Source organism: Dendrobates tinctorius, unplaced genomic scaffold (genome assembly GCF_039654945.1).
Source record: "Dendrobates tinctorius isolate UK_male_01 unplaced genomic scaffold, ASM3965494v1 ptg000377l, whole genome shotgun sequence".
Classification (NCBI taxonomy): Eukaryota; Metazoa; Chordata; class Amphibia; order Anura; family Dendrobatidae; genus Dendrobates; species Dendrobates tinctorius.
Window position 1 is genome coordinate 7,407,076 of NW_027362043.1, and position 144,179 is coordinate 7,551,254.

At 48.3% G+C, this 144,179-nt stretch overlaps 1 protein-coding gene across 3 annotated transcripts; it reads left to right on the forward strand.

Moving 5' to 3' along the window:
- The first annotated feature begins 28,180 nt into the window (after positions 1 to 28,180).
- INTS3 (integrator complex subunit 3) lies at positions 28,181 to 103,974 on the forward strand. 3 transcript variants are annotated; one of them, XM_073563086.1, is made up of 31 exons: positions 28,181 to 28,392; positions 29,273 to 29,369; positions 30,135 to 30,218; positions 36,596 to 36,679; positions 49,797 to 49,910; positions 51,833 to 51,917; positions 52,057 to 52,123; positions 53,824 to 53,968; positions 54,232 to 54,361; positions 54,800 to 54,897; positions 59,842 to 60,033; positions 60,105 to 60,192; positions 60,344 to 60,423; positions 61,502 to 61,593; positions 93,313 to 93,419; positions 93,595 to 93,726; positions 93,830 to 93,986; positions 94,085 to 94,139; positions 94,221 to 94,324; positions 94,404 to 94,448; positions 95,336 to 95,455; positions 95,704 to 95,857; positions 95,951 to 96,019; positions 96,117 to 96,192; positions 96,284 to 96,397; positions 96,475 to 96,523; positions 96,982 to 97,149; positions 97,484 to 97,584; positions 102,218 to 102,290; positions 102,439 to 102,592; positions 103,655 to 103,974. In XM_073563086.1, exons 2-31 carry the CDS (start codon positions 29,301 to 29,303, stop codon positions 103,730 to 103,732), a joined length of 3,084 nt encoding a protein of 1,027 aa, XP_073419187.1. In that variant the 5' UTR covers positions 28,181 to 28,392; positions 29,273 to 29,300; the 3' UTR covers positions 103,733 to 103,974. The 3 variants fall into 3 exon arrangements, with proteins under 3 accessions (XP_073419187.1, XP_073419186.1, XP_073419188.1); XM_073563085.1 differs by having other exon boundaries at positions 28,182 to 29,369; XM_073563087.1 differs by having other exon boundaries at positions 28,182 to 29,369; positions 93,857 to 93,986.
- The last annotated feature ends 40,205 nt before the right edge of the window (positions 103,975 to 144,179 follow it).

Genomic DNA, 144,179 nt, shown 5'->3' on the forward strand with positions numbered 1-144,179 from the left:
CGCGAATTACCACGAGACATCGCTATCCCGCGAGAACGGACGTCTTCGCGGGCATTTTCGCAAAGGATTACTGGGAACGGCTGCGCGGGACGTCGGAGGGTAAGAATAACACCATTTTTTATTTTTTTTTACATTTTATCTTTTACTACTGATGCTGCATAGGCGGCCTCAGTAGTAAAAAGTTGGTCACACTTGTCAAACACTATGTTTGACGAGTGTGACCAACCTGTCAATCAGTTCTCCAAGCGATGCTACAGATCGCTTGGAAAACGCTAGCATTTTGCAAGCTAATTACGCTCGCAAAATGCTAGTTTTTCCGCGGGAAAATCGCGGGAATTTAAAATGCGATTTTCCCGCGGACTGGAATTCCGGAATTCTCGCGGTAATTTCCGCGAGAGTTCCGGTACGTGTGCACTTAGCCTAACACAGAACACCAATCATCCTATCGGGCTGAGGTCAAGCAACGCAGAATTTGCTCCAGAGACTGATTGGTCCGCTCAGTCTGCCCATTAGTCTCTGGATGGTAAGCGGATGAAAAGGACAGACCAATACCTAACCTCTTACAAAAAGCTCTCCAAAATCTGGAAACAGATTGCACTCCCCTATCAGACATCACATTCAAGGGTACCCCATGCAACCGCACCACATGCTCAACAAACAACTTGGACAATGTTTCCGCATTAGGTAGAGCTGCCAAAGGTACCAAATGTGCCTGCTTACTAAACCTGTCCACCACAACCCAGACGACGGTATTACCCTTGGAGGGGGGAAGGTTGGTGATGAAATCCATGGACAGATGAGTCCATGGTCTCTCAGGAATTGGCAGTGGTACCAATTCCCCGGCCGGCCGGTTATGGGGGGTTTTAGCACGGGCACAAACATCACATGCAGACACATATTCCCCAACATCAGAGGCTAAAGAAGACCACCAGAATACTCTAGCAATGGCCTTCCGGGTGGCCGAGATCCCTGGATGTCCACCCAGAACTGAATCATGGAACTCCTGGAGGACCTTGAGACGAAACTGAGCTGGCACAAAAAGTTTATCCACCGGCTTAGCCGGATGTGCAAGAGACTGGGCTTCCTGAATCTCCCATTCCAACATATTAGAAATACCTGCGACCCCAGGCTGAAGAATGGAGGATGGAGGTTCCGGGGGGGGACACCGGATCTAAACTGCGTGACAAGGCATCCGCTCTGACATTTTTGGATCCTGGCCGAAAAGTGATCGAGAAGTTGAATCGGGAAAAAAAAGTGACCATCCAGCCTGTCTGGGAGTCAACCTTTTAGCTGACTCAATGTAGGCTAGGTTTTTGTGGTCCGTAATTAAGGTTATAGGATGGACAGCCTCCTCCAAAAAATGCCTCCATTCTTCAAAAGCCAACTTTACAGCAAGAAGTTCTCGATTCCCCACATCATAGTTTCTCTCCGCAGGGGAGAATTTCTTTGAGAAAAAGGCGCAAGGTCTTAAATTGGTCAAAGTGGCGGGTCCTTGGGACAATACCACCCCCACCCCCACCTCTGAGGCATCTACTTCAACAATAAATGGTTCAGATGGGTCCGGTTGAATAAGAACCGGGGCAGACATAAAACATTTTTTCAAAAACTGAAATGCCACTACCGCTGCGGTTGACCAATTCTTGATATCGGCCCCCTTTTGAGTCAGGTCAGTGAGGGGTTTAACCACCTGTGAGAACCCCTTTATAAATTTACGATAGTAATTGGCGAATCCTAGGAAACGCTGCAGAGCCTTCAAATCATAAGGTTGAACCCACTCAACAATGGCCTGCATAAAGTCAGAGAACACGTGATTTATGAAATTTTGGAAGACCGCTGGAGCATTGGTCAGGCCGAAAGGCATGACCAAATTTTCAAACAACCCTTCAGTAGTGAGAAAAGCGGTTTTCCACTCATCTCCGTCCCCGACTCGGATAAGGTTATACGCTCCCCGTAGATCTAATTTCGAAAACCACTTAGCTCCAGACAACTGGTTGTATAAATCAGGAATAAGTGGAAGGGGATACGTATTCCTCACAGTTATCTTATTTAACTCACGAGGCATGGGCGTAAACCACCGTCTTTTTTCTTTACAAAAAAGAACCCTGCCACCACGGGAGAAACAGAAGGACGAATGTGTCCCTTACGGAGACTCTTGGAAATATATTCCTTCATCGCAGCCCGTTCTGGACCCGAAAGGTTATACAAGCGGGCTTTGGGCAATTTAGCATCTGGAACTAGGTCAATGGCACAATCAAATGGGCGGTGTGGTGGTAAAACCTCAGCCTCTTTTTCGGAGAAAACGTCCGTATAGTCTTTCAGGCACTCCGGAATACTTTCCAGACCAACGGACGACACAGACACAGTAACAAGACATTCTTTAGAACAATAGGGACCCCATTTAACAATGTCCCGAGATTCCCAATTAATCACCGGATTATGCAATTGTAACCATGGGAACCCCCAACACCAGTTCAGCAGGCAGGTTGTCCATCACAAAACATGAAATATGTTCCTGGTGCAAGGAACTCACTTTAAGGAGAAACTCTTCAGTACGAAACATAACGTCATTCTTGACCAGTGGTGTTTTGTCAATGGCAACAATGTGAATAGGAGTTTCCAACCTAACTGTCCCTAACTTACACCTGGACACTAAGTCAGAGTCAATAAAGTTCAATGACGATCCGCAATCCACGAAGGCAGAAGTGGATGTGGAGACACTCCCACAACAAAGTTCCACTTGCAACAACATTTTAGAGAAGGCAGAAAAGGGTACCTGAGAGCCTGGGTGACCTCCACGACAATCACCCGGGCTCAGTCGCTTGGACGTTAGTGGACGGGAGGGGCAATCCTTTTTCCAATGTCCATAATCGCCACAGTGAAAACAGCATTTTCCATCGTGCCACTGTCTCCTTTCATTCTCTTTGAGGTCGATGGTTCCCATCTCCGTGATTTCCAATGTAGGACTGGATCCCCTTCCTTGGGAGAATAATGGTGTCTCAATTTGCATCACTCCCCTCGCCCGTAGCCTGCGATCCATTCGGACGGTGTTATGATTGAGTCACCGAGGAGGAAAAACAAAACACAAACTCAGCCCAGAAAATCAGAGAGGTTGGAAACTAGCGGATTGCAGACCCCTAATCCTATCACACAACTAGCAGTAGCCGTGGAGTGTTCCTACGGTGATCCTAGACACCTCGTCACAGCTGGAGATCTAAATAAGCCTAAAGAGAGAAAAGGGAAAAACTGACTGCCCCAGAGCAGACCCCAAAGCAACAGGCAGCCCCCAACATATAATGACGGTGAAACAAGATGAAAACACTAACACAGATAGAAAGATAGGTTGAGCAAACGATGGGGCTCAAGCTAACTAAAAAGGACAGGACAGAAAAGCTGCTGTCTGCAATCCGAGAAAACCCTGCTAAAAATATTACCAACACAACTGATAAGCAAAAAGGACCCTGAAGTCACTAGACTTCAAACCCTATATTAGCACTCAGAATATTCTGAAAGCAGAGCAAAAGAGAACACTGATCAAGGAATAAGAATCCAGCACCCCCCCGACCGGGGATGGCTGAACTCAAAAAAAAAGGTAAACAAAACCAAAACTAATAAGTTCAATAGCAGAGCAAAAACTTATCTTTGGGAAGCAGGAATCAGACTGGTCTCCAAGAATCCTGCAGAGAAATCACCAGCCATTCAGAAGTGCGTCGGCTTCCTTATATCCAGTCTGAAGTTCCTGTTACCCAGTCACAGTCCACCTGATCAGGTGTTTGGTTTCTTTCATCCAAATCAGCCTCACTACCTTCCTTCACCAGAAGAGGGAGATCCTTGGACACAAAAGGTGAATGAACAGATGAGCTCACAACAGTACCTCTCCCTTGAGGAGGGGTCACCGAACCCTCATCCAAGCCACCAGGCCGATCAGGATGAGCCCGATGAAAAGCACGCACCAATCTCTCGGCATGAATATCAGAGGCAGAGACCCAGGAATTATCCTCCTGACCTTAACCCTTCCACTTAACCAAATACTGGAGTCTCCGTCTAGCCAGACGGGAATCCAGTATCTTCTCTACCTCATATTCCATGTTACCTTCAACCAACACAGGGTCAGGAGGTGCCGCCATAGGAACCACTGGTTCAACAAACCTCTTCAACAAGGACTTATGAAACACATTATGAATCTTAAATGTGACAGGAAGAGCCAACCGAAAAGAGACAGGATTAATAATCTCCAAAATCTTGTAAGGTCCAATAAATCTAGGTTTAAACTTTGGAGAAGCCACTTTCATAGAGATATTCTTTGATGACAACCAGACCATATCACCCACCTTAAACCGGGGACCAATGGTCCTATGCCGGTTAGAAAACCACTGGGCCTTTTCCAGGGAAAGATACAACTTATCCACCACTTGGTCCCAAATCTGCTGCATTCTTTCCACCACAGTGTCAACCCCTGGACAGGCAGAAGACTCCACCTGCCCTGAAGAAAATCGAGGATGAAACCCAAAGTTACAGAAAAAGGGTGACATCAAAGTGGCAGAACTAGCTCTATTATTTAAAGCAAATTCGGCCAAGGGTAAAAATGAGACCCAATCATCCTGATCAGCAGATATAAAACATCTCAAATAAGCCTCCAAAGTCTGGTTTGTTCTCTCCGTCTGCCCATTGGTCTGAGGGTGAAATGCAGAGGAGAAGGACAACTGAATTCCCAACTTGGAACACAAGGTCCTCCAGAATCTAGAGACAAACTGAACTCCTCTGTCCGATACAATGTTCTCAGGAATCCCGTGCAAGCGAACCACCTGTTGCAAAAACAAGGGCACCAACTCTGAGGAAGATGGCAACTTAGGGAGTGGTACAAGATGGACCATCTTAGAGAATCTATCACAAATCACCCAGATAACAGTCATCCTCTGAGAGACAGGCAGATCAGAAATAAAATCCATTGAAATATGGGTCCATGGCCTCCTGGGCACCGGCAAAGGCATCAACAACCCACTAGAACGAGAACAAGGCTTAGGTCGGGAGCAAGTCCCACAGGACTGCACAAAATTTCTGACATCACGAGACAAGGCAGACCACCAAAAAGACCGACTCACCAAATCTCTAGTACCAAAAATACCTGGATGACCAGCCAACGCGGAGCAATGAACCTCAGACATCACTTTCCTCCTCCACTGGTCAGGAACATACAACCTACCACTGGGACAACACTCAGGCTTATCCTCCTGAAACTTCTCCAGAGCACATCTCAAATCAGGCGAGATGGCAGAAAGAAACACCCCCTCACCTAAGATGGTAGCTGGCTTGGTCACAATAGGAGAATCAGCCAAAAAACTCCTAGAGAGGGCATCAGCCTTAACGTTCTTAGTGCCCGGAAGAAAGGAGACCACAAAATCAAAACGTGTGAAAAACAAGGCCCATCTGGCCTGTCTCGGATTCAAGCGTTTAGCTGACTCAAGGTAGATCAAATTCTTGTGGTCAGTGAGGACCACAACTTGATGTCTAGCTCCCTCCAACCAATGTCTCCACTCTTCAAATGCCCACTTCATGGCCAACAGTTCTCGATTCCCCACATCATAGTTGCATTCAGAAGGAGAGAACTTTCGGGAAAAGAAGGCACAGGGGTTCATTTTAGATGTTACAGGATCTTTTTGGGACAAAACAGCTCCTGCACCAGTCTCTGAAGCATCCACCTCCACCTGAAATGGAAGTGAGACATCGAGTTGTCGCAAAACCGGAGAAGAAGTGAACCTCCGCTTCAGCTCCTGAAAAGAAGAAACAGCCTCTGGAGACCAATTCAGCAAATCAGCACCCTTCTTAGTCAAATCAGTCAATGGTTTGGCAATAACAGAAAAATTGGCTATAAACTTACGGTAAAAATTAGCAAAACCCAAAACCTTCTGGACAGCCTTCAAAGAAGTGGGCTGCACCCAATCATAAATGGCCTGTACCTTGGCTGGGTCCATTTCAATAGTTGACAGAGACAAAATAAATCCCAAAAATGAAATCTTCTGTACACCAAAAAGACATTTCGATCCCTTAACATACAGGGAGTTTTCCCTCAAAATCCGGAACACAGTCCGAACATGTTCCACATGAGAGTCCCAATCCCTGGAAAAGATCAATATATTATCCAAATAGATGATCAGAAACTTATCCACAAAGTCCCGGAAAATATCATTCATGAAGCACTGGAAGACAGAAGGGGCGTTAGTGAGCCCAAAGGCATCACCAGGTACTCAAAATGTCCCTCCGGAGTATTAAACGCTGTCTTCCATTCATCCCCATGCTTAATGCGAATAAGATTATACACCCCCTGAGGTCAAGCTTGGTAAACCAGCAAGCACCATCAACTCTACAAAATAGGTCAGAAATCAGGGGTAACGGATACTGATATTTAACAGTAATTTTGTTAAGGGAGCGATAGTCAATACAGGGCCTTAATGAACCATCCTTCTTGGCCACAAAAAAAAACCCAGCACCCAAGGGTGGAGAGGATGGTCTAATATGACCCTTCTCCAACGACTCCTTAATGTAAGAACGCATAGCCTCATGTTCGGGTACAGATAAATTAAAAAGTCGACCCTTGGGAAATTTACACCCCGGACTCAGCTCAATTGCACAGTCATAACCCCTATAAGGAGGCAAAGACGCAGACTTACTCTTACTAAACACTTCTTAAAAATCAGCCAAATAGGAACTTTGTGCGACTGGGGAGAGCTGGAGAAAACAGGAGTGTCACTAAGAGCACACCGACAACCCCAACTCACCACAGACACAGATTTCCAATCCAAAACTGGATTATGGATTTGCAACCAGGGGAACCCCAGCACGATGGTATCATGCAAATTATGCAACACCAAAAATCTGCAATTTTCCTGATGGTCTGGGGCGACCCACATTACCACCTGGGTCCAAAGCTGAGGTTTATTTTTCGCCAAAGGAATAGCATCAATACCCCTCAAAGGAATAGGCGTCTGCAGGGGTGTCATAGGGAAACCACAACGTTTAGCAAAATCCAAATCCATTAGGTTCAAGGCCGCTCCTGAATCCACAAAGGCTTTAGCAGAAAATGTGGACAGAGAGCAGATCAGAGTAACTGCCAGAAGAAACTTAGGTTATACACCACCTACAGCAAATGTGTGTGCAAAACGTTTCTCTTGTTTAGGGCAGACAGAAATAATATGAGTGGCATCTCCACAGAAAAAACACAGCTTATTACGCCTTCTAAACTCCTGACGTTGCGCCCTAGACAAAACTCTATCACATTGCATAGGTTCAGACATTTGTTCAACAGGTGGCAGCATTTCCCGTGTAATTTTACGTTCACATAAACGCCGATCAACCTGAATGGCTAATGACATAGAATCGTCAAGACCAGAGGGAACAGGAAATGCCACCATAGTATCTTTTACGGTTTCTGACAAACCCTTCCGAAAGAGAGCTGCCAAGGCACCATCATTCCAAGTGGTGAGGACCGCCCACTTTCGGAATTTTTGACTGTACAGTTCTGCAGAATCTTGACCCTGGCTCAATGCCAACAGGGTCTTTTCAGCTTGATCAATCGCATTAGGTTCATCATACAACAACCCCAAGGCCTGAAAAAATGCGTCCACATTAGTTAGAATAGGATCATCTGGTACTAAAGTAAACGCCCAATCCTGCAAGGAGATGACAATTTTAACCTGCTGCGCAGAGCTCCCCGATGAGTTAGGCTTCAAGGCATGAAATAATTTACAATTATTCTTAAAATTCAAGAATTGAGACTGACCCCCAAAAAACACATCAGGAGTGGGGATTTTTGGTTCAACAGCGTGTGAATGAGCAAGATAGGCGGAAATTCCTCGCACTTCAGCAGCAAGCTGCTCCACACGATCAGACAATTGCTTAAACTCCATCAGAAAAAAAAAATATTCCTCCTACGGCCTCAGAGAAAAAGAGGAAAAAATATACACACAAAAAAAAAAAATTCTGACACTTTTTAACAATTCCTTCCTGCTTATGAGTACCCTAGAATCTGCAGTATGGCTGGTGATTCTGTTATGATTGAGTCACCAAGGAGGAAAAAACAAAACACAAACTCAGCCCAGAAAATCAGAGAGGTTGGAAACTAGCGGATTGCAGACCCCTAATCCTATCACACAACTAGCAGTAGCCGTGGAGTGTTCCTACGGTGATCCTAGACACCTCGTCACAGCCGGAGATCTAAATAAGCCTAAAGAGAGAAAAGGGAAAAACTGACTGCCCCAGAGCAGACCCCAAAGCAACAGGCAGTCCCCAACATATAATGACGGTGAAACAAGATGAAAACACTAACACAGATAGAAAGCTAGGTTGAGCAAACGATGGGGCCCAAGCTAACTAAAAAGGCCAGGACCGAAAAGCTGCTGTCTGCAATCCGAGAAAACCCTGCTAAAAATATTACCAACACAACTGATAAGCAAAAAGGACCCTGAAGTCACTATCAGCACTCAGAATATTCTGAAAGCAGAGCAAAAGAGAACACTGATCAAGGAATAAGTGTTAGGGTCGGCGAAACACACCAAATATAAATAATAGTAGCTGTGTTTGCCGCCCGGGGTCCACCGTGCGGTAGGTGACAAGACCGCTGCTGAACAATGGCAGATGCACCTAGTAGGTGCGGGACTGCGCTCGGGTTAACGTCACCCGAACGCTAAGAGCGGCTCCGTACAAACACAGAGTCGCTTGGCGAACACTAAAGCAAAGGCGCGGGCCCTGTTAGCGTCACAGAGGCCTGCGTGTGGCGTCGCAGCCGCGAACACCAATAGCTGCTGTTACTACAGCACAGCGGCAGAGAAAGCCGCAAGCGTCGGCGCCGAGGACCGGGCGCCGACAGACGCTAGTGTAGGCGTGGAGCAAGTGGCGTGTAGCTTGCCACAACCCTGGAGCTGACTATACACACTCAGTCACCACTCGTAATATCAGAGGGTAGGGGTTTCATAATGAGTCAGACACCAGTCCATGCATCCATCACCATACACACACAGAATAATATGCTACACTAGCGCATGGCCGAGCCGCCATGCGGGGCTTTTATAGCCATGCACTTCCGGGACCTTCCAATACTTTAGGAAGGGCCAATCAGATCCGACACAGGACCTGCACATGTGACCCCTGCTCTCCACTGAGAGGGCACGTTGCGGGCATGCCCAGTAGCACGGCACGAGGACTTAGCCTCTGCAGCGGTTCCCTGCAAAGCAGGTTGCGCTACCATTGCTGCACCGGGGGTGGCAGCAACATCCAGGCTCACAGAACGAGTCTGAGGAGAATGCCTGGCTCGCCGTGATTGCTGAGCAGGAGTCCGAGCGGTCGGAGGAGAATGGGAGACCGCAGGATGTCTGGCTCTGGATTCCCGCTGTGCAGTGCCGCCAGGAATCCGACGCCTAACAATAAGAATCCAGCACACCCCCGGCCGGGGATGGCTGAACTCAAAAAACAAGGTAAACAAAACCAAAACTAATAAGTTCAATAGCAGAGCAAAAACTTATCCTTGGGAAGCAGGAATCAGACTGGTCTCCAAGAATCCAGCAGAGAAATCACCAGCCATTCAGAAGGGCGTCGGCTTCCTTATATCCAGTCTGAAGTTCCTGTTACCCAGTCACAGTCCACCTGATCAGGTGTTTGGTTTCTTTCATCCAAATCAGCCTCACTACCTTCCTTCACCAGAAGAGGGAGATCCTCAGACACAAAAGGTGAATGAACAGATGAGCTCACAACAGGACGGCCTGTGTCATAGCCTCCTCCAGGGAATCACGCGGAGGGTGGAGAGCCAAGGCATCTTTCAGATGTTCAGACAGGCCTCTACGGAACAAACCCCGGAGGGCGGCATCATTCCAGCAGACCTCAGCAGCCCAGCGTCTGAACTCAGAGAAAAACCACTCGGCTGAGTGCTTCCCCTGGCACACACTCATCACCATGTCCTCAGCCACACACATCCGATCAGGCTCATCATAAATATGCCCCAGGGCCTTAAAAAATGCATCCACAGTCATACGCTCAGGGGCCGTGGTCAGAAGGGAGAAAGCCCAAGCTTGGGGGGCTCCCCTTAACAGAGACAAAATGACCCCCACTCTCTGACTTTCATCCCCAGAAGAGTGTGGTCTTAAGGAAAAAAAAGCTTACAGCCCTCCTTGAAAACTCAATTCTTTTTTATCTCCAGAAAAGATATCCGGTAACTTAACCGGAGACTCAGGGGAAACTAATGTAACATAGCGAGCCCCCGATAAAAAAGCCCCCTGCACAGTGTCAGCGATCAGCTGCTGAGACTGAGCCAGGACTTGTTGTTCTCCAAGGAGTTTCTGAGACATCTGAGTCAGGTGTTTTACCTGCTCAGAAAGAGCATGCATAAGCTCCATCACATACACAGGGTAAGGGAGCAGAGGAAAAAAAATAGTATTGGTCAGTTATAATATCAGGATCCTGAGAGTGCCAGCGTACAGCCTCCGCTGAGCAGGGACTCACCCGCACTGTAGGGACCCCAGGGGTCAAGAACAGCCAGAAAGTACAGATGCACAGGACCTGAACGCTGAAGTTTAGCAAGCCGGCACAGGACCTACGGTCATGTGACTGCAAGGGGGTGGGGCTTAGCGTCCTGCTTTCAGAGAAGGTAGAAAACTTAAGAGTCGGGCAAAACGAAGGTCATACACAGTACGGGCAAACGAGGTACAGGAGGGGTAAACAGACGGGAGGTCAGACAAAGCCAAAGGTCATACACAAGAGAGCGGTGTGGTACCAAAGGGACAAGCAAAGAGCCGTCGAGTCACAAGCAGAGAGTCATACACGAGAGAGCGGTGCGGTACAAGAGGGGCAGGAAGAACTCGTAACAGGGATAGAACCGGATCACAATCAAACAAACAACAAGTTATCAGGCACAAGGCACACGTATACAAGAGGTCAACTAACTCAGCCGAGGGAAGGAGTATAAATGACACCGGACTTAGGTCCAGTGAACATTAAATAGCTGCCCTCTGCCAGAGAGAGGCAGAACAATTAACCCCCAGTCTGACCAGGACGGGCCAAAGTGAAACCCCGTCCTGGATCATGACAAATGGCCTGTATATTTCTATAAGTGTGGAAAGTGGGGGTGTCCTGAGTGGGATGGCAGTTCTTAAACGAAAATGAAAGAATGTTGTGGTCAGAGAGCGGGAGAGGGGAGTTGGTAAAATCATACACTGAGCAAAGCAGGGAGAAGACCAAGTCGAGGGAGTTTTCATCTTCATGTGTAGGAGAGTTAGTAAGCTGCGAAAGGCCGAAGGAGGAGGTTAGAGATAAAAGGTGTGTAGCAGATCGGGAGAGGGGAAAAGCAATGGGGACTATTCCATGTGGAGGGGCACTATTCCATGTGGGGGGCACTATTCCATGTGGGGAGCAGTATTCCATGTGGAGGGGCGCTATTCCGTATGGTGGGCACTATTCCGTGTGGGGGGGCAGTATTCCATGTGGGGGGCACTATTCCGTGTGGGGGTCAGTATTCTGTGTGGGGGCAGTATTCCGTGTGGGGGACACTATTTTGTGTGGTGGCAGTATTCCGTGTGGGGGGCTGTAGTGAAAATATGCATTTGTAGGCGAAGTATGACCGGCAGGAGATTAGTATCTGTTCTTAGGCTGCAGCTCTTCACAAAGATCATAACCTGTTATCTTGAGCAATGGTAGCCTTTCTGGTTGTAGGGTCTCAGACCCCAGGAACGCACAGAATTAGAACCATTTCACACCTCTGATGCCTTTGAAGGGAGACACCAAATGGATCTACAGTATGTAGTTGCAGCCTGACAATTTCTACTTACTATGGGAAAGAAAGGTTAAGACAAAGAGGATTTAGAAAAAATAATGTATTCATTGGTAAAGTAGCCATGATCCAGTCACAACCAGGAATTAGTAAGCATTGTACCTTTCTAGTAAAGCTTAAAACTTTAATAAGTTTAAACCTTGTATGCTCTAAAGAATCTGTGGCGCCCCTGGGGCTCAGTCGCCACAGAGGTACTGCACCTTCTCCTAAGGTGTGGTGCCCCACCATCCAGGTAAGTTGGAGGCTCCTGATCACGCTCCAACACTCGCACCCCACACAGTAGAGTAGTACAGCAAAACCACATTGCGGCTCCTTGCTTAGAGAGAGGCAGAGCACCTTTGGTGGTTCCCTGCTTGGAACACTAGACGTGCTGGGAGGTGAGTGGAGTTGAGTATACATATAAAAGAGTGGGACGGTTCCAGGATTGAGGTTCAGTTCAGTCTGACAGGAGGTTGAGTAGGAGAGGAAGCCACTCGGGAGGAGTGGGGATCCCTGGAAGAGGGATGGAGGAAGGAGTGCTGCAGCTGCCTCAGTGACCTGAGCCAGCTGGCACGGGAAAGGAAAGGAGAAGGACATTGAACCGAAGCCTGAGCTTCCATAGAAGGGAAAAGACAAGTACGGAACGTAGGAGTAAAAGGGAACATTGTGGACGTGGGTTAGAGGAAGAACCCTCCCTAGAAGTTCTAAGCGCAAGGCCGGGGCCCGGTCCCCGAGGTTGTATGAACACTAACGGTTCTGCAGCAGACACTGGTGGAGTAGTGGGCTGTAAATGCACTACTCCCATCTAAGACTTGAGGGCACAACAGCAATATGGACAGAGAGCCGGGACTTAGGAGTAGAGAGTCCCCCGAAGCAGGCTACTGCTGTCTGCCGTGCAAGTAGAGTTCTTGGGAACATCTGTCAGGAGGAACTCCAGTCTAACACCGTACTAGGAGATCTTCACACTTAAAGGCGCTATAGAGGAGACGTTCAGAAAAGGCACATAAGCTGGCAGAGTGTGGAAGGGAGCTTTCCATCTTGCCTGGAGGTTGACTGAGTCCCTGACCCGGAGGATACGGCACGGAAGCGGGCACTACAGACTGTGAGTAAAGCTTTGTAACTACATGCCCTGGTGTCCTCCATTCCTTCCTGCGTCCATCCGCCTAGCACTGCTGCATCCCCTGCGCCAGACACTACACCACCTAAGTGTCTCCACATCTACACTGCCCTGGGACAACAGCCCTGCCTTTGGAGGGCTATACCATCATTGTTGCACCACACCATCTGTCCCGGAGGATCTGTCTGCAGCGTCGGCTTAACACTTCCCTTGCCGAACACCACAGGTGGCGTCACGAACTATTCCATTAACTACATTACACCATTTACATCTTCCTATTACTTGGGCGCCCAGGGCCACGGTCCGGGTCACCGCTGCTGTGACACATCCCACTGATACCGGCCCGGTACCGAGTACCCCACGGCCCTGGGAGGGCGACCCAAATCCATAGCCTTAGAGTGTGTGATCCTGGTGATTGGCACATAGTAGTAGTAGTACATCCGGGAATCATCGCCCGTGTGTTCGGTGAGTGGTAGCAGCGTGTATGTAGCGGGGTGCGTAGTCTGTGTCGGGGTGTGATTTATGCTTCCATTGCAGCATAGGACAGAGTGTGAATGCTGGATTGAGTGAAGGAAAATAAATTAACCCCTGCATGCGCAACCCCAAGTTACATGCTGAGAAGTGGGTGTTGCGGCCACCACCGCCACGCGCCCTGCTCCGGTCTCCACCGCGCACTCTGCCGCTTGCCTCCATGCTGACCTGCCGGCGCCGCGGCGTTCCTCCTCCCAGCGTCGGCAGCAGCGTCCTCCTCTAGCCGGTCCGCGACCTGTGACGTCACTGCGACTCCTGTGCATGCGTCCTAGGCCGCGGCCGGCTCTCCCGGGCTGACTCACTATTCCGGAAGTGCCCTGACCGGCTAGCACCGCCGGACCAATGGGACCGGGTCCCTGCCTATATCAGGCCGCTCTCCCTTAGTGGAGGCGCCTGATCGTTAATGTTCTATTAGCACTCTGGGCCCCCTTGCGTAAACCTCTCTGCCTTGTGCTCCCTGCAGCCCGTTCCTGTTGTCCGTGCTCCAGCCCCCATTCCTGTTGTCCGTGCTCCAGCCTCCGTTCCTGTTGTCCGTGCTCCAGCCTCCGTTCCTGTTGTCCGTGCTCCAGCCTCCGTTCCTGTTGTCCGTGCTCCAGCCTCCGTTCCTGTTGTCCGTGCTCCAGCCTCCGTTCCTGTTGTCCGTGCTCCAGCCTCCGTTCCTGTTGTCCGTGCTCCAGCCTCCATTCCTGTTGTCCGTGCTCCAGCCTTCCTCCTGTGGTTCGCACTCCAGTCTCAGTCCTGCTGCCCGTGGTTCGTTCCTGCAGTCCTACTCCAGTTCGCCTACCCGGGCCTAGCTCCTCAGCACGCTCCGAGCCACCCCTCTTGGTTCTGGCTGCCGTGGCATTCGAATCCCCGGACCTGCTCCTAACGGTCCCTGTATAGGGGTTGGTTCCACCTGGTTGCTCGTCCGGGGCCCCTCGGTGCCGCGGTCCAGAGGGTCCACTCCGGGACTTCCACCTTGCCTAGCGTGAAGGTAACAGTAAGATCAGGCCATGGACCCCGCCGGTACCTCCGCTCCCGCTCAAAAGGAGTTGCTTTTCCTACTGGAGAACCAAGGGCGGATCATGTCCATAATGAAGTCTATGGAGTCTCGTCTGTCAGCTCTCCAGGCCGCCGATCCGGGGAATGCTGCCTAGCTGGCCAGTCTCCAGCAGGAGCTGGGTCAGCAGCGGGATGCTCAGTCCCATATCTTGTCGTACATGGCTTCCGTGGATAATCGTTTGGTGGCCCTCCAGTCCGCCGCTGCGGCCGCTGTCGCACCTCCTAGTCCCGCGCCGTTTCCTTCTCCCCGCCTTGCCAAACCCCCCCGATTCAGTGGGGACCCCAAGCAGTGTAGAAGGTTCTTGAACCAATGTAGCCTGCACTTCGAGCTTCTGCCTCATCAGTACCCCTCCGATAGGGCCAAGGTGGCCATTGTCATGTCCCATCTGGAGGGAGAGGCCCTGTCTTGGGTCAATCCTCTTTGGGAGAGGGATGATCCCGTGGTGTTAAATATCCAGGTCTTCTTGGACACCTTTCGGAGGGTATTTGATGAGCCAGGCCGGGTAGCCTCCCTTACTGAGTCCCTCTTCAACCTTCACCAGGGCGCCCTGACGGTCGGTCAGTATGCCATCCGGTTCCGCACAATGTCGTCGGAATTGGGGTGGAATAATGCGGCTTTGGTGGGAGCCTTCTGGCATGGCCTGTCGGGCAGGATAAAGGACGAATTGGCGGGTCGGGATACTCCCTCCACTCTCGAGGACCTCATCTCCCTGGCTACCCGCATAGACCTCCGTTTTCAGGAACGCGCACGGGAGTCTGCTAGGGATAGGAGACCCACCAGGCCAGCTCCGCCTTCTGATCGGTCCTTTACGCCACGACCAGCAAGTTCCGCCCACGCTTCTCTTCCCGAGCCCATGCAGGTAGACCGGGTACGGTTAGCTGAGGCACGTCAGAGAGAGAGAGACGGGCGCAAGGTTTATGTCTCTATTGTGGAGGAGCCTCGCATTTTATCCGTTCTTGCCCTGAGAGGACGGGAAACTCCTCCGCCTAGGCCAGGTAAGAGAGGCCTCCCTAGGTGAATATGATTCCTCTCAACCACTCACGTTATCTGTTCTTTTGCTTTCAGGGGAGAGGCGTGGGTCCGAGGTGGCCTACGTGGATTCGGGCTCGGCAGGCAACTTCATCCGGCGGGATGTGGTGGATAAATACCGGATTCCCCTGGTGGCCCTGAAAAATGCTCGTTGGATTGCCTCCGTTGATGGCAGACCACTATGGGAACCCATTTCCATGGTCACAGAAGAGGTTGTTTTGCAAGTCGGTGCTCTCCATCGGGAGAGCGTGGCCTTCTACGTGTTACCCGATTTGTCTCACGCCATTTTGCTTGGCCTTCCATGGCTCCGGACTCATCAGCCGGTCCTCGACTGGTCGTCTGGGGAGGTGTTGCGCTGGGGTGACCGGTGTCTAGGTCGGTGTCTGAGCTCTATTCGTCCTGTCGTCTCTGCACGCCCCCCTCCGGGGCTCTCGGGGCTTCCGGCGGCCTATTGGTCCTATGCCGATGTCTTCGACAAGAAGGAGGCAGAGGTCCTTCCACCGCACCGCCCTTTCGATTGCCCTATCGAATTAATCTCCGGTTCCACTCCTCCCAGGGGTAGGATCTACCCGCTGTCTCCTGCAGAGACTACAGCTATGTCCGAATACGTCCAGGAGAACCTCGCCACAGGCTTCATTCGGAAGTCTTCCTCTCCGGCGGGAGCCGGTTTTTTCTTCGTCAAGAAGAAGGCTGGTTCGCTACGTCCATGTATCGACTATAGGGGCCTCAACAACATCACTGTCAAAAATCGGTACCCTCTACCTCTCATCCCGGAGCTGTTTGACCGCCTCAGAGGGGCAAGGATCTTCTCCAAGCTGGACCTCAGAGGAGCTTACAACCTTATCCGTATCCGGGCCGGTGATGAATGGAAGACCGCCTTCAACACCCGTGACGGTCATTATGAGTACCTGGTGATGCCCTTTGGTCTATGCAACGCTCCGGCTGTGTTTCAGGAATTTGTTAACGAGATTTTCCGAGACCTCTTGTACTCCAGTGTCGTGGTATACTTGGATGACATCCTTGTCTTCTCCTCGGATCTTCCGTCTCATAGGAGGACTGTCCGTCTGGTTCTGCAGCATCTCCGGGAGAATCGTTTGTATGCCAAGATGGAGAAATGCCTGTTTGAGCAGACCTCACTACCGTTTCTGGGATATATCGTCTCCGACGCCGGGCTGCAGATGGATCCCGAGAAACTGTCTGCCATTCTCAAATGGCCCCGTCCCATCGGCACAAAGGCTATCCAGCGATTCCTCGGATTCGCCAACTATTACAGACAGTTTATCCCGCACTTCTCCTTACTCTCCAGGCCGATACCTGCCCTTACCCGTAAGGGGGTCAGTTCTAACTCCTGGCCATTGGAGGCTGAGGAGGCCTTCCACTCGCTGAAACAGGCTTTCTCTACGGCTCCAGTGTTGTCCCGTCCGGAGAGTAACAAACCCTTCGTGTTGGAAGTGGATGCATCCTCGACAGGCGCCGGGGCAGTTCTGTCCCAGAAAGCCCCCTCTGGTCACCTACGTCCCTGCGGGTTCTTTTCCAAAGCCTTCTCCGCTTCGGAGTGCAATTACTCGATTGGCGACCGGGAGCTCTTAGCCATCAAGTTGGCTCTGCAGGAGTGGCGCCATCTTCTGGAGGGCGCCGTCCACCCGTTTATTATTTACTCGGACCACAAGAACCTGGCTTACCTGCAGACCGCCCAGCAACTTAACCCTCGACAGGCCAGGTGGTCCTTGTTTTCGCTCGTTTCGACTTTGAGCTCCTCTTCCGTCCTGGAGACAAAAACACCAAGGCCGATGCCATGTCCCGAGCTTTCCAACCCTCTTAGGCTAGGGAAGAACCATCTCACATCATCGAGCCTACGAAGATGATCACTGTGGCTCGGTTGAATTTGCTTTCTCCACCGCCAGGCAAGACGTTCGTGCCGGAGAGTGCCAAGAGTAAAGTCCTACAGTGGGGGCATTCCTCCAAATTGGCTGGTCATGCCGGAATACAGAAGACCCTTGCTCTCCTGTCCCGGTACTATTGGTGGCCGACTCTCCACCAAGATGTAGCAGACTTTGTTGCCGCCTGTTCCTCCTGTGCCAGGAATAAAGTCCCACGTCGGTCTCCGTTTGGTCTGCTGCTCCCTTTACCAGTGCCTACATCTCCTTGGGAAAGCATCGCCATGGACTTTATCACCGACTTGCCCCGCTCCTCCAGCTGCACGGTGATCCTAGTGGTAGTGGACCGCTTTTCCAAAATGGCGCATTTTATTCCTCTGACCGGTCTTCCCTCTGTGCCCGAATTGGCCAAAGTCTTCGTCCATCACATTTTTAAGCTTCACAGCCTACCCCGTCGTATTGTGTCGGATCGTGGAGTTCAGTTTACGTCTAAGTTTTGAAGAGCACTATGCCGGCTTCTGGATATTTCCCTGGACTTCTCTTCAGCCTACCATCCACAGACCAATGGGCAAGTAGAGCGATCTAACCAGACGCTGATCGCGTTCCTTCATCACTTTTCCAACGTTCACCAAGATGACTGGGTGGATCTACTTCCCTGGGCAGAGTTCGCTTACAACAATCATGCCGGCGAGGCCACTACTAAGTCTCCGTTCTTCGTGGTATTTGGCAAACATCCCAACATGCCTCTTCCTGTAATCCCGGTTTCCGAGGTACCCGCAGCCAACGTCTTGTCCCAAGAATTTTCGGAGGTCTGGTCCGAGACCAACTCTGCCCTCAGAAGGGCCAGTGAACGGATGAAGAGACACGCAGACAAGAAGAGGTTAGATCCTCCACCATTTCGCATCGGAGATAAAGTCTGGATCTCTTCCAGGTATATGCGGCTGAAATTACCTTCTTACAAGCTGGGTCCCCGATACATTGGTCCTTTTGAGTTTCTGAAACGTGTCAACGAAGTCGCCTACAAGCTGAGGTTGCCTGCTTCGCTCCGTATCCCGAACACCTTCCACGTCTCTCTCCTGAAACCCGTGGTGCTGAATCAGTTCCAACCCTCAACTTGTCCTGTTCCCCGGCCGGTGGGTTCTGACAACACCTTTGAGGTAAGGGACATCCTCGCCATGAAGAGGTTTAGAGGTATAACCTTTTTTCTTATTGACTGGAGAGGTTTTGGTCCTGAGGAGAGATCCTGGGAACCCCGGGAGAACATTAACGCTCTCCACATTCTTAGGAGATTTTTTGCCAATCGCAGTAAGGGGCGGCTTAAGGAGGGGGGGTACTGTTACGGCCACCACCGCCGCGCGCCCTGCTCCGGTATCCACTGCGCACTCTGCCGCTTGCCTACTTGCTGACCTGCCGGCACCAAGGCGTTCCTCCTCCCAGCGTCGGCGGCAGCGTCCTCCTCTGGCCGGTCCGCGACCTGTGACGTCACTGCGACTCCTGCGCATGCGTCCTAGGCCGCGGCCGGCTCTCCCGGGCTGACTCACTATTCCGGCGGCGCCCTGACCGGCTAGCACCACCGGACCAATGGGAGCGGGTCCTTGCCTATATGAGGCCGCCCTCCATTAGTGGAGGCGCCTGATCTTTAATGTTCTATTAGCACTCTGGGCCCCCTTGCGTTAACCTCTCTGCCTTGTGCTCCCTGCAGCCCGTTCCTGTTGTCCGTGCTCCAGCCCCCGTTCCTGTTGTCCGTGCTCCAGCCTCCGTTCCTGTTGTCCATGCTCCAGCCTCCACTCCTGTTGTCCGTGCTCCAGCCTCCGTTCCTGTTGTCCGTGCTCCAGCCTCCATTTCTGTTGTCCGTGCTCCAGCCTCCGTTCCTGTTGTCCGTGCTCCAGCCTCCGTTCCTGTTGTCCGTGCTCCAGCCTCCGTTCCTGATGTCCGTGCTCCAGCCTTCCTCCTGTGGTTCGCACTCCAGTCTCAGTCCCGCTGCCCGTGGTTCGTTCCTGCAGTCCTACTCCAGTTCGCCTACCCGGGCCTAGCTCCTCAGCACGCTCCGAGCCGCCCCTCGTTGGTTCCGGCTGCCGTGACATTCGAATCCCCGGACCTGCTCCTAACGGTCCCTGTATAGGGGTCGGTTCCACCTGGTAGCTCGTCTGGGGCCCCTCGGTGCCGCGGTCCAGAGGGTCCACTCCGGGACTTCCACCTTGCCTAGAGTGAAGGTAACAGTGGGTATGTGACAGGGTCAATATTCCGTGTGGTGGGCAGTATTCTGCGTGGGGGGCACTATTCCGTGTGGGAGGCAGTATTGTGTGTGGGGGGCACTATTCCGTGTGGGGGTAGAATTCCGTGTGGGAGGCAGTATTCTTCGTTGGGGGCACTATTCCGTGTGGGGGGCAGTATTCTGTGTGGGGGGCACTATTTCGTGTGGGGGGCAGTATTCTGCATAGGGGGCACTATTACGTGTGGGGGGCACTACTCTGCGTGGGGGGCACTATTCTGTGTGGGGGGCAGTATTCTGCGTGGGGGGCACTATTCCGTGTGGGGGGCACTATTCCGTGTGGGGAAACTATTCCGCGTGGGGGGCAGTATTCTGCGTGGGGGGCACTATTCTGTGTGGGGGGCAGTATTCCGTGTGGGGGGCAGTATTCTGCGTGGGGGGGCACTATTTCGTGTGGGGGGCACTATTCCGTGTGGGGGGCACTATTCCGTGTGGGGGGCAGTATTCTGTGTGGGAGGCACTATTCTGTGTGGGAGGCAATATTCTGTGCGGGGAGCAGTATTCTGCGTGGGGGGCACTATTCCGTGTGGAGGGCAGTATTCTGCGTGGGGGGCACTATTCCGTGAAGGGGCAGTATTCTGCGTGGGGGGCACTATTCCGTGTGGGGGGCACTATTCCGCGTGGGGGGGCACTATTCCGTGTGGAGGGCAGTATTCTGCGTGGGGGGCACTATTCCGTGAGGGGGCAGTATTGTGCGTGGGGGGCACTATTCCGTGTGGGGGCACTATTCCGCGTGGGGGGGCACTATTCTGTGTGAGGGGCAGTATTCTGCGTGGGGAGCACTATTCCGTGTGGGGGGCAGTATTCTGCGTGGGGGGCACTATTCCGTGTGGGAGGCAGTATTCTGTGTGGGGGGTACTATTCCGTGTGGGGGGCAGTATTCCATGTGGGGGGCACTATTCCATGTGGGGGGCAATATTCTGCGTGGGGGGCACTATTCCGTGTGGCGGGCAGTATTCTGCGTGGGGGGCACAATTCCGTGTGGGGGGACTATTCCGTGTGGGGGGCAGTATTCTGCGTGGGGGGCACTATTCCGTGTGGGGGGCAGTATTCTGCGTGGGAGGCACTATTCCGTGTGGGAGGCAGTATTCTGTGTGGGGGGCACTATTCCGTGTGGGGGGCAGTATTCTGCGTGGAGGGCACTATTCCGTGTGGGGGGCACTATTCCATGTGGGGGGCAGTATTCTGCGTGGGGGGCACTATTCTGTATGGGGGCACTATTCCGTGTGGGGGGCAGCATTCTGCGTGGGGGGCACTATTCTGTGTGGGGGTCAGTATTCCGTGTGGGGGGCAGTATTCTGCGTGTGGGGGCACTATTTCGTTTGGGGGGCACTATTCCGTGTGGGGGGCACTATTCCGTGTGGGGGGCAGTATTCTGTGTGGGAGGCACTATTCTGTGTGGGAGGCACTATTCTGTGTGGGAGGCACTATTCCGTGTGGGAGGCAGTATTCTGTGTGGGGAGCACTATTCCGTGTGGGGGGCAGTATTCTGCGTGGGGGGCACTATTCCGTGTGGGAGGCAGTATTCTGTGTGGGGGGCAGTATTCTGTGTGGGGGGCACTATTCCATGTGGGGGGCAATATTCTGCGTGGGGGGCACTATTCCGTGTGGGGGGTAGTATTCTGCGTGGGCAGCACTATTCCGTGTGGGGGGCACTATTCTGCATGGGGGGGCACTATACCGTGTGGGGGGCACTATTCCGTGTGGGGGGCAGTATTCTGCGTGGGGGGGCACTATTCCGTGTGGGGGGCAGTATTCTGCGTGGGAGGCACTATTCCATGTGGGAGGCAGTATTCTGTGTGGGGGGCACTATTCCGTGTGGGGGGCAGTATTCTGCGTGGAGGGCACTATTCCGTGTGGGGGGCACTATTCCGTGTGGGGGGCAGTATTCTGCGTGGGGGGCACTATTACGCATGGGGGGCAGTATTCTGCATGGGGGGCACTATTCCGTGTGGGGGGCAGTATTCTGCGTGGGGGGCACTATTCCGTGTGGGGGGCAGTATTCTGCGAGGGAGGCACTATTCCTGTGGGAGGCAGTATACTGTGTGGGGGGCACTATTCCGTGTGGGGGGCAGTATTCTGCGTGGAGGGCACTATTCCGTGTGAGGGGCACTATTCCGTGTGGGGGGCAGTATTCTGAGTGGGCGGCACTATTCCGCGTGGGGGCACTATTCTGCGTAGGGGGCACTATTCCGTGTGGGAGGCAGTACTGTGTGGGCGGCACTATTCCGTGTGGGGCACTATTCCGTGTGGGGGGGCAGTATTCTGCGTTGGGGGAACTATTCCGTGTGGGGGGCAGTATTCTGCTTGGGGGGCACTATTCCGTGTGGGGGGCAGTATTCTGCGTGGGGGACACTATTCCGTGTGGGGGCACTATTCTGCGCGGGGGGCACTACACCGTGTGGGGGGCAGTATTCTGCGTGGGAGGCACTATTCCGTGTGAGAGGCAGTATTCTGTGTGGGGGGCACTATTCCGTGTGGGGGGCAGTATTCTGCGTGGGGGGGCACTATTCCGTGTGGGGGGCAGTATTCTGCGTGGGGGGCAGTATTCTGCATGGGGGCACTATTCCGTGTGGGGGGCAGTATTCTGCGTGGGCGGCACTATTCCGTGTGGGGGCACTATTCTGCGTGGGGGGCACTATTCTGTGTGGGGGCAGTATACTGCTTGGGAGGCACTATTCCATGTGAGAGGCAGTATTCTGCGTGGGGGGCACTATTCCGTGTGGGAGGCAGTACTGTGTGGGCGGCACTATTCCGTGTGGGGCACTATTCCGTGTGGGGGGGCAGTATTCTGCGTTGGGGGCACTATTCCGTGTGGGAGGCAGTATTCTGCGTGGGGGGCACTATTCCGTGTGGGGGGCAGTATTCTGCTTGGGGGGCACTATTCCGTGTGGGGGGCAGTATTCTGCGTGGGGGACACTATTCCGTGTGGGGGCACTATTCTGCGTGGGGCGCACTACACCGTGTGGGGGGCAGTATTCTGCGTGGGAGGCACTATTCCGTGTGAGAGGCAGTATTCTGTGTGGGGGGCACTATTCCGTGTGGGGGGGAGTATTCTGCGTGGGGGGAAATATTCCGTGTGGGGGGCCGTATTCTGCGTGGGGGGTACTATTCCGTGTGGGGGCACTATTCCGTGTGGGGGCAGTATTCTGCATGGGGGGCACTATTCCGTGTGGGGGGCAGTATTCTGCGTGGGCGGCACTATTCCGTGTGGGGGCACTATTCTGCGTGGGGGGCACTATTCCGTGTGAGGGCAGTATTCTGCTTGGGAGGCACTATTCCGTGTGAGAGGCAGTATTCTGCGTGGGGGGCACTATTCCGTGTGGGGGACAGTATTCTGCGTGGGGGGCACTATTCCGTGTGGGGGCAGTATTCTGCGTGGGGGGCACTATTCCGTGTGGGGGGCACTATTCCATGTGGGGGGCACTATTCCATGTGGGGGGCAATATTCTGCATGGGGGGCACTATTCTGCGTGGGGGGCACTATTCCGTGTGGGGGGCACTATTCTGCGTGGGGGGGACTATTCCGTGTGGGGGGCAGTATTCTGCGTGGGGAGCACTATTTCGTATGGGGGGCAGTATTCTGCGTGGGGGGCACTATTCCGTGTGGGAGGCAGTATTCTGTGTGGGGGGCACTATTCCGTGTGGGGGGCAGTATTCCGTGGGGGGGGCAATATTCGGCGTGGGGGGCACTATTCCATGTGGGGGGCAGTATTCTGCGTGGGGGGCACTATTCCTTGTAGGGGGCACTATTCTGTGTGGGGGGCACTATTCCGTGTGGGGGGCACTATTCCGTGTGGGGGGCACTATTCCGCGTGGGAGGCACTATTCCGTGTGGGAGGCAGTATTCCTTGTGGGGGGCAGTATTCCGTGTGGGGGGCAGTATTCTGCGTTGAGGGCACTATTCCGTGTGGGGGGCACTATTCCGTGTGGGGGGCAGCATTCTGCGTGGGGGGCACTATTCCGCGTGGGGGCACTATTCTGCATGGGGGGCACTCTTCCGTGTGGGGGGCAGTATTCTGCGTGGGGGGCACTATTCCGTTTGGGAGGCAGTATTGTGTGGGCGGCACTATTCCGTGTGGGGGACAGTATTCTGCGTGGGGGGCACTATTCCGTGTGGGGGGGCAGTATTCAGCGTTGGGGGCACTATTCCGTGTGGGAGGCAGTATTCTGCGTGGGGGGCACTATTCCCTGTGGGGGGCAGTATTCTGCATGGGGGGCACTATTGCATGTGGGAGGCAGTATTCTGCGTGGGGGACACTATTCCGTGTGGGGGCACTATTCCGTGTGGGGGGCAGTATTCTGCGTGGGAGGCACTATTCCGTGTGAGAGGCAGTATTCTGTGTGGGGGGCACTATTCCGTGTGCGGGGCAGTATTCTGCATGGGGGGCACTATTCTGTGTGGGAGGCAGTATTCTGTGTGGGGGGCACTATTCGGTGTGGGGGGCAGTATTCCGTGTGGGGGGCACTATTCCATGTGGGGGGCAATATTCGGTGTGGGGGGCACTATTCCGTGTGGGGGCAGTATTCTGCGTGGGGGGCACATTTCCGTGTGGGGGGGACTATTCTGCGTGGGGGGGCACTATTCCGTGTGGGGGGCAGTATTGTGTGGGGGGCACTATTCCGTGTGGGGGCAGTATTCTGCGTGGAGGGCACTATTCCGTGTGGGGGCCACTATTACGTGAGGGGGCAGTATTCTGCGTGGGGGGCACTATTCCGTGTGGGGGGCAGTATTCTGCGTGGGGGGGCACTATTCTGTGTGGGGGGCAGTATTCCGTGTGGGGGCAGTATTCTGCGTGGGGGGGCATTATTTCGTTTGGGGGGCACTATTCCGTGTGGGGGCACTATTCCGTGTGGGGGGCAGTATTCTGTGTGGGAGGCACTATTCTGTGTGGGAGGCAATATTCTGTGCGGGGGGCAGTATTCTGCGTGGGGGGCAGTATTCTGCGTGGGGGGCACGATTCTGTGTGGAGGGCAGTATTCTGCGTGGGGGGCACTATGCCATGAGAGGGGCAGTATTCTGCGTGGGGGGCACTATTCCGTGTGGGGGGTACTATTCTGCGTGGGGGGGGCACTATTCCATGTGGGGGGAAGTATTCTGCGTGGGGGACACTATTCCGTGTGGGACGCAGTATTCTGTGTGGGGAGCACTATTCCGTGTGGGACGCAGTATTCTGCGTGGGGGGCACTATACCGTGTGGGAGGCAGTATTCTGTGTGGGGGGCACTATTCCATGTGGGGGGCAGTATTCCGTGTGGGGGGCACTATTCCGTGTGGGGGGCAATATTCTGCGTGGGGGGAACTATTCCGTATGGGGGGTACTATTCTGCGTGGGGGGCACTATTCCGTGTGGGGGGCACTATTCTGCGTGGGGGGGCACTATTCCGTGTGGGGGGCAGTATTCTGCGTGGGGGGCAGTATTCTGCGTGGGGGGGCACTATTCCGTGTGGGGGGCAGTATTCTGCGTGGGAGGCACTATTCCATGTGGGAGGCAGTATTCTGTGTGGGGGGCACTATTCCGTGAGGGGGGTAGAATTCTGCGTGGAGGGCACTATTCCGTGTGGGGGGCACTATTCCGTGTGGGGGGCAGTATTCTGCGTGGGGGGCAATATTCTGCGTGGGGGCCAGTATTCCGTGTGGGGGGCACTATTCCGTGTGGGGGGCAATATTCTGCGTGGGGGGCACTATTCCGTGTGGGGGGCAGTATTCTGCGTGGGGGGCACTATTCCGTGCGGGGGGCACTATTCCGCGTGGGGGGGCACTATTCCGTGTGGGGGGCACTATTCCGTATGGGGTGCAGTATTCTGCGTGGGGGGGCACTATTCCGTGTGGGGGGAAGTATTCTGCGTGGGAGGCACTATTTCATGTGGAAGGCAGTATTCTGTGTGGGGGGCACTATTACGTGTGGGGGGCAGTATTCTGCGTGGAGGGCACTATTCCGTGTGGGGGGCACTATTCCGTGTGGGGGGCAGTATTCTGCGTGGGGGGCACTATTCCGCGTGGGGGCACTATTCTGCGTGGGGGGCACTATTCCGTGTGGGGAGCAGTATTCTGCGTGGGGGGCACTATTCCGTGTGGGGGGTAGTATTCTGTGAGGGAGGCACTATTCTGTGTGGGAGGCAGTATTCTGTGTGGGGGGCACTATTCCGTGTGGGGGGCAGTATTCTGCGTGGAGGGCACTATTCTGTGTGGGGGGCACTATTCCGTGTGGGGGGCAGTATTCTGCGTGGGGGGCACTATTCCGCATGGGGGCACTATTCCGTGTGGGGGCAGTATTCTGCATGGGGGGTGCTATTCCGTGTGGGAGGCAGTATTCTGTGTGGGGGGCACTATTCCGTGTGGGGTGCAGTATTCTGCGTGGGGGGCACTATTCCGTGTGGGGCACTATTCCGTGTGGGGGGCAGAATTCTGCGTTGGGGGCACTATTCCGTGTGGGAGGCAGTATTCTGCGTGGGGGGCACTATTCCGTGTGGGGGCAGTATTCTGCATGGGGGGCACTATTCCGTGTGGGGGCACTATTCTGCACGGGGGGCACTGCACCGTGTGGGGGGCAGTATTCTGCGTGGGAGGCACTATTCCGTGTGAGAGGCAGTATTCTGTGTGGGGGGCACTATTCCGTGTGGGAGGCAGTATTATGTGGGCAGCACTATTCCGTGTGGGGCACTATTCCGTGTGGGGGGGGGCAGTATTCTGCGTTGGGGGCACTATTCCGTGTGGGAGGCAGTATTCTGCGTGGGGGGCACTATTCCGCGTGGGGGCACTATTCTGCGTGGGGGGCACTATTCCGTGTGGGGGCAGTATTCTGCGTGGGGGGCACTATTCCGTGTGGGAGGCAGTATTATGTGGGCGGCACTATTCCATGTGGGAGGCAGTATTCTGCGTGGGGGGCACTATTCCGTGTGGGGGGCAGTATTCTGCGTGGTGAGCACTATTCCGTGTGGGGGGCAGTATTCTGTGCGGGGGCAATATTCTGCGTAGGGGGCAGTATTCTGCGTGGGAGGCACTATTCCGTGTGGGGGGCAGTATTCTGCGTGGGGGGCACTATTCCGTGTGGGGGGCAGTATTCTGCGTGGGAGGCACTATTCCGTATGGGGGGCAGTAGTCTGCGTAGGGGGCAGTATTCTGCATGGAAGGCACTATTCCGTGTGGGGGCAGTATTCTGCGTGGGGGGCACTATTCCGTGTGGGGGGCAGTATTCTGCGTGGGAGGCACTATTCCGTGTGGGGGGCAGTATTCTGCGTCGGGGCACTATTCCGTGTGGGGGCAGTATTCTGCGTAGGGGGCAGTATTCTGTGCGGGGGGCACTATTCCGTGTGGGGGGCAGTATTCTGCGTGGGGGGCACTATTCCGTGTGGGGGGCAGTATTCTGCGTGGGGGGCACTATTCCGTGTGGGGGGCAGTATTCTGCGTGGGAGGCACTATTCCGTGTGGGGGGCAGTAGTCTGCGTAGGGGACAGTATTCTGCCTTGGGAGGCACTATTCCGTGTGGGGGCAGTATTCTGCGTGGGGGGCACTATTCCGTGTGGGGGCAGTATTCTGCGTGGGGGGCACTATTCCGTGTGGGGGGCAGTAGTCTGCGTAGGGGGCAGTATTCTGCGTGGGAGGCACTATTCCGTGTGGGGGGCAGTATTCTGCGTGGGGGGCACTATTCCGTGTGGGGGGCAGTATTCTGCGTGGGGGGCAATATTCCGTGTGGGGGGCAGTATTCTGCGTGGGGGGCAGTATTCCGTGTGAGATGCAGTATTCTGTGTGGGGGGCACTATTCCGTGTGGGGGGCACTATTCCGTGTGGGGGGCAGTATTCTGCGTGGGAGGCAGTATTCTGTGTGGGGTGCACTATTCCGTGTGGGGGGGCACTATTCCGTGTGAGAGGCAGTATTCTGCGTGGGAGGCATTATTCCGTGTGAGAGGCAGTATTCTGTGTGGGGGGCACTATTCCGTGTGGGGGGCAGTATTCTGCGTGGGAGGCAGTATTCTGGGTGGGGGGTAGTATTCTGCGTGGGGGGCAGTATTCCGTGTGGGGGGCAGTATTCCGTGTGAGAGGCAGTATTCTGCGTGGGGGGCACTATTCCGTGTGGGGGGCAGTATTCCGTGTGGGGGGCAGTATTCTGCGTGGGAGGCAGTATTCTGGGTGGGGGGCAGTATTCCGTGTGGGGGGCAGTATTCCGTGTGGGGGGCAGTATTCTGCGTAGGGGGCACTTTTCCGTGTGGAGGACTCTGTGGGTTAGCAGCGGGGCAGTATTTCCTGGTGTCATTTGGGTACAAATTTCCTCGTGTTTACTCCATTGTTTGAAGCTACCGTTACCTATAGTACAGTTACCATGACGGCCTGAGGGGGCACCCAGCATCTTATAATGGTGGACTCTGAACCCCCAGAGATGATGCTGTCACGCTGCCAGGAATCACCGAACAAGTCAACCACTGGCAGAGCGCCCTCAACAAACATGTCCGCTTGTTGCCAGCAGCCGTAAACGTCACGAGAGAGGGCAAGGGAAACTGCCGTCAGTCATGGTATTCTTCGTGATGTGATTGGTTAGCCGCAGGAGAGGGCGGGAGCTTCCGGCGGTCGGTTGTTGGGCTCTGGATGGTTTCCTGTGTGCGGGGAGAGACCTTCTAACGCCGTTTTGAGACGTTGTGCAGCTCAGGGAGGCCGTACAGACCGGAGACAAGACGAATACCAACCGTTTGAGTCCACGTCATAGCGCTATACTCCCAGGCTTTGAAGAGCCCCTTATAGGTAGACAGGGGTACCCCATACATCCAAGAGGCCACTGTTAGGACCTGGGGTACCCCAACCTTACCATAGCCCCCCTGTGTAGCCAGGGGTCTCCCAACTGTCTTAGCCCCCCAGCATACCCAGGGCTCTCCCATTCTTCCTATAGCCCCCCATTATACTCAGGGCTCTTGCTTCCTTCTCCTATCCCCCTAACATATTCAGGACTCCCCCATTCTTCCCATAACCCCCCAGCATACCCAGGGCTCTCCCATCCTTCTCATAGCCCCCCCAGCATACCCAGGGCTCTCCCATCCTTCTCATAGCCCCCCCCAGCATACCCAGGGCTCTGCCATCCTTGCCATAGCCCCCCAGTGTAACCAGTGGTTTCCCATCCTTGCCATAGCCCCCCCAGTGTAAGGCTCACCTATCCTTCCACATAGCCGCCCCAGAGTAACCAGGGCTCTCTCATCCTTGCCATAGACCCCGCCCAGTGAAACCAGGTTTATCCCATTCTTCCCATAGCCCCCCCCCAGTGTAGCCAGGGGTCTCCCATCATTCTCATAGTCCCCCAGTGTAACCAGGGGTCTCCCAACCTACTCATAGCCCCCCAGTGTAATCAGGGCTCTTCCATCCTTCCCATAGCCCCTCAGTGTAACCAGGGGTCTCCAATCCTTCCTATACACCCCCACATCTCTATGTAACGCCCCTGATCAGTCTGTTATATAGTTACCCCCACCTCCAATGCTCTTTAGTGACACCCAATTTTTTTGTTTTTAGAGGTGCTCACTTATTTGATAGCTGTCCCTTCTAATTTTCCTGTAAATGTCTGGGGGTTATGTCACATCCCCCCAAATATCCCCTCATTCCTTCTATATAGTGTTGAGTCCCCCTCTAATTATAGCCAAGCAATAAGAAGAGACGCTCCCACAATGGAGCAAAAATCCAAAGGCAAATTGTTGATCTCCACCAGCCTGGACGCCAAGGATGAACTGGAGGAGGTAACTTGTCTGGGGGCAAGGATGGTTTTGCAGCTTGTACATGTCTGGGGAGCACCATCTGCAGTGGTTATCCGCACCACGTACATGCCAAGGTTACAGGGGGAAACATCGGGTTCGTGTTTACTCAGTTGCCATGATGACTGTCTCCCGTAGTGGGGTCAGGTTAATGACCAATTAAACCATTGTGCTGTAATGAGGGCATCAGTCTTGTGCTACTGCTCTCGAGGGTCACGGCTCATTACCAGGGGCCGGCCCTTGCGGGGTGCCCCCCCGGTATTGTATGATCTGTGCTGCTTGCGGTGTCTGGTATGGACAGAGTTAATGACTCCTACAATTGCCGGGCCCTCGCGCTGCATCACTGATTCTCTTTGTGCGTGGGTTTGGGGGCCCGGAGGGCACAGTTCAGAGGGAATGTGTAATGGTCGGCTTCTGTCACCAAGGACCGCTCCCCTCCGCAGATAGCGAGGGGCTTTGATGCTGTAGTCCAGATCCTGTGCGCCCTTCATCCTGCACCTCGCCCACTTATCGCCTGTCTGCTCATTAGCAGCTTTGATAATTAGTCTTTGCGTTCTTCCTCAGAGGGGGTGCGATAATCAGAAACCAGTGCACGGATCAGGGACCACTTTGTACCCTGGGAGCTGTAGTCTGCTTATGACAGATCCTTCTGCACTCTTGATACCCCGCCCGGATATTGGAGGGTGGTGTTAGTGGGGATCATCCCTGCAGAGAGCACCTCCCATGTGACTGGCCTGTTGTGTCTTTCAGAGGCTGGAGCGCTGCGTGGCACTGGTCACCTCTATGACTAACGGCGTGTCTGAGCGAGAGGCCAACGACGCACTGAACGCTTATGTAAGTATTTTCACCACTCCAGACTATGGGTTCGTGAAGGCTACCCTTTTACTCACCAATGTGCAGACCCCCAATCTCATAATATCTATATTTGGGAACCACATTTCCTCTTTATTTCTGGCAGGGCTGTGGAGTCGGTAAGCCAAACCTGTGACTCCCGACTCCTCAATTTCCCTTACACCGACTCCCACATATATTGCTTATATTTAAGTGACAAATTTATTGTAGTACAATGTGAACATCAGACATTTAATCATTTTTATGATACAATAATCAAGATATTTAGATAGAACATAATATATATTTATTGGAATACAACTTTAGAACACAAAACTGTAATAAATTGTAAATATGTAATACACTATGTAATATCGATTACATATATATATAACACTATGTAATAAACTATGTAAGTGGCAAAAAAACGGTTTCAACAAAAACATACTAAACATTTGTGCAGTCTATGAATTTGTTCTAAGAAATAGAATTGCCTCCATCAGATCCTCCTTCATAGATGACCTAATAATTTTAAGGCCAGAGAACAACCTCTCTACACTAACTTGGGTTGGAGGCAAAGCCGTAACCACATGGGCAACATCTCTAACAATTTCCGGGTATAAAGGAATTGCCTCATGCACAGTCAGTTTTGATGAACGGTTGAATTTTTCTATTTCTTTGAGAGCAAGTGAAACATTTTGCTGAAATATGGTCAATCTGCTTGCTATAGGAGACGGAGTGAAGTCTTTTTCCTTGCAGCAACGCTTTGCCTGCTCCATATCATCCAAATACTTGTCAAAGTCAAAGTCCTCATCTGATGAGGATGAAGATATGGCAGCAGTAGCACTGTCAGGACCCAAGTCCTCTTGCGCCTGGCAGTCTTCCTGTAGGCCACTCATCCTAACTGCTACCTCAGTCAGAGCTTCTTTTCCTTTAGTAAACTGTTGATCATCAAGCAATATACGGTGACTTGGGTCCACATAAACAGCTGCCAGAAAAATTTTATTTTCCAATAGCTGTGTCTCTCTCCGTTTCATTGAAGCAGCAATGCCATCTGCGATTATACCTCCTCATTGGGACAGGCAAAATAGCAAGTTCTTCCACTCCCTTATGAAAATGCCAGGAGTTAAATCCGCAGCTGGTAACTTTTTAGTCACGGTAAATGGGTGATTAAGCAATTCCTTCAATTCAGCCACCTGTGTCCATTGACCTTCATGTAGTGTTACCTGAGGGTTCGCCTTAATTATAAGAAACGGTTTTTGATCAAGCAATCGCTCAATCATTAAATAAGTGCTGCCCCACCGAGTGGCTTGATCAACAATTGCCCCTTTCCCAGCACGTCTCTTCAAGATGGAATCAATTTTAGGGGTTCTGGCGGCAATAAACAATTTCCTCACTTTTCCAGTCAGATTTCCAGCATGTCCCTCTTGCAGACTATATCTTATTGCCAGCTGTGCACAACTTTCCCCATCTCGGGGCCCAGGAATCAGATCCTGTGCAGGGCAGGCACCCCTCCCCCTCCTCTCTCTGGTGAAGACGGCAGAAGACAGGACAGAGGAGGGGAAATTGCCCCCTGCAGTCTGGAGCCGGTGCAGGACGGGAGCACTGCAGCATACAAGTGAGTTTTGATAGGTGCGTGTCCCTGCTTCTAGGGGGGTTGGGGGCAGCTGCCCCCCTTGCCCCTCGCGGCCATGATTCACACACAGCGTTTTTGGGGATCCGTTTTTTGCAGTAAAATGCAGTGACTCCGGGCATCCCAGCAAAGTCATTGGGTTTCAAGATCTGACATTCAGACACATTGTTTTGTGAGGATCCGTTTTTGGGCTGAATGAGCATGTCCGTTTGTGTGGCGTTTTTCTAATCTGCTTTTGCTATTGAAAACATTCTCTATGAGCTCAAAAACCTTTCAGGTGATGCGGTTTTTTAAAACACTGATCTGCTTTTGCAGCTGAAAAACGTATCCTCAAAAAACGCAGCAAAAACGCTGTGTGTGAATGTAGCCTTAGATCAGGAATAGAACAGCATTTATAGGACATTTCATAACTTTCCCAAATTCCTATGAAAAAATATTCAGCACATTCTGCATTGAACTACTGTACCCAATTTATTATATATTTTAGGAGTCAGAGTCGGTCCATTTTATTCCGATTCCACCAAAATGAGCACCGACTCCACAGCCCTGATTTCTGGTCTCTGTCACTTATCTCCGTCTCCACTGTAGCACAGCCGTCCTGTATGAAGTCTCTGCTTGCTGCCAGTGAATGGAAATAACATTGACAGAAAACCTTTCTTAAATCTCCACAACTGGAGATTCATTACAGTGTATCCTACCTGTATACCGCCTTTCCCCGAATATAAGACACCCCCGAATGTAAGACGTACTAGGGGAATAATGGGGGATGCCTAATGTAAGACATCCCCCGTTTATAAGACATAGCGGATCAGCGGTGCCCCGAAAGTAAGACGTTGTGCGGTACCGGTATAATGCATTAGGTTTAACATACCGGTACCGGTGCCTGTGTCCCCCGGGCAGAAGTCAGGGCCTCTCTGATTGGCCCAGTGGCTTCTGTGAGCCCGCCCGCCGGCCGCCCTGACGTCACCGCTCATTAGGTAGGCAGTGTCCCACTGTGTCCCCCCGCCCGGCCAGAAGTCAGGGCCTCGCTGATTGGCCCAGCGGCTTCTGTGAGCCCGGCCGCCGCCCTGACGTCACCGCTCATTGGCCAGTGTCCCCCTGCACGAGGAAGAAGAAGCCTGCCCTGCCCCGCACCGCAGAGGAATCGCCATCCGGTAAGCAATGGCTGTGGGATACTGTACCATACCGTAATGGCAGGCTGTGGGATACTGTACAATGGCAGGCTGTGGGATACTGAACACCACACTGTTCAGCTTGTTAATAAATGTTATTTTTTGGTTAAAACAAAAATCGTCTTTTTTTTTTTTCTAATATAAGACATACCCCGAAAGTAAGACATAGTGGGACTTTTGGGGGTCAAAAGAATGTAAGACACTGTCTTATATTCGGGGAAACACGGTAGATGCCAGATGACACCTGCTCCAATCAGGGCTGTGGAGTCGGAGTTAGTTTTGGTCGGAGTCGGTAGAAATGTTCCGACTCCAGCTTTAAAAAAAAATGTATTAATATTTCATAATTGAACTTTCATATGAATTTTATAAATGTTACTCAAATATATATGTTCTATCAAACTATGAACAACAGTGATAAGCAGTTCTGCTGGAGATAGAGACATTTCTTACTTCTTGTGTGTCACTGTTCTCCACTGCCCTTATCTAATCTTATACTTGGTTAACCTCATGCTGCCCCAACCCCCCTACTTACAATGTATGAAACTGAAAGTGAAAATGTGTTGCAAATTCTTAGTAGTAAAGCTCCTCCTCTAGACTAGATCATACTAGGTGTGCGTCTTCCAAGCATCTCACAGCTGCCTGCTACTCAGAAGAGGAAGACTGTAAGAAGTATTGTCCTTTCAACAAACTTTGCATCAGTTAACTGTGAGTACATGAGGAATAATAACAGTATTACTGACCACTATATCAGTTGTACGACCTGGCAATAATTTTGTACAATTGTTTTTAGGAAAAACAATTGTCATTTGGATTGTGAATGCAGAATTAAAAACCTGAGAATGTCAAAGAAGCATCACATTAAATCAGCTGTATTTGAACATTTCACCATCACTCAAGATAGAAAACATTATGTCTGTCAGTGTATGACAAATGATCCAGACGAAAATAAATGCTGTGAAGCCAAGATGAGTGCATATTCAGGCAAAGATAAAAATGCTCCTACCAGAGCTTCTAATCTAAAGAGACATTTGCAGCGCTTTCATCCAGAAGTACTGAAAGCAGTGGATGAGAAAGACTGCATCCAAACCAATGAACCAGTGCCCAGCTCTTCCAGCCAAACAAAGGAGCAGAGAACTTTGCAGCCATCAGTTGCAAGATATTTTGTCAGTGACAAAGTTACTGTGACAATGACAGTAGATACATTTAAAAAACAGATCATAGAGCTTGTTGTAAAGGATAGTGTGCCTATTTCATTATTTTCACAACCAGCTTTTATGTGTCTGAATGGGGAAATGGCCCGCAAGCTTGGAGAGAGAGAGTATTAGAAAATTAGTAATCGAAGAAGCTTTTAAACAAAAGGAAGAACTTAAAAAAACTCTCAAGGGACGCTTTCTGTTTCTTAAAATGGATGCCTGCACACGTCACAGAGTGAACTATTTTGCCATCAATGTCCGATTTGTTTGTGACAAAAATGAAATAGTTACCAAGACATTGGCAGTAAAAGACACCAAAGCTCATCACACCAGTGAGTTTCTCCAGGTCTTGGTGGAAAAGGTTCTGCAAGACTATGAACTTAAAAAAGAGCAAGTTCTTTCTGTCGTAACTGACAATGCTTCAAACATGATAAGTACTATTAAGCTAATGAATGAGAGTAATGATGGTGACCAGCAGCTAGAAGAACATTCTGGGTCCACAGACACAGAAATGTTTGAAATAGAGAAACACAGTATTGTAACTGAGGAGCAAACTGAAGTTGCTTCAGATGAACAGCAACATGATAGTTAAGATCTTGTTGAAACTGTGTCAATATGTTCTTTCATTCATCACATGCGCTGTGTTGTGCATACGCTACAGCTGGCTATAAGAGACAGTCTGCAAGAAGGACATGCTGCTGCACTGATTGGCAAGGTGAGAAAATTGGCTACTGTTGCCAGAACCCCTAAAGTTGACTCAATTTTGAAGAGACGTGCTGGAAAAGGGGCAATTATTGATCAAGCCACACGATGAGGCAGTATTTACTTAATGATTCAGCGCTTGGTTGAACTGAAAACCTTTCTTGTAGACATGGCTAACCCTCAACTGACGCTAAATGAAAGTCAGTGGAATCAGGTGACTGAGCTGGAAAAATTGCTAGAGCACCCATTTACAGTGACTAAAAAATTACAAGCAGAGGACTTAACTCCAGGTATTTTCTTAAAGGAGTGGAAGAACCTGATGTTTCGCCTGTCCCAAAGAGGAGGGTTAATTGCAATTGGCATTGCTACATCAATGAAACGGAGAGAGGAGCTACTATTACAAAATAACATTCTTTTGGCAGCTGTTTATGTAGACCCAATGCATCGGATTCTTCTAGATGATTAACAGCTAAGTAAAGGAAAAGAAGCTCTGTTTGAAATAGCAGTAAGGATGAAAGGGTTGCAGAACAGTCAGGAGGAACAAGAAGAATTTGGTCGTCCTGCCACATCTTCACCCTCATCATCAACTGATGAAGAATTTAATTTAAAAAAATATTTGGATCACAAGGACCGTGCAAAGCGTTCCCGCATAGAAGAAGAGTCATCCCCATCAAGGGACACAGCCAGTACATTTCAGCAGAATTTTTCATGTGCACTAAAAGAAATTGAGAAATTTGACCGTTCATCAAAAATAACAGTGCAACAAGCGATTCCTCTGTATCCTGACATTGTCAGAGATGTTGCCCGAGTGGTTACTGCTTTGCCACCAACACAAGTTAGTGTAGAGAGGTTGTTCTCTGCTCTCAAAATAATTAGATCAGATTTGAGGGCATCCATGAAGGAGGATCTGACAGAGGCAATACTTTTTCTGAGGACAAATTTATAGATTTCTTCTTATTAACTGCATAAAAGTGTTTATTGCATATTTACTTACAGTTTAGAAAAGTTTATAAAAGTTATTTGCTATATTCTAATTGTATTCTAATAAATGTAGTTTTTGCTCTAAGTGGTCTGATTACTTATATGAAGGTGAGAAACTGAATAAGCACGATGTTTAATATTTTACAACAGTAAATTTGTTATGAATTGGCCATTTATGAAGGAGTCGGAGCCGGAGTCTGATAAAATCCAGGAGTCGGAGTCGCAACTGTGGCTTACCGACTCCACAGCCCTGGCTCCAATACATTGTAACAAACTGACAGGGTTGGAGATCTGAGCTGCCATGTTAACAAATCACACCCCCCCTCCCCCCACAGCAGATCCTCTCCCTGCATCCTCAGCTGATCCCTTCAGATTACATCTGTGCCCGTGCTCCCCGCCGCACCTGATCGCTCCGGTTCCCTGCTATCCCTGAGCGCTCTGCTCCTCCCCTGCCGCACCTGAGCGCTCCCCTGCCGCACCTGTACCCTTCTGTCCTTGAGCACCCTGCTGTTCTTGAGAATTCTTCTCCCATGCCGCTCCTGAGTGCTCTGCTCCCCCTCCGCCACTGATCCCTGAGCGCCCCGGTGCTGTCCTTGAGCGCCCCGATGCCGCCTCTGAGCACTCTGCTCCCATGCCGCATTTGATCGCTGAGCGCTCTCCCCATCGCTTCCTTTATTTTGTCTTGTCTGCTTCTTCCAGGTCTGTAAAGGAGCCAGTCAGCATGAGGAGGTCTGCCTGGGTCTCTTCACCCTGGTGCTGTCAGAGGCGGCTCAGGCACAGAAGGTAATTGCCATCCATGGCACATTATGTACGAGGGGCATAGGGCTCATTCTACATCTCACTGGGGAAGGGAGCAAATACTGGGTGCTTGGTCTGTAACTGTGGCGGGTGATGGGTCTATAGCTTTGGTGGAAACAAAGTGCGTCCTGGGCTGGCGCTCCGGCGAGGCGAAGGGCATCCTTGGCCGACATCTCCGCCTCCACACTGAATTAACCCCTTCTGTCCCGCTTGCTGTGGCTGCCCATCGCTCTACGCTCCCACATTACCAGCGTAACGGGCAGGGGGAGGCACCCTCTGATATTTCGGGAAACGTTAAGCAAACACATTCTGCCTGGGAGAGGGTGCGACCCTGGCAAGCTCAGTGTTTTTCTTTCTCCTCATATTTCTTGAGTAATGACAATCGGGCACGTGAGATCACGAGGAGCGCAGGAAAGTGCCGACTGTCAGCTCATGAGACCGGCAGCAGGCCCATCTGCAAAAAGCCAGGCAGCACAGAAGATTTCAGCCCAGTGTGGCGGCAGATAATGTGGCGTGATTCAAGGGGTTTTCCCAGACCTGTCACTCCTGGAGACACCCCCTGCCCCTCCCTGATATATCATGGTGTTGGTTGGGAGTAATGGAAACCCAAGGGGGGGGTCTGATCTGAGGTTAGAGGGGTCTGTGTAGTAAAAGCCCTTCCAGTGCGGGGGACCTCCGGTTACTGGTCAGCTTCCTGTCTGTTCTTATATTGTAGGCAGGTGAGGGATAAGTCGCCGTGGAGCCCTCAGGGTGTTCTTCCCCCCCCCTCCCCCCCCCCCCCCCGCAGTGCTTATCTCGGGTGTTGTGAACTTTTATTTAAAGCAGCTAATTGCTTTCTGGAAAGCTGTAGGAGACTATCAGTACTGGAAGGTGGGGGGCGCTGCGTCTCTGCTGCTAATCAACCTCCAGTTGGTAATGGGGGGCAAACACCGATTTAGGGACCGCGCGGAGTCCAGTCTTTTTCTCTGGTCAATATTGCTTCGGGTTTACAGCGGAGAGCGAACTCCCCTTCATGGACCCTAATGTATCCCCAGAACCTGATGAGGGGGATTGGAAGAATGTACGCAATCATATCATTCAGGAGCTGTGGAAAGCAGGCTGACAACCTGTGTGAGAATTTCTTATGTAGAGGTGTATATAGCGCTGCCCTGCTGGCATCTCTGTACCTGTCAAGGAGCTCCTCTAACAGCAGTAATAGGAGTTCACAGATCTTCTTCCTTCCATATTCCATTCCCTTTTCTGCTCTGCCCTTTGTCACTTTCTTTTTGCTTTCTGACGTTCGCTTTTCCTTTTTGCTTTCGGACTGTTTCGCTTTTTCCTTTTTTTTTTCTATTTCGCTTTTTCTTTTCCCATTTCGAACTCTCTCGCTTTTGCCTTTCCCATTTCGGACTTTCTCTCTCACTTTTTCTTTTCCAATTTAGGACTCTCCCTTTTTTTTTTCCCACTTCGGACTCTCGCCCTCGTGCCTCTCCCACTTCGGACTCTCGCCCTCGTGCCTCTCCCACTTCGGACTCTCGCCCTCGTGCCTCTCCCACTTCGGGCTCTCGCCCTCGTGCCTCTCCCACTTCGGGCTCTCGCCCTCGTGCCTCCCCCACTTCGGGCTCTCGCCCTCGTGCCTCCCCCACTTCGGGCTCTCGCCCTCGTGCCTCCCCCACTTCGGGCTCTCGCCCTCGTGCCTCCCCCACTTCGGGCTCTCGCCCTCGTGCCTCCCCCACTTCGGGCTCTCGCCCTCGTGCCTCCCCCTCTTCGGGCTCTCGCCCTCGTGCCTCCCCCTCTTCGGGCTCTCGCCCTCGTGCCTCCCCCTCTTCGGGCTCTCGCCCTCGTGCCTCCCCCTCTTCGGGCTCTCGCCCTCGTGCCTCCCCCTCTTCGGGCTCTCGCCCTCTTCGGGCTCTCCCCCTCTTCGGGCTCTCGCCCTCTTCGGGCTCTCCCCCTCTTCGGGCTCTCGCCCTCTTCGGGCTCTCGCCCTCTTCGGGCTCTCGCCCTCTTCGGGCTCTCCCCCTCTTCGGGCTCTCCCCCTCTTCGGGCTCTCGCCCTCGTGCCTCCCCCTCTTCGGGCTCTCGCCCTCGTGCCTCCCCCTCTTCGGGCTCTCGTGCCTCCCCCTCTTCGGGCCCTCGTGCCTCCCCCTCTTCGGGCCCTCGTGCCTCCCCCTCTTCGGGACCTCGTGCCTCCCCCTCTTCGGGCCCTCGTGCCTCCCCCTCTTCGGGACCTCGTGCCTCCCCCTCTTCGGACCCTCGCCCTCGTGCCTCCCCCTCTTCGGACCCTCCATTTCAAGTCAATTAGTGCAATTTTTCTATATATTTTTAGTTAAAATGAATGTTTAAAGTTTTGAAAACAATGTGATTTCTGTGTTTCATACCTTTTGCTTTTGCTCATAACTCAGGCCAAAACCAAGATAGAGAAAGGGAAAACCTCGCTGCACTCAGAACTGTCCACGCTTTCTCTCCATGTGTCACCAGGGTATCTGTGTTATTCTACCCATGCCGACTCAAAAGCAAAGCATAGTTTCGAAAAGCGTTTTCAAAAATAAAATATGATATAAAAAAATTTTAAAATAAGTTGAGATCTCAAAGGGATCATACTTCAAAAAATAACTATATGAGCCGTGTCAATTTTAAATTCTGGAATTCAGATTTGTTCAGCCTGTGGTTTCCAAATAAATGAAGAAAAAAGAGTGCCTTGTCCTGATCCTGAACCAGGCGAATGATTTGATAAACTGTAGACTAAAGGCCCCATCTCACTAAGCAATCTCGGTAGCGAGATCGCTGCTGAGTCACAACTTTTGTGACATAACAGCGATCTCACCAGCGAGATCGCTGTGTGTGACAGCGATCAGCGAGCGGCCCCCCTGCCGGTATCGCTGATCGCTGCAAGAAATCTCTGGACATTTCTTTGGTCGCTGGTCTCCCGCTGGCCAGCACGCATCGCTGTGTGTGACAGCGGGAGACCAGCGATCAGGTGTAAAAAATAATGAAAAAAATAAAAAATATAGTTATTCTCACCTTCCGACGTCGCGTTCAGCCATCCTGCCTCTCTCCACGCTCCGGTCTCAGTGATCCTTTGCACGAATGACCGCGAGACTTTGTTATCCCGCGAGACCGTGACATCTCGCGGTCATTTGTGCAAAGGATAATATAATAATAATAATAATAAATTTTATTTTTAGAGCGCCGACATATTCCGCAGCACTTTACATTTCAGAGGGGATTTGTACAGACAATAGACATTACAGCATAACAATAATCACATACAGTAGATTATAACAAATACCAAGAGGAGTGAGGGCCCTGCTCGCAAGCTTACAGTCTATGAGGAAAGAGGTAGACACGAAAGGTGGGTGGTAACAGTTGCCCTGATTGTATGGACCAGCCATAATGTTAAGTGTGTAACAGTACAGACACAGAGGGCTAATGGATGCATAAAGCATGTGGGAACATGATGCTGGGAACCTGGTTATGGTAAAACTTTTGGCTCTGCCACACAGGGATAGGTTAGGTTAATGTGTTGAGGCGATAGGCCAGTCTGAATAAATGCGTTTTCAGGACACGCTTAAAATTGTGGGGATTGGGGACTAATCGTATTGACCTGGGAAGTGCATTCCAAAGAATTGGCGCGGCACGTGTAAAGTCTTGGAGACGGGAGTGGGAGGTTCTGACTATTGAGGATACTAACCTCAGGTCATCAGCAGAACGGAGGGCGCGGGTAGGGTGGTATACTGAAACAAGTGAGGAGATGTAGGGTGGTGCTGAGCCATGGAGGGCTTTGTGGGTGAGGGTAATAAGTTTATACTGAATTCTGGAGTGGATGGGTAGCCAGTGTAATGACTGGCACAAGGTAGAGGCATCGGTGTAACGATTGGTGAGGAATATGATCCTGGCTGCAGCATTCAAGACAGATTGGAGAGGGGAGAGTTTTGTAAGAGGGAGACCGATTAGAAGAGAGTTACAATAGTCGAGACGAGAATGAATAAGAGAAACAGTAAGAGTTTTTGCAGAGTCAAAAGTAAGAAAAGGTCGAATTCTAGAAATGTTTTTGAGGTGCAGATGACAAGAGCGAGCCAGTGATCGAATGTGGGGGGCAAAGGAAAGCTCGGAATCAAGTATGACCCCAAGACAGCGGGCATGTTGCTGGGGAGTAATAGTGGAACCACAGACGGAAATGGCAATGTCGGGTGTAGGTACATTAGTAGAGGGAGGAAACACAAGGAGTTCAGTCTTTGACAGGTTCAGTTTCAGATATAGATTCAGGATCACTGGGACCGGAGCGTGGAGAGAGGCAGGATGGCTGAACGGGACGTCGGAAGGTGAGAATAGCTATATTTTTTATTTTGATTCTATTTTTTACAGGATGGCAAGCGATGCCGGGCGCTCGGCATCGCTGTGCTGATCGCTGGTGAAGCTGTCTGTGTGACAGCTCATCAGCGATCACATAGCGACTTACTAGCGATCCTGACACCTTGATATCGGTGTCGGTATCGCTGGTATGTCGCTTAGTGAGACGGGGCCTTAAGGTTCCTACAATAGTGATTATGTGAGCTGAATTATGCCTGGCAGGAAACACTGTCTGTGAAGGTAAGAAAACACCTGGGCACAAGAGGCTGGTTCTTGTCAATTTGAAAGAGGCCTATTAATTTTTTTTTAATTTTGTTATTCAATTTCTGCCAAAATAGAATTTTCAAAATCTGCTGCCCTGCGACCTAGGAATTGTGTCCTGCCTGGTGTTTGTGGTGCACACTCAGTATGTGCTGCCCTGTGACCCATGAATTGTATCCTGGCTGGTGTTTGTGGTGCACACTCAGTATGTGCTGCCCTGTGACCCATGAATTGTGTCCTGCCTGGTGTTTGCACACTCAGTATGTGCTGCCGTGTGACCCATGAATTGTGTCCTGGCTGGTGATCATGGTGCACAGTGCACACTCAGTATGTGCTTCCCTGTGACCCATGAATTGTGTCCTGCCTGGTGTTTGTGGTACACACTCAGTATGTGCTTCCCTGTGACCCATGAATTGTGTCCTGCCTGGTGTTTGTGGTACACACTCAGTATGTGCTGCCCTGAGACCCATGAATTGTGTCCTGGATGGTCGTCATGGTGCACAGTCAGTATGTGTTGCCCTGTGACCCATGAATTGTGTCCTGCCTGGTGTTTGTGGTGCACAGTCAGTATGTGCTGCCCTGTGACCCATGAATTGTGTCCTGGCTGGTGGTCGTGGTGCAGATTCAGTATGTGCTGCCCTGTGACCCATGAATTGTGTCCTGCCTGGTGTTTTGTGGTGCACACTCAGTATGTGCTGCCCTGTGACTCATGAATTGTGTCCTGGCTGGTGGTCGTGGTACACAGTCAGTATGTGTTGCCCTGTGACCTATGAATTGTGTCCTGGCTGGTCGTCGTGGTGCACAGTCAGTATGTGTTGCCCTATGACCTATGAATTGTGTCCTGCCTGGTGGTCGTGGTGCAAAGTCAGTATGTGCTGCCCTGTGACCCATGAATTGTGTCCTGCCTGGTGTTTTGTGGTGCACACTCAGTATGTGCTGCCCTGTGACCCATGAATTGTGTCCTGGCTGGTGGTCGTGGTGCACAGTCAGTATGTGTTGCCCTGTGACCTATGAATTGTGTCCTGCCTGGTGGTCGTGGTGCACAGTCAGTATGTGTTGCCCTATGACCTATGAATTGTGTCCTGCCTGGTGGTTGTGGTGCACACTCAGTATGTGCTGCCCTGTGACCCATGAATTGTGTCCTGCCTGGTGTTTGTGGTGCACACTCAGTATGTGCTGCCCTGTTACCCATGAATTGTGTCCTGCCTGGTGTTTGTGGTGCGCACACAGTATGTGCTGCCCTGTGACCCATGAATTGTGTCCTGACTGGTGGTCGTGGTGCACAGTCAGTATGTGCTGCCCCGTGACCCATGAATTGTGTTCTGGCTGGTGGTCGTGGTGCACAGTCAGTATGTGTTGCCCTGTGACCCATGAATTGTGTTCTGGCTGGTGGTCGTGGTGCACAGTCAGTATGTGTTGCCCTGTGACCCATGAATTGTGTCCTGGCTGGTGGTCGTGGTGCACAGTCAGTATGTGCTGCCCTGTGACCCATGAATTGTGTCCTGGCTGGTGGTCGTGGTGCATAGTCAGTATGTGCTGCCCTGTGACCCATGAATTGTGTCCTGGCTGGTGGTCGTGGTGCACAGTCAGTATGTGTTGCCCTGTGACTTATGAATTGTGTCCTGGCTGGTCGTCGTGGTGCACAGTCAGTATGTGTTGCCCTATGACCTATGAATTGTGTCCTGCCTGGTGTTTGTGGTGCGCACACAGTATGTGCTGCCCTGTGACCCATGAATTGTGTTCTGACTGGTGGTCGTGGTGCACAGTCAGTATGTGTTGCCCTGTGACCCATGAATTGTGTCCTGGCTGGTGGTCGTGGTGCACAGTCAGTATGTGTTGCCCTGTGACCCATGAATTGTGTTCTGGCTGGTGGTCGTGGTGCACAGTCAGTATGTGTTGCCCTGTGACCCATGAATTGTGTCCTGCCTGGTGTTTGTGGTGCGCACACAGTATGTGCTGCCCTGTGACCCATGAATTGTGTCCTGACTGGTGGCCGTGGTGCACAGTCAGTATGTGCTGCCCCGTGACCCATGAATTGTGTTCTGGCTGGTGGTCGTGGTGCACAGTCAGTATGTGTTGCCCTGTGACCCATGAATTGTGTCCTGGCTGGTGGTCGTGGTACACAGTCAGTATGTGTTGCCCTGTGACCTATGAATTGTGTCCTGGCTGGTCGTCGTGGTGCACAGTCAGTATGTGTTGCCCTATGACCTATGAATTGTGTCCTGCCTGGTGGTCGTGGTGCAAAGTCAGTATGTGCTGCCCTGTCACCCATGAATTGTGTCCTGCCTGGTGTTTTGTGGTGCACACTCAGTATGTGCTGCCCTGTGACCCATGAATTGTGTCCTGGCTGGTGGTCGTGGTGCACAGTCAGTATGTGTTGCCCTGTGACCTATGAATTGTGTCCTGCTTGGTGGTTGTGGTGCACACTCAGTATGTGCTGCCCTGTGACCCATGAATTGTGTCCTGCCTGGTGGTCGTGGTGCACAGTCAGTATGTGTTGCCCTATGACCTATGAATTGTGTCCTGCTTGGTGGTTGTGGTGCACACTCAGTATGTGCTGCCCTGTGACCCATGAATTGTGTCCTGCCTGGTGGTTGTGGTGCACACTCAGTATGTGCTGCCCTGTGACCCATGAATTGTGTCCTGCCTGGTGTTTGTGGTGCGCACACAGTATGTGCTGCCCTGTGACCCATGAATTGTGTCCTGACTGGTGGTCGTGGTGCACAGTCAGTATGTGCTGCCCCGTGACCCATGAATTGTGTTCTGGCTGGTGGTCGTGGTGCACAGTCAGTATGTGTTGCCCTGTGACCCATGAATTGTGTTCTGGCTGGTGGTCGTGGTGCACAGTCAGTATGTGTTGCCCTGTGACCCATGAATTGTGTCCTGGCTGGTGGTCGTGGTGCACAGTCAGTATGTGCTGCCCTGTGACCCATGAATTGTGTCCTGGCTGGTGGTCGTGGTGCATAGTCAGTATGTGCTGCCCTGTGACCCATGAATTGTGTCCTGGCTGGTGGTCGTGGTGCACAGTCAGTATGTGTTGCCCTGTGACTTATGAATTGTGTCCTGGCTGGTCGTCGTGGTGCACAGTCAGTATGTGTTGCCCTATGACCTATGAATTGTGTCCTGCCTGGTGTTTGTGGTGCGCACACAGTATGTGCTGCCCTGTGACCCATGAATTGTGTCCTGACTGGTGGTCGTGGTGCACAGTCAGTATGTGCTGCCCCGTGACCCATGAATTGTGTTCTGGCTGGTGGTCGTGGTGCACAGTCAGTATGTGTTGCCCTGTGACCCATGAATTGTGTTCTGGCTGGTGGTCGTGGTGCACAGTCAGTATGTGTTGCCCTGTGACCCATGAATTGTGTCCTGGCTGGTGGTCGTGGTGCACAGTCAATATGTGTTGCCCTGTGACCCATGAATTGTGTTCTGGCTGGTGGTCGTGGTGCACAGTCAGTATGTGTTGCCCTGTGACCCATGAATTGTGTCCTGCCTGGTGTTTGTGGTGCGCACACAGTATGTGCTGCCCTGTGACCCATGAATTGTGTCCTGACTGGTGGCCGTGGTGCACAGTCAGTATGTGCTGCCCCGTGACCCATGAATTGTGTTCTGGCTGGTGGTCGTGGTGCACAGTCAGTATGTGTTGCCCTGTGACCCATGAATTGTGTCCTGGCTGGTGGTCGTGGTACACAGTCAGTATGTGTTGCCCTGTGACCTATGAATTGTGTCCTGGCTGGTCATCGTGGTGCACAGTCAGTATGTGTTGCCCTATGACCTATGAATTGTGTCCTGCCTGGTGGTCGTGGTGCAAAGTCAGTATGTGCTGCCCTGTGACCCATGAATTGTGTCCTGCCTGGTGTTTTGTGGTGCACACTCAGTATGTGCTGCCCTGTGACCCATGAATTGTGTCCTGGCTGGTGGTCGTGGTGCACAGTCAGTATGTGTTGCCCTGTGACCTATGAATTGTGTCCTGCCTGGTGGTCGTGGTGCACAGTCAGTATGTGTTGCCCTATGACCTATGAATTGTGTCCTGCCTGGTGGTTGTGGTGCACACTCAGTATGTGCTGCCCTGTGACCCATGAATTGTGTCCTGCCTGGTGTTTGTGGTGCACACTCAGTATGTGCTGCCCTGTGACCCATGAATTGTGTCCTGCCTGGTGTTTGTGGTGCGCACACAGTATGTGCTGCCCTGTGACCCATGAATTGTGTTCTGGCTGGTGGTCGTGGTGCACAGTCAGTATGTGTTGCCCTGTGACCCATGAATTGTGTTCTGGCTGGTGGTCGTGGTGCACAGTCAGTATGTGTTGCCCTGTGACCCATGAATTGTCCTGCCTCGTGTTTGTGGTGCACAGTCAGTATGTGCTGCCCCGTGACCCATGAATTGTGTTCTGGCTGGTGGTCGTGGTGCACAGTCAGTATGTGTTGCCCTGTGACCCATGAATTGTGTTCTGGCTGGTGGTCGTGGTGCACAGTCAGTATGTGTTGCCCTGTGACCCATGAATTGTGTCCTGGCTGGTGGTCGTGGTGCACAGTCAGTATGTGCTGCCCTGTGACTTATGAATTGTGTCCTGGCTGGTCGTCGTGGTGCACAGTCAGTATGTGTTGCCCTATGACCTATGAATTGTGTCCTGCCTGGTGTTTGTGGTGCACAGTCAGTATGTGTTGCCCTGTGACCCATGAATTGTGTTCTGGATGGTGGTCGTGGTGCACAGTCAGTATGTGTTGCCCTGTGACCCATGAATTGTGTCCTGGCTGGTGGTCGTGGTGCACAGTCAGTATGTGTTGCCCTGTGACCCATGAATTGTGTTCTGGCTGGTGGTCGTGGTGCACAGTCAGTATGTGTTGCCCTGTGACCCATGAATTGTGTCCTGCCTGGTGTTTGTGGTGCGCACACAGTATGTGCTGCCCTGTGACCCATGAATTGTGTCCTGACTGGTGGCCGTGGTGCACAGTCAGTATGTGCTGCCCCGTGACCCATGAATTGTGTTCTGGCTGGTGGTCGTGGTGCACAGTCAGTATGTGTTGCCCTGTGACCCATGAATTGTGTTCTGGCTGGTGGTCGTGGTGCACAGTCAGTATGTGTTGCCCTGTGACCCATGAATTGTGTCCTGGCTGGTGGTCGTGGTGCACAGTCAGTATGTGCTGCCCTGTGACCCATGAATTGTGTCCTGGCTGGTGGTCGTGGTGCACAGTCAGTATGTGCTGCCCTGTGACCCATGAATTGTGTTCTGGCTGGTGGTCGTGGTGCACAGTCAGTATGTGTTGCCCTGTGACCCATGAATTGTGTTCTGGCTGGTGGTCGTGGTGCACAGTCAGTATGTGTTGCCCTGTGACCCATGAATTGTGTTCTGGCTGGTGGTCGTGGTGCACAGTCAGTATGTGCTGCCCTGTGACCCATGAATTGTGTCCTGGCTGGTGGTCGTGGTGCACAGTCAGTATGTGCTGCCCTGTGACCCATGAATTGTGTTCTGGCTGGTGGTCGTGGTGCACAGTCAGTATGTGTTGCCCTGTGACCCATGAATTGTGTTCTGGCTGGTGGTCGTGGTGCACAGTCAGTATGTGTTGCCCTGTGACCCATGAATTGTGTTCTGGCTGGTGGTCGTGGTGCACAGTCAGTATGTGTTGCCCTGTGACCCATGAATTGTCCTGCCTGGTGTTTGTGGTGCACAGTCAGTATGTGCTGCCCTGTGACCCATGAATTGTGTCCTGGCTGGTGGTCGTGGTGCACAGTCAGTATGTGCTGCCCTGTGACCCATGAATTGTGTCCTGGCTGGTGGTCGTGGTGCACAGTCAGTATGTGTTGCCCTGTGACCCATGAATTGTGTCCTGGCTGGTGGTCGTGGTGCACAGTCAGTATGTGCTGCCCTGTGACCCATGAATTGTGTCCTGGCTGGTGGTCGTGGTGCACAGTCAGTATGTGCTGCCCTGTGACCCATGAATTGTGTTCTGGCTGGTGGTCGTGGTGCACAGTCAGTATGTGTTGCCCTGTGACCCATGAATTGTGTTCTGGCTGGTGGTCGTGGTGCACAGTCAGTATGTGTTGCCCTGTGACCCATGAATTGTGTTCTGGCTGGTGGTCGTGGTGCACAGTCAGTATGTGTTGCCCTGTGACTCATGAATTGTCCTGCCTGGTGTTTGTGGTGCACAGTCAGTATGTGCTGCCCTGTGACCCATGAATTGTGTCCTGGCTGGTGGTCGTGGTGCACAGTCAGTATGTGCTGCCCTGTGACCCATGAATTGTGTCCTGGCTGGTGGTCGTGGTGCACAGTCAGTATGTGCTGCCCTGTGGTGCACTCAGTATGTGCTGCCCTGTGACCCATGAATTGTGTGCTGCCTTGCGACCTATGAATTGTGTCCTGACTGAGGGTCGTGGTGCATAACTCGGTATGTGCTGCACACCATGGAGCTTGTGACTGGGGGAGGGAAGTGGATGGCTGAGGACGGCTATGCACAGCATGACCACAGAAGAAGCTTTATGCATGTCTGCCATCACAAGACAGATTCTGGAGTGAAGCTGAGCGGCACTTTTTTGCCACTGCTCTCGTCACAGAGGTGTTTGGTGTAGGAGTTCTTGCTGCTCTGGATGGCCTCCTCATGTCACATTCACATCAAATCTTAACATCCATGCAACTTTGCATCCGGAGTGAGAAAAATGTTTGTAACATCCAGTTCATGTAGAAACCAGGACTGCGAAGAATAGGAGAATGTGACACATCGGTACCAAAAGCCGAAGCCATTGCAGGGACTCAGCGATGCCGCACTGTCATCCCATGTAGGGAAACCATGAAAACAAGGACGTTTCACTGTGTGACGGCCGTGACGTGATTGTTGACACAAGATTGGCAATGGCTGACATAACTGCTCATGTGACTGAGGATATGATCGGCACCGCACATGATGATGTAGAAGTGACTCCCGCACCTTCTGCTCCAAGACCAGCAGACACATGACATAGTTACTCAAGAGTTGTAACCACGTCCTATTAAGACTAGTTCAGATTTCATTCTACAGTTTGATGATTTAACTGCTGTTCTATCATTTTTAAAACCTTGAGAAAGGACATGTCAGGTGGTGAATTCACCCATCAAAATTTAGAAATTGACTCCTCCAAAACAAAATATCAACAGCCGTGTGACATAATGATGCCTCGCACATCTCCAGGATCCCATCCCACTATGTCGACGGTGTGTCTATTAGCAAATTCCTCCAACTAGAAATGTAGCATTGCTTTTTCGTTCACTACGTCTTTGCTCGTTTGCAGGAATTGCAGGACCCTAGGTATCCATGGTTACGACCACTAGCAGCTAGCTGTCACTTTCAGTGGACGTAACCATGGATATCTAAGGTCCTGCAATGGCTGTACATGAGGAAAGTGACAGCGAATCAGAAAAGCGAATACATTTCTAGTTCGAGGAATTTGCTAATTTTATTACACTGTCTACATATTGGGATAGGATCCTGGAGATGGGAATACCCCTTACAATTGTAAACTCGCACAAGCCCAACATTCTTTTTTTTTTTTTGTTCAAAACTTTAGAAATCCCTAAAAAACTAACTAATGAAGGTAAAAATTCAAAACTTCTAATTTTTATTTAAAATAGCACTTCAAAAACACCAAAGAAAATAAATATCCTAAGATGTAAGATAAAAAAAAAATCAGATTAGGAACACTTGAAATGGAATGACCCTTTATTGTTTTCTGTCTTTCTCGCTTTCTTTTCTCTTTTGCATTCTCCTTCTCGCTTTCTTTTCTCTTTTGCATTCTGCCCTCTTCGCCTTCCTGGCTGCTATTTTCCGTTTTTTTCTCATGCTCATTTCTTGCCTTTTTTTTTTTTTTTTTTTAACTTTTTCTCTCACTTTGTAGCTTGCTTCTGTCTCGCTTGCCTGCCCTCTTTTCGCGTCTCCCGTATCGCTCTCGTTAGTTCTTCTTCCTGACGTGGCTTTTGATCCGTGTCTTGGGCTCTGCTGCAGGATGCTCGGCTCCAGATAATTGGATCTGTCGCTTAGATGCCGACTTGACACTGAGCTCGGCTTGGAGGTATCAAGGAATCCACCTGCGTCTGAGCCCCCCACATGAAAACCGTTGCAGTACTAGGCAGTGTGGAGACATCGAACCCCTGCCTCATCTTTTATTTATGTGATGTGAAGCGTCTCGCACTGGGGCTACTAGTGCGGTGCTCTCTGGTGTGTGAACACAGAGGTTTCTTTGTACCGGAAAACACATCCAGTCTGCACTGGGAAGCTAAGGTAATGGTGGCAGTTGTGACAGAAGTGTACATGATGGTGGCTGCTGAATCGGCTACATAACAAGCGAAAAAGGAATTTTTCTGAAAAATAGAAAGCTTTGAAGAGAGTGCGCATAATGACCGCTGCTGGAAATTGGGGTCCTCTCTGCTCCAAAACCGTCAGGATGGTAACCAGTCACATGACACACAAGTGTGGGGTCCTTAAAAGGGGGCAATCGCACCTACTGTAGCTTACATGTTGATGATTCACCCATTTCTTCCCTCTCTCTGCAGAGTTACCGCGACTTGGCGCTCGTCAGCCGCGATGGCATGAACATCGTACTCAACAAAATCAACCAGCTGCTAATGGAGAAGTATCTGAAGCTTCAGGACACGTGTCGGACGCAGGTAGGGGGTGCCATCTACGCAGAGGCGGGGCTTCCTCCAGGTGATGGCAATATTCTGCATGATGCCAGAATATACTTGGAAATTATAGGCCAGTAAGTTTAACCTCAACTGCGGGTAAAATCCTGGAGGGTTTTCTAAGAGATACTATACTGGAGTATCTGGAGAAGAATAACCTTATGACCCAATATCAACATGGGTTTACAAAGGACCATTCCTGTCAGACTAATCTGATAAGCTTTTATGAAGAGGTAAGTTCCGGACTGGACCAAGGAAATGCAGTGGCTGTGGTGTACATGGAGTTTTCAAAAGCTTTTGATACGGTGCCACACAAAAGGTTGATACATAAAATGAGAACAATGGGGATAGGGGAAAATATGTGTAAGTGGGTTAAGAGCTGGCTCAGGGATAGGAAACAAAGGGTGGTTATTAATGGAGAACACTCGGACTGGGTCAAGGTTAGCACAGGAGTCAGTATTGGGCCCGCTTCTTTTTAACATATTTATTAATGACCTTGTAGGGGGCATAGAGTAGAATTTCAATATTTGCAGATGACACTAAACTCTGCAGGGTAATCAATACAGAGGAGGACAATTTTATATTACAGGAGGATTTATGTAAACTAGAAGCTTGGGCTGATAAATGGCAAATGAGCTTTAATGGGGATAAATGTAAGGTCATGCACTTATGCACTTGGGTAGAACGAACAAGATGTATAATTATGTGCTTAATTGTAAAACACTGGGCAAAACTGTCACTGAAAAAGACCTGGGTGTATGGGTGGACGACAAACTCACATTTAGTGGCCAGTGTCAGGCAGCTGCTGCAAAGGCAAATAAAATAATGGGATGCATTAAAAGAGGCATAGATGCTCATGAGGAGAACATAATTTTACCTCTACATAAGTCACTAGTGCGACCACACTTAGAATACTGCGTACAGTTCTGATCTCCGGTGTATAAGAAAGATATAGCTGAACTGGAGCTGGTGCAGTGAAGAGCAACCAAGGTTATTAGGGAACTAGGGGGTCTGCAATACCAAGACAGGTTATTACACTTGGGGTTATTTAGTTTGGAAAATCGAAGGCTTAGGCTATGTGCACACACTGCAGATTCACCTGCGAGTTTTTTCCCACGGAACCGCAGGTAAAGTGACCTGCGGTTTTGCTGCGGTTTGGCCTGCGGTTTTGCCCTGCGGTTTCACACCTCTACTATGTTAAACAATTGACATGCTGCGGGAAAAAAAACGCAGCGTGAGCACTGCGGTTTTGAAAACCCATAGGGTTACATGGTACTGTACCATGTCTGCGGAATTGCAGGGCCAAAACCGCAGCGGAACCGCAGCAAAAACCGCAGCGTGTGCACATAGCCTTAGGGGTGATCTTATTACAATGTATAAATATATGCAGGGACAGTACAAAGACCTTTCTAATGATCTTTTTACTCTTAGACCTGTGACGGGGACAAGGGGGCATCCTCTACGTCTGGAGGAAAGAAGGTTTAAGCATACTCACAGACGCGGATTCTTTACTGTAAGAGCAGTGAGACTATGGAACTCTCTGCCATATGATGTTGTAATGAGTGATTCCCTACTAAAATTTAAGAAGGGACTGGATGCCTTTCTTGAAAAGTATAATATTACAGGGTATATACACTAGTTTCCTTAATATTGCGTTGATCCAGGGAGCTAGTCTGATTGCCGTATGTGGAGTCGGGAAGGAATTTTTTTCCCCAATGTGAAGCTTACTGTTTGCCATATGGGTTTTTTTTGCCTTCCTCTGGATCAACATGTTAGGGCAAGTTAGGATAGGATATGGGTTGAACTAGATGGACTTAAAGTCTCCCTTCAACCTTAATAACTATGTTACTATATTGGCACAGTGTCGTACTTGCCTCAGTGAGCACATTATCAACATCTCCTTTCAGCTGGTGTGGTTGGTGCGAGAGCTGGTGAAGAGCGGCGTCCTGGGAGCCGATGGGGTCTGCATGACATTCATGAAGCAGATTGCAGGTGGGTTCCATATCCGGGCACGTTGGGGTGCACAAGTGTATCCTGTGGCAGGAAGGTAATGGATGATGCAGGATGGGATGTCTGTAACTGCAGGAAAATAACTTGTCTTCTTTCACCCGTCACTGTGTGTCCACCCCAGGGGGCGATATATCTGCTAAAAATATCTGGCTTGCGGAGAACGTTCTGGATATTCTGATGGATCAGAGGTCAGTGGACCCCAGGGTCGCGTTATATAGTGTCACTAGAAAATGCCTTGACTTTAACGATCATGGGGGTCTGATTGCTGATGATAGCAAGTAAGCCCCTGTCAAATAACAGCATTACAGTAAACAAAGGTGGAACCCCAACTCTGACATTGTGTCACGCAGTGTATCATCCTGACTTGCCCCGTCTCTTACCCCTTATTGCCCTGAAGTGCCCAGAGGGGGATGTTGTCTCTGGTGTCTGCAGAAGTCCATCTTCAGCTGGATTAGCAAGAAGTGCTGAGCGTGACTCCAGAAAAAGATCTACTGTTCGTGTAGTAGAGGCAGTATAAGTGCCTGTACACACCTTTTTTTTTTATCACATTGGTCATGTCCAATTCCAACCTACCACTAGACTGACACCCACTGGTGGCTTTACATTACCTATAGGGGGTTGTTGCCCACTTTCCACAGATCCTGTTGGTGACATTCGCTCTCTGCCTGGTTGGTGATTGCCCCTTTCCTTCACCCTCGGGAAGCGCTGTGCTCATCGTCTGTGACCGCAGAGACTAATTTCAGTGTTAGCTCAGAATATCCGGCTATTTTCAGGCTTCTATGAAAGAAATGTAAAATGTCTGACTTATAAATAGGACGTGAGCTGTCGGCCGTGAATCCTGCGCTAATTGCTCTTTGATAAAGCCAGAAATTCCTCAAATTTTTTATTCTCTTGCTCGCTCCTGCTTTCTGCGGCAGCCATTAGACGCATGTGTAAGCTGTGAGAGCGACCATACATTATATGTATAAGTGCCAGCAAGGTTTCTGTAGAAAACCTCTTTTACCCTGCAAGAAGCTCATCGGTGCAAGACGAAGAGTCGGAGGAGTCGTGGACCAAATGGTAGATGTAAAGTGGCAGCAGAAAAACACACTTTGATGTATATTTGCTTCCAAGTCTTTTATAGAAAGTGCCTGTTTCATGCTCTGTAAGGCTCATCAGTGCCAGACAAGATAAAAATGAAGAGTCTGAGGCGAACTGAACCAAATGGTAGATATAGAGCGTCAGCAAAGTCAGATACCCTTACATTTTTATGTACCAGTGAGTCCTCTTTAGGTCTGTTTCACTCTATTTGGAGCTCATCTGTGCAGGACGAGACATCAAAATGTAAAGTTAGAGGTGGATTTAGACAAAATAGTTGATTTAGCTCGGATACAGGGGAGTGAAGATAAACATACTTGCATGTATGTAAGCCATCAAGTCTCCTATGGAATGTCTGTTTTCCAATTATTATTTTTTTTAAAGCTCTTTAGTGCATAACAAGACCTCAATCTGTAGATTTGGAGGAAATGTGAGCAAAACAGTAGGTAAAGCATAGCTGGGGGAGAGTGGAGACATTTCCATATATATGTGGCTGTGAGCCCACTATAGAGAGCATCTGTTTCACTCTCTTTCCAGCTCATCAGTTGAGGATCAGGCATCAATCCATTGAGTTAGAGAGGACTTAAACCAAACAATAAATGTGGAGCGGCTGCAAGAGAGCCGAGATGGAAGTACTTGTATATGTGCTGGTGAGGCTTTTTAGAAACAGTCTTTAACTCCACAGGGAGAGCAGACTTTAGCCCCATTGCCCTGCTGTGTCGCCCTTGTACTAACATGGCTTATTACATTCACATGGATTCTGTTGCCCATCTGTACCAACCTTATACTCAGCTACTTTCTTGTATTTCAGAGAGTGGGTGATGAAGAGCAGCCTTCTCATTGCCATGTCTGTGTACACCTACCTGCGGCTGATCGTTGACCACCATGGGACCCCCCAGCTCCTGGCACTGCGGCAGAAGGAGGTGGACTTCTGCACCATGCTGCTGAGAGAACGGGTAACATGTCCCACCCTGCCCCTGATGAGTGAAACCCTAGAGGTCCACCTCCCCAGAGGACTCTGTACGGAAACGGCCAATCATCTGTTACATTACAGCTCCTGTTGGAGTGGTCACCTAGCTAACCCAGTCACACAAAATTCTGGAAGCCTCCTGCTGTGCTTCTGCCCTCCCACTCTGTGTCACGCTCTGGCGCTCTGGTCTGTCATGGCAGTTTTGTGTGCTCCTCGCTCGCTCACCTTTTTCTCTCCTTTCCTACGCAGTTTATGGACTGCTTCATGATTGGCCGGGACCTGGTGCGGCTGCTGCAGAACGTTGCGCGCCTTCCAGAGTTTGATTCGCTATGGAAGGACATGCTGCACAACCCTCAGGCGCTGAACCCCCAGTTCACAGGTACGTGTTCCCACAGTAATGGGTACAGAGTCACGGCCAGGTGTACCTCGCCTGGGTGCTGCTGATCTACTGCTGTGGAGATGGTGGTGGGCAGATGATTGCGCCCTCCCATACTTCAGGCAGGGCCTATTTGGCTCCTGTCCTTCTCCACATCTGTTTATATCAGCGCTTTCCTGTGCTGGCTCCTCGGCTCATTGATCCAGCTGGAGCTGTGGGGTAATGAGAACTATCAGCCCCAGCAGATCATTCCCCACTGGTGAGAGTTGCAGCACTGCAACTGGGAGAGCCTGGTGATAATCGTTATTGCTGCCATCACACAGCACTCCCAGTATCCTGAGAGGGTAATCTGCTGCTGCCGTGAGTGGCATCAAGGGGATGAGCGTCACCTGGTGGAGGTCTGCCGCTTCTCATCACCTTCTCTTTTTCTCTATTCTCCAGGAATCCTGCAGCTTCTTCAGTCTCGCACGTCTCGGAAGTTCCTGGCTTGTCGCTTGACCCCCGACATGGAGACCAAGCTGCTGTTCATGACTTCCAGGGTATGACTACTTCCATCAGCCCGCTGCGGTCACCTCCAGAGCTGCAATCACTAGTGTTACAATATATCTTATAGCCAGTCACCTCCAGAGCTGCACTTACTAGTCTTGCGTCATGTCCTGTGCTCCAGTAATCTCCAGAGCTGCAATCAATAGTGTTACAATATCTTATATTCTGGCATCACTAGTGTTACATCATGTCCTGTGCTCTAGTCTCCTCTAGTACTGCCATCACTAGTTACTCATCGTGTGCAGTACTCCAGTCACCTCCAGAGCTGCAGCCACTAGTATTACATCATGTCCTGTTCTCTAGTCTCCTCTATAGCTGCAATCACTATTCATTAGGTTACAGTGTTTGCACACTTTGCTTTGTGCTGCAGATTACTTGCATTGCACCTCATGCCCTGGCTGCAGCTCTGATTGTGAGTTGATCAGAGTAGATGAGCGCTGCTCCGAGAAGGTACAGCATAGTCTCCTGAGCTTTGGGTCAGTGACCCTCACTCTGGCAATCGCTGGGATGGAACCTGAGAGTCTTGGATGTAGAGTGTACACCTCCACGCACACAGCAAGGGGCAGTGCGTGGAATGTGAAGTTTCCACTAGGATCCCCCTGACCTTTGTGCCTCAGGTGGTGGGCTGCCATGTGAACTCCACAGTGCCTGTGTTAGGCGTCAGGTTTCTGCGTCTGCTCTGCAGGAATCCAGACCCTTACATTCTGCGGTCTCTTGCTGCTTATCTACTGCAGAGGAGATTGCCTTGCAGCTAGTGTTGAGCATTCCGATACTGCAAATATCGGGTATCGGCCGATATTCGCTGTATCGGAATTCCGATACCGAGTACCGATATTTTTTCAATATCGGATACCGGAATCGGAAGTCCCCATAATGCAATGAGCCACTGTTGTGGCTGTGATTGGCTGCTGAAATGATGTCATCATGATGCGCGGTCTGTGCCGACAGCCGGGGGTCTGTACGGGCCTGTCGGGGGCTTGTGCCGGCTGCCGGGGGTCTGTACGGGCCTGCCGGGGGTCTGTACGGGCCTGCCGGGGGTCTGTACGGGCCTGCCGGGGGTCTGTACGGGCCTGCCGGGGGTCTGTACGGGCCTGCCGGGGGTCTGTACGGGCCTGCCGGGGGTCTGTACGGGCCTGCCCGGGGGCTTGTGCCGGCTGCCGGGGGCCTGTACGGGCCTGCCGGGTGCCTGTGCCGCCTGCCGGGGGTCTGTACGGGCCTGCCGGGGGTCTGTACGGGCCTGCCGGGGGCTTGTGTCGGCTGCCGGGGGTCTGTGCGGGCCTGCTGGGGGTCTTGTGTGTGTGCAGGCATCGTCCGATGGGACTACAAGTCCCATCGGGCGATGCCTGCTACAATGACAGTGATTGACACATTAGCCAATGATGGGACAGTAGTGGTCCCATCATCCGGCTTAAAAATATATATATTTATCGGACGATGCCTGCACACACACAAGACCCCCAGCAGGCCCGCACAGACCCCCGGCAGCCGACACAAGCCCCCGGCAGGCCCGTACAGACCCCCATCATCCGGCTTAAAAATATATATATATATATATACACAGTATATGTGTGTAGTCCCATCATCCGGCTTAAAAAAAAAAATATATATATATATATATATATATATATATATATATATATATATATATATATATATATATATATATATATATATATATATATATATATACACATATACTACATAATACAACATTCATACATACTACATAATACAACATTCATACATACATACTACATAATGCAACATTCATACATACTACATATATACAACATTCATGCATACATACTATATATATATATATATATATATATATATATATATATACAACATTCATACATACTACATATATACAACATTCATACAACATACATACTTCATATATACTACATTACTACATACATACTACATTCATACAACATACATACATGCTACATATATACTACATTCATACGACATACATACTGCATATATACTACATTCATACGACATACATACTGCATATATACTACATTCATACAAACATACATACATACATACTACATACATACTACATACATACTACATACATACTACATACATACTACATTCATACAACATTCATACATACATACTACATAATACAACATTCATACATACTACATATATACAACATTCATGCATACAACATTCATACATACATACATATACAACATTCATACATACTACATATATACAACATTCATACAACATACATACTTCATATATACTACATTCATACATACTACATACATACTACATTCATACACACTACATTCATACATACTACATACTACATATATACTACATTCATACATACTACATATATACTACATTCATACATACTACATACATACAACACGCTACAGACATACGTACTACATATATACTAAAATACATTCGTACAGTACATTCATACAATACATTCATACAGACATACAGTACATATAACACAGAATACATACTCACCAATACTTGTCACTTTGATCCCCGAAGCCAGTGTCATCTGTGGAAAAATATGAAAATAACAAACAAACAATATACTCCCTGATCCGCAGAAATCAACGCGTGTCTCACGCCGATCTCCCGTGGAGAACAGCAGCATCAGCTGATGCGACCGCTCTCTACGGGGCTCCAGGAACCCAATGACTGGAGGTAGGTATCCTTCCGCACTGTATTCCTCCGCCACTGTAAAAAAAATAGTCCCTGGTCTCACTTTATGGCAAAAGCTGAGTGGGAACTTTCTCACACAGCAATGCCAAAAGTGAGACTAGGGACTATTTTTTTGTAGTATGTCTGTAGGATGTTGTATGTATGTATGTTGTATGTATGTATGTTGTATGAATGTAGTATATATGTATGTAGTATTTATGTTGTATGAATGTCGTATTTATGTAGTATGTATGTAGTATGAATGTAGTATGTATGTAGCATGAATTTTGTATATATGTAGTATGTATGAATGTAGTATGTATGTAGTATGTATGTAGTATGTATGTAGCATGAATTTTGTATATATGTAGTATGTATGAATGTAGTATGTATGTTGTATGAATGTAGTATATATGTAGTATGTATGTACAGTATGTTGTATGAATTTTGTATATATGTAGTATGTATGTTGTATGAATTTTGTATATATGTAGTATGTATGTATGCTGTATGAATGTAGTATATATGTAGTATGTATGTATGTTGTATGAATGTAGTATATATGAAGTATGTTGTATGAATGTTGTATATATGTAGTATGTATGTTTGTTTTTTTTACATTCAACACATTAGCCGGATGATGGGACTATTACTGTCCCATCATTGGCTAATGTGTCAATCACTGTCATTGTAGCAGACATCGCCCGATGGGACTCCACTCCCAGAGCCCATGGAGGTGTCTCGTGCCGTTCTCGAGGCGCGTCCAGAACAAAACTCCATTTGTGGTTACCATTGTCAACACGCTGTTTCTCAGGACAACAGTGCCCCACAATGGCCAAACTCTGTGCCGCCGGGCAAGACCTTTGTCCCTCCCCGCCTTCGGCCGAGGGTTCTCGTGTGGGCACACGCCTCCAGGAGGGGTGGTCACTGTGGCAACATGCAGACTACAAAACTCCTGGCGGGGTCGCATCGGTGGCCGCACAGGGCTCGGGATGTTAAAAAGTATATTCAGGCCTGCGCCTTTTGTGCTCGGAATAGCTTCCTTAAACAGAGTAGAGACGCCAGCCGACACACTGCAGTGTTCCACTTTAGCTTCTGCTCCTGGCGATTTTGCCGCTCCCGTTGTCTCCCACGCGTCCCTTCTCAAACCTGGCAACCTTGATGCCTCTGATGCCTTCCACGTGTCCCGGTTTTCCTTGTCACCTACCGGGACATCAGCTTGCCTTCGGACGGGTCTGAGGCCTATGCCCCTGATGGGCACAAGGTGGTGTATTGGAAGGCTCAGGGAGGTGGGGGCCCTAGGAGGGGGGGTATTGTCAGGCGTCAGGTTTCTGCGTCTGCTCTGCAGGAATCCAGACCCTTACATTCTGCGGTCTCTTGCTGCTTATCTACCGCAGAGGAGATTGCCTTGCAGCAAATCTCTCCAGGGGCTAAGTCCCTCTGTCCTCCTACTGAGCATGCTCATGAGACGATTTCCCATTGGAGATCGGGAGTCATGTGCTCAGGTCCTGCTCCAGATCTCATTGGTCCATCTCGGAGATCTGGAAGCTTCCAGAAGGTCCCGGCTGCTATAAAAAGCGCGCATGGCCATTCCGCCATGTGCTAGTATAGTCTCTAGTTACTACTGTGTGAATGATGATGAATGTATGATTCTGGTGACTGACTGACTCATTTGAAACCCCTTCCCTCTGATATTACGTATGTGGACAGGGACTAAGCTTAGAGTCAGTGCCAGCGCGACACTACTACATCTTCCACAGTTGCGTCCGACATTGCGCTTGTGTACTAGCTTTGTCGCCTAGCGGCAGTGTCCTACGCTGCAGTTGCAGCCCTCCTTGGCGTCCGCAGTTGCGACGTCACACGCACGGTAGGTCTAGACTGACGCAGTTCCGCTGTCTTTGGCTCTGCTCCTGTGACCAGATACCGTGTGTGCATTTACTCTGAGTACTGTGACTCCAACAGGCTCAGCCTTATTGTATTTGTCTTTGTTGGCACCTCTGTGACTTAACAGAGATTGCTCTGCGCACCTGGGTGACGTTTAACCCACGTGCGCATTTCCGCCATATTGCTTGCCTGCCACCACTTAGCAGCAGTCATATCATCTACTGCACGGTGGACCCCAAGCGGCGAACGCACTTTATTATTTTTATTTAGTGCGTTCCGCCGTTCCTAACAGCCTGTCTCATTAGTCTGTCCCCCGTGCTCTGCACCTTGGCTTACATCTCACTGTCTTCACCCCTTCCCCACAGGTCCGGTTCGGGCAGCAGAAGAGATACCAGGACTGGTTCCAGCGTCAATACCTCTCCACCCCAGACAGCCAGTCCCTGCGCTGTGATCTGATCCGCTACATCTGCGGCGTGGTGCACCCGTCCAACGAGGTGCTGAGCTCCGACATTCTGCCCCGTTGGGCCATCATCGGGTGGCTGCTGACCACCTGCACGGTGAGTGCGTATGGCATTGTGCATGCGGTACATGCGGGCCTTGTCCTGACCACTCTGCCTCTGTCTTACAGTCCAACGTGGCCGCCTCCAACGCCAAACTCGCCCTGTTCTACGACTGGCTCTTCTTCAGCCCTGAGAAAGACAGTATCATGAACATCGGTGAGTCCGAGGAGTGATGCCCTGCAGGCGCTGACATCCTTTTATTTACCTATGTACATCCGGGCACGCGACACTTTGCATGCAGAGACAGACAGGGTGCCAGCTGTCGAACCGCCCTGCCCTCCTCATTGGGCTCGTTTTCTCTCCGCAGAGCCGGCTATATTGGTGATGAACCACTCCATGAAGCCGCATCCTGCCATCACCGCCACGCTGCTGGATTTCATGTGCCGGGTAAGAGATAATGATCCTGCTTTGTGCTGAGGTCGGGGGATCGCTGATAAAGTGGCACCAGAGGGCACAGGACGGAAGCTCCATGAATTAGTCACTACGCCGCTCCTCTGACCACTGACATCTTTTTTTCAACCATAAATTTTTCATTAGAATAAAGATGTCGTGTCTCACAGGGTAATACCAATAAGATTAGTGATTTTGGTGTGCCGCCACGTGCAGTGCAGGTCCAGACTATCCTGTCTACGTTACAGGACCGCCATTTAACACCAACTTTTTAATTAATATAGCACAATATTGGGGATTAGTGAAAGGGAAAAGGTGGTGACTTTAAATCTATATAAAAAAATATTCTGTATGTGATACTCGGAATTAAATAGTATTCATCCGAAAAGACAGCAGGTATCCATATTTTTTTTTTTTTCAGTATATTATTTTTATATATATTATACTGCCCTGACATGAGCGGAGACTGCACGGCGTGGCCACATGTCCTCCACCATACAAAAGCTTATTCAGGAGCAATGTGCACTCGCTTCCATCTACCTTATAGTAAAGATGGTGCCCATACCTGACAATCAGCTCGCTATTATCCTGGGGATGGAGCGTTACCCCCAGCCAACAGGGGATGCCCTGCACAAAATCTGTGTCCCAGTATCTTGAGTCAGCCATGGTTGCCCCCCGTCCCCTCCACGGTGCCTGGGAGAATATCATAAAATGCAAGCAATATTCCCAATTTTGGAGTTGGGCTGTAGGAAGTCATCCTGTGGGACACCCGCCCTCCGCTTTAATAATCCCCCAGTTGCAGGTTTTTGTTCTTTGTGCAGTCCAGGTTTTTCTCATTTGCTTCACATTCTGAGTCTTGCACATAAAAAAAATCACAAATCATGTGTGACAGCAACTGGTTGTAAGCCCGGAGGAGCAGGAGAGCTGCGTGTAGAAGAGTGTATGGGGTATAATATACTTGTGCTGGTCACAAAGCAGTCGCTCGATACCCGACTCGTGTCGCCCAACACATTAAACCGCAGAACTAGAGAAGTGTCCATCATGGCTGACATCTCCATGTCTTCTCAACTCACAGATAATCCCCAACTTCTACCCTCCACTAGAGGGGCACGTCAGGCAGGGCGTATTCAGCTCCCTCACCCACATCATGGAGAAGAGGGTCCTGGCGTGAGTATAATACTGCTCCTTTATACAAGAATATAACTACTATAATACTGCTCCTTATGTACAAGAACATAACTACTATAATACTGCCCCCTATGTACAAGAATATAAATACTATAATACTGACCCGATGTACAAGAATATAACTATATTACTGCTCCTATGTGCAAGAATATAAGTACTATAATACTGCTCCTATATACAGTACAGACCAAAAGTTTGGAAACACCTTCTCATTCAAAGAGTTTTCTTTATTTTCATGACTATGAAAATTGTAGATTCACTCTGAATATATCTACTATAATACTGCTCTTATGTACAAGAAATATAACTACTATAATACTGCCCCATGTACAAGAATATAACTACTATAATGCTGCCCCTATGTACAAGAATATAACTGCTATAATACTGCCCCTATGTACAAGAATATTACTACTATAAGGCTGAGTTCACACGTGGTGTTTTTTTCGCGTTTCCGCGGCGGTTTTAACCGCGCGATTTTATCGCGAAAACGCGAAAAATAAGCATCCCATGCATTCCTATGGGATTCCGCAATGCTGTGCTAATGCTGCGGTTTTTACCGCGGCGGAATCGCTTCGCGGTAAAAACCGCAGCATGCTCATTAATTTGCGGAATCGCGGCGATCCCGCACCCATAGGAATGCATTGTTCCGCTTACTTTCCGCATGTGGCTGTGCACACCATGCGGAAATTAAGCAGAACATTTGCGGATGGTACCCACGGTCCGGAGGAGAGGAGACTGTCCTCCGGGCTTTGGGTACCATAACCCTGTAAAAAATAGAATTTAAAAATAAAAAATATTGTTATTCTCACCCTCCGACGTCCAGCGCAGTCTTCCTGCTTCTCTTCACGCTTTCGTTCCCAGTAATCCTTTGCGAAAATGCCCGCGATGACGTCCGTTCTCGCGGGATCGCGAAGTCTCGCCGTCATCGCGAATTACCGCAAGACGTCGCGATCCCGTGAGAACTGACGTCATCGCGGGCATTTTCGCAAAGGATTACTGGGAACGGATGCGCGGGACGTCGGAGGGTGAGAATAACACCATTTTTTATTTTTTTTTTTACATTCTATCTTTTACTATTGATGCTGCATAGGCGGCCTCAGTAGTAAAAAGTTGGTCACACTTGTCAAACACTATGTTTGACGAGTGTGACCAACCTGTCAATCAGTTCTCCAAGCGATGCTACAGATCGCTTGGAGAACGCTAGCATTTTGCAAGCTAAATACGCTTGCAAAATGCTAGTTTTTCCGCGGGAATTTAAAATGCGGTTTTCCCACGGACTGGAATTCCGGAATTCTCGCGGTAATTTCCGCGAGAGTTCCGGTACGTGTGCACTTAGCCTAATACTGCTCCTATGTACAAGAATATAACTACTATAATGCTGCCCCTATGTACAAGAATATAATTACTATTATACTGCCTCTATATACAAGAATATAACTACTATAATACTGCTCTTATGTACAAGAATATAACTACTATAATGCTGCCCTTATGTACAAGAAATAAGAGAAGTCCAATGAATATATTAGGTGGAGACAGTTAACCGGAATCAACAGGATAAAAAAGGGACTCCCAAAAGAATCACCATAAATGAGGACAGTATATGACCAACTGCAGTGAAACAATCACAAACAATAGAACAACACAGTCGTAGGGTCAAAAAAGATAAGAACAACTTTATTATTTAAAATATTACACAGGCAAACAGGCAAAGTAGGGCTAGAGGATGGAACAAGATTATTCCAGCATCATGCAAAAGGCCCAGGGTAGGTTTGTCCAAAGAAAGCGTGCATAGTAATCATAATCTCTAGGAATATATACAGGAAAGATATATATCTTTGTACCGTGTTAGCCAGTAGATAGAAAAATATTCAGAATTGGGAGTCCTCAGTGGTTGATACCTTTTAATGGCTAACTGAAAAGATGGTGGTAACACATTGCAAGCTTTTGAGACTACTCAGGTCTCTTCATCAGGCTAGACTAATACAAAATCTGAAGTCACATATTTATGCACAATACAGCACAGAAAAAATGCAATAGATGAGACAAGTGACGTGAAGCAGAATTATGGTTATGGGAGAGGGAGAAACATAAATATTGGACCAGTTCATAGATAAGGAGTCCGGATGTTTTATTGTCCTCTGATTGGGGTCTCCTAATGTGTTGTGATGCCCCCAAAAGGTCTTAGGAGCAAATTCCTTAATTGATGTAAAAAGACGTACAAGGATATAACTACTATAATACTGCCCCTATGTACAAGAATATAACTACTATAATACTGCCCCTATGTACAAGAATATAACTACTATAATACTACCCTCTATGTACAAGAATATAACTACGATAATACTGCCCCTATGTACAAGAATATAACTACTATAATACTGCCCCTATGTACAAGAATATAACTACTATAATACTGCCCCTATGTACAAGAATATAACTACTATAATACTACCCTCTATGTACAAGAATATAACTACTATAATGCTGCTCCTATGTACAAGAATATAACTACTATAATACTGCCCCTATGTACAAGAATATAACTACGATAATACTGCCCCTATGTACAAGAATATAACTACTATAATACTGCCCCTAGGTACAAGAATATAACTACTATAATACTGCCCCTATGTACAAGAATATAACTACTATAATACTACCCTCTATGTACAAGAATATAACTACTATAATGCTGCTCCTATGTACAAGAATATAACTACTATAATACTCCCCCTATGTACAAGAATATAACTACGATAATACTGCCCCATGTACAAGAATATAACTACTACAATACTGCCCCTATGTACAAGAATATTACTATTAATATAACTACTATAATTCTGCCTCTGTACAAGAATATAACTACTATAATGCTGCCCCTATGTACAAGAATATAACTATTATACTGCCTCTATATACAAGAAAATAACTACTATAATACTGCCCCTATGTACAAGAATATAACTACTATAACACTGCGCTTATGTACAAGAATATTACTATTATAATACTGCTCCTATTTACAAGAATATAACTACTATATTGCTGCCTCTATGTACAAGAATATAACTACTATAATACTGCCCCTATGTACAAGAATATTACTATTATAATACTGCTCCTATTTACAAGAATATCACTACTATAATGCTGCCTCTATGTACAAGAATATAACTACTATAATACTGCCCCTATGTACAAGAATATATCTACGATAATACTGCCCCATGTACAAGAATATAACTACTACAATACTGCCCCTATGTACAAGAATATTACTATTATAATACTGCTCCTATTTACAAGAATATAACTACTATAATTCTGCCTCTATGTACAAGAATATAACTATATACTGCCTCTATATACAAGAAAATAACTACTATAATACTGGCCACTATGTATAAGAAAATAACTACCGTACTATAATACTGCTCTTATGTACAAGAATATAGCTACTATAATACTGCCCCTATGTACAAGAATATAACTACTATAATGCTGCCTCTTATCGGGGGGGGTGTGTCCGGATGAGGAGCTGAGCGGTCGTAGGCAGCGCTAGCTCCGTGCTTCCAGGGACAACTAGCAGCTCAAAGGAGCAGAACGGCGAAACCTGCACAAACGCCTAGCACAGCCTCAGATACACTCTGGTCAGCGATGGGGTGCATTACCAGGAGCAGCACTGGGAAGGATCGTGGTCTTTGTACCGGAACCCGGGAAAAATAAAGATGGCTGCCGTAAGACTCACCATGCGGCCCTCGGCGGTGTGGAGCGCTCTGGGGGATCTGATCTCCTGACGCTGGGTCAGACTTCACCAGAGAAGCATCAGCGTTCTGGAGCAGGCACAGGAGGAGCTGTGCAGATCTCCATCCAGGAGCCCGGAGAAATCATCAGGCGCCAAACCGTAAGTATATGCACCTGACACAGGACACAGCTCCACTTCCATCACAGAGTCCACACTAAAGTCCCTGCTAGGTGATTTAAAGCAGCTATACACAGTGATATCACCTCAGCCTTCACTGCACTACAGAAAGACATTGGGGACAGAACAGCCCACATTGAGGAGAAGCTGAAGGAGTTCATCACAGCCCACAACCACTTAGTGGATGCTCACAATGAGGTAGATGAGGAGATCACCGCTCTAAAACTGAAGCTGGAGGATTGCTCAAGATGCAACAATCTGCGCTTCAGGAGGATACCAGAAAAAGTCGCTGCGGACGCATTTAAGGAGATCCTAACAGATTTTTTTTACCGCATTAGTCCCCTAGGCGGAGCAACGAGACTTCTTAATAGACAAAAACAAAAAAACTTGGGCGTTCATACACAAATTGTAAAAAATATCAAAAAGTCTTTAATAAATGTCAATACAATTATAACTCAAAGAAAATAAAAAAGGACATATGACCCTAGTAAAAGCACGTGGGGTCCAAGGCATAAGATGGTAATTAACATCATGGTAGTAAAAAAGGCATTCTAGATCATAAAAATATTAATGCGTTTGTCAGCCACATGTAATTTAAAGTACCCAAAAAATGTTAGTATGATGACTGTGCTGATATAATTGCTCCTAATAAAGGAATCTACCATGAAAGGACAATTTTCCCTAAACTGTCATAGTGACAAATCACAATAGAACCATGCCTTTAAATGCCTTAGGGCTTACCCATAATGAAAGTAGCAGAATGCCATGGAGCCTGGAGCACCTCCTTGGCATTCAAGAAAAGGGGGTGCGGCGGGCTCATTGGCATTCTGCTACTTTTATTGTGGGTAAGCACTAAAGCATATAAAGGCATGGTTCTACTGTGATTTGTCACTATGACAGTTTAGGGAAAATTTTCCTTTTATGATAGATTCCTTTATTTTTTCTCCTTTGCCTCATTGGGGGACACAGATACGGTTGGGTGTATGCTTCTGCCGCTAGGAGGCTGACATTAAGTGAAAAAAAGAGATTGGCTCCTCCGTCGCATACACCCTCGCCCCTATTTCGGGCGGAACTCAGTTTTTTGCTTAGTGTCCATGGAGGCACACACGTCTGGTTTTGCTCCAGACTTTTTCTTTTTTTTTTTATTCTTTTCCCCATGAAGATGAGACAGGGGCGACGGACCTATTGAAAGGGTCCGATGTCCCCAAACCATCAACGGGCGAGCACGTGTTGAGTATTGTCTCCACGTATCCTCTCCCGCACCGTGGGACATATCTGGGCCGTTTTCCCCAGACCTTTTTTTTTGTTTAATTTTTACCGTCTATGAAGATGAGACCGGGGCAACGGATCCTATTGAAAGGGTCCGATTTCCCCAAACCATCAACGGGCGAGCACGTGTTGAGTATTGTCTCCACGTATCCTCTCCCGCACCGTGGGACATATCTGGGCCGTTTTCCCCAGACCTTTTTTTTTGTTTAATTTTTACCGTCTATGAAGATGAGACCGGGGCAACGGATCCTATTGAAAGGGTCCGATGTCCCCAAACCATCAACGGGCGAGCACGTGTTGAGTATTGTCTCCACGTATCCTCTCCCGCACCGTGGGACATATCTGGGCCGTTTTCCCCAGACCTTTTTTTTTGTTTAATTTTTACCGTCTATGAAGATGAGACCGGGGCAACGGATCCTATTGAAAGGGTCCGATTTCCCCAAACCATCAACGGGCGAGCACGTGCGAGTGGCCCTCCACGTATCCTCTCCCGCGACGTGGGACACAATGCCGGACTTAGCCCTGACCACCCCTAGGTATTGAAACCATGGGCTGTACAGAGGCACAAAACTAATCCGTGCGGCCCCAAGTGCTCCACCAATGCTTCGACTGCGGTGCTGCAAGGCGGCGGACGGTCCCTCTCCTCACCCCCTGAAAGGGTTAGATGGAGCTAGGGTGCCTTCACCGTCCTATTTTGTCAAGGCCCCCTCACATACCTGAGCTGGGAAGCTGAAGAGGATCGTCAGTGAGGAGAGGGCCTGGGAGGGCTCCTGCGGCGAAGATCCGGGGCTGGAGCCCTTAGCTGTCAGATGCCACCGGCCAGTGGCTGCAGAGCGGTGCGGAGAAGCCCGCACCAGTAAGTAGCGCCATTTTTTTGTGGCGCCATGGACTCAGACGAGCCCCTTGACCTGGATACTCCAGCGTCACGTGAAACAGTGGACAGCCTCATAAAAGCCGTCAATCAGACCTTGGATGATACCGCAGCGACTACGGGGCATGAAGTGGCATGTAAGCAAGTGAAGCGCCCACACAGAATTTTTTCCTCTCACCCGGTGTTTGAGGACATAGTGCAGCGGCACAGAGAACGTCCAGACAGGTGTTTCTCGGGTCAAAAGGCACTCGAAACAAGGCATCCGTTTTTCTCCGGACCTCCGTAAAAAATGGATGGAATCTCCGATGGTGGATCCTCCGGTTTCGCGCCTAGCCACTAAGACCCTGCTATCCGCCCCTAGTGTTTCCTCAATTAAGGATCCCACGGATCACCTTATAGAGAGCTTAGCTCGCTCAGTATATGAGGCGTCAGGGTCAGCACTCGCTCCCTCATTCGCAGCAACTTGGGTAGTCAAGGCTATGATATCATGGTCAGAAGCATTAAACAAGGTCGTCCAGGAGCAGGATCTACCTGCAGAGATTTTGGAGGTCGCAGGTCTGATGTCGATGGCCGGAGACTATGTAATCAATGCGTCTTTGGATGCGGACAATTGCTCGGCACTTGCTGCCGCTAATACAATTTCTATCAGAAGAGCCCTATGGTTAAGGACATGGACTATTCTACTTCTAAGAAGTCCTTGACTTCCCTGCCTTATCAGTGCGGCCACCTATTTGGGGAGAAGTTGGATCAACTTATCTCCGACTCCACAGGAGGAAAGAGCGGGTTTCCCCCTCAACAAAAGGTCAAAACCCTTTTTTGTCACCCGTTTTCAGGCACGTTTTCGGGCCTTTTGCAACACCGGGAGGACTACAGCGGCCAATTCCGCCACCTCAGGCCGCCCCAACCAGGATAGGGAGCGGCAGGCCTCATATAGAGATATAGAGCCAACCCATTGGGGAGAATGCATACTCAGCAGCCCAGATCAAGGGGATCCAGATCCCAAAGATCGTCGGCCAAATGACTCGAGGCCTTTTCCAGACGACATCGGCACGTCTTGGTCAATGTCGCTCACGACGCATGGGGAAAGGAATTTGTGGCCTCAGGTTACAAAATAGAATTTGTCAGGTATCCTCCAAGACGGTTTTTTCTTTCCCGGCTTCCCAGCGTGGAGATACCCAGACAAGGGCTCTATTGGGAGCCATCAAATCGCTCCAGCACAACAGAGTCATTGTTCCAGTGCCGGAACACGAAAGAGCTCAGGGGTTCTATTCCAACCTTTTTGCGGTTCCCAAAAAGGACGGGTCTGTGAGGCCTGTTTTGGACCTGAAGCTTCTGAACAAATTCATCAGGATCAGACATTTCCGGATGGAGTCTCTGCGTTCAGTCATATCGGCCATGGAGCAGTGAGAAAACTTGGCCTCAATAGACATCCAGGACGCATATCTGCATATTCCCATTTTTCCTCCTCATCAGAGGTTTCTAGGCTTCACGAACGGCGATCAACATTTTCAGTTCGTAGCGCTACCCTTCGGGCTAGCCACGGCTCCCAGAGTGTTCACAAAGGTTATGGCAGTTGTCATGGCCACACTGCAAGCTCGAGGCATAGTCGTCTTGCCTTATCTGGACGACCTCTTGGTCAAGGGCCGTCAATACGGGCATGCGAGGAAAAGGTCAACATCACGCTAGATGCTATTGCCCGCTTAGGATGGTTGGCAATGCAAAGAAGTCATCCCTTGTGCCAACTCAGAGGATCTCCTTCCTAGGAATGATCTTCGACACTTGCCGAGGGTTGGTAATTCTCCCTCAGCAAAGGGCGCTAGCTCTCCGGCAGGGTGTCCGGACACTTCGCCAACCAGTCCCTCATACCATCCGATCCGGGATGAGGATTCTAGGGAAAATGGTGGCAGCAATGGAAGTGATACCTGTCGCCCATTTCCACCTTCACACCCTGCAGCACGCCCTCTTGTCAGCCTGGGACAAGAATCCTTTCACGCTCGATCGGCGGTGCCGACTGTCCTCTCAAGTCAGGCAGTCGCTCGGATGGTGGATAACCAGTTCCTCTCTGGCCCAGGGGAAACCTTTCCCCCCAGATCATTGGCTGGTAATGACAACCGACGCCAGTCTCCTCGGTGGGGGAGCGGTGTTTCGCCACCACACAACCCAGGAACGGTGGTCGCCACAGGAGGCACGCCTCCCGATCAACTTATTGGAGATACGAGCAATTCAGCTGGCTCTGCAGAAGTTTCATCACTTTCTGAATCCGGACGGGGCGGCCTGCTAATCGGACAACGCCACGGCGGTGGCTTACATAAATCAGCAAGGGGGCACCCGCAGCAGAGCAACCATGCGCGAGGTGGGGCTCGTTCTTCAGTGGGCCGAAGCAAACCACTCGGTGATTTCGGCTGTCCACATTCCGGAGCGTGGAAAATTGGGCGGCAGACTTTCTCAGTCGGCAGGGTCTTGCATCCGGAGAGTGGTCTCTACATCCCAAAGTTTTTCAGCAGATTTGTCAACTGTGGGGAGCTCCGGATGTGGACCTGATGGCTTCCAGAGTGAATGCCAAGGTGTCCACATATGTCGCTCAGGCCAGGGACCCGCAGGCATTTTGCGGTGGACGCGTTGGTTCTGCCATGGAACCAGTTTCGCCTCCCATATCTATTTCCCCCACTGCCACTACTTCCGAGAGTCATAAAAAAGATCAAGACGGAAGTGGTGCCGGCGATTCTGCTGGCCCCGGCGAGCGTGGGACACAGATCTACTGTCTCAACGGCCGATTTGCCACCCAAACTCAGGGACCCTGTGTTTGACGGCATGGCTGTTGAATCTTGGATTCTAACCCAGGCAGGGTTCGGGAGCGGGGTGGTCGCTACAAGGATAAGCACCCGGAAGCCTGCTTCAGCACGAAATTTACCACCACACCTGGAAGGTGTTCTTTGCTTGGTGTTGAGGCCGTGGTGTTTCTCCGCTGAGATTTTCGATCCCCAACACCTTGGCTTTTCTCCAGTCGGGCTTAGAGAGCCCGGATAGCTCAGTCGGTAGAGCATTAGACTCGGGCTTTGTCCCAAGTTCCCTCAGGAGACAAATATCGGCCTTATCCGTCCTGTTCCAGCACAGAATTGCTACCAATTTGCAGGTAAAGACTTTTCATTCAGGGAGTTTCCCACTTGGTACCTCCCTATAAGGCGCCTATGGACACCTGGGACCTTAACATGGTCCTAAGTGTTCTGCAGGAAGCTCCATTTGAACCGCTTCAGGATATCTCTTTGAGGTACTTTTCCTGGAAAGTGGTGTTCCTAGTGGCCATCACTTCCATCAGGCGGGCTTCAGAGCTGGCGGCCCTATCTTGCTGAGCTCCGTTCCTCACTTTCCATAAGGATAAGGTGGTCTTCAGACCAGCCCTTCCTTTTCTGCCAAAAGTCGTGTCCTCTTTTCACATTAATGAAGATGTTGTTTTGCCTTCATTTTGTCCAGCACCGGTGCACCGTGTGGAATAGGCTCTTCACACGTTAGACCTGGTAAGAGCCCTCCGGAGGTACGTGTCGCGGACGGCACCCTTTCGTCAGACGGACATGCTGTTCATGCTCCCCGAAGGGTGCAGGAAGGGACTCGCTGCCTCAAAATCGACCATAGCCAGATGGATTCGTTTGACTATTCAGGAGTCCTACCGCATTAGAGGCACGCTGATTCCAGCAGGAATCAGAGCGCACTCTACCCGGGCAGTTGGGCGCCTCTTGGGCGCTTCGGCACCAGGCTTCGACAGAACAGGTTTGCAAGGCAGCAACCTGGTCCAATCTGCACCTATTTGCCAAACATTATAATATCCATGCTCAGGCCTCGGCAGATGCGAGCCTGGGTAGAAGGATTCTCCAAGCAGCGGTGGCGCACTTTTTAAACGAGGTGCATGTAGCTTGGATCGGTGAGTCATTTCTCCCACCCAGAGACTGTTTTAGGACGTCCCACAGTATCTGTGTCCCACAGTGAGGCAAAGGAGAAATATGGATTTTTGTGATAACTCACCGTAAAATCCTTTTCTCCAAGACGCTCATTGGTGGACACAGCACCCACCCTATTAGCCAGTTGGCTCTGTTTTTGTATAGTTAATACACATTTATTTATGTGATATAAGGGTGGTCCTTTTCTGGACATGTTGTACCTGTATTAAGGCTGATTTTGTTGTCCTCCTACTGCTTTGGCACCAAACTGAGTTCCGCCCACAATAGGGGCGAGGGTGTATACGACTGAGGAGGAGCTAATCTTTTTTTCACTTAGTGTCAGCCTCCTAGAGGCAGAAGCATACACCCACAGTATCTGTGTCTCCCAATGAGCGTCTCGGAGAAAAGGATTTTACGGTGAGTCATCAAAAAAATCCATGTTTTTTTTACTCAAATATTTATTAAGAAGAACAACACAGTATTCATACAACAATAGTACAAGCATTTTTGATTTTCCCATATAAACCCCTCCCCCCAACAATACAAACTCACCCCCCAACCCTTCCCCTTTAGACAGCTCGTATTATCCCTTTAACACTACCTATATACACACACACACACACACACACACACACACACACACACACACACACACACACACACACACACACAGATAGATAGAGATATATATATATATCTGCAGTATACAACATCATCTGTTATAGGAGTGTAGATAAGTAACTCACATATACATACCCCCGAGACCATTCATTCACCTATCCACTCATCCCAATTCCAGCCACGGCAACCACAGTTTGTCATACATTGCCAGTTTTCCCCTTTTTTTGTAGACCCCCTTCTCCAGCTTAATGACTTTCTTCACATAGGCAAGATATTTTCCCCTTGAAGGTGGATCCTCCTTTATCCAATTCCTCGCTATTACCTTTCGAGTCATATATAGTAATCTAGCAATTGCCACCTTCAAATTGTTATCCACTTTTATCTCCTGTACGTATCCCAGCAGGCAAACCACCGGATCTCTTGGGACCACACACCTGTAAGCCACTTCCACACGACTCAGGACCACCAACCAAAAAACAACCAATCTTGGACACGTCCAAAACATATGAAATATTCCAGCATTTTCATTCTTACCCCGAGGACACTAAGACCGTAATCCAGCCATATACATAACTTCCAGAGACCTATATACTCTATGTAAAATATAAAGCTGAGAGAGTCTATATGGCTCGCTCAGTGACAGCTTTGGTATCCACTCCAGAATCGACTCCCATGTTTCATCATCCAAGTGACCCAACTCTTTCCCACTTAGCCCTCGCATTGATTGGATATCCAAGTAAATGAGTATGTAATAGGTCTCTATATATAGAGGAGATGACCCCCCTCATAGCCACACACACACACACACACACACACACACACTCCAGCACTAGGTCTCCCTGAATTTCAAGGCAGTCATCTCTGTTCTGAGCTCTGTACGCATGCCTCATCTGAGCATATTGATATCCCCCGGAGGCCCTAAGACCATATTCCGACTGCAGCCTGGAGAAGGATTTCAACTCCCGCTGCTATAATATCTGAAAAACATATCGTATCCCCCTTGGCCTGCCATTCCGACAACCACCCAACTTCATAAACTCCGGAAGATTGTTATGCCATAATGGCGAAAACCTAGTTAGACAGGTAACCCCACGAATTTGTTTGATCCTCCCCCATATTTTTTGTATCAAAAATAGTGTTGGATAGATTTTTCCAAGTGCCCCCAGGGACCCATCTTCATCAATTCCTCTATCAAATGTTGTACCACACTGGTGGACTCCCCATCCGCCCAACTCCTTAAATGCTGGCACTGGGCTGCAATAAAAAATATTTCAGGGTTAGGCAAAGCCAATCCCCCTGTTACAGAACCACTCAGCACCCAGAATATGTTGTGCAGTTATATGTATATATAATAGGTTCCATGTGAGATGCATGTCCCTAATGTATCAGCAGTGTCCGCCCTCCCCCACCTTTGTAATTCCCACAGTAAACATCCGCAGGCTCCGGCCACCTGCGGCTTTTGTAATGCATGCCTGGCCTGACGCTTGTCTATTGGCCGGCCCTCTGTATCTGTGTGATATATTCTGCGTCCTGTGAGTAAAGTGTTGTCAGACTGGAAATACATGGAGAAGCAGTGATCTTTTATATGCGCCCATGCACTCAGAGGAATTCCAGCCAGCGTCATTCATTCAGACTCCAGCCAACGCAGAGCGGACCTCCGAAAACACGGGGTGGTACTGAAAGAGGTACCCCAGCTTGGAAGACCCCGTTGCACCCCCCCTTATCCTTAGGCCGCTGAAGCGTCTCCAACCTAATACGGGGATGCTGCTTCCCCCATACCAAACTCCTAAATAGAGAGTTGATCTGTTTAAATTTCCCATGAGGTATCCAAATTGGTGCAGTGTGTTTAAAATGGGGCTGAGGGACAACTCTGACTGTCCAAGATGTGGGGGGTCTGATTCCGGAATCCTTCATATGATGTGGACTTGTCCCAGGCTATCTGCGTTCTAGTTTAATGTCATTGACAGAATAGAAGGGGCTTACGGAAGTGTTATACCCAAAAACCCACTGGTCTGCATACTGGGATATGTGGAGGAAATTGAAATAGTTAATAGTGCAAAGCTTGCTATAGCCAGACTACTATATGTAGCAAGGAAGTTGATTGCGAGGAACTGGATCAGGAAAGAACCACCTTCTAGGAGAGAGTTTGTAAAACAGGTGTCTTGTATCATCCAGCTGGAGGAAAGGATATATGCTAAGAGAGGCAATTCTAAAACCTATGAGAGGTTGTGGAATCCCTGGTTACAATACGGTACAGTGAACTGATGGGAATGTGCTATATTTTACAATGCTGGTGTTGTGGATAAGCGATTAATACCCGGACATAGGAACATTTCTGTTTTGTATGGTTTGATTGACAATATGGGTAAAGAGGATGACTAATGGTAAATTATGGTGTAAGAGGAATCTTATGGAGAAAAGAGTTATATATGCTGTCTACATGGGGGGGGATGAGAGGGGGGAATAGGATTGTTCAATTTGTAAATCTATTGTTTGTGAAAGATTTACTGTATATTCTGTATTTTGAATTCTTATTAATAAAAATCTATTTGATAAAAAAAAAAAAATTGGTGCATTGTGGAGTACGTACAGTATCTTAGGCATCAGAATCATTTTGATGAGATTGACACAGCCAATCACCAACAAATGCAGTTTAGTCAAGGCCCCCACCTTTGCCTTAAGAACCCCCAGTACAGAAGTCAGATTCTTATGCAGATAGTCTGTAACCGGCATAGCGACCCGTATCCCTAAATATGTAAATTGTTCTGCTTCTTTAAGTCTGCCCCCGCCTACGGCATCCCCCACCTCATCCCCTACATCATCAACCTTAAACAGAATTGATTTATTCCAGTTTATCACCAGCCCCGACAAGGACCCAAATTCCTGGCATTTCCCAGAGAATTGTGTGGATCACCCAAGAACAATAGTATGTCGTCCACATAGAGCGCTATCTTTTCCTCTATTGACCCATACCTGAACCCAGATACCTCGGTAGACTGTCGAATCTTTGCGGCCAGCGGTTCCACCGCCAAAGCAAACAAAAGAGGAGAAAGTGGACACCCCTGTCTCGTCTCTCTGTGCAACTTAATGGTTTGAGATAGCTCCCCATTCACCCTAATTCTTGCTAACGGTTGCGCATACAGCAGTTGCACCCACGACAGAAATTGCGGACCAAAGCCCAAACAGCGCAGAACCTGCCACAAATATCCCCACTCCACGCTATCAATAGCCTTGTGAGCATCTAGGGATGCAATAACCCTCTGACTGCAGTTGTCATAAACAGCCTTCTCATGTTAACAGCCGTAGACCTGTCAGGCATAGCTTTGAACATAGCATAGTAACATAGCTTTGAAGGCTGAAGGAAGACCTTATGTCCATCTAGTTCAGCCTATTTTTAGTTCAGCTGTTCTGCATTGTTGATCCTAGGGAAGGCAAAAAAAACCCCAGAGTAGAAGCCAATTTTCTCCATAGGGAACAAAATTCCTTCCCATAAGCTGGGTCAACCATCTACCTATAATATTCTGTTATTCGTAACCTTCTATTATACTGTTACTCACAAGAAAAGCATCCATTCCTTTCTTAAATTCATTCAGTGAGTTGGCCATCACCACTTCCTCAGGAAGAGAATTCCAGAGCCTCACTGCTCTTACCGTGAAGAACCCTCTTCTATGCTCGTGCAGAAATTCTTTCCTCCAAACGAAGAGAATGCCCCCTTGTTCTTGTCACAGTCCTTGGTACAAACAGTTCATTGGAGAGATCTCTGTATTGCCCTCTGATATACTTGTACATATATATTAAGTCTCCCCTAAGTCTTCTCTTTTCTAGAGTAAATAGACCTAATTTTGATAACCTTTCTGGGTATTGTAGTGAACCAACTCCATTTATCATTTTAGTAGCCCGCCTTTGAACCCTTTCAAGTTCAGTAATGTCTTTCTTGAGCACCGGCGTCCAAAATTGCACACAATACTCCAAGTGTGGTCTGACGAGTGATTTGTACAGAGGGAGAATTATGTTTTCATCTCGTGTCCCCAGACCTCTTCTAATGCATCCCATGACCCTATTTGCTTTGGTGGCAGCTGCCTGACACTGGACACTCCAATTTAGCTTCTTATTGACTAAGATGCCTAAGTCTTTTTCCATGTCTGATTTCCCCATTTAGTAAGTAATTATAGCATCTGTTTCTCCTTCCCATGTGCATAACCTTACACTTATCTGTGTTAAACCTCATTTGCCATTTTTCAGCCAATTCTCCAATTTACTCAAATCTGTCTGTAGTTGCAAACTGTCCTCCTTTGTGTTAACTACCTTACATAGTTTTGTATCATCTGCAAATACTGATATTTTACTGTGTAAGCCATCCACTAGATCATTAATAAATATATTAAATAGTAGGGGGCCCAATACAGAACCCTGTGGTACCCCACTAGTAACCCTGGCCCAATCTGAGTATGCACCATTAATAACCACTCTTTGTTTTCTATCACTAAGCCAGCTACCTACCCATCTACACACATTTTCCCCTAGCCCAAGCTTTCTCATCTTACTTGCCAATCTTTTATGTGGGACAGTGTCAAATGCTTTAGAGAAGTCGAGATAAATGACATCCAATGATTCTCCTTGGTCCATTTGAGAGCTTACATCCTCATAGAAGCTGATCAGGTTAGTTTGACAGGAGCGATCCTTCATAAATCCATGTTGATATGGAGTTAAACATTTATTAACATTGAGATATTCCATAATGGTATCCTTTAGAAACCCTTCAAAAATTTTACCCACAACAGATGTTAAGCTTACCGACCTATAGTTTCCAGGTTCCCTTTTACACCCCTTTTTGAATATTAGTACCACATTTGCTTGCCACCAATCAAAAGGAACAGACCCTGTTTCTATAGAGTCTTTAAATATAAGGAATAGAGGCCTGTCTATCACATTACTTAACTCCCTTAATACCCGAGGGTGAATGCCATCAGGGCCTGGTGATTTGTCAATTTTAATCTTACTAAGGCGGTTCTGCACTTCTTCCTGGGTTAGGCAGGTAATACTTAATGGGGAGTTTACATTATTACTCTGCATTTCCCCTGGCAAATCCTTTTCCTGTGTGAACACTGTTGAGAAAAAAGTATTTAAAACATTTGCTTTTCCCACATCGCTCTCTATGATTTCACCCTCATTGTTCTTTAAAGGGCCGACACCATCAATTTTAATCATTTTACTGTTTATATAATTAAAGAATAGTTTGGGATTTGTTTTACTTTCCTTAGCAATGAGTCTCTCAGTTTCCACTTTTGCTAAATGTATTTTTTTTTACACATTTTATTTTTTTCTCTATAACTTTTTAATGCTTCTTCATTGCCTTCTTGTTTTAGCTTCTTAAATGCCTTGTTCTTGTTATTTATTGCCCTTTTTACATCCTTATTTAGCCACATTGGTGTTCGCCTGTTCCTAGCCCTTTTATTTCTGTACGGTATGGCTAACTCGCAGTGGATGTGTAAAACTGATTTAAATATTTCCCATTTATTTTCTGTGCTCCTATTTTCGAGGACATTGTCCCAATCAATTCGGCGAAGGTCCTCTCTAAGCTGATCAAACTTTGCTTTCCTGAAATTCAGCGTTTTTGTAACCCCCTTCCAGGGCACCTTACTGAAGGACAAGTGGAATTGTATTATATTGTGGTCACTGTTCCCTAGGTGCCCATCGACTCGTACTTCTGTTATTCTATCTGGCCTGTTGCTTAAAATTAGGTCCAGAAGGGCTGTCCCTCTAGTTGGGCCCTGCACAAGTTGTGACAGATAATTATCCTTGGTTACTGACAGAAATTGCTTTCCTTTCTGAGATAGGTTTCAGTTTCCCAGTCTGTCGGGGTAGTTGGAAGTCCCCCATAATAATCACCTCATTGTGATTTGCTGCTTTGTCTATTTGTTTCAATAATACATTTTCAGTGGTTTCTGTTATATTTGGTGGCTTATAACAAACCCCTATGAGGATTTTATTACTTTTCCCTCCTTGTATCTCCACCCATAGAGACTCCACCTCTTCATTTCCCTCTTGTATATCTTCTCTTAGTGTGGGCTTTAAAGTGGACTTTATATATAGACAGACTCCACCCCCTTTCCTTTTTTTTACGATCCCTCCTAAACAAATCATATCCTTGCAAGTTAGCCGCCCAGTCATAGCTGTCATCTAACCATGTCTCAGTTATTCCTACTATGTCGTATTTTTCCTCATACATTACCAACTCCAGATCTTCAATCCTATTGGTCAGGCTTCTTGCGTTGGTCAGCATGCAGGAAAGAAGTTTTTCTTCATGTTTCTTAGCTTCCTTCCGAGTACCCTGTCTTGGGTCCTCTTTACCACATCTAGTATCCTTGATTAGTTTGTCCTTCTGCTGCATGTTCTTGTCTGCTGTTTTTCCTCCCATTCCCTCTTCTTCTAGTTTAAAGCCCTCCTGATGAGTGTGGCAAGTCTTCTGGCGAATGTGTGTTTCCCGGGTTTTGTGAGGTGTATCCCATCTCTTGCGAGAAGTCCATAAAGCCGGACTGATCCGGATGTATCAACTTCGAGACAACACCCGTCAGCCAGTTCGCTAATACCTTGGCCAGAAGCTTAACATCCGTTGTGAGCAAAGAGATTGGGCGATATGACTCAGACTGCTGTAGGTCTTTATCCTCTTTCGGTATTACCACTATTATTGCTTCTCTCATTGAAGCTGGCAAAGTCCCTCCACATTTAGCATCCTCCAATACCACTCTGAATCTGGGCACTAACACTTCCTCCATACTTTTATAAATTTCAGCTAGTAACCCGTCTACTCCTGGCGCCTTCCCCCTTGACATTGACCCTAGTGCCCGGCTCAGCTCCTCATCCGTGATAGGTGCCTCCAAGCTTTCCCTGTCAGCATCTCCCAGTTTAGGCAGCCCAAGTCCCTCCAAGAATACAACAGTGTCTCCCACCGATGCTCCCAACCGAGAGGAGTATAAATCCGCACAAACAAAGAACAGGTATAAAAATATACACAATTCTCCTTTTCCAGATGTATAAAAAAGATTTTCAATGCATCCAGGTCACCATGGAATCTCAGTCCCCTTTGGCTTGTATTTTCTTAGCATTAATGTCAATCCACTGGGTAGCTTCCTCTGGTGTCAGGAAAAAATGGACTCTGTCCAAAGCTACCACCCGTAGCCTCGCAGGGAACAGCATGGAGTATTGCACCCCCAGCTCCCTCAAGTGTCTCTTGACACCAGTAAACTGCATCCTCTGTTTCTGAACCGCAGCAGAATAATCCGGAAAAATGGCAATCCTCTGTCCGTCAACCGTGAGATCCTCAATTTCTCTGGCCCTCCTTACAATAATGTCCCGGTCCCTATAGTTCAGTATTTTGGCAAGCATAGTGTGGGGGTTAGCTCCAGGGGCAGGGGGCTGTGGTGGGACTCTGTGTGCTCTCTCAACAGCAAAAACTTTTGTCAGCGTCTCAACCCCAATTTTCTCCATCAGCCAACATTTAATAAACTCAGTAGGATTTCTCCCCTCCGTTTTTTCAGGCAGACCAACTATATGGAGGTTATTTCTTCTGGATCTGTTCTCTAGATCCTCATTTTTCGCAGCCAGTTCTGACATTACTTGAGCAAGCTTTTTGTCCACTTTTTGCAGCTTTACTACATGATCCTCTGCCGTGCTCACCCTCTCCTCCACTGCACCCACACGTTTATGCACCTTCTGTAGGGTCGCATTTATATGTGCCATTTCCCCTTTAACATCTTGCACCTGCAGCGTTAAGGCATTTAGGGATTGCTTACATGAAGAGACTAGTGTAAAAACGTCTCTCAGGGACGGTTCTCCTTCCAGCACCATTTCTACCTGGGCCCCTGTTACCACCGCCATGCTGCCCCCCCCCCCTGCCCCCTTCTGTACCCCATTCTCCCCTTCAGGGATCGCTTCTTCCTCCTCCCTGTCAGATCCATCTCCAGCATGTCTCTGCCTCCTCTGCTCCTTCCAGCCTGGCAAACAGTTTTAGCTTTGCAGTCACTTCCATGCGCCGCTGACATGCGGCGTTAGCTTTCTCAGCGTTGCTTCTGGCCGCGCGCCATCTTGGACGGCACCAGCGTCTCCTGCCCCCGCGTCCTGTTGCCTCCTCCGAGTCATCTCTCCCTCCGCCGGGCTCCCGATCAGCACCCCTCGGCTCCCGGGACCTTCAGCCAGCTAGTATGGCCCAATTTGCAGCAAACAGCGGTGCCTGCACAGGAGGATAAAAGTATTGTAAGCAAAAAGGTGCAAAGGAGTAAAAAGTCCATATTAATGTAAAAAATCGTAAATTTATTAAACAATTCCACACAAATTTAATAAATTTTCAATTTTTTACATTAATATGGACTTTTTACTCCTTTGCGCCCTTTTTTGTTTACAAGGTTATATTTTGGAGTGTCAGTAATTCCTTACTATGGCTGTTGGTCTGGCTGGCATTCCTTTTAGTAGCATTGTGCTTTTTCTGGTCTGTATTTATAGGATAATAGAAATAGGGGTGGGAGCTCTCTCCTATGCGACCTCTCACATGGCCAGCTAGGACATGCCCCCCATAGATTCCTTTATTATGCGCATTTATATCTGCACAATTACCGTACTAAAAATTTTTGGGGGTACTTTCAATTACATGTGGCTGACAGAAACGCTTTAATATTTTTATAATCCAGAATGCCTTTTTTACTACCATGATGTTAATTAAGATAATCCTTTAATTGTCCCACCATGGGGAAATTCAGAATCTTATGCCTTGGACACCCCACATGCTTTTACTAGGGTCATATATTCTTTTTTGTTTTCTTTGCTTTACAATTGTATTGCCATTTAATAAATATTTTTTTATATTTTTTTACAATTTGTGTATGAACGCCAAGTTTTTTTTTTGTATATGATTCAGGAGTACACATTTACCTTATTCCTTTATTTTTCATGGGGGAATACAGATACCCATGTCATTTCTGTGAGTTTGATCACATTAGAGACCTTTTAATAGAGTGCACAGAATCCCCAAACCCAAAAGTGTCCCCGCCTATGAACCCAGGGATGTAATTGCCCAACTTCACTTTTACCACTTCAAAGAAGCCAACAGGAAAGCAGCAGCAGGAAGACCAAAGCTCCCGGAGAGGTTCAAGAGCATCCTGGTGTTCACCGACCTCTCCGCCGTCACCCTGAACAGGGAGTTCTCCACAGCCACCAAGATCCTAAGGGACAATGGAATCGCATACAAGTGGGGCTACCCGGTGATCGTCACCAAGTATGGAACCACACAGGTCCTGACTTCCCCCCGAGAGGCCATGACTCTGCTGCAGAAGTGGTCGCTGGCATCGGTGGATGAAGAAACCAGCTCCCTGCTAAAGAAGAAGCCACCCACCCTGAGGAAGGAGTGGACATGAACAAGAGAACAGATTGCAAGACTTTCTTTTCACAATGGTCTGCGGAGGCACGAGAGGAGAGTATTCATTCCCCTCAATACCCCCCACTATATACTGGATAGAGGGATAGAGGAGCATATCCAGGAGGTTCACTTAGAACTGAACTCTATTTTTTTAAACTGTAGAACAAAGTAAACATTGCACTCATAGAGATTAGTTGTTGGTTCTCAAGTAGGGTATCCAGCCCATCGTAACATGAATAGAGAATAACTTGGCACTCAAAAAGTTAAGCAAAAGGGAGTTGCATTTATTATCATCCAGCAGACACGCTGTTAGATAACCCCTTCATGACCGGAGCTTTTTTCAATTTTTCGTTTTTCGCTCCCCTTCTTTCCAGAGCCATAACTTTATTTTTCCATCAATATGCCATGTGAGGGCTTATTTTTTCGGGACGAGTTGTACTTTTGAACGACATCATAGGTTTTAGCATGTCGAGTACTCGAAAACATAATATATAACCCTGAGGAGATCGCTAATGCCCACTCATACTACTACTACTCATTTCTCTACATCCTACAGGAAAACATAATATATAACCCTGAGGAGATCGCCAATACCTTCTCATACTACCACTCAGCCCTCTACAACCTACAGGAAAACATAATATGTAACCCTGAGGAGATCGCCAATACCTTCTCATACTACTACTTGTCCCTCCACAACCTACAGGAAAACATAATATATAACCCTGAGGAGATCGCCAATACCTTCTCATACTACTACTTGTCCCTCTACAACCTACAGGAAAACATAATATATAACCCTGAGGAGATCGCCAATACCTTCTCATACTACCACTCAGCCCTCTACAACCTACAGGAAAACATAATATGTAACCCTGAGGAGATCGCCAATACCTTCTCATAGTACTACTTGTCCCTCCACAACCTACAGGAAAACATAATATATAACCCTGAGGAGATCGCCAATGCCTTCTCATACTACTACTTGTCCCTCTACAACCTACAGGAAAACATAATATGTAACCCTGAGGAGATCGCCAATACCTTCTCATACTACTACTTGTCCCCCTACAACCTACAGGAAAACATAATATATAACCCTGAGGAGATCGCCAATACCTTCTCATACTACCACTCAGCCCTCTACAACCTACAGGAAAACATAATATGTAACCCTGAGGAGATCGCCAATACCTCCTCATACTACTACTCGTCCCCCTACAACCTACAGGAAAACATAATATATAACCCTGAGGAGATCGCCAATGCCTTCTCATACTACTACTTGTCCCTCTACAACCTACAGGAAAACATAATATATAACCCTGAGGAGATCGCCAATACCTTCTCATACTACTACTCGTCCCCCTACAACCTACAGGAAAACATAATATATATCCCTGAGGAGATCGCTAATGCCCACTCATACTACTACTCATTTCTCTACATCCTACAGGAAAACATAATATATAACCCTGAGGAGATCGCCAATACCTTCTCATACTACCACTCGTCCCTCTACAACCTACAGGAAAACATAGTATGTAACCCTGAGGAGATCGCCAATACCTTCTCATAGTACTACTTGTCCCTCTACAACCTACAGGAAAACATAATATATAACCCTGAGGAGATCGCCAATACCTTCTCATACTACCACTCGTCCCTCTACAACCTACAGGAAAACATAATATATAACCCTGAGGAGATCGCCAATACCTTCTCATACTACCACTCAGCCCTCTACAACCTACAGGAAAACATAATATATAACCCTGAGGAGATCGCCAATACCTTCTCATACTACCACTCGTCCCTCTACAACCTACAGGAAAACATAGTATGTAACCCTGAGGAGATCGCCAATACCTTCTCATAGTACTACTTGTCCCTCTACAACCTACAGGAAAACATAATATATAACCCTGAGGAGATCGCTAATACCTTCTCATACTACCACTCGTCCCTCTACAACCTACAGGAAAACATAATATATAACCCTGAGGAGATCGCCAATACCTTCTCATACTACTACTCGTCCCCCTACAACCTACAGGAAAACATAATATATAACCCTGAGGAGATCGCCAATACCTCCTCATACTACTACTCGTCCCTCTACAACCTACAGGAAAACATAATATATAACCCTGAGGAGATCGCCAATGCCTTCTCATACTACTACTCGTCCCCCTACAACCTACAGGAAAACCTAATATATAACCCTGAGGAGATCGCCAATACCTCCTCAAACTACTACTCGTCCCTCTACAACCTACAGGAAAACATAATATATAACCCTGAGGAGATCGCCAATGCCTTCTCATACTACTACTCGTCCCCCTACAATCTACAGGAAAACCTAATATATATCCCTGAGGAGATCGCTAATGCCTTCTCATACTACTATTCGTCCCCCTACAACCTACAGGAAAACATAATATATATCCCTGAGGAGATCGCTAATGCCCACTCATACTACTACTCATTTCTCTACATCCTACAGGAAAACATAATATATAACCCTGAGGAGATCGCCAATACCTTCTCATACTACTACTCGTCCCTCTACAACCTACAGGAAAACATAATATATATCCCTGAGGAGATCGCTAATGCCCACTCATACTACTACTCATTTCTCTACATCCTACAGGAAAACATAATATATAACCCTGAGGAGATCGCCAATACCTTCTCATACTACCACTCGTCCCTCTACAACCTACAGGAAAACATAGTATGTAACCCTGAGGAGATCGCCAATACCTTCTCATAGTACTACTTGTCCCTCTACAACCTACAGGAAAACATAATATATAACCCTGAGGAGATCGCCAATACCTTCTCATACTACCACTCGTCCCTCTACAACCTATAGGAAAATACCGCAATACCACAACCCCCCCCCCCCAACTGATAAATCAATTCCCTTAATACAACTCCCTAAAATACCAGAGGAAACATTAGGTACAGTATATTAAATCAACCAATGTTCCAAAGACAATACTGATAGGGAATTTAGATTGTGAGCCCCATTGGGGACAGTGCCAATAATGTCTGCAAAGCGCTGTGTAATTAATGGGGTTATATAAATGAGTAAAAAATAAAAATATCCCAGCAGAAATACAGCAGATAATTAGAGAAATGACAACACGTCCCCGGCTCTGATGGACTAACGAGCAAATACAAGACATACAGTGTCTTGCGAAAGTATTCGGCCCCCTGGAACTTCTCAACCTTTTGCCACATATCATGCTTCAAACATAAAGATATCAAATGTAAATTTTTGGGGAAGAATCAACAAGGGGGACACAATTGTGAAGTTGAACAAAATTTATTGGTTATTTTAAATTTTTGTGGAAATTCAAAAACTGTGGGCGTGCAATATTATTCGGCCCCTTTAACTTAATACTTTGTTGCGCCACCTTTTGTTGCGATTACAGCTGCAAGTCGCTTGGGGTATGTCTCTATCAGTTTTGTACATCGAGAGACTGAAATTCTTGCCCATTCTTCCTTGGCAAACAGCTCGAGCTCAGTGAGGTTTGATGGAGATCGTTTGTGAACAGCAGTTTTCAGCTCTTTCCACAGATTCTCGATTGGATTCAGGTCTGCACTTTGACTTGGCCATTCTAACACCTGGATACGTTTATTTGTGAACCATTCCATTGTAGATTTTGCTTTATGTTTGGGATCATTGTCTTGTTGGAAGACAAATCTCCATCCCAGTCTCAGGTCTGTTGCAGACTCCAACAGGTTTTCTTCAAGAATGGTCCTGTATGTGGCTCCATCCATCTTTCCATAAATTTTAACCAACTTCCCTGTCCCTGCTGAAGAAAAGCAGGCCCAAACCATGAAGCTGCCACCACCATGTTTGACAGTGGGGATGGTGTGTTCAGGGTGATGAGCTGTGTTGCCTTTACGCCAAACATATCGTTTGGCATTGTTGCCAAAAAGTTACATTTTGGTTTCATCTGACCAGAGCACCTTCTTCCATATGTTTGTTATGTCTTGTTGCAAACTTTAAACTACACTGTTTATGGATATCTTTGAGAAGTGGCTTTCTTCTTGCCACTCTTCCATAAAGGCCATATTTGTGCAATGTACGACTGATTGTTGTCCTATGGACAGACTGTCCCACCTCAGCTGTAGATCTCTGCAGTTCATCCAGAGTGATCATGGGCCTCTTGGCTGCATCTCTTGATCAGTCTTCTCCTTCTTTGAGATGAAAGTTTAGAGGGACGGCCGGGTCCATTTCAGTATGATCACCTGCACAGTGCTCCTTGGGATGTTTAAAGTTTTGGAAATCATTTTGTATCCAAATCTGGCTTTAAACTTCTCCACAACAGTATCACGGACCTGCCTGTTTTGTTCCTTGGTCTTCATGTTGCTCTCTGCATCAAACCGGACCCTGAGACTATCACAGAGCAGGTGCAGTTATACGGAGACTTGATTACACACAGGTGGATTATATTTATCATCATTAGCCATTTAGGACAACATTGGATCATTCAGAGATCCACAATGAACCTTCTGGAGTGAGTTTGCTGCACTGAAAGTAAAGGGGCCGAATAATATTCCAATTTTCAGTTTTTGAATTTCCACAAAAATTTAAAATAAACAATAAATTTCGTTCAACTTCACAATTGTGCCCCACTTGTTGATTCTTCACCAAAAATTTACATTTTGTATCTATGTTTGAAGCATGATATGTGGGAAAAGGTTGAAAAGTTCCAGGGGGCCGAATACTTTCGCAAGGCACTGTACATCCAAATAAAAGGAGGACTGGACTGCTCCTCAGTGGTGAGATATTATAGTGCAGACATATTATACATCCCAATAAAAAGAGGACTGGGCTGCCCCTCATTGGTGAGATGCTACTGAGCAGACATATTACCCATCCCAATAAAAGGAGGACTAGGCTGCCCCTCAGTGGTGTTGGATTTTATAAAGCAGACATATTATACATCCCAATAAAAGGAGGACTAGGCTGCCCCTCAGTGGTGAGATATTATAGAGCAGACATATTATACACCCCAATAAAAGGAGGAGGACTGGGCTGCCCTTTAGTAGTGAGATAATATAGAGCAGCCATATTATGCGTCCCAATAAAAGGAGGATTGGGTTGCCCCCAGTGGTGAGATATTATAGAGCAGACATATTATACACCCCAATAAAAGGAGGAGGACTGGGCTGCCCCTCAGTGGTGAAATATTATTGAGCAGCCATATTCGAACAGCTAAGTTTGATGTGGAATGACAAAGATGACAGACATTGAATAGGAATCGAAAAACATCTTATAAAGTCCACCAATTTTGCATAGTTTTTTTATTCACAAATCATTACCGGGCCTAACTCAGGTGGCGATAGGAAATTGTGTCTGCCACCAACGGTGGAAGCAGCGCTGGGAGTGTGGAGCATACTAATCAATAAACTGCACACAATTAAATTGGCGCTCTAAAGCCTCCATAAGCCGATTTTTTTCAGCACAGTTTTTTTCTGCTGAAAATGTTCCTCTTGACTTATATTCGAGGTGTCCATAGGACGGCGAGGGAGGAGGATTGGCAGCTGCGGAGCAGAGGGTCATAGGAGGCTGGAGACAGCTGCTATGGCTATAGCCTATGCCCGCTGCTAAAGAGAAATGAATGTTCACTGCACTGGCAATCCATATTCATTTCTCTATAATACCAGCTACTGCAGCTTCAAGGAGGTCACGTATGCTGCTACATAAGAGAAATGAATATTCACCTCTCCACTCCGATGGGCATGGAGAGAGGTCAATATTCATTTACTTAACCCCTTCCCGACCAGTGACACAGCATATGCGTCATGAAAGTCGGTGCCAATCTGACCAATGACGCATATGCTGTGTCATGACTTCAAAGCCCCCCCTGCGGGTCGGGTGACCGGGGTCAATGAAAGGTCACTCTACCCGCAGGTAAAGGGGGCTTTGTACTTCACCCCAGGGGGGTGTCTTCGGTCCCACATGGCTATGATCGCTCTGATTGGCTGTTAAAAGTGAAACAGCCAATCAGAGCGATAGTAATATTTCATCAATGAAATCTGATGAAATATTACAATCCAGCCATGGCCGATGCTGCAGTAGCATCGGACATGGCTGGAGACACCGATCCAACCCCCCCTCCACACCGGCTAACTGGGGCGATAACTGCCACCGAATGACAGCGGTCATGATCTGCTCCCCCACCTTCCCTCCGCTGCCCCCCAGCTTCCGATTCCCCCCCCCCGGTACCTAGTATGTCCCCCTGGCCGTCCCGGTGTCCCGCCATCCCGGATCATAGGCGCCGCCATCTTGGAAAATGCACTGCGCATGCGCCCGCCGGAATCTGCAACGCTGCAGATTCATTAATTCATTTTGATCACTGTGATAAACATTCACAGTGATCAAAATAAAAAAAAAAAAGTAAATCACCGCCCCCTTTATCACCCCCATAGGTAGGCGCAAATAATAAAATTTATTTTTATTTTTCGATTAGGGTTAGGGGTGGAATTAGGGTTAGGGGTGGAATTAGGGTTTGCGTTGGATTTAGGGTTAAGATTAGGGTTGGGGTGGGTTGTGTTTAGGGTTAGAGTTGGTATTAGGGTTAGGGGTGGGTTGGGGTTAGGGTTGTGGTTAGGGTTATGATTAGGGTTAGGGATGTGTTGGGTTAAGGGTTGGAGTTAGAATCGAGGAGTTTCCACTGTTTAGGCACATCACGGGGTCTTCAAACGCGACATGGCGCCACCATTTATTCCAGCCAGTTTTGCGTTCAAAAAGTCAAACTGTGCTCCCTCCATTCCGAGCCCCGACCTGTGCCCAAACAGTAGTTTCTCCCACATATGGGGTATCGGTGTACTCAGGAAAAATTGTACAACAACTTTGGGGGTCTAATTTCTCCTGTTACCCTTGGGAAAATAAAAAATTGTGGGCTAAAAATTAATTTTGTGGGAAAAAATATAATTTTTTATTGTCTCGGCCCTGCGTTATAAACTTCTGTGAAGCACTTGGGGGTTCAAAGTGCTCACCACACATCTAGATAAGTTCCTTGGGGGTCTAGTTTCCAAAATGGGGTCACTTGTGTGGGGGGGTTTCTACTGTTTAGGCACATCAGGGGCTCTGCAAACGTAACATGACAACCGCAGACCATTCCATCAAGTCGGCATTTCAAAATGTCACTACTTCCCTTCCGAACCCCGACGTGTGCCCAAACAGTGGTTCCCCCCCACATATGGGGTACCAGCGTACTCAGGACAAACTGGACAACAACTTTTGGGGTCCAATTTCTCCTGTTACCTTTGTGAAAATAAAAAATAGCGGGCTACAAAATCTTTTTTTTTTTAGGAAAAAAAATTGTTTTTTATTTTCACGGCTCTGCGTTATACACTTCTGTGAAGCACCTGGGCGTTCAAAGTGCTCCCAATGCATCTAGATAAGTTCCTTATGGGGTCTAGTTTCCAAAATGGGGTCATTTGTGGGGGAGCTTCAAAGTTTAGGCACACAGGGGCTCTCCAAACACAACATGGTGTCCGCTAACGATTGGAGCTAATTTTCCATTCAAAAAGTCAAATGGCGCACCTTCCCTTCTGAGCCCTGTCATGCGCCCAAGCAGTGGTTCCCCGCCACATATGGGGTACCAGCGTACTCAGGACAAACTGGACAACAACTTTTGGGGTCCAATTTATGCTGTTACCCTTGGGAAAATAAAAAATAGCGGGCTAAAAATCATTTTTGAGGAAAAAAAAAATATTTTTTATTTTCACGGCTCTGCGTTTCTAAACTTCTGTGAAGCACTTGGGGGTTTAAAGTGCTCACTACACATCTAGATAAGCTCCTTGGGGGGGTCTAGTTTCCAAAATGGGGTCACTTGTGGGGGGTTTCTACTGTTTAAGCACATCAGGGGCTCTGCAAACGCAATATGACGCCCGCAGAACATTCCTTCAAAGTCTGCATTCCAAAATGGCGCTCCTTCCCTTCTGAGCTCTCCCATGCGCCCAAACATTGGTTCCCCCCACATATGGGGTATCGGTGTACTCAGGGCAAATTGCACAACAACTTTGGTGGTCCAATTTCTCCTGTTAGCCTTGTGAAAATAAAAAATAGCGGGCTAAAAAATAATTTTTGAGAAAAATTTTTTTTTATTTTCACTGCTCTGCGTTATAAACTTCTGTGAAGCACTTGGGGGTTCAAAGTGCTCACCACACATCTAAATAAGTTCCTTGGGGGGGGGGTCTAGTTTCCAAAATGTGGTCACTTGTGGGGGAGCTCCAATGTTTAGGCACACAGGGGCTCTCCAAACGCGACATGGTGTCCACTAACGATTCGAGCCAATTTTTCAAAAAGTCAAATGGCGCTCCTTCCCTTCCGGGCCCTGCCGTGCGCCCAAACAGTGGTTCATGACCACATATGAGGTATCGGTGTACTCAGGAGAAATTGCCCAACAAATTTGAGGATCCATTTTATCCTGTTGCCCATGTGAAAATGAAAAAATTGATGCTAAAAGAACATTTTGTTGGAAAAATTAAAATGTCCATTTTTTCCTTCCACATTGCTTTAGTTCCTGTGAAGCACCTGAAGGGTTAATAATCTTCTTGAATGTAGTTTTGAGTAGCTTGAGGGGTGCAGTTTTTAGAATGGTGTCACTTTTGGGTATTTTCTGCCATATAGACCCCTCAAAGTGACTTCAAATGTGAGGTGGTCCCTAAAAAAAATGAGAAATCACTGGTCAACTTTTAACCCTTGTAACTTCCTAAAAAAAAAAATTTTGTTTCCAAAAATGTTCTGAGGTAAAGTAGACATGTGGGGAATGTTATTTAGTAACTATTTTGTGTCACATAACTCTCTGGTTTAACAGAATAAACAATAAAAACTCAAAATTGCGAAATTTTCCAAATTTTTGCCAAATTTCCGATTTTTTTCACAAACGCAAAAGTTATCGACCTAAATTTACCACTAACATGAAGCCCAATATGTCACGAAAACACAGTCTCAGAATCGCTAGGATGCGGTTGAAGCGTTCCTGAGTTATTACCTCATAAAGGGACACTGGTCAGAATTGCCAAAAATGGCCTGGTCATTAAGATCAAAATAGGCTTGGTCATGAAGGGGTTAATACACAAAAGCAACATAAGCCAGCTCACCAGATATCCACCGCAGACCTCGGAACTCCGTCTGGACTGACGTGAAACCAAATAGAAGAGCAATTAGTTCCAGCTGCGTATAAAATTCTTCTTTATTTTATCACTTAAAATATGACATCTTCATAGTATGTGCCACAACGACGGACACGGCAACGCGTTTCGATCTGTAAGATCTTTGTCAAAGCCAACAAAGATCTTACAGATCGAAACGCGTTGCCGTGTCCGTGGTTGTGGCACATACTATGAAGATGTCATATTTTAAGTGATAAAATAAAGAAGAATTTTATACGCAGCTGGAACTAATTGCTCTTCTATGAAGGGGTTAATACTCACTGCCCTCCACGCACATAGTTCTGGCGTGGGGAGCGGTGAGGATACGGGATGAGGAGCGATGCAGACATGGGGACGGGATGAGGAGCCATGCAGACATGGGGACGGGATGAGGAGCGATGCAGACAAGGATAAGGGATGAGGAGCCATGCAGACAAGGATAAGGGATGAGGAGCCATGCAGACAAGGATAAGGGATGAGGAGCCATGCAGACAAGGGTAGGGATAAGGAGCCAAGTTTTTTATGGTAAAACCAGGTGCCTCGGCTTATGCTCGGGTTGGCTATGTACAAACATGTACAAGAGTATATTTAGTAACTGCTATAATAATAATCTTTATTTTTGTACAGTGCTAACATATTCCGCAGCGCTTTACAGTTTGCACACATTATCATCGCTGTCCCCGATGGGGCTCACAGTCTAAATTCCCTATCAGTATGTCTTTGGAATATGGGAGGAAACCAGAGTCCAGAGGAAACCCACGCAAACATGGGGAGAACATACAAACCCCTTGCAGATGATGTTCTTGGTGGGATTTGAACCCAAGACTCCAAGGCTGCAGTGTTAACCACTGAGTCATTGTGCTGCCCTCATAATACTGCTCCTATGTACAAGAATAGAACTACTGTAATACTGCCCCTATGTACAAGAACAGAACTACTAGAATACTGCCCCTATATACAAGAACAGAACTACTAGCATACTGCCTCCTATATACAAGAATAGAACTACTAGAATACTGCCTCCTATATACAAGAATAGAACTACTAGAATACTGCCCCTAAATACAAGAATAGAACTACTAGAATGCTGCCCCTATATACAAGAATATAACTACTATAATACTGCCCCTGTATACAAGAACAGAACTACTAGAATACTGCCCCTATATACAAGAATATAACTACTAGAATACTGCCCCTGTACACAAGAATATAACTACTAGAATACTGCCCCTATATACAAGAATATAACTACTATAATACTGCCCCTATATACAAGAATATAACTACTATAATACTGCCCCTATACACAAGAATAGAACTATTAGAATACTGCCTCCTATATACAAGAATAGAACTACTAGAATACTGCCTCCTATATACAAGAATAGAACTACTAGAATGCTGCCCCTATATACAAGAACAGAACTACTAGAATACTGCCCCTATATACAAGAATATAACTAATAAAATACTGCCCCTATATACAAGAATATAACTACTATAATACTGCCCCTATACACAAGAACAGAACTAGAATACTGCCTCCTATATACAAAAATAGAACTACTAGAATGCTGCCCCTATATACAAGAACTACTAGTATGCTACCCCTATATACAAGAACAGAACTACTACTACTAGAATACTGCCCCTATATACAAGAATATAACTACTATAATTCTGCCCCTATGTACAAGAATATAACTACTATAATACTGCCTCCTATATACAAGAATATAACTACTATAATACTGCCCCTGTACACAAGAACAGAACTACTAGAATATTGCCTCCTATATACAAGAATATAACTACTATAATACTGCCCCTATACACAAGAACAGAACTACTAGAATGCTGCCTCCTATATTCAAGAATATAACTACTATAATACTGCCACTATACACAAGAACAGAACTACTAGAATACTGCCCCTATATACAAGAATAGAACTACTAGAATACTGCCTCCTATATACAAGAATAGAACTACTAGAATGCTGCCCCTATATACAAGAATAGAACTACTAGAATACTGCCTCCTATATACAAGAATAGAACTACTAGAATGCTGCCCCTATATACAAGAACAGAACTACTAGAATAATGCCCCTATACACAAGAACAGAACTACTAGAATACTGCCTCCTATATACAAGAATAGAACTACTATAATACTGCCCCTAAATACAAGAATATAACTACTATAATACTGCCCCTATGTACAAGAATGTAATTATAATAATACTGCCCCTATGTACAAGAATGTAATTACTATAATACTGCACCCTCTGTGCAAGAATATAAGTACTATAATACTGCTCCTATATACAAGTATATAACTACTATAATACTGTTCCTACATGCTGTAGTAATACTATAGTACTGATCCTATGTGTGGATCTGTGTAATGTGTTGTTGGCCATCCTGTAGCTGTAGTCTGATCGATTGTGTGTTCCTTGCTGCAGACATCTTGCTCCACTTTTCCACAACCCTAAGTTGGATAAGGAGCTGCGTTCAATGATCAGAGAGAAGTTTCCGGAGTTCTGTAACCTGCCGTCTCCGGCCTCAGAAAGTAAGGGCTGCGCGTGAGTATGTGTCGTCTCGCTCTGTCTGCCCTCCTTGCTCTTTGTTGCTCCTAGTGGTGACGACATGACTGCTATCGTGTAGTACCTGCGCACTGTTCTGGTGCAGGGGGCGACGGTGGGCGCAGTGACTCATTTACTATAGCACCATTTCTGCGCTTCCAGTGAAGACAGAGGAGCCAGCGTCTCTTGAGATGGATAGTGGTCTTGCAGACAAGGATGAGAGCTGCTATGATAGCGCGGAGGCTGCCTTCAGTGACGACGACGAGGAGGTGAACAGCAAGAGTGCAGACAACGGTAATGACGCTGTGCCTGCTCCTGTCTTTGTGGTGTACCCAGGGTCATTGCCACCCCTGGTATTGTTCTATACTGATTTAATAGCGGGGTTCCTATTATGTAGATGGTATCGGGGTCTCGCCCCCTACAGGGAAAAAGAGGGAGTTCCGCTTCCACCCTATCAAGGAGCCGATCGTCGAGGAGCCGGTGGACATCACCCCGTACCTGGAGCAGCTGGAGGAGCCGCTCCGGGAGAAGGTGGTCGCCCTACAGAAAGAGAGGTATGAGAGTTTTTGATTGAGAGGCTTTATATCCCCTGATATTGCTTATGGTCAGGATTTCATCCTGTCTTATGGCCTTCTATGCACTTGTGTTGCAGTGATATGGAGTCACAGTGCGAGCTGATGCAGGACATCGTGGAGCAGATACTGGAGGTAAGTGACATCACAGATGTGCAGCCGCGAGGTACGTGGTGATATCATCATTGGTAACATTTTGTCCCCTCTCCTGAACAGGATGACTTTGACTCAGAGCAGCTGTCTGTGCTGGCGTCTTGCCTCCAGGAGCTATTCAAGGCACATTTCCGTGGTGAGGTCCTACCGGAGGAAATCACAGAAGAGTAAGTAACACCGCCTATGCCGACGCTGGCACTGGCCGCGCTTCCGGTCTGTCACTGACTGTCTTCTGTTTATTCTCAGGTCTCTGGAGGAGTCAGTAGGGAAGCCACTGTATCTGATATTCAGGTAAGTTCTTTCTCCCGCCTCTCAAATGCACCCCACCGGCCTCGTCGCCCCGTCCCTCTCCGGCCTCGTCGCCCCGTCCCTCTCCGGCCTCGTCGCCCCGTCCCTCTCCGGCCTCGTCGCCCCGTCCCTCTCCGGCCTCGTCGCCCCGTCCCTCTCCGGCCTCGTCGCCCCGTCCCTCTCCGGCCTCGTCGCCCCGTCCCTCTCCGGCCTCGTCGCCCCGTCCCTCTCCGGCCTCGTCGCCCCGTCCCTCTCCGGCCTCGTCGCCCCGTCCCTCTCCGGCCTCGTCGCCCCGTCCCTCTCCGGCCTCGTCGCCCCGTCCCTCTCCGGCCTCGTCGCCCCGTCCCTCTCCGGCCTCGTCGCCCCGTCCCTCTCCGGCCTCGTCGCCCCGTCCCTCTCCGGCCTCGTCGCCCCGTCCCTCTCCGGCCTCGTCGCCCCGTCCCTCTCCGGCCTCGTCGCCCCGTCCCTCTCCGGCCTCGTCGCCCCGTCCCTCTCCGGCCTCGTCGCCCCGTCCCTCTCCGGCCTCGTCGCCCCGTCCCTCTCCGGCCTCGTCGCCCCGTCCCTCTCCGGCCTCGTCGCCCCGTCCCTCTCCGGCCTCGTCGCCCCGTCCCTCTCCGGCCTCGTCGCCCCGTCCCTCTCCGGCCTCGTCGCCCCGTCCCTCTCCGGCCTCGTCGCCCCGTCCCTCTCCGGCCTCGTCGCCCCGTCCCTCTCCGGCCTCGTCGCCCCGTCCCTCTCCGGCCTCGTCGCCCCGTCCCTCTCCGGCCTCGTCGCCCCGTCCCTCTCCGGCCTCGTCGCCCCGTCCCTCTGTCCCTCTCCGGCCCCGTCCCTCCGTCCCTCTCCGGCCCCGTCTCCCCGTCCCTCACGTCAAATGTCGCATCTTCTCATTTCAGAAACCTGATCCAGATGCAGGAGGACAGCAATGGGTTCTCTCTGCTCCTCGATCTCCTGTCCGAACTTTACCAGAAGCAGCCCAAGATTGGCTACCACCTGCTATACTACCTGAAGGCCAGGTGAGGGCGCTGAGTTACACCCTTTGGGCTACCTGCCCCCGAGTGAGGGCCCTGCGTTACTCCCGCAATGGTACCTGTCCTACCCATGCCCAGCTTACTTCCTTCCCCTCATTACCGCTCGTCATGTCATGTCATCTCATTACCACTAATTAACCTCTCCACTCGCTTTCTCCTTCCTGTCCCTATGTCGCCCCGCTATGACGGGGTGGGGTCCCTCTGCCATTAACCCTTGATCACTTTGACTGCAGTAAAGCGGCAGCGGGGAAGATGAACCTGTACGAGTCGTTTGCTCAAGCCACGCAGCTGGGAGACCTGCACACTTGTCTGATGATGGACATGAAGGCGTGTCAGGAGGATGATGTTAGGCTGCTCTGCTACTTGACCCCCTCCATATACAGCGAGGTGAGGGTTTCCGGCTCCGCCGTCTGGGCGGTGAGCACTCTGTAGAGAGGACTCTGGCGGCTGCTCTCACCTTCTCCTCTTCTTCGCCTTCAGTTCCCGGATGAGACCCTCCGCAGCGGGGAGCTGCTGAACATGATTGTCGCAGTCATTGACTCGGCCCAGGTACAGTAATGTTGGTTGCAGGATCTCTGCTGCTTCCTGGCCCGGTGCTGCCGCCGCTTTGTGAGTAGGACCGGGCTGTGACCAGATCTCTCTGCAGTTGCAGGAGCTGGTGTGCCATGTCATGATGGGGAACTTGGTGATGTTCCGCAAGGACTCTGTGCTCAACATCCTGAGTAAGTAGTGTGCCCTCCCGCTGGGGTGGGTGTGGGGTATAATGGGAGTTGGTTTCAATAAGTAAGTGCCCCTTGTCCCCTTGTTTTGCAGTTCAAAGCTTGGACTGGGAGACTTTCGAGCAGTACTGTACCTGGCAGCTTTTCCTGGCGCACAATGTTCCTCTGGAGACTATAATCCCCATCCTCCAGCACCTGAAGTACAAAGGTCCGTGTCCCAGCATCCTCAGTATCACTACTTGAATGTGCAAAAGTTTGTGACCCCTAAACTTCTGTGATTTACAGAGCACCCCGAGGCGCTGTCCTGCCTGCTGCTGCAGCTGAGGCGCGAGAAGTGAGTGATTATCCGTGACTGATGCAGCGTGTTTAGGAATAGGGGTGTTGTCTTTCTTGGGTGGGCATAGAGAGGAGTGGGGTCAGAGAGCTGGCACCAGGGAATAGAGGGGAGCGGGGGCAGGGAGAGGCAGGCACCAGGGCATGGAGAGGAGCGGGGGCAGGGAGAGGCAGGCACCAGGGCATGGAGAGGAGCGGGAGCAGAGGGAGCTGGCTCCAGGGCATGGAGAGAAGCGGGTGCAGAGGGCCGCCACCAGGGCATGGAGAGGAGCGAGGGCAGAGAAGGGCGGGCACCAGGGCATGGAGAGGAGCGGGGGCAGAGAGCGGGCACCAGGGCATGGAGAGGAGAGGAGCGGGGGCAGAGGGCTGGCAGTAGTGGAGATCACAGGAATGGGAGGACGGATCATTCCCATATTCACTGCCATGTTTTGTCTCCCACCATCTCTGTCGATGATTCAGGCCCACAGAAGAGATGGTAAAGATGGTGCTGAGCCGCCCGTATCACTCTGATGACCAGTTCACCACCAGCATCCTACGCCACTGGTGTTTGAAGCACGACGACCCCCTGGCCGAACATATCAAGTCCCTGCTTATCAAGAACAACAGCCTTCCCCGCAAGCGTCAGAGGTGAATGCCTGCAACCCCATTCAGACTCTTTCCCCCACTAGTACAGACCCCTGAGCAGCATGGCTCACAGTGGAGCAAGACTACTGATCACTGCTCTTTATTGTTTGGGGGTCCGACACCTCAGCTAAGCCTCTCACCCTGCAGGATGAACCTGAGATAGAAGAGCCCACTGCAGCTCCTGTACCTGACTCTACACTGCTCCAGAGACGCACTCCCAAATACAGGAGCAGGCGGGGGTGTAATCTGGGATTACTAAAGATTCTGCCCCATTGTGGAGGGTGTTGCCTGATTTGATGACCTTGCCCTCTTTTTTTTTTTTTTTTTTTCCCTTCAGTTTGCGGAGCTCGAGCAGTAAGCTGGCACAGCTGACGTTGGAGCAGATCCTGGAGCATTTGGATAATCTGCGGCTAAACCTGTCCAACACGAAGCAGAATTGTAAGTTATGGGCTCCTGCACAACGGGCTTTCACCCCTGCAACGCATTGTGTCACGGTTATTGACCCCTTTATCACAGGCTACTTGTAGAGACATGAGGGTCAAGTGGGTGCTCTCATCTTCAGGCCCGTCTCTTTTTAGAAAGACTGCATGGAACAGAGCTCATCCCACTGAACGCCCATACTCAGAAAACACAGGGTGAGGTTAAAAAAGTGTGGCAATATTTTATTGAACCACCAACTGACAACATATAGTACAGTCGCAGCAAGTACACAAGGTGATGCAAATGACAAATCTTATCTTTTCGCTGGCTTGCCGTGGATTAGAGCCTCCGACTTCAAGGCATCCAGGGCTAACCAGTAGCACCCCGCTTTTGGCGAGCACCCACATAAAAACAGTAGCAGCAATGTTAGGAAGCTGGCCGAGCACAGCAAGGTATGTGGCCAAGTGACCAAATTGTTCCAATCTATGTTCTCCAAACAACTTTGTGGGCTCAGTGATGTGCAGTGGAGCAGATCTGTATACCACTTGCTGGAACCATGGTTCCTGGGCTGACGTCCTGTATTCCCATTGGTGACAGGAGTAGCACCCTTTTATATCCCACAGCTCTCATTTCAGGGCATTGTCTCACAGGATTAGGGGAGGTAATCCTTCATTGTTCGATTGGTCAATTAGGCTCAATATTTGTCATACAAGTTGTAGACTGGTACAACATGCGGCTGATGCAATACGTAATCAGCAGGCATTCCACAAATTAACATATGAGGGTTGAAAGACTGGAGTAAAAAGATGCATTTGTAGGCGATGTATTACTGGCAGTAAATTAGCATCTGTTCTTAGGCTGCAGCTCTTCACAAAGGTCATAACCTATGTTATCTCTCTCAAAGGTAGCTTTCCTGGCCTCAGGGTCTCAGCCCCCAGGGTGCCTTCCTGAGAACTCACAGAATGGAACCATTTCACACCTCTGATGTCTTTGAAGGGAGACACCAAATTGCAGCCTGACACTGTCTATTTACTATGGGAAAGAAAGGTTTAGATGAAGAGCGTTTAGAAGAAATAACGTATTCATTGGGAAAGTAGCCATGGTCCAGTCACTAACCAGGAATTAGAATATTAACATGAAGGGCTGGTCTAGAAATCTGATCTTCAGGCTGAGCCTATAAACTGGGCCCTCCACAAAGAAAGTTGTTCACAGATTGAGGGCATCCAAGCTGATGTGATGCATTTCATATCCCCCTCCCCAGGGAACAGAATAACAGACTTCAAAGTTTAGATATTTCTGTTAGTTTCTCCCTTTCATTTTATTATAACTGTTTTGCATATTTGTATGTCACTTTTTATTTCCATATTTTTATATCCTTTTATTGTAAGCACTTTGCCTTTTCCATTAAAGCTTAAAACTGTAACCCCTTTCTGACCTCTGACTGGATAGTACGTTAGCGGTCAATATCCCCTGCTTTGACCCTCACGTGATCGGGGGTCAGCAACGCGTTGCCATGACAACCAGAGGTCTCATAGAGACCTCTATGGTTGTTGCAGGCAGACTGCTATGAGCGCCACCCTGTGGTCGGCGCTCATAGGAATGCTGTATTTCTGCTACATATAGGCGATCTGAGCATCGCCTATATGTAGCAGAGCCAATCAAGTTTGGCATGCTTCTAGCCTCCCATGGCCTAAAGTTTAAAAAAAAAAAAAAAGTTTTTAAAAATTAAAAAAAAAAACAAAACATAAGTTTAAATCACCCCCCTTTCGCCCCAATCAAAATAAAACAATAAAAAAATCAAACTTATACATTTTTGATATCGCCACGTTCAGAATCGCCCCTGATCTATCAATAAAAGAAAAAAGGATTAACCTGATCGCTAAATGGCATAGCGAAAAAGAAAATCAAAACACCAGAATTATGTTTTTTGGTCGCCACAACATTGCATTAAAATTCAATAACGGGCGATCAAGAGAATGTATCTGTATCATTTAAAAATGTCAGCTCGGCCCGCAAAAAATAAGCACTCACCCGACCCGAGATCACGAAAAAGCCAACTTTGGAAAAAAAATTTCACCACTTATATAAAAGAGAAGCTAGACATGTTTGGTGTCTATGAACTCGTAATGACCTGGAGAATCATAATGGCAGGTCAGTTTTAGCATTTATTGAACCTAGCAAAAAAGCCGAGCAAAAACAAGTGTGGGATTGCACTTTTTTTTTTGCAGTTTCACCGCACTTGGAACTTTTTTCCCGTTTTCGAGTACACGACATGGTAAAACCAAAGGTGTCGTTCAAAAGAACAACTCGTCACACAAAAAATAAACCCTCACATGGCCATATTGACTGAAAAATAAAAAAGTTATGGCTCTGGGAAGAAGGGAAACAAAAACGCAAAACCGAAAAAAGCTCCGGTGGTTTAGGGGTTAATAAGTCTGAACCTTGTATGCTCTAAAAGAATCCATTGCCTTAGAGTGTGTGATCCTGGTGATTGGCAGACGGTAGTAGTAGTACTCCTGGACTCATTGCCCATGTGTTCGGTGAGTGGTGGCAGCGTATATGAAGCGGGGTGCGTGGTTTGTGTCAGGGTGTCATTTATGCTCCAATTGCAGCATAGGACAGAGGTTGAATGCTGGACTGAGTGAGCGGAGGTAGATTAACCCAACATCTAAAAACAGTGGTAAGGAATAAACCGCATGTGCCCTGCTCCTATATACAATAGATAATACACAAAATATGCAACAGCCCTGTATGGACCAGCAACCTGCAAGAAAACAACATGTGCTAGAAGTTCATATATATATATACCCACAATAGGAAGAGGGTCTAAACCAGAGAAGTCATGTGACAACCTGGATATACAAAAAATTGTATATTTAAGTACAATAGTCAAGCAAAATTAATTACATTGCAGTAGACCCAAGAATACAATATACCGCACATGCTGACTGCAGTAATTGAGCGCTCCTGGAAGAACCAACACAGCCTCATAGTGTGGCAAGAAGTGCCATGTATACAGAAAATATGTGCACTAAATAGTGCCAATAATACCCATGTAGTACCATGTCAAGAGTGTACGAACATGGTAACAACAACAGTGCTGAACATATAGGACATGACACAACCCGCATGCATCAAGGGTAATATGGTAGACAAAGATGTAAAGAAAAAGCACAGCGGTGCTTATGGAGATGATGCGAGGTAGTCTGTGGGGCTCATGAGGAGTGCACCTCACATGTAAAGGAGCGAGTCACCAAGGTTCCATGCTGGAGGGCTCAGATGAAGGAGACAGAGCACAGGGGCGGAAGGACCCAACGCGTGTTGCCGTTACACGGACGGCTTCATCAGGGTAAGTGTCTTGACATGGACAGTTTCACATGAAACAATAGCTCATGTCCCTTGGAACAGTTCGTCTGGCATGATTAAGAATAATTCACTTCTGCAACAGAGGCAAGATTGACGCTGTTTGTCACTCTACTGACACATCACACAACAGGCTAGCGACACTTGTCTGCTTTGGGTTAGTCACATCCCACATCATACAGTTCTGCCCTCTATCTACAAGCCTTGCTCCCCTAAACCTCCCAACTGTAAATCTGCCGTTTTAGAGCCCATATACGTAAATATCTCACTGTGGACCCTGGTATAATTTAGCTGGGGGTGCTACACAGTGGATACAATAAGTCTACACACCTGGATGCAATCCCAGGTTTTTGTCTTACTATAAATAATCATTTCAGTCTTTTTTTTACCTTTATTGTTGCTAATAATGTGTACAAATCCAGTGAGAAACGTTTTTGTGATATCTTTGTGAGCACTTTCCTGTGTTGTCAGCTGTTTACAGACCTGGCTGCTGCTGTAAAATGTTTTTCATCCTCAAAAATAGTTTAGTTTATTTCTCTGTGGGTTTGTGCAGATTATGGTTGACATTAGCCCTGTCTCCCAAGTGAGTTTGTTTTTTCCCTCCCCTTTTTCCAAGTGCAAAAAAGTGCAATTCCACAATAATTTTTTGTTTATTTGCCATGTTCAATATATGGTAAAACTGACCTGGCAATATAACTCATGAGGTTTTTTCACAGTATTTAATAGCAGACTTGAAGGTGCGATCATCCAGTCACTTGTACTATACATAGCACAGCTTCAGCCCTGGCATTCACAGGAGGATGATGACAGGCACAAGGGTCTAACAAAACCCCGACAGCCATGACAGCCCATCGGTGCACTATTGGGTACAAGATTTGTGATTCGTTTCCTGTCTGCGTGTGTCAGTCACTGGTACATCTGCATTTGACAGTGGCATTTAACTGGTTAACTGCAGATGGATCTCTGATCCACCTGCAGCTCTTCGAGACACTTAATGGCTGATGAAATTAGTCATCAAGTGCGGGAGAGATGCCGGCTCGGCGTGTGAGCCCACATCCAAGGCATGGACACTACCGATGACATAAACATAGCTCGTGAAGGGGTTAAAGAGGGGACAAGTCTTGAGGAGATTCTTCTTTGTAGGATATTTTTGCACTATAAAAATTTTGCGTGTTACAGGGGTGTGTAGACTTTTGTATATAGAGCGGTGTATGTAGATATATCCCGGTATAATTGATGTGGGAGTCCCAGGTCTATTCACTGCTGTGTAACAAGGCATTTTTTGTAGTTTTCAGCCAGACGCCGATTTTGCAAGCTCTGCAGCATGTCCAGGCCAGCTGTGACGAGGTGCACAAGATGAAGTAAGTGCGACGCTCCCCGCTAGTGCGTGCGGTGAGGAGGGAAAGATACTTGGTTTGGCTGCTACGTTGTAGTCATTATAGGTACTGGGTGTATATACTGGGCTAGGTGCAACTGTTGGTGATGAGAACCTGTCTGCCATTAATTAAGGTTCAGTGACCTTTTTGCACTGGCTGAGGAGTACGAAGACTCCACCAAACCCCCCAAGAGCCGGAGGAAAGGTCCCATGACGAGTCCTCGCAGCAGGAAGAACACAGCACAGCCCACAAACACGGAAGAGGAGTCCGTGTCTAGCAGCGCCTCGGTGAGTAAAGGGGCACTGCTGCCTGATAGGGCAGGACTTGGTAAGTGGTGAGTGCAGCCTGGTGGGGAAATGATCAGGGAAGAGGACCGGGGAGGAGAAGCGATGGCAGTCTGGTTGGGGAGATGATCAGGGAGAAGAGGTGATGGCTGACCAGTGGGGTGAGGACTGGGGAGGAAAAGTGATGGCAGCAGTTTGTTGGAGAGGATCGCTGGGGAGAGGATCTGCGATTGCAGCCTGGTTGGGGAGAGGATCGGGGAAGAAAGGTGATGACTGACCAGTGGGGATAGGATCAGGAAGGCGAGGCGATGGCAGCCTGGTTGGGGAGAGGACCAAGGAGGAGGGGTGATGGCCGCATGGTTGAGGAGAGGCTATGGCAGCCTAGTTGGTGAGACAATCAGGGAGGAAAGGTGGTAATGTACCAGGGAGGAGAGCACCGCCTGGGAGGAAAAGTGGCGGTCAACCAATTGGGAGAATACTAGGTAGGAGAGGCAGTGGCTGCCCGGATGGGAGGGGAAAGGCGAGGGCTGCACTGCGGCAAGGGCACTGGGTAGAAGAGGCGACGGCTGCTCGGCAGGGAGGGTGAACGGGCAGAATAGGCAACAGGCAGGAGAGGTGACTGCTGCACAGCTGGGAGATGAGATGTGAGGGCTGCACGATGGGGACGAGAGGGTGACCACTGCCTGATGGGGAGAGATTCAGTGAAGTGGTGACTGCTGCCTGACAGGAAAAGGAATACTGGAGGAGAGAGGCAATGGCCACCTGAATGGGAGAGGAAAGGTAAGGCGACCAGGCAGGAGAGGTGACTGCTGCATGGCAGGGAGGGGGGAATGGACAGGAGAGGTGAAAGGCGCACTGCAGGTAGGGGATGGCTGCCTGATGGACAACGACTGGGGAAAAAAACAACTGTTTGGTGAGAGGGGTCTGGCAAGACAATGGCTGCCTGGTGGGAAGTAGACCAGGGACTTTACTAGTTCTTTTCTATGGGTCTGGGTGGGAAGTCAGAGGCTTGGGGTGAGTGCAGATTTGGGATCAACTCTTCTATTTTCTCATTGTCACATTTAGGAGGAGGAAGACGCGAAACCAAAACCCTCAAAGAGGAAACGGAAGGGTTCAACGGCGGTGGGCTCGGACAGTGACTGACCGGCTCCGGATGTTGTCACGTGTTTGTTCTCCGGACTCTAGTGGGCAGCTGCCATCTTTTCTGTTCGGAGACCAGCAAAGAGGCTGAGACCTGGCCAGGACCCCCGCCCCAAAACCAGCCCGGGCGATGCTTTATACTGCAGCAGATCTCATATTTTCTTACTGAAATGTAAATAAACGACTGGCACAGAACGCCGATGCCAAACCCCGCTTTTATAGAAAATAAATATTTTAAAACATGAGATTCCTGATATCTGGACCTGCTCGTATCCAATGTGCTGCAGCAGCACAGAGGAATTCTGTAACGTGAATAAAGTATGATGTGATCTCACACCTAACACTACAGCGCCAGCTTATCTTCAGTTACTGCTGACAACCAGCCTGTATATCATGTGACAAGTTGACAACCCTGACCCCCTGGTGATGACTTTACAAACTTCGGATTCCTCAGGGTCTCCTAGTTACCCCGCAGTAGCACCATGCAAGTCGATGTTTTTTGATGTGGCTTTTGTAGTGGATCAACTTGTTACCTCATTCACTGTGACATAGTGCATGATTTCCCAGAGTGCATTGCTTACACTGTCTCTCTTTAAGTTACTTAGGATCTCAGCGTCCCTGCCTATAAATGGCCACTGCCTTAGGACGCTGCTCCATGGCTAGCTTATGGTGTCATTGTGGCTCTGTCCTGGGAGGGCTGATGTACTGCAGTGTCCCTTATGGCTCCACTTCCAGTGGGTCCACCTGTCCTCATTCAAATAATAAGTTATTTTGTCCCTTGTGAGTGCCGAGGGAGACTTTATTTTGATTTATTAATTTCAGGCCCAATAGATTATTCAGAGATCTCCCTTCATCCCTGAATTGTGGCCCCACTCTTGGGATAAGTACACAAATTCCCAAAAGAACAGGACTTTGCCATATGGTGTGCGAATTAATTCAGGTGAGGAGAAACAGCTGGGACTCCCTGCTGTTGTTTTTGCAAGACGGCCAACATCAGCTATCAATGGAAAGCGTAGACACTTGGGCACAAACAGCTAGAGTTGAATTATGCACCTCAGGGTTAAGTCCAATATACCACCAGAATCCTGGGAGCCATCTGCACACACCCCTGTATCTCATCTTTCTCTAGCTGTCCAGGATACCGAGCTATCGAGACTGGCTCTCCAGAACCACTTAGCCGACCCAAGGATGGACTCTCCATATCGGTCCAGCCCCAAAAAACCTGTTGAGACGTCAGTCGTCCCGTTTGGACCTCCCACTAGAAAGCTATGACCCATCCTAGATATTTGGAATTATTTCAGCTAGGAGGTCAAAGGAGCAGATTTCAGTCCAACCCCAAGGGACGGTGGCAGCAGGCGAACTAGGGATTAAAAGCTAGCCACACACCTTTAGCCAGTGTCATTGTTCTGCTATGGAAGCTGCGTCACGTCAAGCGTGGAGATGGACCAGAATCTAAGAAAGTACCTGTGGAATCGGATGCTTCTCTGCAGCCCACATTTAATAAGGAATGGTAACGTGACACATACAGCTAACTGCAATCTCATACCTGCACCCTACCTTTATCTAATTCTGGCTGTAATATCTGTATATTCCTATTTGTATTATCTAGTGAGCCTTTCGGCAATTAAAATATCAATTAACTTTGGGCTGGTCTTTTATGTCGAAACCCAATTTTCCACGTCCGTGAGTCTGCCTGGGTTTGGTTTCTGGTTTCTTAACAGACCGGGCTTATATATAATGAGGAATTGGTGGCAGCCTACCGTTCTGGTGTTATTGGAGGATCCTGTCAGTGATGGACTGGAGGTTTATACTTATATTCCCAGCCTGGGACTGATATACAGCTCTGGCAAAAATTAAGAGACCACTGCACAGTTTTATAAAAATCAGTTTCTGTACATGTCTGACAGCCATTCCATTCCAGTGTCAGTTGAATTCCAACCAGAGTACACCTCATTCTACTTAATGTGCTTCTGATTAGGTGATCACCTGAACCAAATCTTATTTAACAAAGGAAAGTATAAAAAAAAACCTGCTGTGGTGTTCACAATACTCTTGCAATAGGACAAGCTGGATGGCAAAACAAGTGCTAGTAATATCCCAAAAGTAATAGGAATGAAAAAAATAATGCCAAAGGATTTGAAAACAAAAGTCTTGAGTGAGGAAAAGAAGGGCTCAATTCTGGCTTTGCTAGCAGAGGTATACAGTGAGCATCATGTTACCTCCATCCTTAAAATTTCTAAGACAGCAGTCCATTACAACAAGGTCAAGCAGCAGACATTGGGGACAACAAAGGTACAGACCGGCAGAGGGCAAAAACGGCCCTCCACTGACCGGGATGACCGTCATCTTATTCAAATGTTACTCAACAGCAGGATGACATCAAGTGACTTACAAATGGAATGGCAAAGGGCAGCTGGGGTGAAGTGCATGGCAATAACAGTTCGTAACAGGCTCCTAGAGGCAGGGCTCAAGTCATGTAGAGCTAGAAAAAAGCCCTTCATCAATGAGAAGCAAAGGAGAGCCAGGCTGAAGTTTGCCAAAGACCATAAGGATTGGACCATAGTGGACTGAAGTAAGGCAATCTCTGCTTAGTTTAATTTTCAGCTTTGCCCAACACCTGGTCATCTAATGGTTAGACGGAGAACTGGAAAGGTGTACAAGCCACATTGTCTTGCACCCACTGTGAAATTTGGTCGAGGATCAGTGATGATCTGGGGATGCTTCAGCAAGACTAGAATTGGGCAGGTTAATCTTTGAGTAATCTTTGAGAAGGACGTATGAATTAAGCCGCATACAAGGTTATTCTGTAAAAAAAACAGTTGATTCCTCCTGCTCAGGCAATGTTCCCCAACACTGAGGACTGTTTTTTCCAGCAGTACAATATGCCATGCCACACAGCTAGGTCAATCAATGTGTGGATGAAGGACCACCACATCAGATCCCTGTCATGGTGTATAGTACAAGTTATTTTTAATGGTTTCAACACTCCAATTAATTATTTTACTAATATATATATCTATATATAATTCCACCACATGTGCTACGAAGCCCCTCCTCCAGCTTGCCGTATTTCTGCCATGTGGCACACATGAGGCCTCCTCCTCTAGTTCCTGTATTATATACTGGTTAAAACAGGTATTGAGGGGATGTGTTTATAGCCAATGGACAATAGACTTGTGACATCATTCCCCACATGGTGGGGCTGGAAACACCTTTTAGCTGGACATTAAAAGTAACCAGGACACGTGTGCTCGGGCTCTTTTGTCTCCAGGAGGCTGAGTGGTCGACGTCTTTCTGAATAATGTAACGTATGAATAATGCTTGTTTTCTGATTGATGCATATGTATTTATAGTTTTATATTGTTTATTCATTTATTAAGTAAATCAATTTAGTAAATTCAATTCTTGTGTGAGCATTTTCTTATTCATTACAATCCATTGGAACCTTTACAATACACATGGCCAGCCTAATCTCCAGACCTGAGCCCCATTGAAAACCTTCTAACAAAGAAGAACTGCTTAAATCTTTGTACTAGGAGTGGCATAAGGTTACCCAAAAGCAGTGTGAAAGACTGGTGGAAAGCATGCCAAGACGCATGAAAACTGTGATTAAAAATCATGGTTATTCCACAAAATATTGATTTCTGAACTCTTCCTGAGTTAAAACATTAGTATTGTTTCTAAATGATTATGACCTTGTTTTCTTAGCATTATTTGAGGTCTGCAAGCACTGCATTTTTTTTGTTATTTTGACCATTTCTCATTTTTGAAAATAAATACAAAATTTAGTGCTTGGAAATTCGAAGACATGTCAGTAGTTTATAGAATAAAAGAGCAATTTACATTTTACTCAAATATACCTATAAAAAGAGAAATCAGACAAACTGAAAATTTTGCAGTGGTCACTTAATTTTTGCCAGAGCTGTATATACCACCCTCCCTGCAGAGTGCTTTGATAACCAGTACGTAATGGGGCATCCTCTCCGGCGACTACTTACCCTGGTGCAGTTCCCTGACTGACCTGAGGGTAAGAGGGTGCCAGCTGTTACTGTGTTAGCTCCCTTACAGATTGACGACGGCAGTGGGATTTCCGTATCCCCCTGGCTTTCGTTTTCTTCATGATGGTGAGATCGAGATAATAGCATGTGTAGGACCCCCTACTCCAAGAAACTAGGGACTACTGGGGTCTTAAGATCAGCCCTAGCACTAGACTGTCAGCGTGCAAATAATATAAGGTGTGTGGGTGCACGGGTCGCAACTCTGTGTCAGTAACCAAAGAGTGCAAGGATGGCCAGTAGCACCAGGGCCAGAACCCAGGAAATTTCCAATGCTATGGTCGATGGAGAGGAGGTGGACAATTGTGTTGTTCAAGGCGATGGGGAGTCCAGCACAGGATCCCGCTTCCCATGCTTAGCCCTGCAGTGGACTGGCTATCACAGCCATGCAGGATCAGATGCCCTCCTGCAAGCGGCTGTGGCCAGCCTCAAGGCCATAGACAAAGCCGCCTACGATACTCTCATGGCAGAATGTCAGCGGGAGCGCGAGCACCAGGAACAAATGCTCCAACTCCATCTGCAACCGCAGCCCATCGCAAGTCCCCTTTGATCCAGATCCCGAAGCTATGGGAAGAGGACTTCCCTCTGCTGGACCAAGGAGGGGACTTGGACACTTTCTTTCTGGCATTTGAAAACACTTGCCATCTGTACCATCTGACTGATGACCGACCAGTGAGTTCTTAACCCCTTGCCTCAGGGGCAAAGTGCTGGAAATCTTTGGCTACCTAATTGAGGACAGAGCCACGGCCTCCGGGTAGCATAGTCTACCACAGTAAGGATGTAGCGCTTTCCAGAGCTGCTGGGTATAGCCAGTGGTCCCACAATGTCCACTGCGATCCTCTTTAAAGGCTCCTCTATCACTGGCAAAGAGATGAGGGGAGCCATGGGGGCAGGCCCTGGCTTCCCCACTCTGACATGTGGTACAGAAGCCGCAGTAGTTTGTTACCTCTGTCCCCAACTTGGGCCAATAGAAGTGTTGAGACAGCAGGGGCTTAGTTTTGCTGATCCCCACGTGTCCAGTGAGTGGGATCTCATGGGCAATCCGCAACTCACCCTTAAATTGGTACGGGACGACCAGCTGTCTTTCCCTCAACCAATCCTTTTGGGATTTACCGGGAATTAACTCCCGGTACAACCTCCCTCGTTCCTAGAACACCCTCTCCTTATCAGTATCGGAGGTGGGCGTCTCGGCGAGGCGTCTCAAGGTCTCCAGGCTCACATCTGATTGCAGAGCAGCCTGGAACTCCTGGTTGGAGGCAGCCAGAAGTGATGTCAAGATCTCTTCCTCACGGGGACCCTCTGGGACCTGCTCTGGGTCTGTCTCTGGTTCAGTCATCCCTCTGACAGAGGAGGGTCCAGAAGGCAGGACGTTATCTGCATTCTGGTCACTCTGACTGCAGGTGACAGCGGCTACGTAGGCTGTCTCCCCGAGGATTTCCATAGACCCATCAGCTGGCATTGCTGTGGGTACTACCTCCCACTCCACCCCCCATTTCCTCAGAGCAGTGCTATACATGGGGCAATTACCTTCCTCTGTGGCACTGGTCAGTTGCACGGCATCACCTTCCTCATGGTTCCCGTGCCTCTTCCCATTTCCCTTAGCATTGTCGCTTGCTCCTATTAGGGGTTACTCAGCCATCTCACCCCAAAGCGTGACGTGAATGAGTACTCCTGCATCTTCAGATATATAATCATTATCAAGTAAATCACTGTCACGTAAAGCATGATCAGTTAATTCACTGTCAGGTAAAGCATGCATATTCACATCATTATCAGTAGCATCAACATTACCCTCAATGTCAGGTCGGGGAGGGGTGTCAGGGACATATTACGCGAACATTCTCCCCAAATCAGTCCTCAACAAAACATGGGTGGGCAAGTTTTCGGATAACCCCACTTCCTTCACCCCGCTCTCGGCACCCCAATGTGACAGGGTTTTCCCCAGAATAATCTCTTCAGGGGCCGCCAGATCGGGTCGGATGAGGGTTCGTTCAGCCCCGTTGTCCTTGAGACCTGCGGCGACATGGCTCTCCACGGTTGGCACTGGGGTTGATTGATGACTTACCCCCTTTCCAGCTGGCAGTGACCGGCTTCCGCACCTCCGATGACCTACAGAAGAGAACTCATAGCCTCACTGCCCTTGCAGTAGAGGACCCATAGCCTCACTACCCTTACAGAAGATAACCCATAGCCTCACTGCCCTTACAGTAGATAACCCAGAGTCTCACAGCCCTTACATTAGAGAATAAATAGCCTCACTGCCCTTACAGTAGAGAACCCATAGCCTCACTGCCCTTACAGTACAGAACCCATAGTCTCGCTGCCCTTACAGTAGAGAACCCACAGTCTCACTTCCCTTACAATAGAGAACCCATAGCCACACTGGCAGCACAGTAATGTGAGACAGTCTTTGGACACCTTTCACACTGCTTTACAGCTTGTTATAGCTGCTGTATTTGCGGTATGACACTGCACTGGTCATCTATGGCAGAACGACATGGCCTCGTATGACACTGTACTCGGGATGCAGCCACATTGGTCACTGTTCTGTGCCATATGTCGGTGTTTTCAGATGTGTAGGCTGCGGTATAACCCCCTTATTAGATGTGTGGCACTGTATGGTGATTTGTGCTGCGGGACGGCCACTGCAGGTCTGAACACCTTGGCATAAAAGGATTGTGGAGCCTGTGACAAACGAGTGGTCAGCAACCGCCATCAGTCTCACACTTCTGCCTCCATTTACCTGGGGATTTCGAGGACAAGAAAGTTGTAGACCCTCATGTGACCACCCTCCTACCAGGATACCTCGGGGGCGCTGTTTGCAAAATGAATCCATAATTATCCAGCACATCTTCTTGATTTTAAGACAAATTTTTCTTTATTCAATTCCTCTTAAAAACATTCTTAGAGATCAAGACAGAAAGGGAAAGCTAGTCCCACATGAGCATAACACTTTTACGCGTTTCGACCCATGTATGGGTCTTAATCATAATGAATAAAAAACAAAACTCCATTCTTGATCTGCTCAGGAGATGAAATGACAACAAGTTTCAAGTCTGAGTCCTGTAATATAGTCGCAGAAAGATTTATCACAGTATGTTCCTGAGAAAATTCATTTACTTGTTGTTCCTGGTGAGATAGCCATGAGTGCGCTTTGCGATGTTTGTGGCCCGCCGTCTGGTTCTCTCGGGCCTCTCTGCGGTAATTGTTTTTTGACACGACAGTAGATTCATTTTCCCTCTCGGAATCTGAAGTGTCTGTAACCCCCTCTGAAGTGCCTGGTTCAGAGCTGAAACTAACCTGACGTGGAACAGGTGCTACAGGAACATTTGGTTTCAAACTTTGTTTTGGGGGATTTTTTAGGGAATTTTTGTTCCTCTTATGCACAAGCCAATGATAAACACGCTTGCACTCATAATCTTGAATATCTCTTTTAAACTTTTTTTGTTTAGTTAGAGTGATAGAATCTTCCAGCTTGTTCAGGTTCTCATTAATGTTATATTTCAGGATGCGATAGTTTTCTGATTCTTTATGAGCCCGTATAAAAACCTCCAATTCCTTTATAATTTTCTCCACAGACTGCAGTTCTTCATGCTCATGTTTGATGATTAAAGCAATAAGTTTTCTAGAGCATTCAGTGAGAATATTGTCCCATTCAATCAGAAAGGAACCACCCAGGGTCTGTGTAGGTCTTTTTCTGATACGCAGTCCCCTAGGAATCATGTTCTTCTTAGGCCGGGGTCAGACTTGTTAGTACAATGTGAGAAACTCGTGCATCAATACCCGGCACTGCCACCGACACTTGGGACCGAACTGAAATACATGCAGCTGCACCGTCGCAGCTACAGCCACAAAATTTGGCACAGTCACATGTCTGGACCCCAAGAGCGTCCTAAGCTATGTTGTGAGGCAAAATTTTAACCCAGCGCGTTCCAATTCACCAAACAATTTTGCCCCTATCTACATACTGGGGAAAAGTGTGTGCGCATCAAGCCCCACCCCTCATTATGATGTCATAATGCCCCTATCTACATAATGGGGAAACAGTACGTGCGTATCAAGCCCCACCACTCATGATGTCACAATGGTTACCATGGCGACGCTGATGTCATCAAGCCCCGCCGCTCATTATGATGTCATAATGGTTGACTATGGGATGGAAGCTGTGTGATGGCTATATGGGCACTGGACTATGGGATGGAGGATATGTATGATGAGTATATGGGCACGGGACTATGGGATGGAGGATGTGTGATGGGTATATGGACATGGGACTATGGGATGGAGAATATGTATGACGGGTATATGGGCACGGGCCTATGGGATGGAAGATGTGTGATGGGTATATGGGCACTGGACTATGGGATGGAGGATATGTATGACGGGTATATGGGCACAGAACTATGGGATGGAGGATATGTATGATGGGTATATGGGCACGGGACTATGGGATGGAGGATATGTATGATGGGTATATGGGCATGGGACTATGAGATGAAGGATGTGTGATGGGTATATGGGCACGGGACTATGGGATGGCAAATATGTATGATGGGTATATGGGCATGGGACTACGAGATGGAGAATATGTATGATGGGTATATGGGCATGGGACTATGGGATGGAGAATATGTATGATGGGTATATGGGCATGGGACTATGAGATGAAGGATGTGTGATGGGTATATGGGCATGGGACTATGGGATGGAGAATATGTATGATGGGTATATGGGCATGGGCCTATGGGGTGGAGGATATGTATGATGGGTATATGGGCACGGGCCTATGGGATGGTGGATATGTATGATGGGTATATGGGCACGGGACTATGGGATGGAGGATAATTATAATTTGTTATAACTAACCACAGTTAGTTACTATGCCCGGGCAGCGCCGGGCTCTTCAGCTAGTATTACTCTTAAAATTAGAACTATCATCTGGGATTATAATCTCATTGGGAAATAATGCAGTCATCTTATTAAGTCTTGTGGCATTGTTCACATTGAAAAAATCATCAGCTTCCTTTCTGATAGTAATAGATACTGACTCCAGATCCATGCTGGTACCCATGTTTTATAGAGCTTTTTATAAAAAAGCAAAAGGGAGCAAGTTAGCTTGTAGTCAATAAAATATAAGCAAGCATTTATCAGCTCACCCTTGAATTGTCCACAGCAGGTGCAGGGAATGGCGTTCAAGCTCCCATGCAAAATGAATCCTTAATTATCCAGCACATCTTGCTGCTCTGTAGTTTTGATCTCCATATGTTTTTTTCTTTTTCCGACTAAAACCCTGTCTGAAGCTGTGTGGCTTTTTTCATCTCCTGAGTAGGATATCAAGTCAGGAGTTTATGCTCATGTGGGACTAGCTATCCCTTTCTGTCTTGATCTCTAAGAATGTTTTTAAGAGGAATTGAATAAAGAAAAAGTTTTTTAAAATCGGGAAGATGTGCTGGATAATTATGGATTTATTTTGCATGCGGGCTTGAATGCCATTCCCTGCACCTTCGTGGACAACTGCACCTGCTGTGGACAATTAAAGGGTGAGCTGATAAACTTTTCTTTATATTTTCTCAGGGGTGCTGGTGTATTGTTCCTTAAGGCCGGGATCACACACAGCGAGATACGGCCGAGTCTCGCAGGTTAAAACCAAGCTCTGGCGCCGGCACTCTGGAGCGGAGCGTGCAGCCGCACAGCAATACATGGAGCTGCACGCTCCGCTCCGGAGTGCCGGTGCCAGAGCTTGGTTTTAACATGCGAGACTCGGCCATATCTCGCTGTAGTGGGACTCTGGCCTAAGGCTCATTCACACGTCAGTATTTGGTCAGTATTTTGCATTAATGTTTGTATGCCAAAGCCAGGAACGGAACTTCGGCTGGTTTCACACTTGCGTTTTTTTGCGCTGTTTTTTAGCGCAAAAAAAGCATGCGTTTTTTTCCCCATACTGTAACATGGGTGCGCATACACATGTGTTTGTACGCGTTTGTATGCGCATGCGTTTTTTTGTAGTGTGCGCTCGGGCGCACAAAATGCATCCTGTTGCATTTTTTGTGCGTCCGACTTGCCCCCAAAAAACGCATGCGCACGCAATGCGTTTTTTTACAGCAAAACACCCATTATAGTCTATGGGTGAGCATGAGCGGTGCCCAGGTCTGGCAATTTCTAACTTACCATCCAAGAATTTTAGAATTAGGCCAGGGTCACACTAACCGACGCAAAATACGGTCAGTATTTTACATGCGTAATACGGATGACAGACCCCTAAACAGTGCTCCGTATGTCATCCGTAATCAAGGTGCGGTCGCGTATTTTGCGCATGTAAGCATCTGTATGTAATCTGTATGCCATCCGTATGACGAGATTTTCTCGCAGGCTTGCAAAATGGACATATAATGGAGCCCTATGACAGGGTTTATAACAGAAACCAAAGAATAGATATAGACACATAGAATGCATATATATATATATACAGTGGGGCAAAAAAGTATTTAGTCAGTCAGCAATAGTGCAAGTTCCACCACTTAAAAAGATGAGAGGCGTCTGTAATTTACATCATAGGTAGACCTCAACTATGGGAGACAAACTGAGAAAAAAAAATCCAGAAAATCACATTGTCTGTTTTTTTTTCATTTTATTTGCATATTATGGTGGAAAATAAGTATTTGGTCAGAAACAAAATTTCATCTCAATACTTTGTGATATATCCTTTGTTGGCAATGACAGAGGTCAAACATTTTCTGTAAGTCTTCACAAGGTTGCCACACACTGTTGTTGGTATGTTGGCCCATTCCTCCATGCAGATCTCCTCTAGAGCAGTGATGTTTTTGGCTTTTCGCTTGGCAACACGGACTTTCAACTCCCTCCAAAGGTTTTCTATAGGGTTGAGATCTGGAGACTGGCTAGGCCACTTCAGGACCTTGAAATGCTTCTTACGAAGCCACTCCTCCGTTGCCCTGGCGGTGTGCTTTGGATCATTGTCATGTTGAAAGACCCAGCCACGTTTCATATTCAATGCCCTTGCTGATGGAAGGAGGTTTGCACTCAAAATCTCACGATACATGGCCCCATTCATTCTTTCATGTACCCGGATCAGTCGTCCTGGCCCCTTTGCAGAGAAACAGCCCCAAAGCATGATGTTTCCACCACCATGCTTTACAGTAGGTATGGTGTTTGATGGATGCAACTCAGTATTCTTTTTCCTCCAAACACGACAAGTTGTGTTTCTACCAAACAGTTCCAGTTTGGTTTCATCAGACCATAGGACATTCTCCCAAAACTCCTCTGGATCATCCAAATGCTCTCTAGCAAACTTCAGACGGGCCCGGACATGTACAGGCTTAAGCAGTGGGACACGTCTGGCACTGCAGGATCTGAGTCCATGGTGGCGTAGTGTGTTACTTATGGTAGGCCTTGTTACATTGGTCCCAGCTCTCTGCAGTTCATTCACTAGGTCCCCCCGCGTGGTTCTGGGATTTTTGCTCACCGTTCTTGTGATCATTCTGACCCCACGGGGTGGGATTTTGCGCGGAGCACCAGATCGAGGGAGATTATCAGTGGTCTTGTATGTCTTCCATTTTCTAATTATTGCTCCCACAGTTGATTTCTTCACTCCAAGCTGGTTGGCTATTGCAGATTCAGTCTTCCCAGCCTGGTGCAGGGCTACAATTTTGTTTCTGGTGTCCTTTGACAGCTCTTTGGTCTTCACCATAGTGGAGTTTGGAGTCAGACTGTTTGAGGGTGTGCACAGGTGTCTTTTTATACTGATAACAAGTTTAAACAGGTGCCATTACTACAGGTAATGAGTGGAGGAAAGAGGAGACTCTTAAAGAAGAAGTTACAGGTCTGTGAGAGCCAGAAATCTTGATTGCTTGTTTCTGACCAAATACTTATTTTCCACCATAATATGCAAATAAAATGAAAAAAAAACAGACAACGTGATTTTCTGGATTTTTTTTTCTCAGTTTGTCTCCCATAGTTGAGGTCTACCTATGATGTAAATTACAGACACCTCTCATCTTTTTAAGTGGTGGAACTTGCACTATTGCTGACTGACTAAATACTTTTTTTGCCCCACTGTATATATATGTATTCTATGTGTCTATATCTATTCTTTCGTTTCTTTATTAAACCTGTCAGTGTGAGTTTACTGTATAGCGCACTGAATTGCCGGCTTTGCTAAAAGACACCGGGTGCGTATTTCTCGCAAGTCACCTGTGGTCCGCATGTAAAGTGGTTAGCACTGCAGCGCTGAGGTCCTGGGTTCGAATCCCACCAAGGACAACATCTGCAAGGAGTTTGTATGTTCTCCCCGTGTTTGCGTGGGTTTCCTCCGGGTACTCCGGTTTCCTCCCACATTCTAAAGACATACTGATAGGGTATTTAGATTGTGAGCCCCATCGGGGACAGTGATACTGTGTGCAAACTGTAAAGCGCTGCGGAATATGTTAGCGCTATATAAAAATAAAGATTATTATTATTAATGGGTATTTTTTGCGCACCCATAGACTTGCATTGGCGTATTACGGCCGTAATACGCTGACAATCGCAGCATGCTGCGATTGGCACGGACCGTAGAATACGGATGAGAAATATACGGCTGGTGCGTGGAACCCCATAGAGAATCATTGGTCCGTGTCTAATGCGTGCTTTTAGCGCCTCTCACTCGGCCGTATTCTTCGCCAGTGTGACCCCGGCCTTAGAAGGGACCTCTGGGATCCTCGGGACCTCCAGGGTCATTGTGTCCAACCCCCCTGCTCAATGCAGGAGTCACTAAACCATCTCAGACAGATGTCTGTCCAGCCTCTGTGTGAAGATTTCCATTGAAGGAGAACTCACCATCTCTCGATGGCGCCTGTTCCACTTATTGATCACCCTCACTGTCAGAAAGTTTTTTCTAATATCTAATCTGTATCTTCTACCTTTCAATTTCATTCCATTGTCTGTAGCGCAAGGATTTTGAACATCCCTTTGTCTATTCAAGCTTGAATATAATAACCCAGAATAATCATAGCGGCAGGTTTCATGAACTGGGGGTGTAAGGTTGCTCCCCAGTGTCAGGGATTTATTATATCCCAATTGTCACAAATTTACTATTTATTAGTGGTCTTGGGTTATGTAACCACCCACAACTTTTGTTTCCACCTTCAGTTCCGGTTTTGGAACTTGCAGCTCTCTGGCGCCCCCTTACCCTCAGGTCAGTCAGGGAACTACACCTTGGATACGTAGTCACCAGAGAGGCTGCCTTGCCGTGTGCTGGCTATTTGGCTCTCTGCAGTGAGGGCGGTATGTATATCCCCAGTCTCCGGCAGGAATACTTCCGTTCCGTCACTGCCAGGGTCTCCCCAATACCCCAGAACACTTGTGGCCACCAGCTCCTCATTCTATTTTAAAATCAATATCGGGTCAGGAGCCAACCCAAGAGGTAGTTTAATTTTAGCGTGGAGAACTTGGCGATACGTTATAGAGCAAGGAAAACAAAACTAGTTAATTTTAGAGATTTACTCCAGAAAATATAGGCAGTGTTTACAAAAATATAAGAGATGTTACAAACAAGACTAGATACAATATATACAGGCAATTACAAAATAAAATGGATTAAAATAAGAACTTACACTTTTGAGAGCATGGCACTCCGTGTGGAGGAAGTAGGAGGGGTGCCTTCCCCAAGGGAAAATGGTCTATCAGCACAGCTTCCTAGCTGGCACCCCATGCGAATGACAACTTCCTAATTGGGCAGCCTAGCCTTATACTTCCTTCTGGGTGGGTGAAGCTAGGGAATGTACTCCCCTTTTGAAAGTTACTAGAAAACTTATGAGTGACATAACTCTGCGAGGCTCACAGCGTGTTGACAGAAGTATCATGTTATCTCTTGCAAATTTATCTTTCTATTAATACCAAACATGAACTACCTGTGGGCTTGTGGACGGCGGGAACCTTTATCTCGATTTCTGGTGGGCACCGAAGCTTCAAAACCCACCTGTGCATAGCTCTAACCATGCAGTTTTCAAAAAATATATGTTTCCTGCCTCTATGAATATTCTGTGTTATTATATTCGATCCTGAATGAACAAAGAAACTTCCAAAACCATGAGCTGCAGACAGACTGGATTTTAGATAATATTTGAGAAACATAAAGTTTCAATATCCCAGTATTAATGTGGATTGACGGTCCAAAAATTTACAAATATTAAGAATGGAAACTGCAAATTACTCTTCTTTCCCCAGCATTCATGACTCTGGTGGGAATATCCTAGTACATATATATGGTACACATTGTGGTACATATTTTTACCCATGTGTCTAGGGTTTCCTACTGATCTACATTACATGCCGTCTTATGTCGCATGGTTGTATTGCTGCCCGCATACCCTGTTTTTAGTATAAAATAATGTATGGAATTGACTCACTATGTGTATTATCTTGTCTATATGTATCTTATTTTTGGATTAAGCAAGATATTTTGTATTTTTGACAGTCAAAAACTTGCATTTGTAGTTTTTTGGACCGTCAATCCACATTAATACTGGGATATTGAAACTCTCTATGTTTCTCAATTATTATCTATAGTCTTTTGAGATTATCCCTTATTGAGGAATATGCATTTTGATGTATCGCATCAGTTCTGGTATGCCATTATAGACAGACCGGATTTGCCTGGTAAAAACACATTCCCGAGGGAGGGGGGAAAGAGTGGGATCAAATTAGCCACAGGCAGAGAGACTGCAGCTATGTGCCATTCCAACAGGGAAAAAGAAGGAGGGGGGACGGGAGGGCTGCAGCTTGAGCGGCTCAGTGTTACACCGCACAACCTAATGGGGAAGGGGCAGCGTGGCATTCAAAAACCAAGGAGCTGCAGCCAATAACCCTGTATGTGTAATCGAAACCATGGAAAATGTTCACATTTTCCTGACAGCAGGAAACTTATATTTGTGGAATCTGCATAATTAAAGCTATCTACCGGTGGGTTTTGAAGCTTGTGCGGACGCCAGAAATCAAAAAACGGATTACCTCCCAGACACGGCATATTTTGTCTTAAATGAAAAATAATTTGGTAAGAAAACATATAAATACTCCTGCCATCACTCTATGAACCTCGCAGCATGAGATATTGCCCAATATGGCCAGCAGAATTTTTTTAGTAACTTAAAAGGGGAGTACACTCCCTGGTTCCGTCCACCCAGTGAGGTCAACAAAGAAAAGACATAAGGTTGAAAGGCTCAATGAGGCTATTGTTCAGACCTGGAGAGACAGCTATCTACCATCCATGCTGTGGACTGAATCTTTGTCCTTGGGAATTCCCCTCCCCTCCTCCATATGGCATGCCAGTGACTGAGATGTGTAAGTTTCATATTTTAATCTCTTTTATTTTGTAATTATCTGTATATGCTGTATCTTGTCTCTTTTAAATACTAACACATGGGCCATGCACACAGTGAATAAGTCTGTAGGACAGTGTTCACACCACCAAAAGGCTAAAACATAGAAAAGCACAGTAAAACAAACGTATAAAAATACTCTGTAGTAAAGAAGTAACAGTAAACAGCAAGTGCTAGCAAAAAGATGATAAAAAAGAGGGCATTTGGGTGATTACGTTTTTTGTCTCTTTTGTAACATCTTTTTGTATTTTTGCAAACACTGCCTATATTTTCTGGAGAAAATCTATACAATTTACTAGTTTTATTTTCCTTGCTCTATAAACAAACCGCCACAACCTTCGCGCTAATTATGCTTCCCTGTTTGTTGGCTCCTGACCCGATATTGGTTTTAGTGTCAAATGAGGAGCTGGTGGCAGCAAAGTGTTCTGGAGATTTGGGATACTCCGGCAGTGACGGAACAGAGGTTATGTGTGTATTTCCTGCCTGAGACTGGGAATATACGTACATACCGCTCTCACTGCAAAGAGCCCAATAGCCAGCACACGGCAAGACAGCCTTTCTGATGACCACTTATCCTAGGTGTAGTTCCCTAGTTCACTAACTCACCTGAGGTTAAGAGGGGCGCCAGAGAGCTGCAAATTCCTATCCGGAGCTGGAAAGTGAGATAGGATTCCATGACATATTGGTGGCAGAGTGGTGGGATAATAGAGCATTAGGATCTGATTTGAGCAATCATTCCTCTCACTAAAAACGTGCACGGTTCTTCCGACGACCCTGAGCAAAAAGTTTTGAAGAACAAACTTAGTGTTTAGTAGTGCTGAGACAATACGGTGTGTATAGCGGTTACCCCCTCCCCTTCTCTTTGTTTTTCTCTCCTTTCATTTGGAAAGTATGGCTGCGATGGGAGAATCCTGGTACACCCAGCAGATAAAGGATGCTCTGGCTGGGATATATACGTACAAAGGCATTGACCCCCAGGGCAAAACCAAAGGACAAATGGTCACGGAACTGGTGCAACTTGAAGCAGATCAAAACCATTACCAGAGCCTAGTGGAGGCCGGGGTCATCCAAAGTATGGACGATACCGATCCAGAGGTCCAACCGGTACAGGCCGTCCCTGCAACCAGGTTAGCGTGGACCACTATCTACAAATGGCTCTACAACACTGCCCCGCAGATGATCCTGAGAGACGTCTGCAGCTGATCCAGCAATACTAAGAGAGAGCCGAGAGGCCCAAGTCCAACGTGAGAGAGCCGAGCGAGAGGCTGAGAGAGCTGAATGGGAGGTCCAAGTAAGGAGAGACCATGAACTGCAGCTGGCCCGACTCAGGGCAGTACCATCACAGAGCTTTGAGTCCCATAATGCAATAACTCCTAAACCACGGCCAGAGCATTTTCCTATGATGGAAAAGGACGGGGACTTGGACATTTTCCTGCGGGGATTTGGAAAAGCCTGCAGACAGTGCCAGCTGTCTGCGGACCAATGGGCCCGATATTTAACCCCAGAGCTCAGAGGAAAAACTCTGGAGGTGTTTGCTTATCTCCCTCCAGACCAAGACGGAGACTGAGGCCATCAAGCAGGCCCTGATAAAGAAGTACCAGCTGACTCCTGGGGTCTACCGTAAAAAGTTCCGGAGCCTCCAACGTGGCCCACACAACAGTTACAGTGATGTGGTGCATAGACTCAGACTTTGCTTTGACCAGTGGATCCAAGGACTGTCAGTGACCACCTTTGAGCTGCTGTGGGACCTGATGATAAAAGACCAGTTCCTACATCTTTGTCCGGCTGAGGTGCGACAGTTCGTGATGGACCGGGAGCCAAAAGATGCAGACAAAACAGTGCAGATCATCAACACCTACGGGGCCAACTATAAATCGGAGGTGCGGAAGCCGAGTGAGTGGGATGGTAGGGAGGGCCTGTGAAAATTTGCAGAAAGTCACCGTGGGAAGCCATGTCGCTATAGGTCTCAAGCATACCGGGGCCGAACGAACCCTAATCCGACCTGAACTTGTGACCCCTGAAGAAATTATTCCGGGGAAAACCCTGTCACCAGGATATGGGCGTCCACTGTCCCTTGCCAATGGCCTGGGTTTTTATAGATTTGGTTGCCGGGAGCACTGACGTTTTGTTGGGGAGGATGTTCGCGTATTATGTCCCTGACACCCCTCCCCAATCTGATGCTGAGGGTATTGCTAATGATAATGATGTGAATATGCATGCTTTATCTGACAGTGATTTACCTGATAATGATTTATCTGATAATGATTATGTATCTGAAGGTACAGGAATACTCAGCCACATCACGCTGCGGGGTGAGATGGCTGAGGAACCCCTAACAAGCGACAGTGCTAAGGGAAATGGGGAGAGGCACGGGAACCATGAGTAAGGTGATGCCGTGCAACTGACCAGTGCCACAGAGGAGGGTAACTGCCCCATGTATAGCACTGCTCCTGTGGTAATGAGGGTGGATGGGGAGGTAGTACCAATAGCTGCACCAGCTGACGGGTCTGTGGAAATGCCCGGGGAGACGGCCTACGTAGCCGCTGTCATCCGCAGTCAGAGTGCCCAGAATGCAGATAACGCCCTGCCTTCTGAATCCTCAGTCAGAGGGATGACTGAACTAGAGATGAACCCAGAGCAGGTCCTCGAGGGTCCCCATGTGGAAGGGACCTTGATGACACTTTTGGCTGCCTCCAACCAGGAGTTCCAGGCTGCTTTGCACTCAGATGCAAGCCTGGAGACCTTGAGACACCTCACCGAGATGCACACCTCCAACACTGATAAGGAGAGGGTGTTCTGGGAACAAGGGAGGTTGTACCATGTAACAACCCTGCCGGCATCACTGCATGGCCTTCCATCTCCCACAAGGCAGATACATCATCTTACTTACCCCTCCAGGCCATGCTGTGAGTTCTGCTCCTGCTTAGAGCAGCGGCGCCGACACTTCCAGGTTCTTATAGAGACAGTGTGCACCTACCTAAGGTGTCCCCAGCCAATTGGAGGATGCCTGAGCAGCAAACTTTCAGTCTGTCTTTGGCTACTGAGTTGCCAGGTCCTGTCCTGTTAGTTCTCTTATTCCGCCTTCCAGGGGGCTGCATACCCTGGCCCGTACCTGTATCCTGCGTCTTGTTTTCCACCTCCCTGAGGGCTGCATACTCAGGCCTGAATCCTCTGTCCTGTACTTGTCCCATGTCTGTCCTTGTCTGTACTGTCCTATACCTGTACCCGTACCTGACCCTGTCTGAACTGAGTCCTATACCTGTACTTATTTGTATTCTTGTCTGTAGCCTTCCCTACCTTGCTGTGTGTATCCTTATGTTTTCTCTTGCGACTCTGCTCTGCACTCCGCACTTCTCTCTGCACCTTACGGTGCTGCTTTGCTCTTTGCTCTGCACCTTGCAGTTCTGCTCTGGTCTTCGCTCTGCACCTTACGGTGCTGCTCTGCTCTTCGCTCTGCACCTTAGAGTTCTGCTCTGCTCTGCATCTTACGGTGCTCTGCCCCTTGCAGTTCTTCTCTGCTCTTCACTCTGCACCTTACGGTGCTCTGTGCCTTGCAGTTCTGCTCTGCTCTCCACTCCGCTCCTTACGGTACTGCTCTACTCTTCGCTCTTTACCTTGCAGTTCTGCTCTGCTCTTGCTCTGCACCTTGCGGCTCTGCCCTGCTCTCCGTGCTCTGCGACTTTGCTCTGCTCCCGCTCCGCATCCTGTGTATCTTTGTCCGTCCCGTCTGAAGTGGTTCCTAATGGTTCCTTTCTCTCCAGTATGAACTGGTTCCTACCTGCACTCTATACCACTCATACCAGTTCGTGTTCCTGTCCGTCCTAAATCAGTTCCTGCTCCTCTAGTCTGAACAGGTCCCTTCCTGTCCCCATATACCACTCATACCTGCCCGTGTGCCTGTCCTTTCCGAATTGGTTCCTGTCCCTCTAGTGCCAGCCGTGCCCGCCTGCCTGCCAGAGTGCCAGCTGTGCCCGTCTGCCTGCCAGAGTGCCAGCCGCGCCAGTCTGCACCTGCCCGCACCTGTCATTAGTGTTTCATTTCCCAGTGGGATCAGCTGCTACAGCCAGACACCGCCCTGGAGTGGTACCTGGTAGCTACGTGGACACTTGGGGATCAGCAAAACTAAGGCCTGGCTGTCTCAACACTTCACTCAAATTGGGGAGAGATGTGACTACTGCGACACCTGCATTACCTGTCAAAGAGTGGGAAGGTCAGGATCTGCTCCAAAGGCCCCCCTGATCTCTCTGCCAGTAATAGAGGAGGCTTTCCAGAGGATTGCTGTGGACATTGTGGGACCAGTGGCCATACTCAGCAGCTCTGGAAAGAATTACATCCTTACTGTGGTATATTATGCTACCCGGTACCCGGAGGCAGCGGCTCTGTCCTCAACTAGGGCAGATAACATAGTAACATAGTTTTGAAGGCTGAAGGAAGACCTTATGTCCACTAGTTCAGCCTATTTTTAGTGCAGCCGTTCTGCATTGTTGATCCTGGGGAAGGCAAAAAACCCCCAGAGTAGAAGCCAATTTTCTCCATAGGGAAAAAAATTCCTTCCCCTAAGCTGGGTCAACCATCTACCTATAATATTCTGTTACTCGTTACCTTCTATACTGTTACTCACAAGAAAAGCATCCATTCCTTTCTTAAATTTATTCAGTGAGTTGGCCATCACCACTTCCTCAGGAAGAGAATTCCAGAGCCTCACTGCTCTTACCGTGAAGAACCCTCTTCTATGCTGGTGCAGAAATTGTCTTTCCTCCAAACGAAGAGAATGCCCCCTTGTTCTTGTCACAGTCCTTGGTACAAACAGTTTATTGGAGAGATCTCTGTATTGCCCTCTGATATACTTGTACATATATATTAAGTCTCCCCTAAGTCTTCTCTTTTCTAGAGTAAATAGACCTAATTTTGATAACCTTTCTGGGTATTGTAGTGAACCAACTCCATTTATCATTTTAGTAGCCTGCCTTTGAACCCTTTCAAGTGCAGTAATGTCTTTCTTGAGCACTGGCGTCCAAAATTGCACACAATACTCCAAGTGTGGTCTGACGAGTGTGGTCTGATGATTTGTACAGAGGGAGAATTATGTTTTCATCTCGTGTCCCCAGACCTCTTCTAATGCATCCCATGACACTATTTGCTTTGGTGGCAGCTGCCTGACACTGGGCACTCCAATTTAGCTTCTTATTGACTAAGATGCCGAAGTATTTTTCCATGTCTGATTTCCCCAGCAGTTTCCCATTTAGTAAGTAATTATAGCATCTGTTTCTCCTTCCCATGTGCATAATCTTACACTTATCTGTGTTAAACCTCATTTGCCATTTTTCAGCCCAATTCTCCAATTTACTCAAATCTGTCTGTAGTTGCAACCTGTCCTCCTTTGTGTTAACTACCTTACATAGTTTTGTAAGGTGGCAGATGCCTTGTTGGCCATCTTTTCATCAGTAGGATTTCCCAGGGAAATGCTTGCCAACCAGGGGACTCAATTCATGTCTCGCCTAATGGAGGGTCTCTGTAAGAAAATACATTTGAAGCTTCTGGTATCGAGCACGTATCACCCCCAAACCATAGTTTGTGTGAGCGCTCTAATGTTACCCTCAAACAGATTCTAAAAATGCTAGTTAAGACCCAGGCATGCGACTGAGAGCGGTATCTCCCACACCTGATTTTTGCTTCCTGAGAGGTTCCACATTCCTCGACAGGGTTTGACCCCATCAAGCTCCTGTACAGCAGGCGAGTCTGGGGACCCCTTGGGTTGGTAAGGGAATTCTGGGAAGAAGAGCTGAGCCCTTCAGAAGTGTCCATCGTGGAGTATGTCATGCACTTCCGTAACAAGATGCAGACCTTGACACAGTGGGTGCATGACAACATGGCGCATGGCCAGAAGCACTGGTACGACCAGAACGCCTGGGAATGGACCTACCAGGTGGGTCAGAAGGTGTAGGTGCTGGTCCCCGTACCAAAGGATTATCTTCAGGTGGCCTAGGAGAGCCCGTACATTGTACACCAACAGTTCAACCCAGTCACCTACGTGGTCACTCTTGACCACGCTCTAGGTAGGCACAAGGACTTCCATGTTAATATGATGAAGGCTTATCAAGAACGTGAAGCCTGCGTTCTACCCATCTGCAACCTGCTCGAGGATGGGGATGAAGACCCCCTCTTGGACATGCTGGCCCAAGCTAAGGCCGGCAGATCCTTTGAGGAGATGGAGGTAAGCGCTTTGCTATCCACACAGCAGCAGTCGCAGTTGCGAGTTATGCTGAAATCCTTCCGGGCCGTGTTTACTAACAGACCTGGAAGGACGGAGGTAGTGGTCCACGAAGTGGACACCGGGAATCATGCCCCACTACGGCGGACATCCTATCGGATCTTGGACGAGGTGCAGCACGTCATGTGCCAGGAGACTGATGAGATGTTATAGTTGAGGTGATTAAGTGGTCCAAAAGCGTGTGGGCCTCACCTGTAGTCCTGGTATCAAAGAAGGATTGGACCACCCAGTTCTGTGTGGACTACAGGGGGCTCAACACCATAACAGTCTCTGAAGTGCACCCAATGCCACGCATCGAGGAGCTTCTTGAGCGGTTAGCTGGCGCACGCTAACTATCCATTATGGATCTGAGCCAGGGATATTGGCAGATTCCCCTGAGCCCCAAGAGAAGTCCGCCTTTTTCACCCCCTTTGGACTGTATGAGTCCACGGTCATGCCATTTGGCATGAAGAATGCTCCTGCCACATTCCAGTGGATGGTCAACTACCTGCTCCAGGGACTGGAGAGGTGCACAGTGGTGTACCTGGATGACATTGCTGTCTTCATTTCCACATGGGAGGATCACCTTCAGTATCTCTTGGAGGTGCTTGGGCACATCCACCAAGCAAGCCTGGCCATCATGCCGGGAAAGTGCAAGATGGGCATGAGCGAGGTCCACTACCTGGGGCACCAGGTAGGCGGGGATTCTATAAGGCCAGAACCTGGGAAAGTGGACGCTATCACTTCCTGGCCCATCCCCAGGACCAAGAAGCAGGTGATATCCTTCTTGGGCACTGCAGGGTACTATATGCGCTTTGTAAAAACCTATAGTATCCTTGCGAAGCCCTTAACGAACCTCACCAAGAAAAAGCTATCCCATACAGTCAATTGGATAAACGAATGTGAGGTGGCCTTTGGGGCTTTAAAACATCCCTGAGCAGCTCTCCTGTGCTAAGGGCAGTCGAAAGAAGTTGGCCTTTCTTAGTACAGACCGACGCCAGTTTGTTTGGCCTCGGTGCTGTGCTCAGCCAGGTTCGACTCGGGGAAACAAGAGCCCCCGTGTTGTACCTGATCCAGAAGCTCCTGCCGAGGCAAGTGGCCTATTTCACCATAGAGAAGGAGTGCTTGGCCATGGTTTGGGCCCTGCAATGTTTGCAGCCCTACCTGTACAGGCGCACCTTCAATGTGGTGACCGACCACAACATCCTGAGTTGGCTGCACACCGTGTCTGGTACCAACAGATGGTTGCTCCGCTGGACCTTTGCTCTCCAGCAGTACGACTTTACCGTTAAACACAAAAAGGCAGCGAACATGACAATGCAGACGGGTTATCCCGGCGAGGCGAGCCCGCAGAGGTGCAAATGGAGGAGTACTGAGAGGTCCTGCCTCCGTAGCGCAGTCCAAAAGAGAGAGGTGTCAGGAAAATATTAGCTATTTCCCAATATCCTAAGTACACAACCAGTGCTGCCTGTTGCTTTTTCCCCAATGGTTTGTGAAAGATCATGCTTCACAAGCAATCCCCCTCACAGCTGCAGCCCCCCATCTCTCTGCCTCTGTGAAATTCTATCCATTCCCTCCCTCCCTTCAGCAGATGGTCAATTTTATTGCATCTGGCCAGTTAAGTGTGGCTTTCTTCTTTCCCACCAAGATTACCTTTGTTTATTCCAGGTCGAATTTAACACAATAATCCTTGAGACAGTAAAACTATATTTCCAGAATCAGTATAATTAACGCTACGCACAGCAACATTTTGCAGCTGGTGCGACCTACAGAAACCGAGAATATAGTTTCTGCTGCCCAGTAACACACAGGCATGTCATATTTGGTCTCAAAAGAATAGTCACGTCGCAGGGAAAAAGGTAATGCTCCTGTCATCACCCTATGAGACCCCCAGCCAAAGATATGGAAAGATAGGAGTTTTAATAACTTTTCAAAAGTGGCGTACATCCTCTAACACAGCCCACCAAGTGAGGTCAGCAAGGTGAGCGTCGCTTGGCTTTGCTCCAAAGCATAAAACTGGAACAATCACTTGGGGAGGTGTCAGATGTCCGGAGAGCCAGTTAAGATGCTGTGCAGATGAACCATTTTTCCTTCATAGAATCATAGAATCATAGAATCGTAGAGTTGGAAGGGACCTCCTGGGCCATCTGGTCCAACCCTCTGCTCAAAGCAGGATTCGCTAAATCATCCCACTCAGATGTCTGTCCAGCCTCTGTTTGAAGACTTCCATTGAAGGAGAACTCACCACTTCTCGTGGCAGCCTGTTCCACTCATTGATCACTCTAACTGTCAAAAAGTTTTTTCTAATATCTAATCTGTGTCTCCTCCCATTCAGTTTCATCCCATTGCTTCTAGTCTTTCCTTGTGCAAATGAGAATAAAGTTGATCCTTCTACAATGTGACAGCCCTTTAGATATTTGTAGACAGCTATTAAGTCTCCTCTCAGTCTTCTCTTTTGCAAACTAAACATTCCCAAATCCTGCAACCTTTCCTCATAAGACATAGTTTGCAGACCGGTCACCATTCTGGTCGCTCTTTTCTGAACTTGCTCCAGTTTGTTGATGTCTTTTTTAAAATGTGGTGTCCAAAACTGGACACAATATTCCAGATGAGGTCTGACCAAAGAGGAGTAGAGGGAAATAATGACTTCACGTGATCTAGACTGTATGCTTCTGTTAATACATCCTAGAATTGAATTTGCTTTTTTTGCTGCTGCATCACACTGTTGACTCATATTCAGTCTGTGATCTATTAGTATACCCAAGTCTTTTTCACATGTGCTGTCACTTAGCCCTATTCCTCCCATTCTGTATATGCTTTTTTCATTTTTATTGCCCAGATGTAGTACTTTGCATTTCTCCCTGTTAAAAACCATTCTGTTAGTTGCTGCCCACTTATCCAGTTTATTTATATCTTTTTGAATCCTCTCTCTTCTCTAGTATTAGCTATCCCTCCTAGCTTTGTGTCATCAGCAAATTTCAATTCAATTCAATTCAATTCCTTCATCTAAATCGTTGATAAAGATGTTGAACAATACAGGGCCCAGGACAGAGCCCTGTGGTACCCCACCTGAGACATTCTTCCAACTGGATGTGCAGCCATTTACGACTACTCTTTGGGTCCGATCACTAAGCCAGTTATGAATCCACCTAATGGTTGCCTTGTCAATTCCATACTTAGTCATTTTTTCAATAAGGATTGTATGAGAGACTTTGTCAAATGCTTTGCTGAAGTCAAGATATACTATATCTACAGCATTTCCTTGATCCACCCAATCAGTGATTCCGTCATAGAAGGATATTAAGTTAGTCTGACATGACTTATTAGTTACAAACCCATGCTGACTCTGTTTAATCACTTCATTCTTATCCAGGTACTGACATACATGTTGTTTAATTATTTGTTCAAAGATCTTTCCTGGTATACAAGTCAGACTCACCGGCCTATAGTTGCCTGGGTCCGCCTTCTTCCCCTTTTTGAAGATAGGAACAACATTTGCTCTTCTCCAGTCTTCTGGCACTTCTCCTGTTCTCCAAGAATTTTCAAAGATTATGGAGAGGGGTTCAAAAATTTCTTCTGCTGTCTCCTTCAGTACTCTGGGGTGTAATTCATCTGGACCTGGAGACTTGAATTCATTTAGGTTAGCTAAGTGTTTCCTCACTATCTTTATGTTTATAGATATCCTGGATTCTTCTATTCCCTTAATAGGACAGTGAAGAATAGTTGATGTTACATTTCCTTTCTGATAGAAAACAGATGCAAAATAGGAATTTAAAAGTTCAGCCTTCTCAACATCCTGTCTTACCATTTCATCATTTTCATCCTGTAAAAATCCTATAGCATCTTTGACTTTTCTTTTACTTTTGACATATCCCCAAAATCCTTTATTATTGCTTTTGACATCTCTTGCAAGCCTCAATTCATTTTCAGCTTTAGATAATCTGATTTGTGCCCTGCAGGTTCTGCAGACAGCATTATATTCTTCTTTAGATATGCCTCCCTCTTTCCATTTTATAAACATTTTTTTCTTCCTTTTTAGCATGTGCTTAAGTTCTGTGTTCATCCATCCTGGTTTCCTTAAATGCTTACTATTCTTCCCTCTTTTCGGAATTGTTAACAACTGTGCTTTGAGAATTTCATTTTTCAAGATTTCCCATCCTTCCTGGACATTTTTGTCTTTAAGGATATCCAGCCATTGGATCCCTCCAATTCTCTTTCTGAATCCCTTAAAATCTGCCTTTCTGAAATCTAACCTTGACGTCTGAGTCTTCACAGGTCTTCCGCCTCTAGTTATCCAAAATTCTAAAATAGCATGGTCGGTACCTCCTAGGGTCCCAGCCACTTTTACCTCCTCAACCATTTCCTCCCTGTTTATAAGGATTAGATCCAAGGTAGCAGTTCCCCTTATTTTATCCCCTACCTTTTGGAAGATAAAGTTGTCAGCAAGAGAGGATAAGAATTTCCTTGACCTGTTAGTTTTCCCTGAGAGAGATTCCCAACAAATGTCTGGATAGTTGAAATCTCCCATGACAACTATGTCATATTTTTTGGAGAACTTGGCCATTTGATGCATAAAGAGTTCATCCATATCTTCAGCTTGCACAGGCGGCCTGTAGTAAATGCCTACAATGGTGTCCTTTCCATTGTTCTGTCCTTGTATTCTTACCCAAACAGTTTCCACAGAACTCCCAGTCTCTGAAGCTTCAATCTCTGTGCAGATATATGCGTTTCTAACATACAATGCGACACCTCCTCCTCGTTTATCAAGTCTGTTTCTTGCAAATAAATTGTATCCTTCTAGTCTTGGGAATGTTCTCCTCCCCTTTATCGACACATCATACCTGTGACTGAGAGAGTAAGTTTCTTATTTTAATCCCTTTTATTTGTAACTGTCTGTACATACTGTATTTTGCCTTCTTTTGTAATATCTTTTTTATTTTTGTAAACACTGCCTGTATTTTCTGGAGTAAATTTACAAATTTAGTAGTTTCGCTCTTTTTGCTCTATGATCAAACCGACACGTGCTCCGCGCCAAATCATGCTACCTGTGGGTTGGTTCCTGACCCGATATAGGCTTTAGCATCAAAGGAGGAACTGATGGCAGCGTACTGGTGGTATTGAGGAACTCTGGCGGTGACGGATCGGATGTTTATGTGTGTATTCCCTGCCTGGGACTGGAGATATACACAACGCACTCACTGCAGAGTGCCTGATAGCCAGTACGCGACAAGGCAGCCTTTCCAGCGACTACTTATCCTAGGTGCATTTCCCTGACTGACCTGAGGATAATGGAGGTGCCAGAGAGCTGCAAGTTCCTAACTGGAACTGACAGTGGCAACAAAAGTTGTGAGGTTATATATCTCATGATTTAATTTGTGACAACTGGCTATTGAGGCACTCTGCAGTAAGGGCGGTTTATCTATCACCAGTCCCAGGCCAGGAATATATATATATATATATATATATATATATATATATAAAACCTCTGGTCAGTCACTGCCAGGATCCCCCAATAACACCAGAATGGTATGCTGCCACCAGCTCCTCGTTACATATAAGCCCGGTTTATTAACAAGCTTTTTTCTGGTCAGAAACTAAGCCTAGGAAGCGTATAAGTACTAGCCGGACTCACAGACGTGGGAAATCGGGTTTCTAGATAAAAGAGCAGTCCACAATTAAGTGATACTTAATTGCCAAAAGGTGCACTAGATTATACAAATATATACAGAGTAATATACAGATATTACAGCCAGAAGTATATACACTGCTCAAAAAATAAAGGGAACACTAAAACAACAGAATATAACTCCAAGTAAATCAAACTTCTGTGAAATCAAACCGTCCACTTAGGAAGCAACACTGATTGACAATCAATTTCACATGCTGTTGTGCAAATGACAACAGATGGAAATGACTGGCAATTATCAAGACACCCTCAATAAAGGAGTGGTTCTGCAGATGGGGACCACAGACCATATCTCAGTACCAATGCTTTCCGGCTGATGTTTTGGTCATTTTTGAATGTTGGTTCTGCTTTCATGCTCGTGGTAGCATGAGATGGACTCTACAACCCACACTAGTGGCTCAGGTAGTGCAGTTCATCCAGGATGGCACATTAATGTGAGCTGTGGCAAGAAGGTTTGCTGTGTCTGTCAGCGTAGTATCCAGAGGCTGGAGGCGCTACCAGAAGACAGGCCAGTACACCAGGAGACATGGAGGGGGCTGTAGGAGGGCAACAACCCAGCAGCAGGACCGCTACCTCAGCCTTTGTTCAAGGAGGAACAGGAGGAGCACTGCCAGAGCCCTGCAAAATGACCTCCAGCAGGCCACAAATGTGCTTATGTCTGCACAAATGGTTAGAAATCGACTCCATGAGGATGGTCTGAGTGCCCGACATCAACAGATGGGGGTTGTGCTCACAGCCCACCACCGTGCGGCCCTCCAAAGAAATGCCATCCCACACCATTACCGACCGACTGCCAAACCGGTCATGATGAAGGATGTTGCAGGCATCAGATTGCTCTCCATGGCATCTCCAGACTCTGTCTCGTCTGTCACGTGCTCAGTGTGAACCTGCTTTCATTTGTGAAGAGCACAGGGCGCCAGTGGCGAATTTGCCAATCCTGGTGTTCTGTGGCAAATGCCAAGCATCCTGCACGGTGTTGGACTGTGAGCACAACCCCCATTTATGGACGTCGTGCACTCAGACCATCCTCATGGAGTCGGTTTCCAACTGTTTGTGCAGACACATGCACATTTGGCCTGCTGGGGTTCATTTTGAAGGGCTCTAGCAGTGCTCCTCTTGTTACTCCTTGCACAAAGGCTGAGGTAGCCATCCTGCTGCTGGGTTGTTGCCCTCCTACAACCCCCTCCACATCTCCTGGTGTACTGGCCTGTCTCCTGGTAGCGCCTCCAGCCTCTGGACACTACATTGACAGACACAGAAAATCTTGCCACAGCTCGCATTGATGTGCCATCCTGGATGAGCTGCACTACATGAGCCACTTGTGTGGATTGTAGAGACCGTCTCATGCTACCACGAGTGTGAAAGCACAACCAACATTCAAAAGTGACCAAAACATCAGCCAGAAAGCATTGGTACTGAGATGTGGTCTGTGGTCCCCACCTGCAGAACCACTCCTTTATTGAGGGTGTCTTGATAATTGCCAATAATTTCCATCTGTTGTTTATTCCATTTGCACAACAGCATGTGAAATTGATTGTCAATCAGTGTTGCTTCCTAAGTGGACAGTTTGATTTCACAGAAGTTTGATTTACTTGGGAGCTATATTATGTTGTTTAAGTGTTCCCTTTATTTTTTTGAACAGTGTATAAAGATAGGGTACCGTTATGGGATTGCAGTTAGATGTCCCCCGCCTGAGACTTGGACATACATACCGCCCTCCCTGCAGAGTGCCCAATGGCCAGTATACGGCAAGGCAGCCTTTCTGGTGACTACTTATCCTAGGTGTAGTTCCCTGACTAACCTGAGGGTAAGGGGGCGCCAGAGAGTTGCAAGTTCCTAAACTTGAACTGGAAGGTGGGATATAATAAATCACTGACAACTGGGGGCAACCTCACACCCCCAGTTCATGACAGTCTCGTTACCATTTCTTATAACATGTGGGCCCCAGGGAAGCACTCGAGTTCACAGGTGCTTTCTTAGTTTCTGGTTTGTCTCCATGCATGACATGATGTGGCTTCCACGGCAGAACAATGACACTGGCTAAAGGGTGTGGCTAGCTTTTCACCCCTAGTTCTCCTGCTCCCATATTTGCCACTACCTCTCTGGGTTGGACTGAAATCTCCTCCCTTGACCTACTAGCTGAAATAATTCCCAATATCTAGGATGGGTCATAACTTCCTAGTAGGAGATCCTAATGGGACGACTGAAGTCTCTTCGGGTTTGTTGGGGCTGGACTCATATGGAGAGTCCAAACTTGGACTGGCTATGTGGTTCTGGAGAGCCATTCTTGATAGCTTGGTATCCAGCACAGATAAGGGAAAGATGACTTAACTCTGAGATTCACGGTACTCTCATAATTCATCTCTAGATGTCTGTGCCGAAGTGTCTACGCTTTCCATTGATAGCTGATGTCGGCCGCCTTGCACAAAAGACAGCAAAGGGTCTCAGCTCTGTTTCTCCTCACCTTAATTAACATGTGGTCTCTAATTCGCTAGTCCTGTTCTTTTGGGAATTTGTGTACTTATCCCAAGAGTGGGGGCCACAATTCAGGGGTGAATGGAGATCTCTGGATAATCTGTTGGGCCTGAAATTAGTAAATCAAAGTGGAGTCTTTCTCATCCCTCACACCTCCCCACTTTAGAGGGCACTAGGTGGTATCACATTCCTGTGTTCCCCCGGGCGCCCTTCCACAACCCTCCTTTTCCTGGGATAACCCGACAGCATTCACGTGATCACGCCCCCTTTTGTGGCAAATGGTGAAGTGGTATTACTGGCCTTGAGCGCCTAGAAAGCTGTCTCGCAGGGGACTGTCCAGTCAACTGCGACGGGCAGCTTCTTCTTGGCGAGGCCCGACAGGGACTTTGCCAGGGTACTATTGTCAGGAATTTATTTGTCTATCCACTGCTGACACCAATATGTCAGGGATTTGGAGGGGGGAAAGATTGCCCCCCAGCTGTCAGGAATTTATATATTGTATATATGGTCGGGTGATATATAAATGCCCACAACTTATGTTACCATTTTCCAGTTTCAGTTCGGAACTTGTAGCCCTCTGGCGCACCCCTTACCCTCAGGTCAATCAGGGAACTACACCTAGGTTAAGTAGTCACTGGAAAAGCTGCCTTGTCACGTCCTGGCTAGCGGACACTTTGCAGTGAGGGAGGTATGTATAACACCAGTCTCAGGCAGGAAATACACACATAAACATCAGATCCGTCACTTCCAGGGTTTCCCAATACCACCAGAGATACTTTTCTGCCACCAGTTCCTCGTTCAATACTAAAAACTATATCGAGTCAGAAACCCACCCACCAGGTAGAGTAATTTAACTTGGAGGATGTGTCGGTTCGATCATAGAGCCAAAAGAACGAACTAGTAAATTTATAAGTTTACTCCAGAAAAGATAGGCAGTGTTTACAAAAATGAAAAAGATATTACAAAAAGAGAGACAAAACACAGTATATACAAACAGTTACAAATAAAAGGGATTAAAATAAGTTTACTCTATCTCAGTCTCAGATATGACGTGTTGATAAAGGGGAGGAGAATCGTCCCAAGTCAAATGGTACATCAGCGCAGCCTCGTGTTAGCTGGTTCTCCAGGCAAATGATACCCTCCTTATCGAAAGTCCTAGCTTTATGCTTTTCTCCTGCTGACCTCATTTGGGACTGAGTCAGAAAATACACCCCTTTGTGAAGAGTTATTGAAAACCTTCTGTTAGGAGTGGCAGAAGGCACTAAATAAAAATATAATTGAAGTGCCTTCGCCACTCGGGGTCCACCGTGCGGAAGCTGGAAAAACCGCAGCTAAGTGAAGGCAGAGCAATCTGGCGGCAGTGTGCAAAGGGTTAGACTGCACTCAATTGCACTAAGCAAGCCCTGTTACAATCACAGAGGCTGCAAGCAAAAACCAAACACAGAAACGCTGAGTCTGTTTAAGGTCACTTAATCTCAGCGATGCACACGCGGTATTTATGGTCACAGGAGTAGCCTTAGACAGCAGGACTACTCCGTCTAGACATACCGTAGAGACACGTGTGCGTGGCGTCGCAACTGCGAAAGTCCGGCAGGACTGCAATCGCAGTGCGGCGATAATGGCGCCGCTGGCAAAATGCCGCTATCACGCTGGCGCAATGCAGAAGCTAAGCTGCTGAGATAGATGGAGCAAATGCGCGCTGGCGCTAGCGCTGCTACTGGCAGAACTCAAACACTCACACAGACGTAGTATCAGAGGAATGGGGGTTTCAAATGAGTCATTCACCAGTCCAAGCATCCATCAACAAACATACAGCAGCAAGTATGAATATACTAGCGCATGGCGGAACAGCCATGCGCGCTTTTTATAATGAACGGGACCTTCCGGAAATCTCCAAGACTCCAGGAAGAGCCAATGGGATTCGACACAGGACCTGAGCACCTTACTCCCGAACTCCAATGGAAGTTCGTCCCATGAGCATGCTCAGATGAGGGAACAAAGGACTTAGCCTCTGGAGAGAGTTGCCGCAGGGCAATCTCCTCTGCAATCTCCTCTGCAGCAGGAAAAGCGCAGGAGACTGCAGAATGTGAGGATCTAGATTTCAGCAAAGGAGAGGCAGAAATCTGACTCCTAACATTACCCCCCTCCTAGGGCCCCCTCCTCCCTGAACCCCCCGGACCATCAACCTGTGCCCTGTGGTGGCATAGGGCACAAACTTGTCCGAAGGCAAGCTTGGTGTCCTGGTAGGAGAGACGGTAAACCGGGACACCTGGACGGCATCAGTGGAGGCAAGGTCACCAGGTTTCAGAAGAGACACCTGGGAAATGGCGGGAGCGGCCGATGCAACAGAGCGTCGCCGTGAGTCGGCGGTCGTCGCCACCCTCTGCCTAGGAAGGCTATCCTGAGCACATGAGGTGCATGCCTGAATAAATCTTTTGATGTCCCGAGCCCTGTGCGGCCACCATTACGCACCGGCAAATAGCTTTGTGGTTTGCATATAGCCCCAATGGTTGTGTGCATTGGAAGCGTGTGCCCAGGCGAGAACCTGAGTCCTAAGAGGAGGAGGGACAAAGGTCTCGACGACAGGTTCAGATTCCGAGCACTGCGGGGAGCTGGCTTCCTGAGAAGCAGCACACACATGGTAACAACAGCAAAAGGACTCTTGGGTCAGACCTGTATCAAAACCGGTGCGAGACACCTCCATGGGCTCTGGGGGTAGAACCTCTGGCTCAGGCAGCTCAAGAGGTTCAAAAAATTTGGGAGCCGAGCTAGCTCTCTGCTTGGAATGAGCACGCTCCATACCGCGCTCCGAAAAACGGAGGTCGATACGCGAGGAGACAGAAATTAGCTCCTCCAGGCTGGCGGGGATCTCTCTAGTTGAGAGAGCATCCTTGACATGCTCCGCTAGCCCATGCCAAAAAACGGGGACAAGGGCCTTGTCGGACCACTCCAGCTCAGACGCCAGTGTCCGAAAACGGACGGCATACTGGCTAACTGAGAGCGACCCCTGAGTCAGTGTGAGTAACTGCAGAGACGTGTCATGCGTGACCCGTGGGCCGAGGAAAACCTGCATGATGGCCATTAACAGGTGCCCTGCGGTCCGTATCTCAGGATCACCGTGTAGGGAAGGTGACCTGACGGACGGACGGACTAGTCAGAGTGAAGAAGGAAAGGTTTGCACAGTGTAGGTAGGTGTCAGTTATTACAGTGGGGAAACAGCTAGGAAAGTGTAGTGGACGTGCAGTACCTTGGGTTGACCATTAGATGGCAGGGAGGAGTGAGAGCAAAGGACTTGACATCAGCTTAGGGCTTTAGAAACCGTTGGTCATGGGGGGCGGAGTTACAGTGACAGGGGACCGGGAGAGCTATAAATACTGGAGGGAGGGTTCCAGAAGGTTCCAGTCCCCAGGGGGAGCTCCAGTGACAGGAGGACTGCGACAGTCTGTGCGCTGTGAGGAGAATCTAAACCAGGGGGACTGAGGAGAGAGAACTTCAGGGGGGTGGTCCTGATAGGAAGAACCGCAGAAGGGACGAGGCACTGGGTGTGAGACACCGTATTTGTTACGACGACTGATCAGTGGAAGCGCTGTTGGTTTAAGGGCCTAAGGCGGCCACAGTGACGGACCTGTCAGGAGCGTCGACGAGTGAAGAGGGGACGGTGTGTGCATACACGTCCCCCAGTGTAACGTGCGGTGTGTAAGAAGCGGCCCTGGAAACGGAGGGCCGTGAGGTAAAGGAAGTGCGGTGTGCTCTGAGGCCGTCAGACGGACGGCGAGTGAAATAAACTTGGACCTGTTGCACCCAGAATCTGCCTCCATTGTGTCTCTGTTTTTATCTCTGCGCGGTAAGAAGAGGGACCACCCCCCAAGCTCGGCCCACTGACCCTATAACCGCACTCCCACAAAAGCGTAGCCCATTCCAGAGCCTTGCCCGACAGCAGGGATATAACGAATGCCACCTTGGCCCGTTCTGTGGGGAATTGCGCAGCCAGCAGCTCCAGATGGATTGAGCACTGGCTGATGAAACCCCTACAGGAGGCGCCATCCCCAGAGAACTTATCGGGTAACGGGAGGTGGGTGACTGTCGGTGCAAGGGTGGACACGGACAAACGACCTACCGCATCAGTTAGAGCCTGTACAGCAGCATCCGTAGCCTGTGCAGCGGCGAGAGCCTTCTCGAGGGTGAGTAACCGGTTCTCAAGCTGCCGTATGCACTGCATAAGTTGCTGCTGATCTGCCATCACTAGCCAGACCCTGTCGCTAGTATAATGTTAGGAGTGGCGGAAGGCACTAAATAAAAATATAATTAAAGTGCCTTCGCCACTCGGGGTCCACCGTGCGGAAGCTGGAAAAACCGCAGCTAAGTGAAGGCAGAGCAATCTGGCGGCAGTGTGCAAAGGGTTAGACTGCACCCAATTGCACTAAGCAAGCTCTGTTACAATCACAGAGGCTGCAAGCAAAAACCAAACACAGAAACGCTGAGTCTGTTTAAGGTCACTTAATCTCAGCGATGCACATGCGGTATTTATGGTCACAGGAGTAGCCTTAGACAGCAGGACTACTCCGTCTAGACCTACCGTAGAGACACGTGTGCGTGGCGTCGTAACTGCGAACGTCCGGCAGGACTGCAATCGCAGTGCGGCGATAATGGCGCCGCTGGCAAAATGCCGCTATCACGCTGGCGCAATGCAGACGCTAAGCTGCTGAGATAGATGGAGCAAATGCGCGCTGGCGCTAGCGCTGCTACTGGCAGAACTCAAACGCTCACACAGACGTAGTATCAGAGGAATGGGGGTTTCAAATGAGTCATTCACCAGTCCAAGCATCCATCAACAAACATACAGCAGCAAGTATGAATATACTAGCGTGTGGCGGAACAGCCATGCGCGCTTTTTATAATGAACGGGACCTTCCGGAAATCTACAAGACTCAAGGAAGAGCCAATGGGATTCAACACAGGACCTGAGCACCTTACTCCCGAAGTCCAATGGGAGTTCGTCCCATGAGCATGCTCAGATGAGGGAACAAAGGACTTAGCCTCTGGAGAGAGTTGCCGCAGGGCAATCTCCTCTGCAATCTCCTCTGCAGCAGGAAAAGCGCAGGAGACTGCAGAATGTGAGGATCTAGATTTCAGCAAAGGAGAGGCAGAAACCTGACTCCTAACACCTTCTACGTGCCATATCTCTGGCTGTGGGGCTCATAGAGTGATGGCAGGGGGACTATATTTTCTCTTATGAAATTATCTTTCATTTAAGGATAAACATGGCATCTCTGTGTGGTATGGGAGGGCAGAAATCCTTTCCTCAGTTTCTGATGACCCTAGAAGTCGCCAAATGCTGTCCGGCGTAGTTTTAATTATACAAATTCTGAAAATATATATTTGCTGCCTCTAGGATTATTGTGTGTTATTATATTTTAGTTGGAATAGACAAAGTAGACTTTAAATCCATGGCGTGAAGAACTGCTTTTAATTAGGCAGGGTCATAAAATTACCATGTGTTGAAGGGAAGGGGGAGGAATATTGTCTCAGAGTAGAGGGAGGGAGGGGGAAGCTGTTGTGAGGGGAGATCATTTGTGAAGCATGTCCTTCACAAACCAAGGAGATGCAACAGGCAGCTCTGGCTGGGTGCTTCGGTTGTTTAGGCAAAAACTCATATTTTTCTGACACCTCCACATTTGGACTGTGCTACAGAGGCAGGACCTCTCAGTACTCCTCCAGGCGCACCTATGCGGGCTTGCCCCACCAGGATAACCCATCAGCATTGCTAAGCTCACTGCCCTTTTTATGCTTAAAAGTAAAGTCATACTGCTGGAGGGCAAGGCTTCAGCGTAGCAACCTTATGTTGATACCAGACATGGTGTGCAGGCAACTCAGGGTGTTGTGGTCAGTCACCACGGTGAAGGTGCGCCCGTAAAGATATAGCTGCAAACGTTGCAGGGCCCAAACCATGGCCAGGCACTCCATCTCTATGGTAGAATAGGCCACTTCCCTCGGCAGGAACTTCCAGCTCAGGTACATCACGGGGTGCTCTTGGTTTCCCAAGTCCACCTGGCTGAGCACAGCAGCGAGGCCAAACTTGCTGGCATCGGTCTGTACTAAGAATAGCCAAATGCTGTCGACTGGCCTTAGCACAGGAGAGCTGCTCAGGGCTGTTTTCAAAGCCCTAAAGGCCACCTCAGTCATTTGATCAATTGACTATATGCAGGGCTGCCACTAGGAATTTTGGGGCCCCATACTGGCAAAATTTTCGGGGCCCCCTTGAGACTCTGCCGAGGCTCCACCCCAGCCCCAGCTCCACCCCTCGAACTGTCCACAGTCCCACCGATCTCTCTTGGGAAAACTCCACTTCGCACCTATCACACATTAACAGTACCAATCACCAGATCACACATATAGCCAGCAGCTTTTGTTTTGGCCAAAAGATTTTTTAAGCTGCCACCATGACAAGGTAGACTCTTTTGGCCGAGCTCCACTCTACTCTATCCTATTAATCATTAATTAAAATATCCAATACAAATTAGGTATATATTTTTTTTTTCAATTTTTAAAATGACCAACAATATTAAATACAAGGAACAAATACCACCGCACCATGACCAGACACCATATTACCACCACATAGTGACCTATAATACCACATACAAGGGACAAATACTGCCACACCATGACCAGATCATATATTACCACCACAGTGACCGAATAATACCACATACAAGGGACAAATACCACCGCACCATGACCAGACCACATATTACCACCACATGGTGACCGAATAATAGCACATACAGGGAACAAATACCACCATACCATGACCAGACCACATATTACCACCACACAGTGACCGACTAATAGCACATACAAGGAACAAATAGCACCACACCATTCCCGGATAGCATATTACCACCACATAGAGACTGAATACTACAATACTGATCATTAATCATTAATAAAAAAATCTCAATATTAATATCACCATAAGTGCAGAAGATCTGTACTTAGTACACAGTGTCTGTGTAAGGTAATACAGTGATCACTGGTGACATTATACACAGGAACTCTGTATATAGTGTCAGTGTACATTTTAATACAGTGATCACTGGTGACATTTTACACAGGACCACTGTATATAGTATACAGTGTATAGTGTCAGTGTACAGATAATGCACTGACTCACCAGTGACGTCTCTAGGTGAAGTCCTTCATCTTCGCATTTCATCTTTCATCCAGCACAGACTGCTGTCATTTCTTCCAACCAGGGCTCGTCTCTGCAGGAAATAGCACAGTTATCTAGAGCACAGCTTGCAGAACACATTACTTATTTTTTTTCCCAAATTCTAAACTACACCAGATGAAGAAAAAAAGGCGACATAGTGTCGCTCTGCACAGTAACAGGACCGCTTCCCCCATTTAAACCAGTATCCTCAAAAAATAAAATAAATACATCACTGCAGTAATAATATCCTTTAATTAGCCCCTATGGTAATAATATCCCCCATCTTGGCCCCCGTGTGTCTCATTCCTGACTCCAGCCATTTGTTCTCCCATCCTGCCCTCATGATTATCCATTCTGCCCCCATGTGATGTCTCATCCTGCCCCATATGATCTCCCCATCCTGTCCCATCTTTCCCATGATTCTGCCCCATCTGTCTCCATCGTATCCATCTTGCCCCATGATCCTGAACCATGATCATGCACCATGTGTCTCCCATCCTACCTCCGTGCCTCCCATTCTGCCCCGTGTCTCCATTCTGCCCCATGTCTCTCCAATCCTGCCCCGTGTCTCCATTCTGCTCCCATGTCTTCATTCTGCCCCGTGTCTCCATTCTGCCCCGTGTCTCCATTATGTTCCTGTGTCTCTATTCTGCCCCGTGTCTCTCCAATCCTGCCCTGTGTCTCCATTCCGCCCCTGTGTGCCTCTATTCTGCCCCATGTCTCCATTCTGCCCCATGTTTCCATTCTGCCCCATGTCTCCATTCTGCCCAATGTCTACAATCTGCCCCTGTGTGTCTCCATTCTGCCCCATGTCTACAATCTGCCCCGTGTGTCTCCATTCTGCCCTGTGTGTCTCCATTCTGCCCCGTGTGTCTCCATTCTGCCCCGTGTGTCTCCATTCTGCCCCGTGTCTCCATTCTGCCCCGTGTGTCTCCAATCTGCCCGTGTGTCTCCAATCTGCCCCTATGTGTCTTCATTCTGTCCTGTGTCTCCAATCTGCCCCTGTGTGTCTCCATTCTGCCCCCTGTGTCTCCAATCTGCCCCGTGTGTCTCCAATCTGTCCGTGTGTCTCCAATCTGCCCCTTTGTTTCCAATCTGCCCCTATGTGTTTCCATTCTGCCCCTGTATCTCCAATCTGCCCCTGTGTGTCTCCAATCTGCCCCTGTGTGTCTCCAGTCTGACCCTGTGTGTCTCCAATCTGCCCCTTGTCTTCCATCCTGCCCCTGTGTGTCTCCATTCTGCCGGGGAAACATATTGCCGCTTTCAATAATAAAATAATATAAAATAACTAACTTTCTTTTTACCTGGCCGTGCTCCTGTGGCAAGTTTGCAGCTGCTGCTGTGTGAGCCGAAGGACCTGTGGTGACGTGTGACGTCATCGTCATGCGATCAGGGGGCGGAGCTGATAAATGGTGAAGGCCTATGACAATGATGACATCACCACAGGTCCTTCAGCTCTTCCACTTCTGTAGCTCTCTGATGTCGGCCGCTGTGGTGGCTCTGCTGATGTGTGCGCCGCAGGCCTGGCCGCAGCGCACAGCACTTGGGGCCCGCCCGATGACTCACAGCACTTGGGGCACGAGGACTAGAAGTTCAGGAGTGGGGCCTCTGACCTGTGGGCCCCCTTCTGTACTGCTGTTCACCGGGCCCTATACAGCAGTAAGGGCAGTGATGTCCTGATGGAGGCCCTGACAATATGGGGTAGCTTTTTCTTGGTGAGGTCTGTCAAGAGCTTCGCAATGCTAGTATAGTTTTCTACAAAGCGCCTATAGTACCCTGCAGTGCCCAGAAAAGACATCACCTGGTTCTTGGTCATGGGGGTGGACCAGGACACAATAGCGTCCACTTTCCCAGGCTCTGGCCTCATAGAACCCCCACCTACCCAGTGCCCCAGGTAGTGGACCTCGTTCATCCCCATCTGACACTTTCCCAACTTGATGGTTAGGCCTGCTTGATGGAATGTTCCCGAGCACCTCCTGGAGATGCTGAAGGTGATCCTCCCAGGTGGAACTGAAGATGGCAATGTCATTCAGGTACGCCATAGCACACCTCTCCAGTCCCTGAAGCAGGTGGTTCACCATCCGCTGGAATGTGGCAGGGGCATTCTTCATGCCAAAATGCAGGTCCGTGGACTCGTACAGTCCGATGAAGGTGATAAAGGCGGACTTCACCTGCGCCTTGGGGCTCAGGGGAATCTGACAATATCCCCGGCACAGATCCATAATGGATAGATAGTGCACGCCAGCTAACCGCTCAAGCAGCTCCACACAGAACCGGGTGGTCTGATCCTTCTTTGGCACCAGGACTACAGGTGGGGCCCACGTGCTCTTGGACCAGAAAATCATCCCCAGCCATAACATGTCATCAGTCTCCTCGCTGCACCTCGTCTGAGAACCGATAGGATGTCTGCCATAGAGAGGCATCATTCCCAGTGTCCCGTTTGGGAACCGCTACTTTAGTCCTTCCAGGTCTGTTGGTAAACATGGCCCAGAAGGATTCCAGCATGGCTCGCAACTGCGACCCCTGGTGTGCGGATAGCAAGGCGCTTACAGTACCTTAGCTTGGGCCAGCATGTCCAAGAGGAGGTCATCTTCCCCATCCTCAGGCAGGTAGGATGCAGGCTCCACGTTATTGATAAGCTTTCATCATATTGACATGGAAGCCTACCCCGAGCGTGGTCAAGAGTGACCACGTAGGTGAATGGGTTGAGCTGTTGGTTCACGATGTACCGGCCCTCCCAGGCCGCCTGAAGCTTATCCTTTGGTACAGAGACCAGCACCCACACCTTCTGACCCACATCGTAGGTCCGTTCCCGGGTGTTCTGGTCGTACCAGTGCTTCTGGTCAGCCTGGGCCTGCGCCATGTTGTCATGTACCAACTGCATCAAGGTCTGCATCTTGTCACGGAAGTGCATGACATATTCCACGATGGACACTTCTGAAGAACTTGGCTCTTCCCAGGATTCCCTTACCAACCTAAGGGGTACCTGGGCTCGCCTGCCGTACAGGAGCTCGAAGGGGAAAAAACCCCGTCAAGTCCTGCGAACCTCTCTGTAAGCAAATAGCAGGTGTGGGAGGTACCACTCCCAGTCACGTCCCTAGGTCTCAACCAGCATTCTTAGCATCTGTTTGAGGATACCATTGAAGCGCTCACACAAACCATTGGTTTGGGGGTGATATGCGCTCGATACCAGTTGTATCACCTGCATTTTCTTACAGAGAGCCTCCATTAGGCGAGACATGAATTGAGTCCCCTGGTCAGTAAGCATCTCCCTGGGAAATCCTACTCGTAAAAAGATGGCCAACAGTGCATCCGCCACCTTATCCGCCCTAGTTGAGGAGAGAGCCACTGCCTCCAGGTACCGGATAGCATAGTCTACCACAGTAAGGATGTACTGCT

Coding starts and splice junctions, on each gene's coding strand:
- INTS3 (XM_073563086.1), top strand. CDS start 29,301: ATGGAGCAAAAATCCAAAGGCAAATTGTTGATCTCCACCAGCCTGGAC. Junction 54,362..54,799: donor GCTGAACCCCCAGTTCACAG/GTACGTGTTCCC, acceptor TCTATTCTCCAG/GAATCCTGCAGCTTCTTCAG. Junction 93,987..94,084: donor GTCGCCCTACAGAAAGAGAG/GTATGAGAGTTT, acceptor CTTGTGTTGCAG/TGATATGGAGTCACAGTGCG.